The sequence below is a fragment of the Vombatus ursinus genome, unplaced genomic scaffold, assembly GCF_900497805.2.
Source record: "Vombatus ursinus unplaced genomic scaffold, bare-nosed wombat genome assembly UNPS02015255.1, whole genome shotgun sequence".
Taxonomy (NCBI): domain Eukaryota; kingdom Metazoa; phylum Chordata; class Mammalia; order Diprotodontia; family Vombatidae; genus Vombatus; species Vombatus ursinus.
Window position 1 is genome coordinate 36,764,729 of NW_020955033.1, and position 144,179 is coordinate 36,908,907.

Sequence of the window (144,179 nt, forward strand, 5' to 3'; positions counted from 1 at the left end):
CTGTCTGGTTTGACAGGAGTGTGAAACCAAGATTGCTCAAGAGATTGCCAGTCTTTCAAAAGAGGATGTTTCCAAAGAAGAAATGAATGAAAATGAAGAAGTTATAAATATTCTACTTGCCCAGGTACTATATTTTAGTCTCTAATATTTTTGTAGCTAATTTTCCTTTTTCTGTGTCTCAAGAAAATTCAGTTATATATACTTCATTGAAGAGAATGGAGTGATTTAGATTAATAATAGAGAATAGGTTTTTAAGGAATCTTTTTTTTTTTTTTAAATAAAGTGAATTGAACAAAGCAGTGGTTTTCAAAGTGTGACCTATAAAGGTTATCCTCCGTGGTAGACCATGGTCTGATACAACCAAAATTATCATAAAATAAGATATTTTTATAGATGTGGATCAATAAAACATCAGTATGGATATTTCATAAGAATGAGGGCTAGGGCCCTTCTTCCCATTGCAGTGAAGTTTTAGTGTGGTCTTATAGAGTTGATCAGGCTATCTTGTCTGCACTTGGGTCCCACTGAAGTGCTCCTTCACTGGAAAAAGATGTAAACACTATGGGTTTGCTTTGTCCAGGTGTATAGGGCAATAACAGAGGAGTGTCTTCCAAGCTCTTGAGATGATATTCTTTATTCCACAGTTATAGTGTGTAGCTTATAAATTTCATAGTTGGGAAGAGAACGGCATTGCTATTTAGCAGAGGGAGTAAGACATGTATATTCCCTTTTGTAATGCATTCATAACTTGTTTTCTAAAAGTTTATAAAAATCTTGAATTATAACTTTCTTTTGGTGGAAATTAGACCAGAGATTACTTCCCAAGATCTCTTGAAGAAATAGGACAATTTCCCCTACATGAGAATTGCAAAGAAAAGAAGTTTACTTGGAACTAATTGATTCAGTTACTGTGTTGACTGGATGTAAAACAGCCACCTTACTTCTCCTGATTACCCTGGTTTTTATTTGGTAGAACCAAACGTGATCCTTTTATAGAGTATATATAAAGCTTCTTGTATCTGTGGAGCATTGAGGCGTAATACTACGTGAAGCACCATCCGTTTTATGTGCTTTTTATAATCTTGGAGTCATAATTTTGCCAATTCACAGTGGAAATTCTTATTTCCTAGAACTTGTAGAAACATAGACCTTAGCACAATATTTGAAAAGAATATGAGATATATAAACATGCTTCCAATGACAGGGTTTCAGCATACAGAAAAAAATTGTATAGGTAATGTAAATCTGCTCAGCGTGAAGCATCATTCAGTGCACTTGAACAAGTATTGAACACTGGCATCAAAACCTTTTTGCCCATCTGGAGTATGCTCAGGGAGATGTTTAAAGGTAACTCCCTCTCTCAGAGGATTTCTTGGTAAAATGTGCCATAAGTCTAAGCAACACACAAAGGTTATATCTTCCCTTCCCAAACTTGTTTTTCAAACCCATGCAATTTATCATATGGGAAAAGCTCAACAGTCACCTTTTTAATTTACTAATTTTTCTGCATAAACTAGATATATGACATTAGACCATAGCGTCCAACATCTGAAAGTATTTTGCTTTTGTTACTAAGCATAATAATAAGCATTATTTGTTAATGTTTTATACTTTGGGCTTGAAACTCATTTTAAATATTTGATTTCTATGTTTCAAAATTTGATTGTGAATTGAAAGTGAGTCTACTCTCCATTCTGAATTTATTATAATCCATATTAATCCATTCTGAAGATTCCTAAGAAGCTAACTAGAAAGGAATGAAGCTCTGATCTGCAGGTTTGTTATAGCCTTACAAAACGTCATCATTAGGATGTGTAAGCTATAAGCAGCAAGCACGTCATTTTAAATCCTTCCTTGTCATCTCTGGAAACCTTCTAGTGTTACCTAGGAAGAAATCATTCCTATTTTCTCCCATTCATACTCTAGGTATTTTATGTTAGTCCTTTCAGATGCTGAGGGGAGGAGAGAATGGAACCACCATATCATGCTGCTACAGTATCTTCATCTAATTTTCATGTCTCTCCAGAGTTTGAAGTGTCTGCTGTCTGCCTGCTTCTTTCTTTTTTCTTTTATACTATGTAAAGAAGCTTTAGCATGGGTAGATGGGTGCCTCTGTTCTGTAGGTATAGCCAGATTTTAAAATAGCTATATAGTTAAAACACGCTTTGGAAATTTTCTGAAAATAGGTTCTGACTTTTTTTTCCACTTTTTTTTTTTAAAGGCAGTTGGGGTTAAGTGACTTGCCCAGGGTCACACAGCTAGTAAGTGTTGAGTGTCTAGTCTGAGGCTGGATTTGAACTCGGGTCCTCCTGACTCCAAGGCTGGTGCTCTATCTGCTGCACCAGCTAGCTGCCCCGCTTCTGACATTTTTGAGGAATAATATAAGAGTAGGAATTCAGATTAGAAAACTTTTTTCTTATTGAAATTATTTTGAAACTCAAGACCCTGAGTATAAGCTTGTGCCTCAGCTTCTACCATAAAACCTTAGTGGTTTTATGTAGCTAAGGTCACTTGGAACCCAAGATGGAATTTGAGAGGGAGGTTTAAAGATGCTGACTCATGGGGATCTAGTAGTGAAAAAGGATTAAAAAGGAACAGAGCTAGCCCCTTCAGTTTTGGATCTGTTTCTGTGTATTGGTTGCCTTGAAGTCCTTGGAAATTTAGGACATTGGATTCTCCTAAGAATGTAGGATTTTATAGAGTCTTCTGTGAAAAATTCAAGACCTGCTCAGATAATTTTCCTTGGTTATTTTAGGAAAATGAGATTCTGACTGAACAAGAAGAGCTTCTAGTTATGGAACAGTTCCTTCGGAGACAGATTGCTTCAGAAAAAGAAGAGATAGAACGTCTCAGAGCAGAAATTGCTGAAATTCAAAGGTAAGGGAAAAGCCTGGAGAATCTTTGATAATACACCCTTCCTCCTCCTAAAGCCTACCATAATTTCTGACCACTATCTGTAACTTGGGGACTTTTATTATGCCTCAGCTCTTTCCTTCCCCACTTAAAAAAAACCCACAAAAAATCCCCAAGAGTTTTCATATTAAAGCCATATTTAGCTTTCCATTTGCCTAAAATAGAACCACGTTTGTTAATGGTGTTAGAATTAAATATGTGTGCAGAAACCTGATAAATACTGGCAGTACCATTTTCTTTATAATGGTATATGAAGCTTTTGGTCACCTTTACCATTCTAGTCGACAGCAGCACGGTCGGAGTGAAACAGAGGAATATTCCTCTGAGAGTGAGAGTGAGAGTGAGGATGAAGAGGAGCTGCAGGTCATTCTCGAAGACTTACAGAGACAGAATGAAGAGCTGGAGGTAAGAAATTGTTTCTGAAAAAAGTCACTGTTGGTACTAGTTTTGGAAGTGGAATGTTATAAACTACATGCTTACTTGAGGAAGTTCTTTTTCTTCACTGTCTGAAGGGCACCAGTTCTTAGTTATGGGATGTTAATGAAGAGTCTCTGTAGCCACATTCTTCAGCGGTTGATAAGCCACTTCCAAAATACCGGGCGTTTTCTTCTTGGACAAGTGAATGTTTCCATTGACATGGCTAGCTGCATTCTTTTTTCCTCAAGCCATGTCTCTATTCCTGCATACTATTTAGGCTGGCTAAAATGAGCCTTGGGGTAAAAATATTTGCATAAAGGAAAGACCCAATTTCTTCATCCAAACTCAAGGAAGGGAGAACCTTTCAAAGACAGTTAACAGAACTGTTCTGCCCGTGGATAATGACAACATTGGACCTTAGTTTCCTCATCTAAAAGGTGAAGGGGTTTGACTGGGAAATCTGGGATTTTATGAGAGCAGTAAGTACATCTGCAAAAGCCCTGGGGGTTTTAGTGGACTGCAAGTTCAGTATGAGTCACTAGTGTTTGATGAGAGAGCCAAACCAACGAATACCATTTCAAGCCCAGAGTATTAGAGATGATACACTTTTTGTGCTCTGCCCTAGTTGGACCACATTTGGAATATTCTGTTCAGTTCTGGGTTAATTTTTGGAAGGATGTTGATCAAGCTGGAGAGTGAACAGGATGTTAAAGGACTTGAGATCATGAAGTAAGACTGGTTGAAGGAACTGTGGCTATTAGACTGGAGAAGAGAGCAACTGTCTTCCCCATCCTCCCTAAATTAAAGAATGTTCTGTGGAAGAGGGATTAGACTTATCCTTTTCTCCATGTGCAGAACTCATAGCATTGGGTAAAAGTTACAGAGATGCATATTTAGACTTTTTTTTTCTTTTAAGGAAAAATTTGTAATGATTAGAAAGGGATAGGGATAAGGGACTGGACCAATGATTTCTCTGCAGTTTGTAATCTTGGAGAGTGTCCTAGAGCACTGACTTAGTGACTTGCCTAGGGTCACGCAGCCAGTCAATCAGAGGCTAGACTTGAACTTAGGTTTTCTTGGCCCCAAAGCTGGCTCTATCCACTGCACCAGCGATTCAGAAGTACATAGTTGTGGTTCCCCTTCACTATGCATGTTTCTCTGAAGGCTGGGTGTCCATTTGTTGGGGATCACCTGCCTTGCCAGTTGCCTGCCGGGCAGCTCCAACTGGATGGCCTATAGGCCAAACTCAGTGTATCTAAAAAGACTTGTCTTCCCTCTTTCCCTCCCAATCCCTAACCCATTCCTTTTCCTAACATCTTGATTTCTATCAAGGGTACCACTATTCTTCCATTCAGGTTCCCAATCTCTAAATTAGCTTTAATTCATTTTCATTTAACCCTCAGATCCAGTCGGTTACCTGCCTCTTGCCACCACATCCTATCTCACATCCTCTCCTTTTCTCTCTACTCATATGGCTGCAACTCTGATTCAGGACAGCCCCTCTTGCCCTTTCTCGTGCACTCTACACATCTGCCTATCTTCAGGAAACTTCATTGGTTCCTTATTACAAACTTCTCTGTTGTGCAGTTAATACACTCTTTAGCTCCAGCCTATCTTAGAAGTATGTAGTATTTTATTTCCTCTTCATCAGTGTAAGTTCTGCCAAGACTAGACTATTTGCTGTTCCTTATATGTGAACTTTCTATGTCCTGACTGCTTTTTAGTCTTTCTCCCATACCTGGAATGCTTTCCCTTTTACCTTTACCTCCAGGAGTCTTTAACTCTATTCAAGGCTCTGCTCAAGTGCCACCATCTAAAGGAGAACTGGATTGATCCTTCAAGATGTTAGTGAAGCCGCTGTCTGACCCCCTCTCCCCCCAATATTATTTTGTATCTACTGTCTATATCTTGTCTTTGTTCTAGTAGAATGTGAAAATAGGAATTTTTGTTCTTGTATATACAATGCCTATTGGAATGCCTGAAAGAGAGTAGGAATCCTCATAGATTCCTGTTGAATTTGGGATGTTGTAGAAGGAATTCTTAATCAGGTTGGACTAGCTGCCCTGGGAGGTTTCTTCCAACTCTGAGATTCTTTAACCTCTAAAAGTTCCTTCTGATTCCCAATCTAGGATGATACATAGGCAGTGGTGGAACCAAGGACAGTGTATTGTGACATATAATGGCTCCTACACACTTGCCATTCCGTAGCCACTCTTACTATAGTTCTCAGACTTCTGGAAAGAGAGGGAAGGGCTTTTTTGGAGAGACTGAATTGCCTACTAAATATCCTGTTGTCTTATACTTGGTTGAGGTTGAGAATAAAAGGGAACATGGAAATCTTGATGGAGATTGAAGAGTCTGTAGGATTATAGGCATGGAGCTGGAAGGTAGGCCCTGAAAAGTGAAGCGATTGGTCCTGGGTGACAAAAGTGGCAGAGCTGGGATTAGAACCAAGATCCTCCTGCTCCAAATACAGCACTAGCCCTCTGCATTAGCCTGTGCTGCCTTATGTGACCACAGAGAGGCCATGCTTGCTTACTCCCTTCTCACTTTGGGGTCCTCATACCATTTTATCATGACAGCATTCTTCTTCCTTTCAGAAAGTGAAAAATGGCACTGTTACAAGATTGACTAGTATGGGGTGATGTGTGTCTCCCCATACTAGTTGGTTGGACAGTTTTCTTATTACCTCAAAGAACATATCTTTCAACTCCAGGAAAGAATTTTTAAACCATATCACGATTCTGTCTCCCCAGGGAAGATTTAGTAATAACAATGATAGCTACCTAGCATTTATATAATGCCTTACTGTGTCCACAAGCACTTTACATGTATGATTTCATTTGATCCTCAACAACTCTGTGAGGGAGGTGCTGGCATTATTCTTATTTTACAGCAGCTGGAGCAGAGGGAGGTTAAAAGAAGGGCCCAGAGTCTCATAGCTAGGAAATATCTAAGGCAAGAAAGAGCTCTATTAGGTCTTCAAGCTGCCCTCAGGGTCACAGCCAGACAGCAGCTAGAGGAGACATTTACACTTTGTTATACCATATAAGACCCCTTCCCCCTTGTTTACTTACCTAACTCAGACCTGACAGGGAGTACTGCTGCAGAAGTGGATTTTGAACAGGGCTGAGGAGCTGGTGGCTTTTCAGATTCTTTTGCATCAAGAATTTCATAGGCTCTGACAAGCCATTTTTGTAGGTGCAAAAATGTATTCTAAAACCTAAATACATCTAGATGATGGGTGGGATTGGGAGGTGAGATACTCCTGCATTCAGTATGAATGACTGAGAGTTGATGGTACTTGTCAGTTGTACCTTCAGATGTAATACAGGGCAGTCATAAAAAATGGTTTTGAATCCAAACTCATGTCTTTCCCTGTTGTCTCTGAACCTTTCTCACCAGGTTGTTAAGGTAAGGTGAGATTCCTTCTACACTTTCCATGACTAAGGACTATGTTCTGTGATCAGTCAAGAAATGCTGAGTGGGAGGGGCTATAATTAAACACTGGCCTATTTCTTTAAATGATTGTAAGCATGTAGCCACCAGAGGAAGCAGTATTTTTTTCTTTCCCTAGTTGAGCTTACTGCAACAAAGAGACCACTGTGTTGAATTTCTTTGCCATTGAGTAACAGTTTTTGTTTTTTTTTTGGTCTTCATTGCTTAATTGACACTGTTCCTTCTGTTATTGGTAAAGATAAAGAACAATCATTTGAACCAAGCAATTCACGAAGAGCGAGAGGCCATCATTGAACTTCGAGTGCAGCTTCGGCTGCTACAGATGCAGCGAGCAAAATCTGAGCAGCAGCTGCAGGAAAATGAAGAGCCAGAAAAGCGTGGGGGTGGACCTCAGCAGCAAAGAGACAGTGTCCCTGAAACAAAAGCAGCAAAAGAGCAGCAGCCAAAGGCGGTCAAAGAGCAAGCGAAGCCATCACCAAGCAAAGACCGGAAGGAAACACCGATATGATCAGCCTGTAAGGCATCAATGAAATCTATTAGACTTAACAAGGACTGTGCAATTTACTGTAATACTGAGAATAAAAGTGCACACATCTCTTCTGGTGTACATTATGTAAAGAAGTCTTTTAATCCTGGGGATGCTTGTCTGTTTCATATGTATGAATTCTACCCATCAGGCTCAGGTTACATGAGTGAGTGTACAAAGCAGTGAAAGCATTTTCAGACTTGAAGGGGACAGATGTGTTTTCCAGATAGAATTAGCTTATTTGAAGATTAATTTGCTTCAGTTCACATAAAATGAACCTCAAAACTTTTAAGTAATTCTTAAGAATAGTTTGATTTTTAAAACCAAAAATGTATTTTTGTTTTCACTACAGCAGAATTGGAGGCTCGATCTCTCTTTTCAGGGGAAAACAAATCGGACATGAATTACTGTATCTGCCTTGTGAATTGATCTGTTGTTTCACCCATCATTTCTGCTTAGTCACTTTTGCTTGTGCCTTTTATACCTTTTTGGTGCATAATGGGGGAGCCATCTGAACCTTTCATGATGGACAAGAATGGCTTGGGCTATACTTTTATATATCCTTATAAATTCTAACTTTGCAATTCTAGACTACACTAAAATAAATTTACACCACTCCAGGACTGCAGGGTTCAGTCCCAGTAAGACAGATGTGATCTGCCCTTGATGCTCTCTTGTATCAGAACTGTTTGGCAGCACGAGCCACAAAGAACAGAAAGTGAGGATAGGCCCACTTGTTGCTAATTTTGGCCACACCATTAATCAATCAGCAAATTGCTTCATATTCTTCGTGGCTTTCCCACGAAGTTGGTTGGAGGCATTAGCCTTCTCCAAATTCCTTTCCACACAGAAGTGGGTAAATCTTTAATGTGACTGATCTTTTACTAAATACGGGTGGATTTCTATTGCTTGCTTAGGCTAGAATGTAATGTCTCTTTGCCTGGTTAAGCCATATACTCTCTTGAACAAAATCTTAAATTCTGTCTTTCAAGTGAGCCTGATTTATAGCCTCCCATTTGATAGGATTCAGCAATAGAAAACCATTACTTTTTAATAGTTGCTAAGCTGTTCTTTTCCTTTATTAATTGAGATTTATACCTAAAAGCAATGATCCTTCCCTAACACCTGTCATCTTAGGCCATTTTCTGTTTAAGACAGTTATTCTTTTCTGTTAGAGACTAAATGACGTCCATGAAATTTGTCAAATATTCGACATATGACAATGAAAATGAACCCCAAGAACATTGGTAATCTTTATTCCCTAGAACTTTGAGTATTTATTTTCAGCACCTCTTGGATGTGGTTGTATCCTCTACCTATTGCACTGTTGTGAATTGTTGGCCATTATTTGATTTTGTACAAAAAAACAAAGCTTTGATATGTTATAGAAAACAACATACTATTTTTTTAAAATCTGGAGAGAAGATATTATGGTGACTAAAATATGGTCAGGTGATGAACGTAAATGTATAAAGCCTTCTTAGTGTTCTGTTACATTCATTTTCTATTTGCTGGCAAAAATATTTAAGGTTACTTTTTTGTTTGTGTAAACACTAATTTCTATCCAGCTGTTATGATTTTTTAATCATTGTTTCCATTCTCTTAATATTGGCTAACTTTTATTTTGTGCCAGGACCATTAAGCATCAAGCAAATAAATTCAAGCAGCCATTTGGGATAAAAGTTTCCAATTTCTTAAATGTTCATTTCTTTGGGATGATTTTAAATGTAGCTTGTGGAAAGCAAAAGGATGGATTGTGGGATTACCTAAGATTTTCGGGGGGGGGGGGTTTGGTGAGGTTGGGGAAAGGACTGGACCTGTGATCTGACTGGTATAGGGAACTCTCCTTATGACACACCCTCTACCACCAACCCCTTTCATCCCCCTCCCAAGCAGATAGGCATTTATTGTACAATTTATGCATTAGAGAATTATCTGGAGCACTGAAACATTAGGTGACTTTGTCCAGAATCCCCACAGCCTGTGTGTCAGAGGCAGGACTTGAAGGAACTTAAAACCCTTTTTTTTTTTAAAGGCAATTGGGGTTAAGTGACTTGCCCAGGGTCACACAGCTAGTAAGTGTCAAGTGTTTGGTCTGAGGTCAGATTTGAACTTGGGTTCTCCTGCCTTCAGGGCCGGTGCTATATCCACTGTGCCACCTAGCTGCTCCCTAAAACCCATTTTCTAGAACCGTGCCATTCATATGTAAAGATGTCTCCACGATCCATCTGTATTTAACTGTATTGTTTTTAGTCATGATAATGATTTTGTGTTGTCTCTTTGTGACCCAGGGCTTAGGTTTGCACAAGCCAAATGGTTGGGGTTAGGTATACAGATATGGCCATGAAACATATTATCTGTGAAACTTAGCAGGCTTATGTGAGGAATATACCATGACCTTCTTAGGAAGTAACCAAGTGAGCTAACTAACCAAGGTTGCTATTTTTTTAGTAACAAAAATTGGCAGCTAATCAATTTTTTTGTAAAATGTTACTATGCTCTTACCTGGTTCTGCTTCTGAAAGTGAAGTATCTATTCACCAGCTTGTCAGTAGAACCAACCTATAGGCATTTAAGCTTATGCATTGAATTAACACTTGCTCCTAGCTGTTACTTACCAAAATAATTACCAAAAGCAAATACTGGCTTTGAATAAAAGTTTAGGTTTGACTTCTTTGAACATTATGTAACCCTAAAAAAAACTTAAGATTTTTACAAATTAAAGCTTAGGAAAAAATATTGTTATTGCTTGTATCTTGATTTAATAATATAGAAAATAAAATACATAAAAATGCAAAGGAAACCAATGATAACATTTCCTCATTCAGGTTCATGGACCCTCTGAACTCTCCAGGGATCCCAGGTTAAGAACCGCTGATCTACAGTTACAGATGACCTTTGAAAAATCTAAAGGAGGGAAATTTTCTGGCCTGATTTAATTTTATAAATCAACCCCCAGATCTATACATCATTTTTTCCTAAAAGCCTTCTACAACCAACAAAAAAAAGTGGGGTATAAATGTGTTGTGTAAGCTAGTACCTCTGAAGGGGTTGTGCCCTAGTAAGGACTTTGGCAGGATCTGAAATCAAACCTCAGGACTGAAACTAGACCAGATCAGAGTTGGAAACCTTCATTAAACATGAAGGATACAAATAACTAGTTTTTCTTCCTCCCTGCTAAGATAGTCATCTTTAAAACAACTGTAATGTTACATAGTTCTCGAGAAGCAAATAAGTGAGGAAATACATAGAACTGACTGACTGAAAATACTTCTCTTGGGAGTTTTGGATGATTTTGTTTCCTTTCAGTTTTGTCCAGCAGGTAGTAATGAGAAAGCTGTTTCTGGCTTTTGTTACACACTCAGAACAAATGGAGAGTTTGGTTCCTTGTTCTGTTTGAACCAAAAAAGGACAATTGAGGATTTTTCTTCCCCTGGGAAATGAGTCTTAGTTTTGATCCTTTGTACCTTCCAACTCTCACTAAGGCTCAGCAAATGCCTGAGTCTTCTGACAGGTGAGAAAAAAGCTGTGTGGGGTCAGTGATTCTAATCAGGATTTGTGAAGAATTCATCAAGTACTTAGTTCTAATGTAATTCTTTTACCTAAGTGATGGTGTAGAGATTATTTTACTTTGTCCTTAAAAAAGTTGATTTACTAGTTGAAAATGCAATCGATGATAATACACCATGTAGAATGTAGTGTTCTTCAGACCCATCCTCAAGTGTCACATGCCCCAGTTGATTTTTGAATAGGGGGTGATAACTTGCAGTAATTAATATTTCTGCTGAATGTTCTCTCTTGTGATTTCATTCAGTAAATAAGCACCTAGAGTGTGTGCACAGGTCTACGCTACAAAGTAATAACCAAGTCTTCCATTCTTAAGAACCTTTCGAGTCTTAGCAGGGGATGGATACATGCACCCATGTTAAGTAAATACAATGTAATTTGAGGAGGCAGATAGTGTAACACTAACAACTAAAGGGCATCAAGAAAGCACATAGACCTAGCATCTGAGCTGAGTCTTGGAGGAAATGTGATCCAGGTATGGGGACCACCAAGGTGAGATGGGACAAGACAGTTTAGCTGGAATGTAGTGAGTAAAGAGGAATAGGAAATTAGTGAAATGTGAAAGGAAAGCCTATTAAGAGTAAGCCAATGATGATTTTTAAAGAAGGGAATGATGTGATTTGATCTGTTTTAGGATTACTAAGCTGTTGCAGGTTTCCTTTGTCTTTAGCATCCATATGTACAGACCCATGTAGGGGCAGCAAGAGAGCAAAGCCAGCAACTATCCTATTGAACACTGCTCTCTGATTACTAACCTGTACCTTTGTTGATCTTTTTAATTTATAGGAACTGAATTTTTAATATTTGGTTATATTCCTATTTTCCAACTGAGTGATCAAAACACCAAACAAGCAATGAGATATCTAAGGTTGCGTGGTTGTTGATGGATATGGGCAGAAGAGACCAAACAAGGAACCGTGGAAGGATGATAAAGCTACCTTTGATCAGTATCAACACTCCCATGCCCGTGGCTGTGTTTTATAGATGAGGCTCAGAGAAGTCATATCTGGAGCTGAGGGCTTTATCCAGCTTTCGTGGATTTTCTCCCCTTCAACTGGTCCAGTGAAGGATAATCCAAAGGGGAGGGGTTGGAGGAGAGCAGCAGGAAGGCAGCCGAGGCTAGGCTGCCCATAGCTTTAAGTCAGAAGGATTATGGAATCAACATGAAATATGAAGCCCATTTCTTGCTCCTATGGTACAGTTAGTGTGTGGAACCTCCCAAGGACATTTGCAAAGATGGGATACCCAATGTTTTGTCATAGTGTTGTTCAGCTTAATTTGAATTGAGCTAAATTCAGTATTTCTTCCCTTTCCTCTAAACTCCAGTGTTTTCATGCTGAAAAATCGGTGTGCATGGCCCCTCCAGCCCCCAGCTTCCTGTTGTCTAATCAACATTTCCAAATTTTGGAAAAATTGAGCTTAAACTCACTTGGGAGCTTTTAGTACCAATGAGAAGGGGCTTTTAGTCACTCAAAAAGAAATCACAGGGACAGCTAGGTGGATAGAAGTCAGGAGGACCCAAGTTCAAATGTGGCTTCAGACCAAACACTTGACACTTACTAGCTGTGTGACCCTGGGCAAGTCGCTTACCCCCAATCACCAAAAAATTAAAAAAAAAAAAATCACAAATTGGCAATCTGTATGAGGGAGTATTTGTAAATAGAGCTCTGCCCCACCCCTAACTTTTATCTAGTCTTTCAGGGTTTCAATACAAAGGAATCATTTCCTTAGCAATAAAACCTGAAAATAAACACCAACAAGGAAGGCATCCATTCACTCATTGGTGAGTCAAGGTGGGGGAAGAAGGAAGGCTTGGCAAAGCAGGTTTGTTCTGTCCATATTGAAAGCCTGATCTAAGACCCCATTAGTTGGCAAAGCCTCAGCTTCCCATGCCAACCCCACCCTATCATACTCCTTTGGTTGATGCTATTTTCAGTTCATTCTCTACCTTGAGAAAGCTGCCTAGCCTGTGTGGAAAAAAAAAATCACTTCTAGTGCCTGGCTGGACCTCTTTAAGGACAGCAACCTGGGTGAAACATCAGTATCTGCTTAGAACAACCCCATATGGAGTCATGATCCACAGTTTGAGAAGCTCTACGCTAGAGTACAGAAGCCCAATAGCCTTGTTCTTGAGGTTATAGCTGAGGAAGAAACTCATTTTCCTTTCCTTTGGGTCAGCCAGTTACTGATTTTTTTTAAAAATCATTTGTTTTGAGCTGGAATTAAGTTTCCTCCAATTCCCTTTCCCAACTCCTCTCCTACTATATCTTGCTCTTTTGAGAGCATTACCATACATGGAAATGTTCTGCCATGTTTCGGTGCTGAAGTAGCGTCAATTTTTCCTGGACCTGGTCAGTTAAATCCCTGTCATCCCCTCCATTCCCCGAGGGTGCAGCTGTCAAATGCTTTTGCTCTTAGGATCCTGTGTGTGCCAAAAAAGCCTGCTGCCTTAGATACCATACATTCTTGGAACAGCATAGGGCAGAGTTCTGCAAAATGTAAGATCTACCTGAAGTACCCTATGTACTCAAGATACTCCTGATATTACAGCAAAAGCTCTGGAAGTCTTCTGTGATGCATACTCTGCAGGGTCTCTACTCTATAGTGTATAAGAAGGTCCCCTCGCTTTGCCCAGAAACCAGGCAGTTCAGGAAGCTGTTGGGAACACTAATTAGGGAACATTCCAAGACTGGTAAGTTTTTATAAAACAAAGCAGACACAGCTTCTCGTGTTTGTGCAATTGTCCATATGACTTGAACTAGAGAAGTGTTAGCTAAGGTTTTGTGGAGCTGTCAAAATTTTCTAAACTAATTTAAATGATCTTTCTGAGTGACAGCTGAATGAGTGACTTTTTGCAAATCTTAAAAAAAGTAATCTCAATGCTGGTCCCTGGTCATTCAAGAACATAAGATCAATGATTGTCTAAAAGTCCTTCTCAGATTATAGAAAGCATATCAGGAGCAGTAACTAATCACTCTCTCTCAGGTTTATATTGAGATAGGCTAAGTACAAATAAATTTGTTATGCTTTTTTTTTCTTCCTTTTTTCCTCATGAGGAATATGTTTTTATTTTTCTACCTTATCTCTCTTCACCACCCAGCCTCTTGCTGCTGCTGCTGCTGGAAGCCAAAATTTTCTTGCCTAAACTGATCCTGACTGATCAGAGGCTACATTTGGTTCCAAAACCCTTCGCTGTCTTCAGGAGTTCAGCTCAGCTTCTGTTTCCCCATAACATGCCTGAAAAGAGTAGAGCAAGTTATATCTAGACTAGTCTTCAGGGCACATGTGACTGATTGTTAAGGCATTGTCCTTTTACAAACCTTTGATTTCAAGTGTGTTTACTCTCAAACTAAGCCTAAGTTGATGAGATGCATAGGATAGCAGATTTACAGCTGGAAGAGATCTTAAAAGATCTAGTCCAATCCTCTCCATCTCATTTTACAGAAGAAAAAGACAAGGCTGAGAGAAATCAACTTGCCCAAAGTTAGGTATTAAGTAGAAGCCACATTTGAATGCAGCTGTTCTTAATTCCAAATGATTGCTCTTTCCATATATATTGCCTCACATTAAGGCTGCCTATCATTTGAAGTATTTATTGTATTGGTTTAAGTGAAGGTCCTTTAGGATGTATTTAAGATTAAGAAAAATTTGGCACTGCTTGACATTTAGAGATGGTCAACATGTAACAGCTTAGGATTGGAAACATGAGTTTTAAGCTTTTCCTCCTCAATCCTCCCACCTCCTAGTTTCCTTCAAGTATCAGTTCAAATCCCGTCTTGGGCAGTGTAGGAGGCCTTTCTCAATTTCTCCCTTTCCCCTGCTTTGCAACATTTGCATGTTGTCTCCCAACAAGACTGTGAGCACCTTACAGGCAGGCACCATATAATCCATGCTTAGCACCGGACCTGGTACATAGTAGGGGCTTAATAAATGCTTGTTGATTAATGTAGTACTAAGAATAGCGATGTTACCTTGGGGATGTAATTTCTCTCTGCCTTTTTATTAAAAAGGAATTGTTACAGCTTTTTATGACTGTTACTAAGAATTTTGGGGAAAGGGTATCATGCACTGTTTTGCCTTATAAGCAGGAAAATTAACAATACACCAATAAATAAGCTCTTTTCCTAATCAGATGTCACTAATAAATAGATGGGTTGAAAATTCAAAATGAGGGAAGGCAGGTTAGTATGTGGACCCTAGAGTGTATAATTAATTGCTGGGATGTTAGCTGTATGTTGGCTAGCATAGCAGAGTGTGGTGGCATAGATAAATGCTCCTTAAATACTCCTTAAACACAGAAAATGTCTATACTCCCTTCCCTGTGTATATCTCCTAATTGTTTGGAGCTATTCCAAATATTCCAATATTTAGCTATTCCAGCTGTGTGGATCAGTAATTGGGCAGACCCAGAGGACCTGTTATGTCTGTTTCCATCCCACCCTAGCATTTCCTGTAGGACTTGTGGGCTATCAGAGACCAACAGAATCCAGAACCTGGCCCTCCCAATTTGGGTTCTTCAAACTAGGACTAAAAAATCCCTCAAGTAAACAAAGGTACCTGTGAAACATCTGAATTTTCTCTTTAATCTTGTGGACCACCTGAAGTCTGGTATAGAGGGGTTAAGATTCCAGTGATGCCCACTGCTGGGCTGCCAGAAATACTAGAGGACAAAGACTATCTCTTCACATAGATTTTTAGAGGCTTGGAGAAAATACTAAACTACTTAAGGCAAATAAGGTTTTAATTAGTCTAGTTCCCCATATTGTACAGATCATCAATCAAATTTATTTCCAAGTGTCTAAAACCAGCCAAGAGTATGTACATCTTATTAATAAATTTTATTTGGACAAGTGGAGAACAACTTGTGTCACAACAGTTTTAAACAACATGATTAAAGACTGCGGTGCTCCCCAGAGTGGTCACAGGTATGTACAGTGTGGGAAGAACAAAGCTGCACCTCAGAGCTGATCATGATCCAGTTAAAAATACCTGACATATAGTACATGTGCTAATAAATTTCCTTCAGGTCATGACCAGCATGAAAAAAAAAAAAATAGGACATAGGTATTCAGCAAAGGTTTCTGCTAATGGATACAGCAATATGCTGCATTTAAGAGTTAAAATCAGATTCTAGTTTAGTGTTAGCATCAAGCCCTTAAGAGAAATCCAAACATTTCTATTTTCCCAATTTACACACATCAAAAACTATTCACACTTACTCAGGATGGGGCCAGGCAGCAAGCCACAGCACCCCAATCAGGTCCTTGCCTGGATAAAAATGTTTAGAGCTAATACTGGAGGCCTCTTTTACATCCTGTTACAACATATCTGCCTTTCTGGCTATGAGAATTTTATCTACTGGTTGTTAAAGTAAAACTTGCTAAGTTAACTCCTGAGGAGAAAATGCAGGTTTTGGGACTGTCATCCCTTCCAAAATGCTCTGCCAATTCAAGTTTCATTCATTCAGGAAGACAGAAGGATTTAAGGCTTTGGTGACAAGTATAATCCTCTGAGAAATTAGTATTTCCTAAAGTCAAGATGAGCTAGTTTACCACACTTTCTCTTGACTCTTAAGATCCCTGGCGTCAGGTGGAGGTAACTGGCACCTGTAGCTAGGTCTGGCAAGAGAGGGAAATCTTTCCTCCTTCAGAAAAGGCTGTCCCAGATCATCCATGTGAGGAGCACTTGTGGAGTTTAAGCAGAAGAGACAATGAGACTTGGGCTCTTTAATAAGTTGAAGAAGCTGTACTCATAGCATCTTCAGCAATTTTGTTACTGGAAGGGTGAATGCTTGCAAAGTATTTGACATCACTGTCACTATCCATCTGAAGAGCCATAATTGTTTGTTCCACAGCTTCCTGATGAGAGTTAGCAGAACTTAAGAAATACTCTGTAAATGAAAACAAAATAAGTACAACAATATTTAATGTTTTTCTAGTGCAAATTTTGAAAACATCTGCTGTATAATTATTCTTCTGCTAGGCATTTACTCCTAGTAAAAGTCAATGATAACAACAAAAGCCCTACATACACCAAAATATTTGGAGCAGCACTTTTTGTAGTAGCAAAGATCTGGAAACAAAGCCCACACCTATCACGTGGGGAATGGCTGAACAAGTTGTGGCACATGAATGTAGTGGAATATGACTGTGCTGAAAGAAATGGTATGTATGAATACTAAGGACAGGCATGGGAAGAGTCACATGACCTGAGGCAAAATGAAATATGCAGAAGCAAAGAAAGAGTGACCACAATGATTACAGCACGTAAATCGAGAGAACAGCACTAGAACCACTAAAACAGAATGCTGAGCAATTATTATGACCAAGCCTGGCCCTAAAGAGAGATTAAAAAGGGGGGAGGATGCGGGTTTGAAACACCATGGATAATGTCAGACTCTTTCTACATTCTGGTTAATTTGCTATTTCCCCCTTTTTTTCTTGTTATACAAGATGGCTCTCTGGGAGGGGAAAAGGGTTCAGGGACACTGGGAAAAGTACAGGATGTAAAGGCAAAAAGAAATAAACTAAAAATCTTATTTTTAAAAGTCTGATGCATTTACCATTAAAATATGGGAGCTGATTAAGATAAAAACCAGGTGTCACATCTTTCACTGAAAGTCTTCAAGCTTCATAATTACTTCTTAGATGTACTGGAAAAAAGGTTCTATTCTAGATATATGGTTCTATTCTAGATATATGGTTTGAACTAGATGGTTCCTGAGATTTCTCTGAAATTCTATGATAAGGTCTCTTTCTGATGAATTCTGAACTGGTCTATTATGTGACTATGCCAAGCACCTATGATTGTTGTGCCAATCACAACCTCTCTGCGACTTTTGTACTAAGTTTACAGGGGTTGCCTCAAACATAAAGCTCGAGTGACTCGTCTAGGAGTCACCCAGCTAGTGAAAGAGTTGAGTGCTGAACTTAGGTCTTCTTGCCTCCAAGCCTAGAACTCTATCCCTCTTTGCCATAGTGACTCTAAACTGGTATCATGTGGAAACTGCCAAAAAACTGGATTTTTTTTTACTACGATTTAAAGTCTGCTAAATGCATACTTCCTTACTATTATTCAAAACTAAGTCATACTAGTGGATTTGAAATATTCCAATTATTGTGAAAAGACTTTTAAAGACATAATTTAGTAGGGTAAATGATAGAAGAGTCTTTTTGTTACTTCCTTCATAGGAAATTCAGTTAATATTCAAGTTCTTACTTTGACCTAATATAGCAAACCTTAGAAAGGATGAGTTCTTCCCTGCAACTGTATGAGAAGAGCAGGAATAGTTTATTTCTACCTCAACAGAAGAGATACACTATTTTAAAGGTCCTCAAAGGATAATAAAATACCTTTATTTCTATTTCTTCTTTACTGGTTTTTTAAATTTTTAAAATTATTTTTTTGGCAATTGGGGTTAAATGACTTGCCCAGGATCACACAGGTAGTAAGTGTCAAGTATTTGGTCTGAGGCCACATTTGAACTCAGGTCCTCCTGACTTCAGGGCCATTCTTTATAATTATACCAAGTTGTTTGAATTTCAAGCATAGAAAAAGTTTTCATCTGCACTCTTCATTGAGCTCTAATCTCATACAAGGCACTGTCTAGATACTATAGAAGATGAAGACATTAGCTCCTGACCTTAAAATATCTGATGTAAGACACAAAAATCATTATCTTGACCAGCAAGAATAATGTAAGTACATATGGGCTTGAACTGAATGAGCAAAATGGTATTGAGTGCACTGATGGCAAAGCTGTATGCATTTTGGAGACTATTCCAGGCCTATATATTCCCTAGGTTCTCCCCTTCCACCCAGTGACTGCTTATACTAATAACCACACATCTCTTCACAGAAGACTGTGGCCAATGTACAATCTCTATTTCTTGCTATTGGGATCCATAAGAATATAAATTGCTGAGGACAGTGAAACCAAGTAAGCCTGAAAAAATAAGCTGACTACTCCAACTGGAGAAAAAGGTCAGGAATTGCTACTCTATTTGTAACAGAACACTTCTTTAGGGTGCAGATTTTTGTATTTCCCCATGATTAGATTATAATTATTGAGTGGACATGAAGCAATTGTCTACAGGCAGAAAGAAAACAGTATTTGTTGAATTGAACTGACATATTTAGGAAAACAGGACAGACAAAAAGAACCAGTTGCCATATTAAACGGGCCTGTGTCACAAGTTCTGTATAATGAAGTATATACATGACAAGGATAACATTCAATATCATTCTAAACATGCCCAAAACTGAACTTACTATCCTTTCCCCCCAACCTTCCCCTCTTCCTAAGTATTGAGAGTACCGCCCTGAGTCACTCAGGATTACTTACATCTTCAACTCTTCGTTCTCATCCCTACCCCACTCCCACTCAGCTGCCAAATTCAAATTCTGTTCATTGTATCTAAAGGCTTTCGTGTACACCTTCCTTCCTGACACTGTCACCACCTTGGAGCAGACCCTCATGCCTTCACTAGTCTAATAGTCTGCTGGTTGGTTTTCCTGTCTCAAGGCTCTCCCTACTCAAGTCCATCATCTACTGTCAAAAGTCTGACCATGTCACAACTTTCTGCCCCACCCCCCAATTAGTCAATCCCAGTGGATACCAGCTGCCTCCAGGATCAAATATAAAGCCTTTTTTTGGCCTTTAAAACCCTCCACAACCTGGCCCGTTTATACTTTTCTTTCTTACAGTCTTCTTATGCCGTACTCCTCTCCACACTTTTGAGATCCAGTGACACGGGCCTTCTTGTTGTCCTCAGCACACAGTACTGCCTCTCTGAATTCCAGGCATTTTAACTGGCTGTCCCCTAGGCCTGAAATTCTTTCCCACCTCATCTTCCCCTCCTGGCTTTCCTGGCTTCCTTCAAGTCTCATCTAAAGTCCCACTTTTTGCAAGACACCCTGCCTGATTACCCTTAATCCCAGTGCCTTCCTTTTAAGACTATCTTCAATTTACCCTTTTATATATCTTATTTGTAAATGATGTTTACAGACAGTCTCTCCCATTAGACTGTGAACTCCTAGAGGGCAGGACTATTTACTCTGTTGGTTTGGCCTCCTTCTCTATCTTTAGCCCTTAGCACAGTGCCCCACCCATAGCAGACACTTAACAAACAAAACAAGACGACTTGACGGCTTCTTGATAGTCACTTACTCAAATAGTTATGCAAAATATGAAAAAAACCCACCATCATCACCACCAACCTTTTTCTAAGAGAGTTTGTCTTAATGTTTTTGCAAGTAGTACTCGAACATTTGGAACACTATCATTTGCTAAATTTAACAAATGTGGCATCAGATGCACAGCAAACTGGTCCATAGGAAGGCAGTCATCCTCAATGACAGTCTGGCAAGAAAAAAGTACTATTTTAGATTTCTGGATAAATTTAGAATTGAGAGCATACAAGTTATAGTGTTGTCCATAAAATCTTTCAGTATCTTTTAGACCCATCTTTTTAAAAGTGCTGCCCATTTTACATTCAAATCACAGTACACTTGGAGAACAGTGCCTCAATGGAGAAACTGCGATAACTTTAAAACAAATCCTGCAAATTTTTTCCCCCTAGGAACATTTAGGGGACCCAAATTTTCAGGAATCTTATGGATATCTGCAGCAAAAAGACTGACTGCCAACCCTCCCCTCCTGTGCCAATAGATGTCAAGAGGATGCTGGCAACTATGGCAACTGTTTCTTCTAAGTTCTTCTAATAATTCTAAGGAATTATTTCTGTGATTAAGTGGGTCACTCGGAACCCATGATACTGAAAGCTACAGAATGTGAAAGTACTGCTTATTAAGAACAAAATAGGTAGAGAAGAAGAAAAGTTTACCATGCAAAAACAGGCAAAAAGTAGATAAGTGAAGACCCCTCTCTTACCTGGCAGACAAAGACAAATGTCTGTCGACCAGACCATTTTGGGCATCTACCAAAACTTTCCACAAGTTCATTTATTAGGTCTACTCCAAATGTTGATGGTGTAGCCATGTGCAGTTTCTTTACCATTTCACTAACCTAGGAATGTTAAATTGGAGAAAAAGAATAATTTCTATATTTTGTTATTTACAGTTTCCATATACCAAATTTAAAAGTTTAGAACGTACCAACTTGTAGGAAATCCAACGAACAGAAGAAACTTTATCTGCACACAGATTCAGAGCAATTGGCCGTAAGTAATCATATACATCTCTGGGACTGTATAAATCTAAAAGTAAAATCAGCTGCCTAAAAAAAGAAGTGTCAAAACAACATTAACAACTAACGAATGAATTAAAATTCTTTAAGAATTCTTTAATTCTTTAAGTAGTTTTTAACTACTTTGTGTTATGGGTCCTCATAAGCAAAGGAGCCATTTAATTTGAAGAAAGTCGTGACTCCATTATTTTTTTTTTAAATTTATGAAATTTATGGTGACTCTGTTATTAAAACTGAAAACAGATTTCCATTCAAATAAATTGTATTCTACTATTTAATACAGGTACTAATGAACAATCTTTATCAACTGGCTTGGAAATCACAATTTGAAATCATGACTAACTTATATTAAACTACCTAAATCTACCAGAATTTTCTTGGACTGGTGTTCCTAGTGCCTGTCATATTGTAGGCTTGCTGGCTGACTGATTTAAAGAGGAGGCAGGATGTTGTAGTGAAGAATATCTTGGAGTTGGAGATGAACCCAGATTCAAATCTTGCCTATGTAACCATGGACGAAACCTATTAACTTCCTTAAGCTTGTTTCCTACAGAAATTAATTTCTACAACTGGTTACAGAATTGCCAATAGATAGTTATAGGCTAAAAAATGAGACGGATAGCTACATGGCTAAGCAAATTATTTTTTCCTCAATTAGTTATTTTCAGGGGATATATATTGCCTGTAATAAACTGAATCCACTGGACAAGACCCAATTTGGTCCCTGACTACTTAAGTGTATCAACCTTTCTCAATGGAGGAAGTATGAAACATAAACGGAGTGTTTTGGATGCATTCTCTGGTAACTTGATTATACCTTGTGGAATGAGTAGAATCTCCAGGGCCATCCACTTCCTAATTTATCACCTTGGTTGCCCCTCATGATTTGAAGGGATTGCTTGTTCATTCAATTTTAAGATGGAGGGGGGAGAGAAGGGCAAGTAATAAGAGCATTTTATGGAACCACAGAGATCCCATTAAAACTTTATGCAACTTCAGTAAGAAATGATAAATAAAAGGAACTCAGAGAAACCTTGGAAGATTTATATTAAGTGATGAGAATAAGAATAATAATATGTACAACGGTTAAGAATGATGTAAATGAAAAGATCACTGAAAGGAAGGTGAACTCTTAAATAACTGAAAACCCATAAATGGTCCTGGAGAACAGATAATAAAACATGCCAGCCTGCTCCTGGCAAAGGCAGGAGGATAAAAAAGGCTGAATGTTGTTCACACCGTCAAATGTGGTTATTATTATATCTTTTCAATTTCTGTTTAACTGTTTTCCTTTTTCATTTGGGAGGGAAGAAGTGAATGGTTCAATATGGAAAGAGGGAGAAGACGAGAGATTACATAACCAGAAATAACTATGACGTAAAACAAAAGGCATCAGTGTAACTTATTTTTAAAACGTTATGCTATTCCCAAATGGCTACAGTGGTACGGTTATTGATTTCTTAAATGACAGCTATGACTATGAAACATTTTTCCCCAACTGTATACCCTTAGCAGCCCTCTTAGATACATAAAACACTACATTTCCATACAATATTAACTTAAAACTCTAAATTTAATGAGGAAGTGAAGGAGTACAAGGAAATATGGTTCTGATATTTTCACAAGTATAACTACAAGAAAGTTGTCAGAGATTTGTAGGTGTACAATAATGCCTCCAGTCATAGGAAATAGGATGAGTAAGGGAGATAGCATTCACAGACAGCTTTCTGAATCCTGCCTGAACCCAATTAATGTATGAACCAATCTTATGAATTTTCTTAATCTTTGAGTTAGAAGGTCCCCCAGAAGCTGGGATGGGAGCCCTGAAGGCATAAATTTCCTCAGGGATCAACAGAAGCAGCAGTTTCAGATCTCCTGGCAGCAATAAGTTGCAACAACTTTAGCTTCCAGGGCAAGAGCTATAGCAGCAGTTTGTATGGATTCCATATCTGAAGTCAAGGTTTGTAGTGGCAATGTTTATATAAGTTTTAATGTTCATCCCCAGAAGTCAAAAGTTTTATTATAACTGTAAGTCACTCAAGAGCCTAATATGATAAAAGAGTGTTGCAGAATCCACTGAAAGCCAGGTTCAGTGCTGCCTGGAAGGCTCCTGTAACAATTTACTTCATCTCAGTGCTTTCCCTCTGGGATCATCTTTATTTATCTTGTTTGTCCCTACCTATCTCCCATAGGAGAATGTGAGCTCCTTGAGGTCAGGCATTGTGTGCCTTTCTCTGGATCTCCAGTGTTTAACACAGCACCTTACAGTGTAGGTGCTTAATAAATGCTGACAATGGGGTCTTACTGCAAAGCTTGAATCAGAACTGAAGACTTTTTGATTTCTAATTTTATACTAAAACTTTTCTCTGAAAGTAGTTAAAGTATGAAGTGGGTTTATAATTTAACAATTAACTCCACAGATCTAGATAATAAAGCAAGCACACACATAATCTTACATCTCAAAAGCAAGCCAAACTTCCCAATATTAAATGTAACAAAAAGTGCAACATACTCAGCCAGTTCAGCTCGAAAGCGCCAATTTCTGCTATTATCTGTTACTAAAAACTCCTGAAGCTGATAAAGATATTCTCTTCTTTTGTCAATATGAAGAAGCTAGAATAATAGAATGGAATTTTCATCAAGGCAGGGCACAGAGCAGCTGATAACATAACAACAAGTGGAATGCAGAGAATCTGTTAAATAACTAAAAAAAGAACCTATAAATTTTGTAAGAATAGGATATCAAAAATGTACTTAGCTCTTCCCCAAATATTTTAAGCTAAATCAACAAATAAAATATATCTGTTTGCTTCTTCTAAAATTCAATAATAAGACAAGAGAGTTGGATATCAAGGTGATTTGAAGGCTCAAAGTTATCGTGGTCTGTAGCAAAGAGAATTTTGCTGAACTTTGCTCCAGAGTCTAATATAAAGTTCAATATCTTCCTAATTTCTTGTGCTACATAAAGAAACTAGCTATTTTGGTTACTCATTTTGTATCAAAACAATTCAATTCCCACTCACCAACTATACATATAATTTTTAGGTGTCCAGAGAATAAATGGTAGTTTCTAGAACTGCTACATAAGCTGTAGTTTTATTATGCATAAAATTGAGAAAATGTAGTACCCCAGTTTGTCAGAGTTCAACCACTATAAATACTGGAATAAAGAGTGTGAAAGCATAATATCTTGATCTATCAATAAATGACAAGATTGAATGCAGTATTATCACTAATTGTAATACACACACATCAAATGAGATGTGTAAAGAGCTTTGCAAACAAAATACCATGTAAATATGAGTTATCTGAATAAAGCTAAAAGAAATTAGTTATTTGAACATAAGCCTTTTGTTGGGGATCCAGCAGAATACTAACTAGCACAAACAGCTTGTTGGTATCACTTAGTACTGTGACCCAAATTCGTCCATCAGAAAGAGTGTTTTATAGATGGAAGGATCCACTGGAAACTCAATCGTAAACCACTGTTTTAACATGGAGTAGAAAGGCTGGCTGGCATCTATGGCAAAATAAATGTAAAAAATTACCTTCAGAAAATCATGTAAGTGTTTAAGGACCCCTATCCTGACTTCATCAAGGTCCTTTAAAAAGCCATTGAAAATTGGAACCAGATCTGCAGCTGTCAATTGGTCTCCAAGTATTATTGCAAGCTCATGGATAGAGAATGCTAATGTCCTCCGAACTTTCCACTGCAAAAACATAAATAACTGCATTAGTAAATAAATTACTGAATGCTTAATCTTTAATGTATGAAATTAAATGTGAATTAAAATGTCCATAACCCACAAAATATAAAATCTGAATAAGAATGCCAGTGTGTTACTACAATCGATTCTCCATAATCTATGCTAGTAGCTCAATAGTGAATAAAAGAAAAATCTCCTTATCAACGATACATAGTTTTTAAATAATTCTTTCTCCCCAGAATAAAAATAATCTAGATAGAGATACCTTAACCCACCTGAGAACTCTTATTAGCACTGCTATAAAAGCCAATGCTAAAGAACTGAGAAATTTTACAAAATCTGTGGACTAAAATGGGGAGAAAGGAAAGAATTTATGAAAAGCACGAATTTAAGGGGGAGTACATAGGCTCTCAAGAAAGTCTGACTTGTCTACATGGTGTCTTTCATTGTTCAAAAAAATCTCTGCTCCACCCCGTAACAGAATTCTAGTTCTTTCTTTCTTTTATTAAAACTTGAGGATATTTTTTCTCCTTTCTTAGTTGCACAGCTACCTTGGTCTCAGGAACCAGAATTCAGGCTAGTATCAGATATATTATTGCTCAGACACATTACAGATAAAATAGGCTTTTATGGGCTAGTCTGAAAACCTGAACATCATTTATAGCAGTATTTCTATGGGAAAATGTTTTGGGAGTTCCAAATAACCAACTTACAAATCAACTTTCGGAATAAAATGATTCATAAAATTGAGAACTGCTTGTATGTCTTAGTTTTGGATACATTAAAATACTTTGAACGAAATAATGAAGCCTAACTATGTATGACTCAGAAGGAGGCAAAAAGTTCTTTGGAGTTCAAGATCTTCAGATGTTTTGGGCAAATCAAAGGTCAGGCTTCTTGAAATGTTAGATAAAATTTCATGAGTTCTTTAATTTTAAAAAATTCCAGGAAAAGGACAAAAATTAAAAACTTTATGCTTATCTGTAACTTAATTAAAATCTTTTACCCACCTGCATATCTGATGCAAGTGTCTCATAAGTCTCTCTCAGGCAGTGCCAGTTCTGTCTGCCAAGTGTAAGTGCCACACCTGGAAGGCTATACGCACAATGCTTAGCAATCTCAGTGTCAACGGTCTGTGCACGAGAGGGATCAGTCATAGATAAGTACTGATCCAACAATGCTTGAGGCACAACATCCTAATATAAGAAAGAAAAAAGATATTAACATTTTCTCAAAGAGTTTCTAAAAATCTACCTACTATTCAGAAGATAAAAAGATGCACAAATTATCTTAAAATAACATTACTCATGACATAGGAAGACTAATATCAGACTGAAAGTTTTTAATAACAAATGAACTATCTTATCAAGAGATGAGAATAACACCCAAAGGAAACAAAATGAAAGCCATAATAAAAAAAAAAGGTTTTAAGCTTGGAAAAGCAAAAAAATTTAAAGCATAATTAAAATTAGTAACTACCTGTACATGTATTCAAAATGAGCTAAGAAAATCACTCAATGAATATGGGTTAAGAAAAGAAACAAGAATAGATAAGCCACAAATGAACACTGAAGGGTATTCTATTACTTACTTGTACTTTAGATTTTCTTTCTTCTTCAGGGCTAAAACTATCTGTACTCAAGTCTGAATCATTATGCATGTAGTTAATAGTTGAATCCATACTCTGTTTAGAAAAAAAGACCTACTTAAAGAAAAGTCTGTTGTGTCTCTAGGTATTTTCTTCATTTAAATGTCTTAATGATATCCTTACCTTCAAGGCTGCCAAAAGATTTATTTATAACACGAATTCTAAAGAATCATTTTTATTTGCTCCCATTCACTGCACTCCCCCATCCCCACCTCCCTGGGCCAAATTCAGACAGTAAATATCTTAAACCTCTCTGGTATTATTTCCTTATGTCAAACAAAACTTACGGAACAACCTTATGTAAAACACACAGGTTGTTAAACATATGTAAACAAGTAGTTCTAAAAAGAAAGTCACATACATTTAAAATTTAGAATTGGGGACTATTTTTGAAATACAATCAATATTCTGAGTTAGACCATAAAACAGCATCTGTAAAAAGGTTCATGTTTTCAATCTGTAGATATAGAGGACATGAGATGTTACTGCTAATAATCCTCTGGCTTTCTCTATGCTCACTGACACATTTTTTTGTTCATATATTTTTAAAAAGCAAAACAACAACAAAAATTTTCCTTAAATAACAATAAGCTATCATATTGTCCCCATCTACAACAATACCAAATGCACAGAAGCTTATTTGTGTGCCATTATTTATATGACTATACTTAATGTGATTAACCAAAAGAACAGACCTTCACTCTGTCTGTATGAACCCTCGCCCAAAGGTGTTGGATGCCACCCCACCCCCCAACCCTCTTTCTAAGTGTCCTCATGATCATCCTATAAAAAGACTCTTTGGCTGGGACAGTTAGTAGAATGAAGGACAGTTTTGTGCTCCACTAATCAAAGAAGGTATGTCTGATATACACACATAACATACACATACATACACATTGGTATGTTTGATAAGGAGGAGGGGTGGGACATAAAGAACTGGGCAATGATTACAAAGGTTTAGCTACAAGTACAAACCAAAGATGATGCTAGTAATTGTACCCACCCTCACACTCCAGAGTCCAGATAATGTCACTGGCCCTCCGCAACATGGCCTCAAGTCCCGATCTTCTCCTGCTCAGATACTGTGCTGCTTGCTGCAGTGAAATGGTCCGATCAGAAACAAAGCACCTCTCCAAAAAGAAAAGGAAAGAGTTAATTTTTTTTTCTTTATAAAGGGCTTTGTTTCCAGTAAGACTATTTCACTGCAGTGAGCTACGTTAACATTGAGGCTACTAAATGGTCATGTAGACAGGGCTGGGATCTAACTTCTGAAGCACTCAACATGATACTGATGTTACAAAGACAGAATGTGGTGAGAATGATTACTTCTACTTGATACAGTACAGAAAGCTGAGTAATCAGCAACAAAAGGAATGGATATCCTATAGATTTTAGCTACAGCTATTCCCCATACAGCCTAATGTTGATTATTCAAACTATTCTAACGTAATGAATAATTTGTTACCTCAACACTATCGTTGATTAAAGGCACAGGATCATCTTGATTTATTTTACAATTCTGCAGCTCTTTTATGAGGATTTCATCCTGTAAATCATCTTCCCTGCCTAAGGTGACCAGCTTCTCTTCCTGAGTGTCCATACTGGTGGCTCGGAGTGCAGCAGACAATACTTCTACTTGTGCTAGCGTGCAAAAAAAAGAAAACAACGAATTTGAGCAAAAAAATTATCTTGCCCCAAAAGAAAATGTGTAAATTTAGTCATATTTTACTTGATATTTGTACTTTCAATGTTAACGGTCAAACAGAAGCTGAAAATTTTCTATTCTGATAATTCAATTATTAGTCCCTCAAAATAAAAGTAAATACAAACTAATATGTCTTCACGGGACAGATTAAAAGTTTAACTACTACTAAACATTATTGTGTGTTAGTATAAACAGACAAATGCTACAAAATTGTAGGAGGAGTCTTTGGTGTATTAAAGAAGCAATTCAGTAAAAGTTAACTGTTTTGGTAGCATATGAATCAAATGTAACCAACAAGGCTTACTTACTAAGCCATTTTAGCAGAAGAGCAGTCACACAAATCCTGCCAATATAAAACAATGGTAATTACATAGATTCTTGATAGGAGTTATAAACATTCATTCATTTAACATTTAAACATTCCTTATCTTGGGGCAGCTAGGTGGCGCAGTGGATAGAGCACCAGCCCTGAAGTCAGGAGGACCTGAGTTCAAATCTGACCTCAGACACATAACACTTACTAGCTGTGTGACCCTGGGCGAGTCACTTAACCCCATTGCCTAGCCCCCCCCCCCAAAAACCAAACCAAAACAAAACAAAAACATTCCTTATCTCATCCAAGTTAACTTCTGAAATTGCTTTATCCTTTTTCTTCTTGATTTGTGACAAAAGAGAAACCAGTAAGTACTTCCTGTACCTGTAATATAATGTCTTTCTTATATAGCCATTATTTTTTTTTTAAATTGGGGTTAAGTGCACTTGCCCAGGGTCACACAGCTATTAAGTGTCAAGTGCCTGACGTCGGATTTGAACTCAGGTCCTCCTGACTCCAGGGCTGGTGTCCTATCTACAGCACCACCTAGCTGCCCTATAGCCATTGTCTATAATCTGTAAGGGGTATAAAAAATGAAGATAGTATCCCAAAAGGGAGTAAATGTTCAGGGAGCAATCTTTAACATTTGGGGGGGGGGGGAGAGAAGAAGGGTTGGAGGAAATCCACTAGAATGCCTCAAATATTAAAAGAAAAATTTAGGAAAATTTTTTCATACTACAGAATTTAAAGAAAGGCAAAGTAACTGTTCTGGCACCTTTACTGTAGGAATATGGAGAAGTTATAATTTGTTAACAAGCACACTAAGGTTTCACCTACAACATAGTGATATCTTTTTCTTTTTTTTAAACCAGCACTTGATGCCAGTTCTCAATTCTGAATTGAACATTTCCTGGATTTTGCCAGTTCTAAGATGGAAACAGCATTTGTGAGGAACAGAATGGATTGACAACAAGACTCTACCAAATCTGGAGGTTAAGTCTTAATTTGCCTAATCTGTACTGACAATATAGAGATAGATGGCAATGGGGAGAAATGGTTGAAATCTGTTAGTCATATATCTTAGATTCCCTGAAGCTATAGGTTATAATTATAACGAACAATTCCTTTTTCCTAGTCTCTTACTCAAAAATCCAAATTTAGCAGGTGTAGAGTGACTATTAAGTATCTTTTAAAATAGAACCGGCACAATGAACTATAGAAATATTGTTCCTCCAGAAATCCAGAGAAACTCTTATATCAAGAACTTCTAATCTAAAGGGTATATCTAATTCTGGACAGCCTTGACTCAAGACGTTGCTATTTTGTGTTCTCAAACTAAGTGCCAATTTTTTAATATAGGGACTCTCTAAGTCTTAATAGACACAGAAGACACTTTGAATCTTATTTCTGAGAAAAATGATGCAGAGAATTATATAGCAGCTTTTCCATGCTACTATAAAAATACCCAATACAGTGTCTGAATGAATATTTTCAGTTAATTTCCAAATTTCATTGCTTAAATATGTTAAAAAAAAAAACAAAACCCAACCCCAAACCTGTAACTCTACAACAGGATAGAGATAAGGGCATTCAATGGGTGCCTTTTTTAAGATGCACATCTGCCATTCTATTCTGCAGAATAGATGTATCAGTTTTGTGTACTTAAAATGAAGGTATGTTTGCAAAAACCAAATACATGCTCCATCTTACACTGCATAAAACATGATAAATGATACAAAAATAGCACTGGCTAATTTAACTAACAAAGTCGGAGGTGACATTTAAGAATCCCACAACATTTTTGACAAGTAAATCATTCTTAGAGTCTTGTGCTACAGTATATATTTGAGTCCTAGTCAGCAAGATTTACGTTCACATCATGCCTTTGGTAGTTGACAGCTATGTAACCCCGTGCAAGTCACTGAGCCTCCAAGTGTCTCAGGAAGTTCTCTGGGACTTATCTGTTCTTATAGATGGGTGGCCATCTGAATTGGCAGAGTTCTTTATTATGACAAACATCTATATCTATGCTACATATTTGCATAGATAATTCTTAAAATTCAAGACTATTTAGATGCCTGAGATATTTCTCCATTAATCATTTTCTCTTTAATTCAGTTATTTTTTTCCCTGAATTTTAATAAAGTACTTTGAGAAGAAAATAGACAATGATGACAGCTGACACTGATTAAGAATACTGAAGGGTTGTAAAATACATTACTGAATATGAATCAACCAACCAACTTTTAACAAGCAATTAGATTACTACAGGAACTATTATTCCTATTTCAAAGATAAGAAAACTGAAGCTCAGAGTAGTTAAGTGACTTGCTTATGGTCAAACTGCTAACTCAAGGAGGCAGACTTCAAACCCAAGTCTTTTTGTCTCCAAGTCTAATGTTCTATGAAGTATTCCACACGGTCCATAACAGAGATGTTTAGGGTAAAGTTAAATGTCACAACATACAGAGTTTTTGTTTTTGTTTTTTTGGCTAGGCAATAGAGTTAAGTGACTTGCCCAGGGTCACACAGCTATTAAGTGTCAAGTGCCTGAGGCCTAACTTGAACTCAGGTCTTCCTGACTCCACAGCCTGTGCTCTATCACTGGGCCACCTAGCTGCTTCACCATGTATACATTTTAAAAATGATTAAATTTAATGTTCCAAACATTTTTGGGAAAGACGTTGTGATCAGCCACACTTCCTTTGGAGGAATATTAGTAGCATAGCAATTTTTTTTTCCTAGCTTAATCTATGACCTTTTTCTTTTCTCCTGGGTGAATTTACCCATATTGCAATATAGGAAGTGTCAAGGTGTTACCTTTTTAATGGAAGTGAAGTGAATGTTTTACAAAATGTGGCAACTACTTTCCCTAAAGTATTGGTCAACAGCTGTGCAAAAACTGTAGTAGTTCACCTTGAACCTTGATTCCTTGAAGGTATGTAGTAAATGTCCACAAAGGACCATCATTTATCAGTTTCATTCAATTATTTTCTAGAAAACTAGAACCAGTGAAAATGAGCTGACTTGAGCAAAATACCCCGAAACTTTAATTCTTGGGGAAGAAGATGAAGAGAAAGTACATACCCTATCTTCAAATGAGAAAATGTATGTAAAGTACCTTTTGAATTACAGAATCTTTGTACTTATAGAAACAGCTATTACTAAAATCTTTACTTGTTGCTGAAAGCTAAGTTATCCTATCTTAGTTTCCAGTATTGATGATAAATGAGGGAAAAATAAATTCAGAGAAATTTGTGACAATCTTACTTGGTATTCACACTTTTTTTGTACCAAAAATTATAATACTCCCTATTCTTCATCAGATTAAGGGAAACTCAAGTTTCATTCACTCATCCATCCCACAAGCATTGTGCCAAGGAACTGGGAATACTGATACAAAAATGAAACAGTCACTGACCTCAAGGAATTTATATACTATCTGACAAAAGGCAGCAAAAGGAACAGCTAAACAGGTTTACACAGATAATCAATATAAAGTAATTCCCAGGGATGAGGGCATTAGGAACTGGGAGATCAGGATAGGTATACATTCTAGGTATGGGAAGTGGGGGAGGGCAGAGAAAGACTGTGCAAAGGCACACATCCGGGACAGGGAATGTAATATATGAACAGTAAGCTTGCCAATTTGGCTAGGATACAGTGTATGGGGGAAAGGGAATGGAGGGGTGTAGAAAATAATGTATAATCAACCTAGAATAATAGGCAACAGGCTAGAGTGACTGTGATGGGCTTTAAAACAGAGGAATTTCTATTTTTATCTTTGAGTCAGTTAGAGGAGCCCCTTAAACTTCTTTCTTGAGTAGTCGGTGTTTTAAGACTATCAATTTAGCTGGTAGGTGGAAGACCGGATTGTTAAGGAGAGTCTGAATTACAGAGAGGCCAATTAGGAGATTGCTGCACTTGTCCTGAACTAGGGTGGTAGTCCTTTTAAAGTGAGAAATGGGGAGAGATAAGAGCTGTTATGAAGGAGGTAGAATCAATACGCCTTGGCAACTGACTGGATATGAAAAGTAAAAAGAATGGGGCTGAGAACCTGAGTAAATGAAAGGATGATTTCAATAGAAATGGAAGTTAGGAAGGGAAGGGATTTGGGGATAAATAACAGCATATAGAAAAGTGAATTGTTTTGGAAATGTTGAATTTAAGATGCCTATAAAACAATGCTGTTTTTTGTAAATGTTGAGAAAAACTAATACCTAAAGTGTTACTAGCTACAGGATTAAACAAGATGAGCTCTGAGGTTCCTTCCAGCTGAAAGGCCTAAACTCCCAAGACTGATTATTCCTCACTTGCTATCTCATCATGAAAGTTAAATATTTAACAAGGAGGTAACTTGTATGTTAGGGTGGTTGGCCAGGCAAGAATTCTGTATTCTTCTTCATAATTTATTTTGTCTAGATGTCTGAAAAACATTGCTGAAATGTGGAATTTCAAATAAAAATGTTAGAAAGTACAGGCACTTCTGGATACAGTAATTTATGGAATAAGAACTATTCTATCTGCTGGGGAAAAACTGCAAACATCCACTGTTGACTCCTTTATCAATGAGGAATCACAGCAACCTGCCCTTTTTCCACCTTATTTATATTTTTTATGAACCTTTGGGATCACCAAAGATTAAGCAAAGAGGAATCTTTTCCCATGTGAGAAATTATTATTAATAACCAATATCTATGGGAAATTCAGAGCTCTCCCCTTTTTTCAAAGTACTGATTTTTAAAAAGTTCAGTCTTCTTCAGGACTTTTCTGATAATGAGATTGCATTATTCTCTTTTGGTCCAAACCTTAGAAGGAATTCAATCTAAAGCAGGGAAGCCCACTGTGTTCTACTCAAGCTTGGGTGGAGACAGATCTTTTCGTCTAGACAGCCCAAGGCTGGAGTGGCAGGAATAGAGAGAGAATTTCTCTGTCCAAAGGTCACTCTCAGCCCCTCATTGAACACCTAAGAGTATATAAACTGTGCGCCCGCCACCAAGACTGTCTTTGGTCTGAGAAAGATTGCCAAATGACCATCTTTTTATTAATAACCTGCTGTCCTTATTAATAAAATGATTATGTTACCCAGAAACTGTCTCTCAAATCTTTTTAATCAGCATACTCATTGAAATTTTTAGATGAAATTTTATGTCCTCTTTGTATGTCTGGTTTCCTAGTATGCACATACTATTTGCTTTAAGCTTCATGGCATAGACTACTGTTAAAAACTGCTATTTGCCCCATATTTGAAGAAACAAATGAACCTGATTTTAAGATTCATGGTATAGTGGAAAGAGCACTGGTTTTAGAATTATAATACCTGAATTCATTGCTCAGCTTTGACACTTAGCTGTATGATCCCAATCAGTTCACTTAAACTCTGTAGGCTTCAATTTCTTCTATAAAATGAGCATATTAATATTTGCACTACCTGTCTCTCAGAACTATTGTGAGAACATTTTTAAAAGCTATTTTCTGTGGATCTGTTCTTTTTTAATTTCACTGGAGCAGGAAATTCCTATAATTTCCTTGACATAAGCAACTACTGATGAGGAAATTCTACCAATGTAGATCGATCAGCATCTGCTCTGCAACTTACTCTTCAAAAGGTACCTAAGGCATTGATAGGTCCGGTAATTTGTTTATGGTCCTGTAGCCATTCTATGTCAGAGGAATTTTATAGGGGAGGTTTGTTTTTTAAATGAAACGAACAACTACATTTCAAATCATGCTGTTTGTTTTTTTTATAGCTGAATATCCTATATTTTTAATTTTTTAGACTGCTTTATATTTTGGATAATATTTTTACTCACATGAACCTTATTTTTTAAAGCATTTAGAGTCTCATAAAAGAAAAAAAAAAAAGGGTTTCAAATCAGAAAAACTGGCTGGGTTTCAATGCCAATTCCTTTCTCTTTGTAATCTTGGATAAATCACTAAACCTCTTTGGGTTTCAAGTCTCCTAATATATAAAATGAGGGGGCTGGATGAGATGATCTCTAAGTTCCCTTTTAGCACCTGAAGTTTTTATGATTTTGATTTCCATATTTATTATGTTTCTCAATTTTATGTAGAAATAGGAAGGCTGGATAGTCTTTATTATTATTTTTTTTTATTTTTAGGCAGTTGGGGTTAAGTGATTTGCCCAGGGTCACACAGCTAGTAAGAGTCAAGTGTTTGGTCTAAGGCTGGATATGAATTCAGGTCCTCCTGACTCCAAGGACAGTGCTCTATCCAATGCGCCACCTAGTTGCCCCTTGGATAGTCTTTACAGGTTTAATAAGTTGCCTGGTTCTACAAAACTTTGTGCATGTTGTAAAAAACAGGATCAAAAACCTTTACCTTAAAAATAGTTGTTTCTTAAGGACAGTTAGGTGGCGCAGAGGATAGAGCACCAGCCCTGAAGTCAGGAGGACCTGAGTTCAAATCCGAACTCAGACCAAACATTTGACACTTACTAGCTGTGTGACCCTGGGCAAGTCACTTAACCCCAACTGCCTTAAAAAAGCCAAAAAACACAAAATAACTGCTTCTCAAGTGTCAACCCAAGATATAATTTTAAATGTCTAATTTCTTTCTACTTCTGAGCTCCTTAATTTATTTTTGTCTCATTGGGGTGGGATTTCAAGGGGAGACAGATTAAGGGACTTGCCCAGGGTCATATACCTATAAGCGTCTGAGTTCATATTTGAACTCAGGTCTTCCTGACTCCAGGTCCAGCACTCTATCCACTGTGCCACCTAGCTGTCCTATATTGACTGTATTACCCTGGGCATGTCACTTATTCTTGTCTGCCTCAGTTTTCTCAACTGTAAAATTGGAATAAAAATAGCACCTACCTCTCAGAATTCTTGTGAGGTTAAAATGAGATAATATTTGTAGTATTTTTAGCACAGTGCTTAGCACATAGTAGACGCTAAATAAATGCTCATTTCCTTCCTTCCCTTCTGGAAACATATCCATGTCTCCCTCATCCTTAAAAAATCCTCATTTGATCCTATAACTGTAGCTCTTCTCCCTTTTTCAGCCAACATAGTTGAGAAAGTTAGCTACACTAGGTACTTCCCCTCCTCTCTTTTCTAAACATAACTCAACTGAAACTGCTCTCTCTAGTTATCAATGATCTCTTAATTACTAACACTAATGACTTTATCTCAATGCTCATCCTTACTGAATTTTCTTCAGCACATGACACTACAGATTACACTTCACCTCTTGGATACTCTCTTCTGTTTCTCCTCCTACCTTTCTAACCTTTCCTCAGTCTCTTCTGCTGGATATCATACTCACTAATTGTAAGCATCAACCCTGACAGTCCCTCAAGGTTCTATCCAGGGCTGTCTTCTTTTTTTGATCTTGTCAGCTCCCATGGGTTCAAGTATCATCTCTACGTGGATGAATTCCAGATCTATTTATCTAGCCCCAGTCTCCCTCCTGAGCTGGAGCCTTTTGGACATCTTGAAAAGGATGTCCTGTAGGTACCTCAAACTCAGCATGTCCAAAAACAGAACTCACATTTTCCTCAAATCTCCAAACTCCCCTCTTGCAGTCAAAAGCACTACAATTCTTCCTAGTCCCAGGCTTTACAAACTTAGTGTCATATTTTTTGACTTCTTACTCTATTATCATTAGATATATCCAACCTATTGCCAAATTTTATTGTTTGTGCTTGCATGACATATCTTGAACATTATCCTTTTCTCTCTACTCACACAACCACCACCCCTAGATTAAGTCCTCATGGCTTCTCAACCTTCAGGGGAACTGGCCAACTGCAGTGCGTTGGCACCTGAGCTAAAAATGTTTGTTTACATTTCTAAACACAAAAAAGCTTCAATTAAAAATGTAAAAACCATTCTTAGCTTGCCAGTGGCACAAAAACAAGTAGCATCCAATCCCTATAGTTTGCTGACCTCCTGTCCTAGACCATTGGTCTTCTTACCTTAAGTGTCCACTCAATCCCTCCTTTACTCAGGGGCCAATGATTTTCCTCAATTGCAAGTCTAACCATAACCCTCCTATATACTCCAGTGTCTTCCCCATTACCTCTAAGGATCCAATATTCCAATATTCAATATTTACATCCTCTGGAATGTAAAACTTTCTAATCTGACCCATTCTTACATTTTCAGTTTTCTTATGCTTAACACTACCACCACCACCTGTCAATGACTCTGCTACACAGACCTATTTGTTGTTTCTTATTTAACACTTTGTCTCAGTGCCTTTGCAATGCTGGCTTCCTTCCTGATCCCTCTACTGCTAGTGTCTTCCCTTCTGAGATTACTTCCCACCTACTCTACATATATCTTTTATAAGTATCTAGTTATTTATAGACGGTCTTCCCCATTAGAATGTGAATTCCTTGGGGGTAGGCACAGTGATTTTGCTTTTAGTTGTATACCTCCATGTCTTAAGCTTACTTCCTGGCACAAAGCAAGCACTTAATAATTGTTTAATGACTGACTGACAGGCTAGAGGAGTGTGGAAAAATAGAGTATATGAAACTTGGAGGGTTAAACACAATGCACTCACCCAGTGATCATGTTATTGTAAAGAACCAGGTAACCAACAGCTCCTTGGCTTGACTAGAGAGGAGACAGGGGTAGATGAGCATACCTGATCACATACTTAAAGGGTTTCTCCCCTGTTCACCATTTCCAATATGCCCATATCTTGTAGGACTTTGTTGCCTGGTTAGGTATGGCTGAGGTGGAGGACATTTTGAGTGCTTTGGAGCTTAGCTACAGAGTATTCTTTCACAGCTAAGTACTAGTTAAAGAAGTAAGAACTGGTAAAGACTACATGCAGGGACCTGTGCTTTACAAAGAAAACACATCTTGTAGGTGGGTGCTCAGATAGTGGATATCCGGTTACCCTATTATACAGGAGGTACATCTGGAGAGAGAAATTCAAGCCCAAAATTAGAACAGGCAGCATGGTACAATGGAAAGAACGTTGGAATTGGAGGATAGTGGTTTGAATCCCACCTCTGCTACTCATTACCAGTGTGATCTTGGGCAAAACAATTCAGTTTCCTCATCTGTAATATGATCTCTAAGAGTCCCTCTAGATTGAAATCTTATAATCCCTTTCCAGTTGTTGGCTTACCAAGCTATAAAGTCTCAACCTTTCAGAAGTGTCCTTTAAGAGCAGCCTATCCTTCCCTCTTATTGTGCTAGTCGCTCTCCTCTGATTCCATCAGCTGAACAGAGTATTCCCAATACATTTATTTAGGAATAATAATAATATTGATAAAAAGTATGAGTACAGACAAAAATAATTTGTTTGTTTAAAATATCATTCCTAAGCAGGCCCAATATTTTGTTGGTTGAACCATGTACAGTGTGGGACCTGGTAGTTAGGAAGACCTGAAAATGGATCAAATTTGGCCTTTATTTCCCTTTATGGCATGGAGTAGAAGATAAGGTACTATACAAAGGTTAAAAGCAGGAAAGTCTACATATTTTAGGTTTCCTTGGCTGGTGTAAAAATTATAGTAAATGTGTATCTTTCTTGACCCCAATGACACTAATCAGAGGCCCCTGGATGCCTATGTGGAAGCAACATGGAAGCTTTCTGATTCTGCAAATCCCCTCGTGTTGTATGGACTACACGAACATACACACACACACACGCACAGAGTCTCAATTGTCTATATCATAAAGACCAAACGATAGACCGATCAATTAAATTGAGACCACAGCCCTCTTTGTGTAAGATGAACTGGTACTTGGTGAAAAAAATTTGGTGAATACTTCTTGTGTCATTTAAATGTAAAAATCTGCTAATACTTTCCTTAACAATGTAGCTTCTTATTATGAATGATATATTCCTGTACTTGTGTATTCTAGTTTGTGTACATATCATGACTTATCTAAACTTTCTCCCTTAGGATCACCCAGTACAGTGCTTTTGAACAAAGTAGGTCCTACCAAACACAGGGTGAGTAGAAATGAATTGCTCAGTCCTGCATCGAAGGAGGTATTTTAATTGGCAGGGCTTCCAGAGGGCTGCCCAAAGCATTAGTGAAGTTTCCAATTTGCTTTACAAGGTTTGAAAGAAGAATCTGTATTTGCATCTATCCTCTATAACTTCTCTCTTCTTCATTTATGGTTTCATTTTCTTCCTCACCTGGTTGTTGTTTCTAATATCAACTAAGGAAAGACATGTCATGACAAGAACATCCCATTGTGGACCTCATGGGACATTTCTGAATTTTTTTTTCACTAAAATGATATCACTGCTACTAGGAAAGGGAGGATTTAATGATTAGAACTAAATTATTCTTTTACTACAGCTCTGGAGCAACATTTCTTTGGAAAGCAGATACCATGACAGAAAATACTTCCCAATTAGAATTCCAACTACATCTGTATGGAGGGTAGGGAGGAGTGTAGTGGTAAAGAGAAATCTTGAACAAGAAATACTTTTTCAATGTTTCAATTGGGTTCCTTGGTAAGTGATCATCACCAGTTCAGTACAGTACATGGATGACATGAAAAACCTTCTTTGAAGCAATATTTGTCAACTGTATAGTCAGCCAAGGAGATGGTCTATGTCTTAAAATGTTTCCATCTGAATAAGGCAGAAATTATTTGAGGCAAAAATGGCTGCATGTATATACCAGCTTCACAAAGACAGAGAAGAAAAAGTATTCGTGAGTTACAAGTGACTTAAAGCTCATTTAAAACCAGCAGTTAAAACAAAACAATCTGCAAAGGACATAGCCTCAACTTCTGATAATTCTAATTCAGCAACCTCTACTACCCACCAGCACCAAAATATAATGTTTTTACTTGGAATGACTGTTTTTTGTCAAGTTTCAATCAGTTCCATATTCAATACAACCTTATTCATTCTTCCACAGAATATTTCTGAATTTGAAAAGGAAAGTGATAATAGGTCTCAATTTAATAGGTGTTTAAACTTTAAAAGCTTTATGACTTTAAGCAAGCTGAATAATGGGAAAAGAAAACATTGTTCTCAGAGTAGGTTATCAGAGAAAGTGAAAGATAGCCCCTCAAAATGACAAGCTGAAATTGCAGCAGGAAGAACTTAAGTAAAATACATGCAGAACATAAAGATTATTAAGTATATTACACCAAGGAAGATTGTGGAATCTCCATTTCTTACAGAAAAATCTTTCTAAAATGTATTGGTATGGGATGTTATTGGTTTAAATAATTATGTTAAGCACTTTCCTAAGGTTGAACCTAGGTATAAATCCAACTTGATGGAAGTGAATGATTTTTTTTTTTTGATAAATTGCTCGAGGTTTTTGTTTAAATGTTTTTATTAAAAAAAAAAATTAGGGGCAGCTAGGTGGTACATAACAGAACATAGGCTTGGAGTCAGGAGGACCTGAGTTCAAATCTGACCTCAGATACTTGACACCAGCTATATGACCCTGGCAAGTCACTTAACCCCAATTGCCTCATCAAAAAACAAAAAAACAAACAAAAAATTAAAGACCTCCATGGCACAACTTCTTCCCAGCACAATTAGATTTTCAGTTAGATCAATTACAACAATACAATTACAACAAAGAAATTTTTTTTCTGACCTCACTGAAAAAGAGGGTGAGGGGGCACACTTCAAACAAGGTTAAAAAATATGCTTTTAGAAAACCTTTAGAAGGAATTGCCAACAGAACTTAAACATACTGGCATCCAATTTCCTGGTGCAGGGAGTAAGGAGAAATGTGCTCCAATACAAGGTGTAGAGAGGTCATTACTCTGCAAACCCTTGCCCACCTGCCCACCCATCCCAGCCTCTTGTTTTTTTAAACTCTTTTTCTTCTTTCCAGATTCATGAATGTGCAGTGACTCTAAAGTAGCGTTTTTTCCCTATTTATTTTTTTTTGGAAAAAAAAAAAAAGGCCATGGGTGACATTCCTTCCAGGCTTGTTTCAATTCCTTGTAAGGCTGATACCTGGTAGAACCTCCAGCTGATTGTAGCTGCCCTCATCAACCCCAGCCACAACTACATTTTCTGAACTAGGAAATGACTATCGACAATTCTCCCTCCCCTTTTGAAAAAGAGAAGAGTTCTTCAGAAAGAGTCCTGTTTAAATCACAATTCAGTGCAAAACCTAATCACGAGTTGCGTCCCTGCCACAATGGTTGATGCCCTCTGTTCCTGCACAAAGTCAATATGGTAGGTTTCACATCATTTTATGGGTCTAAACAGGTAAAAGTATAATCAAATATTTACTCCAAGTGGCCATGGGGAATAGAAGTACATTGATGTGCATTAAGAATTTATCCCCTTCAGCTCTCCCTTGGCTTCACATAGTGAGATAAAAAGGAGGCCATGATTTTCAGCTCCAGTACTCACTACTTACTACCACTACTATACCTCAGTACAACATTCACTGAAACAAAAATGAGTTATAAAGTTAGACAAGTTTATTAAATAGAACAACCCAAGCAACTGCTTACACATGACACTCAAGAGAGACTTGTGGAACCAGTGAAGGTCAGGAAAAATAGACTTTAGGCTTGAGGAAGGATTGGCAAAGAATTCCTGACCCTGAAAAAAAAACTTCTGCAATGGGATAATGGGAGAATATCCACAGCCAATGCTTTGTCATTGTGCTTAAAAAACTAGGCTTCTCCAAATGTGCATCCAATAAAGTTTGGTAGCTAGGTTATAGTAGACAGTGTACACACACACATACACACACACACCACGCTTTTCTCATCCCAAATGCTGGAGTTTCATGGCTAAGGATCCTAATTCCCCAACATTTTGGCTTGATGTTTCCAGAAGGTTTTTCTGCACTGCCCAGTATCACTGAAAGTGGGTGAGAGAATGGAAGAGGTTGCTTCCCTCAATCCATAAAGTGCTGGCCACAGGCACCTTCAGTGTAAAGAGACACACCCATCCAGCAAGATCTAGGTCTTTTTGTTAGGATTTTATTTAAATTTTTTAATCTATATAAACTAACATTATTGGTCTTTTTTTGTTTTTCTTTTCTTCCTTCATTTAAGAATTAAGGCTGTATTCCATAAAGAAAGTTAAATAAAGTATTTTCTTTCTCAATTTTTGAATAATTTGAGAGAGAATGATTTATGTAATAAGGGTATGAACTGTTCCTTAAGAACTTGAAAAAATCATACCGTATAACCAAACTGGACAAGTTTCTGGGTTTGTTTATTTTTTCGGAAGGGAAGGGGGTAGTTCCTTTACAGCTAGTTCAATTTCTTTGTGACTGGATTATTTCAGGTCTTTATTTGATATTGTTAATTTGGACATTTTGTATTTTTGTGGAATATTCTATATTTCTTTTGAATTTTCAGTTTTGCTGGCAGACACTTTATAGTAGGTTCTGATCACTCTTTTCATTTCTGTTGTAAATTTAACTGTTGATTTTTAAGTTTAATGGGATTTCCTTTTAAAAATCAAGTTGGCTAAAGATTTATTTTCTTATTCTCTTAAAACTGGCTTTTAGATTTCTGAGTTCTACAATCTTGTTTTCCAATTCATCCACTTCTTAAATTTTCAGAATTTCCTCTTGTGTACTTATATTGGGCTATTTAGTTTTTTAATATTTTAAAAATTGCATATTCACTTTATTAATCCTTAGTTAAATTTTACTTATAATTTGTTCTTAGAGATAATTTTTCCTCTGAATATCAACTAAGATGCATCCTAGAAACTGGGAAGCATATTCTAGGAACAATTGTTTGTTTCACAGCTTCCTGATGAGAGTTAGCAGGACTTAAGAAATACTCTGTAAATGAAAACAAAGTAAGTACAACAATATTTAATGTTTTTCAAGTGCAAATTTTGAAAATGTGTGCTGTGTAATTTGGAGGGATTCTAATAAAGTGACAATAATAAAGAGATTCATTCTTCTGCTAGGCATTTACTCCTAGTAAAAGTCAATGATAACAACAAAAGCCCTACATACACCAAAATATTTGGAGCAGCACCTTTTATAGTAGCAAAGATCTGGAAACAAAGCCCACACCTATCACGTGGGGAATGGCTGAACAAGTTGTGGCACATGAATGTAGTGGAATATGACTGTGCTGAAAGAAATGGTATGTATGAATACTAAGGACAGGCATGGGAAGAGTCACATGACCTGAGGCAAAATGAAATATGCAGAAGCAAAGAAAGAGTGACCACAATGATTACAGCACGTAAATCGAGAGAACAGCACTAGAACCACTAAAACAGAATGCTGAGCAATTATTATGACCAAGCCTGGCCCTAAAGAGAGATTAAAAAGGGGGGGAGGATGCGGGTTTGAAACACCATGGATAATGTCAGACTCTTTCTACATTCTGGTTAATTTGCTATTTCCCCCTTTTTTTCTTGTTATACAAGATGGCTCTCTGGGAGGGGAAAAGGGTTCAGGGACACTGGGAAAAGTACAGGATGTAAAGGCAAAAAGAAATAAACTAAAAATCTTATTTTTAAAAGTCTGATGCATTTACCATTAAAATATGGGAGCTGATTAAGATAAAAACCAGGTGTCACATCTTTCACTGAAAGTCTTCAAGCTTCATAATTACTTCTTAGATGTACTGGAAAAAAGGTTCTATTCTAGATATATGGTTCTATTCTAGATATATGGTTTGAACTAGATGGTTCCTGAGATTTCTCTGAAATTCTACGATAAGGTCTCTTTCTGATGAATTCTGAACTGGTCTATTATGTGACTATGCCAAGCACCTATGATTGTTGTGCCAATCACAACCTCTCTGCGACTTTTGTACTAAGTTTACAGGGGTTGCCTCAAACGTAAAGCTCGAGTGACTCGTCTAGGAGTCACCCAGCTAGTGAAAGAGGTGAGTGCTGAACTTAGGTCTTCCTGCCTCCAAGCCCAGAACTCTATCCCTCTTTGCCATAGTGACTCTAAACTGGTATCATGTGGAAACTGCCAAAACAACGGGAGATTTTTTTGCTATGATTTAAAGTGATCTCTTCTAACTTTTACAGACAAGTTTCTCGAATCACCTATAAAACTTCAAAGCTGGAAGAGACCTCAGCAGTCATCTAGTCCAACTCAATCCCCACTATTATAACTAAGGAGAACATACAACCTCTGCCTTAAGACTTCCGATAAACAGAAAACCATTACCTCCTATGACAATCCATTCTACTTTTTGACACTTCTCATTGTTAAGAAATTTTTCCTTCCATTAAGCCTAAATGCCTCTTTGCAATTCACATCCATTGCTTATGATTCTGTCTCCTAGGATCAAAAAGAACAAGTCTAACCTGTCTTCCTCAATGCCTCAAATATTTTCAGACATCCATCAAGCCTCCCAAGTTCTCTTTTTTCCAAGCTAAATATGCCCAGTTCTTTCAACTAATCCAAATATAGCAGAGACTCAAGGCTCTTCCCCATCCTAAATACTTTCCAGCTTATCAATGTCCTTCCCTAAATTAGGCTGCTCAGAACTGAATACTCTGGATGGAGTCTGACAAGAGCACTGAGGAATTACCTTTCCCTTATTCCTGAATGTCTCTCTCTCTTACTGTACTCCAAAACTGCACTGGCTTTTTTTCTCACTGCCACATTACACTAATATTTATAATACTCCACTGACCTGCCAGTTGAGCAACCGTGTCAAAAAAAAAGAAGTAAATTTAGTTATGGCGTGATCTGCCCTTGATGCTATGTTGGTTCTTTGTTACTCTTGCTTCCTTTTTTAAGATATTCACTAACCATCTTTTTTATGATTCATTAAAGATTTTGTCAAGGAATTGAAGAAGCAAAGTCAAGAACAATGACTTTTAGTATGCAGATTCTATTTGCATTTCTATTTTCTAAGATCAAGACTACATTTGTTCTTCTCCAGTCCAATGATACATTTTTTCCCATTTTCCATGATCTTTCAAATACCACCGACAGTAGCACAGCAATCACATCCACCGATTTTTTCAGTACTTGGGGATATAATTCGTGTGCAGCAAATGCCCTAAATCATTCAAGGTCATTGAAGTGTTAACTTTAACTATCTCCTTACTTATTTTGATTATCAATTCCCTGTTAGGCATTTTTGTTCTGCCATTTCTAGTACAAAGGTCATTTTCCTTGGCAGAAAAAACAAAAACATAATAAGAATTAAGCAGGTCTACCTTCTTTCGGGTCAATTATCAGTGTCCCATCCATCCCAGGCAGCAGTCCTTTCTTTGATCCTTCCTTTTCCCCCAAAATAGCTAAAAAACAAACAACATTTTTGTTGTCCTTAGTTTTCCTCAAAATCCTCGGTTCTGTTCCCGACATTATTACAGGGGCAGCTAGGTGGTGCAGTGAATAGAATGCTAGGAATATGGAAGACCTAAATTCAAAATTTGAACTCAGACCATGGTGTGGCACCTTATCTGTAAAATGGAGATAATAATAGTACCTAACTCCCAGGGTTGCTGTGAGGATCAAATGAGATAATATTTGTAAAGTGCTTAGCACATTGTCTGACACTTACTAAGTGGTATATAAATATTAGCTGTTTTTATTTTTATTCCTACCACACTTCCATACATCTGTTACCTGCTCATGCTTCCATCTTCTGTACATATTATTTAGAAATTTAAGCTCTTTGGTGACATTCACATTAACTACTTCATAAAATTCCTATTTTTATTTCTAGCTTGAATTATTTGCCTTAGTGTTTTCAGAATTTCATTCATTAGAGTTTCCCACCATCCCACCTAGACTAATCTGCCAAACCTTTCTTTAAGGCAAGAAGCTATTATATTCGCTCCACTTCTGGCAGAAAGTACTACCTACTGATGCCTGAATAACTGAAATATACCATCACTTACTGTATTATGCCATTCTATCATGCTGGTGACATTCTCTAAACTTTTGATTCTTTTTCCTTCCTCTCCAGGTGGTCTGTAATACATTCTGATGACAAAATTGCTTCTGTTTGTTTTCACTCAAATGCACTCCACTATGTTTTCCTCTTCTGGTTCCTGGGTTTCTTTAGATTCCAGTCATGGGTTTCATCTAAACCACAGGATGTCTCAGTGGTAATGATGAGTCAAAATTTGCCTCTTTGTATCACTAGTTCCTCTTGCTTGTGCATTTGCATATATACATTTGAGGTTTTTTTTCCCCCCTCATGAACTGGATTTCGTGCTAGTCTTCTCTCAATGGTAACTAGCTGGATGGATATACACATATCTGAAAGCTCTTTTGATTAGATATGCAAGTGATCAGGCAAACACAATTTTACTATCTATACTAAATGCCTGTACTTCCTCACTTTCCATTTATTTCTTAACACCTTATAATCAGGCTTTCAACCTCACCATTAAACTGAAAATACTCTCTTCAAGGTTATCAACAACCTTTTTTTACTGCTCAAACCAATGATCCTTCCACACCCTTTGAAACTGGAGACTACCCTCATTTCCCATCCCTTCTTCCTGGATAGTCTTTTTCCTACCCCGGCATCCATGAGATTAATTACTCTCTCAAGGTTCTTTATCTATCTGCCTGATTATTCCCTAGCTGGACCATCATCCATCTCCCACCCTAAAATGATGACTCTGTTTCAAGGTTCTGTCCTGGCTCATCTTCTCTCTCTATACTCTCTACTTTGGCAATCTTATCCACTCCCATTGGTTCAAATATGTCATCTCTCTGAATATGACTCCTAAATCTATATATCCAACTCTAATCTTCCACCAGAACTCTGGTCCTATATTGTTAACTCCCTACTAGTCATCTCCACCTAGATATCTAATCTCAAGCTTACCACGTCCAAAACAGAAATTATCCAACCCCCATAAACCTAACCTTCACTAAAAGTCAGTCAATGAACAAGCATTCATTACAATGCCCACTATTGCCAGATATTATACAAGGTACTGAGGATACAAATACAGAGCCCTCTGCCCTTAAAGTACTTACTTTCTACTGGGGAAATAACATGTTAATAACACATTCACAGTTAAGTAAATACTGGATACTTACAAAGCATACATTCTGCAATCTTGCAAAAGCAAACTGGTTTTAGACATTTTGGTTTTGTTACTTCTAGTATAAATTGGGGAGGAGCAGTGTATAGATCTATAATTTCCTCTTGAGCTGGAAGGAGAAACTACAGAAATGAGGGAAAGCCTGTACAAAGGCAAAAAGATAGGAAATAGAATTTTCCCTATGAGGAATAGCAAGTGACTCAGTTTGGCTGGACTGTTAAGTTCCTAATCTATTTTTGTTGTGGTGGTAGAGGTGTCATTTCAGTTGTCTGACTCTGTGACCCCATTTGGGGTTTTTTCTGCAAATATACTGGAGTGGTTTGTCATTTCCTTCTCATTTTACAGATGAGGAAACTGAGGCCAACATGGTTAAGTGACTTGCCCAGGGTCACACAGCTGGTATGTGTCTGAGACCAGATTTGAACTCGGAAAGAGTCCTCTTGACTATAGGCCTGATGCTCCATCTACTACGCCACCTGTGTAATCAGCCTGGAAAGAGTGGTTGTAAGCTGACCGAGAGATGCTTTAAATGCCAGAGGAATTTACAATTTATCATAAAGACAACGTGGAGTTAACTGAAATCTTTTGAGCAGAGGAATAACACAGTGGTGATGAAAGCCTGGAACATGGTGGTTGTGGCACTGAGTAAGAGAGAAGTGGACCATTGGGAGAGATATTGCAGAGGTGGAATTGACAAGACTTGATGGCTAATCAAATAAGGATAACACCCAAGCTATGAACTAGAGGTATGTTTACACCCAGAACAAAAATAAGAAAGCGGTGAGGGCTGGGTGTGGCTGAGAAAGAAACTGAATTCTATTTTAGATATGCTGGTTTTGAGATGCTGATGGGATACTGAAGTGGAAATGTCTAGCAGTCAGCTGGAGACTGGGATTAGAGGGCTGCACGTGCAGATTGAGGAGTCATTTGCAAAGATGACAGCTAAATCCATGGGAGGTCACCTGGAGAGTGTTGTTGTTCAATCATGTCCAACTTTCCATGACTCTATTTGGGATTTTCTTCGCAGAGATAATGGAGTGGTATGCCTTTTCCTTCTCCAGCTCATTTTATACATGATGAAACTGAGGCAAATAGGATTAGGTGACTTGCCCAGGGTCACACTGCTAGTAAATTGTCTGAGGCCAGATTTTAACTCAGGAAGAGGCGTCTTCCTGACTGCAGTCCCAGAGCTCTATCCAAATGTCACAAAAACTCATAGGAGAGAGAGTAATAAGCCATATTGCAATCTGTTTAGAAGTGAGTAGGTGAAAAAGTGAGGGGTTAGTTTTTTTATATGTTTGTTTGTGAAAGGGACAAAAGATACAGGATAACATCTTGAAGGAATAGTAGGGTCAAGAGGAAGTTTTTTTAATGATGGTCAAGATTTGGGCATGTATAAAGGTTGTGGAAAAGGAACCAATAAAAAATGAGAGGTTGAAAATTAGGCAAAGAGGGAATATTTCAAGAGGAAAATTCTTAGAAGAGATAGGATGAGATACAATTAAAGGCAAAAATATTTAGGTGGGGAGGATGGTACTGATAATGAAAAGAGTAAGCCCATATTCTAAGTCTGAAGCAAATAAGGAGAAATTTATAGGATGATGCTGAGGTAATACAATGTGTAGAACTGGGGATGAAAGGGAACTCTTGAAAGATCTCAATTTTTTGAATGACATATGAAGCAAAGGTGTTTTACTGAGAGGGAGGGAAGTGGTGAGGTGTCTGGAATAGTCTTCCAGCTTCCCTATATCTATTAAGAGCATCATGGAGGCCATCTCCAGTCCTCCTGATTTCCATCTCGCCACTGGACCTAGATGGCTCCAGAAGATAGAGTATGGCTAATGACTTTGCACAGCCATCCCGCACTTAAATCCAATTCACTTGCAAGTCATGGCATCAACTTCCTGATGCCATGGTCCTCTTCGAGAACGAAGGACCAACAACTGCAAGAGCACCATCCTCCCAGTCACACATATTTGTAATCTCCAAGTCATCCTTGCCTCTTCATACCCTGCCCATGTCTTATCAGTTGCTGAGGCTTGTTGGTTCTACCTTCATATCTCCTGTCCCATTCACCTTTCACCTAGAACAATTGGTCACCCTGCTTTCACAGCCTCTCCCCTCTTCTATCCATCCTCCACACAACTGCCAAAATAATCTTTCCTAAGGTATAGGTCTGACCACGTCACTCCTCTGCTCAAAAATCTTCAGTGGCTTTATGTTAAAACACAAAGTGCTCAGACTGGCATTTAAAGGCCTTCCTTCTCTGAACCATTCCTATGTTTCTGTTGTTATTGTTACTGTTTTTCGGTTGTTTCAGTGGCTTCATGACCCCATTTGGGGTTTCCTTGGCAAAGACACTGGAGTGGTTTGCCATTTCCTTCTCCAGCTTATTTTACAGATGAGGAAACTGAGGTAAACAGGGCTAAATGACTTGCCCAGGGTCCCACAGCTAGTTCTTCCTGACCTATGTTTCTAGACTTCTTATATCCGCTCCCTCTCCCCCATGTTCTGAGTGGTTTACTAGTTGTTCCCTGAAGTGGAGAGTCAATTTCCCATTTGTGTTCCTTTGCACAAGTTGTCACCAATGCCTAGAAAATATTTCCTCTTTGCCTCTACCTCTTAGAATCCTAATCTGCCTTCAAGGCTTATATGAGGTACTACCTTCTATAGGAAAATACCTTTCCTGATCCTCTAATTGGTAATGCTATCTGTATCTTCTAATTGCCTCATATTTACATCTATGGACATGTTATAACCCTACAGAAGAACTCAGACTCCTTGCAGTCAGGTATTATTTTTCATTTTGGTCTTTGAACCCACTTAGCACGGTACCTCATACAGAGCAGGAAGCTTGGTAAAACGTAAAGATCCAGAAAACTAAATGATTCTCCTATAAAAAGGAAATTCAGTGATCCTCTTGGAACACTGTTTATGAGAATTTTCAGGAAAGGAGCTGATTGCAGCTTCACTGGCCCTTCTTTCATCAAAAGAAAGACTGAATCATTTTAATTTTTAGAACAATGAAACCTAAAACAAAATGGAAAAATTCATGCAAGCATGAGGATTTGGAGTTTCTTAGACACATAACATTCTATTTATTGCTGCTAGGAAAATTTCAGAGGTACTTCACATGAGTACCAAAAAATATACTATGAAGATAATGCATATAAATAGTAAGTTAGCCCTCACTAAAAATAATTCCTGAAAATTTGATTTTTGTAATATTTAGAAAAAAACTACTTTTGATTCATTAATTTGATCAAAGCAATTTTCTTCCCCAAATGAAGATGAACTGTTTTCAAAGGAAAATAAAAAATTCAGAAAATAGTAGTCAAAACAAGCATTTTAAGAAAGGAGATAAAAGTGCTTAACATAGTATACTTGTAATACCTTTAACATCAGGATCATCAATATGGGGCTCAAGGTTTTCTATCATTTCTTCAAGTTCCTTTCGCGTAGCCATGGTAATATTTGGAGAATCTGGTATAGTAACTTCTGGTGCTCCTTCTGGACTCTCTGGATCTAATGTTTTCTCAGTATCTTGTTCAAGCTCAAGCTCAAGATCTAGGTCTATTTCAGGTAGAGGAGTCCTCCAGAAATGGAAGGAGTTATATAATTCCTGGTCTGTGAGAGATGATTCTGGAGAACTTATGTCCATTTCTGGTAGCAACGTTGTATTTAAATTGCCAGAACTTTGCTCAAGTTCATCTACTGCTTCCTGAAGAATATGGAGAGATACTGAAGACAAAGTAGAATGTAAAGACCTATCCAGGTAAATATGAGATTCACTCAAGGATTTCCTACATGTTTTAGTATGATCTTCCAGGTTATTTTCAAGTCTTAAGCTGGATTTACAAAGACAGACATCCAAAGGAATATCCTCTGTCCTGAACTGTACATTCTCTGAGAATCTGTCTCCATCCCTGATTGTTTCACTGCAGAAAACATGAAAACATAAGAACAAACATTAATTTCTCATGAATGATACTAGAATCAACCCATTACTGAAAATTTGGTAAATGGCATGGTTTTGCCTTGCCACTCAGAATGATTCTGCATAATTTTCTGTAAGACGTGCACTCACATAATGTAAATTAATTTTAATATTAGCTTAAGTCAAATACAATAGAAGGTAAATCTATTTCTTATTCTTCATGCAAATACTCTGCTCCAAGGGCATGAATAAGAGCTGATAATTATTAGGAATTATTATAATAAAAAAGTTTCCTGGTAACATATCTCCATTGGTTTCAAAGTATTCTCACATCGGATCATACATTTTTAGATGGAAGGGAACCTAAGGAATATTTAGTCTAAATTTAGAGGTTAAATTACTTGCCTATAGTCATAAAAGCTAGAATATGAAACCAGGCCCTCTCCTTTCAAACCCAGTACTCTTTGCAATACATGACACTCCTCCTCACATGACACTTAAAAATCCCAGTAAAACTGTGAAATAGGCAGTGTGTATCAAGTAGTAATACCATTTTATAGATAAAGATTTTTTTAAAACTGAGGCTCAGAGAAATTAAAGTGATTTGTTCAAGGTCAATAGGTTAAGGTATTGGTGACAAGACTAACTCAATCCAGTATTCTCTTTACTAAAGTGCTTTTTTATTATATACTAAAAGCCTACTGTGTATACTCTAAGAATAAAAGCTCCCATTTATAACATGTTTATATAAAACTTTTATAAAGCTCCTTAGTCACAACAAAATTGAATAAAATACAAGTTCAGGCTGGAACCAAACCACCTCAACAACTTCTTTCTTTTTTTTTTCCTTTTTCTTTTTTTTTGGTGAGACAAATGGGGTTAAGTGACTTCCCTAGGATCACACAGCTACTGTCAAGGCTGGATTTGAACTCAGATCCTCCTGACTCTAGGACTGGTGCTCTATCCACTGTGCCATCCAGCTGCCCCAACAATTTCAACCTAATTGCCACAAAACAATGTTCTGAATACCAACATTCTCCTGATATTACTGTATAAGGTGCCCCAGAAGTCTTAGTGCAGTTTTAAGCTGTTAAAACTTAATTTAACAATCCTAAATAATGGTACATACACTATATAGGATCCACAATGAATCAAAACTGCAGGTGATAAAAAAAAGCAATGGAAAGATGCACAGAGGTGTAAGTCAGTTGCAGCATTTTACACCAGTGAATATTCCTTAACAAGAGGTGGTATAAAAGACATCATTAAGGACAGGACACATGAATGGAAAAAGAGCTAGCTGATAACTCAACAAAAATTAAAAATAACAGATGTACAGCCCACATATTATTTTTATATCCATAATATATTCAAAAGAGAAAAAAAAATCCTGCAGTATATTGGATACATACTATAAAATGGACAAAAACTGTAGGATGAGAAAGCATGGAAGGGTTATGATCTGTATCAGTGGATACAGAATTCAAATTGATGAGTTTATGTATTGTAAAAATGTTACAAGATCTGAAACACAAATATTATCCACATTTCATAGAGGAAAATATTGAGAGACAGGTTAAGTTACTTACCCAGGGTCACAAAGACCTAGAAAGATCTGAGTCAGGTCTCAGAAACTCAGTTCTTTTGAGCTTTTTTTTTTTTTTAAAGACTAGGGTCTGATGCTTGACTCTCAACTAACCAGGCACCAAAATTTGCTAGATGCATATTAACTGGGCCATATAACTATAGGCAAGTCACTTATCCATACTAAGTTTCTCTTGGATTTACCACCTACCTCACCTGGTAGCTGTAAAGAAAATGTTTAGAAACTAAACAGTGCTCTACGCATGAAATAATGCTAAGATTTTTGTGGATAATTTTTAATCCAGGTAAGGCCAAAAGATAACAGAAGAATGCCCAGATTTTTTTCTCTTAAATGCGCAGAGTAATGTAAAAGAAGTTAGAGTAGAAGTTATGAGAATACGTGACAGCAGACTTAACTGTTTCCTCCCTCATGCACGCGAAAGGACACCTTATCAGCAGAGTAATGGAATACCTATCAATCAACAAGTATTTATTTTACACACCTGCCCTGGGTCAAGCATTGTGCTAGGTACTAGGGATACAAATATAAAGGACAGGCATATGTCCCACCCTCAAGGAGCTTACTTTCTTTGGGGGGGGAGTGGCGCCACATGTTCAGAGGTGAAAAAATACACAATCCATATAAGATAAATGCGAAGTCATTTGAAAAAGGCAGTAATAACTGAAGAGAACATTAAGGAAGAGACAAGAGCTGATCTGGGGTTCCAAGTGGGAAAGGTGAGGAAATGGGAGACAGCCTACGAAAGCACAAAGGTAAGATATGGAGTGCGGTATATGTGGAATGAAAAAAGGTCACAATGGTTGGAACACAAAGTGCCTGATACATAGGGCAGTGTGCAACTAGCCTGGGAAGACAGACTGAAATCAGACTACGAAAAGCTTTAAATGCTAAACAGAGAAGTTTGTATTATATCTTAGAGGCATTGGGAAGTCACTCAAGTTTCTTGGGGCGTGAAAGAATCAAACCCATACCTATGGGTTATAAGTATGGTAGCTGTGTGGCCAGGCAAGGGGAGAGAATGAATGCAAGGACAGCAATCAGGAAAAGGATGAAAACAGACCCGGCAAGCCAGAGTATGTGTCACAGCAACAAAGATACCAGTCCATCCTGAATGTTCACTCAGGTATCCAAAATCCCTCTGTGGGATTAAAGGGAGAGAGCTCCAGGCCCACCATTGGTCTGAACCTGCAGGTTAAATATGATATTTCTGCTCCAAGGTCAGAGTGACAGAACTATAAGCCCACTATGGGTTTCACAATTATTGCAGCTAAGTGGTGCAGCAGATAGAGCACCAGCCCTGAAGTCAGGAGGACCCGAGTTCAAGTCTGGCCTTAGACACCTGACATTTATTAGCTGTGTGACCCTGGGCAAGTCACTTAACTCCACTGCCTAGCAAAAACAAAAACAAACCAAAAACACAATTGTGCCCTGTTCACTTGCCAACGGGAGGAATTATGATTTTAGGCCTACTATTGTTTCTCCTGAGATTTTCCAATCATGACTCAGTCTGGCATTCCCTTTAGATTTTGGTTAGGGTAGCTGTGGGAGAAGGTGGTCTATATTACTACTTCCTACTCCATCATCTTTACTGGCTGAGTTGCTCCTGGTTAGGAACTTTCTCTACCAATACAAATCACATGTCTCAGTGACTTGCCCAAGAAAAGTTATAAAATTAGCACATGGCAGAGGTAGGACTTGAATTCAGCTCTTCCAAAACTTGAACAACACCTACCACCCATTATGTTACACTGCTTACTTCTTCTGGCTGTGACAGTCAAAAGAAGTATTTCTTTACTTTCTTAAAAAAATTTTTTTAAGATAGTAAAAGAACATTTTGAAAGTAGTAAAATCAAAATAAAGGAAAAAAAAGAATCAGAAATCATACCTGTTCTTTTCTTCTAGCACAATATCTTCTAAGTTCTTATTTTCTTCTTTAAAATACTGGCCTGAGCTAGATGGATTAGCAAAAGTTGATATGAAAGGTCCCAGAGACTGAAAGGCTGCTTGGCGAACCTAGGGAAAAATTTTAAAAATATATTAACAGCATACAAATATAATTGATTCTTTGGCAAAGACAGCTTACAATGGGAGATAAACTGCTTTCCACAACCTAATTATATATTTAATATAGTGAAGTTGGAAAATAAGGTAGAGTAGAATAGCTCAAAAACTAATTCAATTAGCACTGATGGCAACCTCTGCCTCCTCTATTTCAATTTATCCCCAGAACTTAGCACAGTGCCTGGCACATAACAGATCCTTAATCTTAATCTACTGATTAAGTGAATTTGTTGTTGACTAACTTTTCATATCTTTTCTCTTTTTTTATTTTCCAAATTTCTGATGGGATTTGGAGTTTGAGCTATAGAGAGACTATAAAACATTATAAGAAAATAGTCATTCAGAGAAGAAGATATATAAAATTCTGTCACCCCCAGGAAGAAAGTAGCTAAATGAAATGTCACTCTCATGGCTTGACTACTCCCCTGTCTCTTTTGCAGGATCCTCATCTTCCCATTACACCTTCAAGTGGGTATTCTCTACTGTTCTGTCCTAGGCCTTCTCTTCCCTACCCTCATCATGCAATCTAATTTGGTGATGTCATTCATTCCTTCTACTTCATTTATCATTTACCTTTCTATAGCTTCATACACAACTACTCTTGACTGCTTAACTCTCTTATTTCCAACTGGATATCAACATGTCTAAAACGGTACCTAAATCTCTTTCATATCACCACACTGCCCCTTTCTAAAACTCTGTATTTCTATTAATGGCATCCACTATCCTCCTATGTTCATAAACTTGGAGCAAACTTTATTCATTCTTCCATATCCCTTACCCCCAATCCAAAAAGTTGCCAAGTCCTATCTCTATCACCACAATCTTTCAAGCAACGAGGCCCTTCTCTACACTCTGATCAATCACCCTTGTTCAAGTACTCATTTCTCTTCCAACAGATTAATATAATATCATCTTAACTGGCTTTCCTATCTCCAATCTATCATTTTTCCAATCCATCCTCCAAAGCTGCTCAAGTAATCTTCCTAATGCACTGTATTATGATGTCACTTTCTAGTCAAAATTCTTCAGTAGTTCCTCACAGACTACAGAATATTTAATTTCCTGACCTTGTCATTTAAACTCCCCTCTATAATCTTAGTCTAACAGAATTCTCAAACATGAAGGAGTTTAGTATATGGTGCAGCTAAACTAGACGATTTATGTTTCAATTTTTGTCCTGTTCTCTAAGTCAATGTTTTAGCTATACCTTCCAATGCTTAGAATAGATTTAATATCTGAGTGCTAAAATCTCTGCTCAGTTCAGATACTATTCTCTCCAGAAAGCATTTACTTTACTGTTTAAAAAGAATCTGTCTCCATTCTCCAGGTTATGGGGAAAAATGAAATTACTTGTAAAAAAAAAATGGAAGAAAGCTTAACAAATGTGGGAGGAAGGAGCGAAGAATCTGAAGATATAGCAAGAACTTCTAATAAGAATAATGTTGCAGTTCTCCAACCACTATTAGGTGACAGAGCATCTTATAAGGATCAGAAGAAGAAGAGACACGTCAGGGTGGTTGGTGACTCAGGAATGAGATGCTTATTTATCAATCTGATAATAATGAAGAGGTGTTGACTTCCTGAGGCTTGTATCCAAGATATGATAGAAAATCTCTTAAGACACCTCAGATATCTAAACTCCAATATACAAAATGTGGTTAACAAACAAGATGCACTAGAAATTGTGATGAAAGAAAGCAAATTTGACCTTGTAAGTATCAATTGAGACTTGATGGGATGAAATTAATGAATGAAATATGACTAGAAAAAGGTGTAATTTTTCTCAAAAGACAGGATAAATAAAAGGATGTTGGCACAGTGGTGGAATAATTCATCTTAAGAAGCCATCTACACTCCTGAGAAAATCCAGAAACCAGAGAGGAAACATGGCAGAATGTATTAGGGAAAAGATCAATGGAGGTGCAAATATAAGTAATGTCATCAGCATATATTACAGACCACCTGGGGATAAGAATAGAGAAAAAGTCTGACAAACACATCACAAGCCTGCCACAAAGGCATGAGAGAATATTAAAGGGAAACTTTGATTATCCAGATGTGCTAGATCTTGACAAAAGTCAGATAGTAATACTGTCCTGACTTGCTTTAATAATAATTTCAATCTGCAGAAGATAAAGGAACCAACAAGGAGAAATTCTATTCTTGATCTGATTTTCACCAATAAGGAGGAACTGGTTGCCTGGCTAAAAAGGTCAGGAACCACATGAAGGAAGTGAACTCATCATTTTAAAATCTGGGAATGAGAAAAGGAAGTAGATATACAATCTAGATTAAGAGAGAACAGATGTCAAAGGATTTAGAGATATGATAAATAGAATTCCATGGACTAAAATCTTATAATGCATATTTTAAAATTCCCAACATATTAACTTAGCTGAGATGCTAAAAATTAGGAAAACTCCCAGTTGGAAGGACTAAGTCGGTCCAACCATTCTGGAAAAGAATTTGGAATAATATGCTTTGTCTAAAATGTACATACCTAGAGATTCCAGTACTAGGCATATACTCTAAGGGGGAAGAGTAGAACTGGTGGTACGTGAGGGGAGGTTCTGAATAACCTGAAACTCATTCAGGTAGTTCTCCACTCACAGCCAGGACTACTGTCAATGGATTAGGGACTGGGAAGGATCAAAGATAGGACACAGTTTCAAAAAGAGTCATATCTGCTGGGTGGATATACAAATGTTACAGCCTATACAAATTCTACCATCTCCGAGAAGTGTGAATCCACTTATACTGTCTCTAGAAGGTATACCTACACCTATTAGAATCCAATTAGTTATGAAAGACACCACGAAGAGCCACTGGATCTGAAGTCAAAGGATGTGAGTTCAAATCCTAGATCAGCTACTCATTTGACCATAAAGTTAAGTCAGTTACCCTCTCTGGGCTTCGGTTTTCCAATCTGTTAAATGAGGGAGTTGGACTATATTGAACTAAGGCATTCTTTTGCTTTAGTCTCCTAAAAGCAATAATATTATCTTAAACAAACTTATGTTAGTGCTTTATGTTGGAGGCAGACATTTAATACACGTTTTACAGGTTAGCAGAAAAAAAAGATTTAATTAAAACAAAATCTTACCCATCGTGAAGGATCACTGATCAGATTAATAAAAAGTGTTGACAATTTTGTCCGACGGATTTCTTGAGATGTTGCACATGAAACAGCCATGAAACACTCAGCACAAGCTTTTCTTACTCCCCACACATTATCTGAACAAAGCTGGAAAAACCTGGGAAGCTACATGGGGAAGACAAAATAGGTATATTATACGTGCACATTTTTAGAGAGGAGGCAGGTGGTACTTACTTTGACTTCTCCACTAATCCCTCATCAGGGAGGGAAGGAATCTCCAGTTCAAAAAACAAAAAAAAAGATTGGGAAATTTATTTTTTAAAATTATCTAAATGGAAGGTAATTGTGATTTTTGTTAATAGCTTTTTTGTACAGCACAAGATTATTTTCTCTACAAACCAGTCCTTGAAAACCATTTCTTCAGATGACTTTTTCACTACTCAACAAATAGAAAGAATTTTTAGGGATAAGACAGAAGCACATCATAACACACACACACACACACACATATACAAGCTTTTGAGAAAAAATGTGGCAAATAAAATAGAAAAATCTAACATCAAAAATATATAAAGTTACAAATTTACAAGGATACTTCTCAGAGAAAACGAAGAATGAACTTTCAGAAGAAGGAAAAAAATGTTAATAGATTCAAAAAATGCTTCCTCATTGAAATCGAAGAGTTGCACATTGTAACAGGGAATAAGTGTGGTGGTATGGAAAGCATTCTAAATTTAGAGTCAAGAGGACAAGGGCCTGAATCCTGTTCTGCCACTCATTCCTTTGTCACTTAACTTCTTGATCTCAGTTTTCTCATGCGTAAAATGAGGTTGGCCTGAATTACTTTTAAGATCCTTTCCATCTCTAAATTTATGATCTAATAAAAAATTATAAAGTATTACCTTACGTTCACTAAAGTGGCAAAGGAATTAAAAGTAATAAGACATGCTGGCAGAGTTGTAGAAAAGTAGATACACATTTATTGCTAGTGAAATTGCACACTTTTCTTTCCTGGACAGGAATATGGTAGTATGAAGCAAAAATTAAATAAATCATCATACTTTCTGACTCAATACATCTATTGTTGGTAATATACCTTAAAAATGTTAATTGGAAAAAACAAAAAAAAAACCCTATCTATTCAAAAATTTTCATTGTAGCACTATTTTTAATGGCAAAAAAAAAAACTGGGGAAAAAATCTGAATGTCCAGCAACAAGGGGATGAGCAAATAAATTGTGGTGTATTAACGTAACAGAATAGACCGGTGTGAAATAATACTCTAATATGCCAATGGATCCTACCACCAATTACAATGTCTGGTACAAAGGAGAGGTTAAATGCTTGTTGCCTCATTTCCTTTATGTGAGTATTACCTCCAGTTATACAAATGGCAATCTATGCAGAGTTGAAAAAGCTGAACCAGCAGAACAGAGCATACATTAACCAATATGCCAACATGGCATAATGGTTAGAATACTAAATACCTATAGTGTCTATCTACCTTCATAGGGTTGTTTTGAGGTTCAAATCAAATAATGTAAAATAGGTTACAAATTTTAAAGTGCCTTAATAAAATAAGCTATTTTTGTTAAATATAAAGGAAAAATGGAAAAATAATTCTGATAAGGATAAGAGGAAGTGACTTAAGAATTGTATTTTAGGAGTCTGAATTAATATAATAATCACAGAGCAAGTTTAATTAGCAATGCTGATAATCAAAAGTTTATAATTATTTTTTAACAACAGAAGGTCTAGAATTTAAGAACACTTCCAAGAACTAAGTTGCATTGACAGTGCATTTTTATTGCTGAGGCAAAGAGCTAGAAGGAACATTTTTATTTCAAAGTAAAATTTTAATAAAATGTTTTTGCATTAATTGATATACTCAGTCCTTCTAGTGTAAAAAACCAAAACTCCCACAAACTAGGGCAATATTAAATATAAAAAAGACAGTAACAAGATTATAAAATCAACTTAATGAAAATTATTGCTGCAATAAAAAGGTATCCGAATACTCTATATATTATATTATGTTCACATAAAAAACTGCTATTTCAATTGTTTTCCTATAAAATGTCCTTTATTCCCATGTGCCAAGAGCTACAAGGAAAACCTTAAGACATTTTCATTGTGTAAAATCATATTAAAATTGTAGGACTTTGTATAAAAAGTTTTGAGTATCTCATGCACTTCAGGAATTTATTTATAATTATTTTCTAATATTTTCAATGCTTAATCTTTTTTAACTATAACACTTACCAACATTTCCTCAGTGGCTTGTTGCCCAACTACGCTGCAAATGTCTCCAAAATTAGCAGCACAGACCTGCCAAGAAATAAGTAACACTGATATATCAAAATAGCAAGTTTAATACAATGTCATTTTATAACAGCCGATTTTTGTGATTCACCACTATCACCCTGTATTCTCAAAGAACCCAAGTTGTAATACCTTCCGAACATGAAACATTCTGCAGTCACAGCACATCTCACAAAATCTAGGGAGGATAAGTCGTTCTGTGATATCCTTTCCAACCATAGGTGCCATCTTGCACATTATCTAATAGCAAAGTAAAACCATAATAAGCTTAGGAACATCTTAAAGGACAAACACTTTAATTCATTTAAATCACATAATCAAACATCACATAATATGTGTGTGTGTGTATAGGACAGAGGGAGAGGGAGGGAGGGGTAGAGAGAGGGAGGGAGAGAAAGGGAGAGAAAGAGAGAGAGAGTGAGAGAGAGGGAGGGAGAGGGGGAGAGGGAGAGAGGGAGAGAGAGAGGGAGAGAGAGGGAGGGAGAAGGGGAGAAGGGGAGAGGGAGAGAGGGGGAGAGAGAGAGAGAGAGAGAGAGAGAGAGAGAGAGAGAGAGAGAGAGAGAGAATGAGAACGAACCACGAAGTCTAAGACATGAGGAAATGTGGTACACTATGTGGAATACCAGAGTCAGGAGACCAGAGTTTGAATTCTGTCAATGTGATCATGGGATTACTTAATTTCTCAGAATCAAAGTTTCTTCATCCTCAAAACGGGACTAATAATATTCTACCTATTTTATAGGCATGTTCTGAGTAAAGCACTTTGAAAATCTCAAAGCATTATATGAATTTGAATTATTATTCTGTAACATACTATCTAGATTAATTATAGATGACTCTACTTTGTTTATTCTGCTAGGAGTAAGAATATATGTATGAATGAAAATCAACCAACAACAACTTATGAAATGCCTAAAATGTTCAAAAGCCCCAATAAATCCAGAGATAATCACAAAACCTTACTTTAATCAAAGGTGTCAACCTTTTGAAAACATACTTATGTCAGAAAAATAGGAGATTTAGATTCAAGTCTCAGCTTTGCCCACTTATGTGACTGACCTTAAGCAAATAATAAATCCTCTGGTTCTCATTAGTAAAACAAGAGACTGGACAAGATAATCTCTAAAGTCTGTTCTAGCTCTCACTTTCTATAATTTTATGATTAAAATCTTTTACCTTGTACTGGCTAAAGGATAAAAAATTTAACCGAATTCTGTCTCCTTTTATTTCTTCTGGCTAATTCTTTTATTATGGAGAAATTAATAGCAATAATACAGAAGGCATGAAGAATCTAAAGATGAAAATGACCTAAATAATCTGCCCCCCCATGATTGAGAACTGCTCAGACTTCAAGAAAATGAGCACCACTGCATTCTAAAAATTATTTTTACTTATTCATTTATTATTTATTATGTTTATTATTAAATTATTTTTTTCAATCAACTAAAATCTGCTTTCTCTTCTTCCCTCTCTCAAAAGAGAACAAAATCTCTACTACGACCATGTACAGTCAAACAAAACAAATTCCCAAAGTGGCTATGTCCAAACTTCCCAAATCAGTTATTTGCCTTTTAACAGTATTGCTGTCACTGTATAAACCATTTCTCTGGGTCCTTATCTCACTCTTCATCATTTCTTACAAAACAATAGTATTTTATCACCCTTATATATAATTTGTGCAGCCATTCCCCAATGGTGAGCACTCCCCTAGTTTCCAATTCTTTGCCATCATTACAATATATATTTTTCTACATACATCCTTGCTGCATTTTGCTCAGGAGTACTCCCTCCCTTAATTTACCCTCCCTGTTATTTCTCCCATCTCCCTTCCCCCTTCAGTTTCCCTACTGAGTGGAAAGGATTTATGTATCCAACTCTAGGTTCATTTTTCTCCCTCCTTTGACCAAGTTAGATGACAATGAGGTTCAAGTACCAAATGCCCTTACTCTATACTACTTGTTTGTATAAACTTCAGCTTGTGTGCCCCAATTACCAAGATAATTCCTGCCTCTCCCCTTATCTATTCTTTTAAGATAGTCAAAACAAAATAGAAATGGTATACCCAGGCCTCAGTCTAATTAGATTCTAGGACTCCTGAGGATAAGGTTCTAAGGAGACACATTTGTCTCTTCATATTATAATGTAAACAATTAATGCTTGTTTAGTGGCTCCCTAACGTTTAACCTTTTGTGAATCTCAATTCCTGCATTGGCATTTCAAAGTTTCTGTGCAGCTCCAGTTTTTGTACCATGAATACCTGGAAGTCCTCTATTTCATTAAGAATCTACTTTTTCCCCTGTAGGATTATTCTCAGTTTTGCTGGATGAATTTATTCTTGGTCATAAACCTAGATCCTTTGCCTTCAGAAACATCATATTCCAAGCTTTCTGTACTCCTTTATAGGGTAGCTGCTAAATTAGCAGTGGCTGCTTGGTATCTGAATTCTTTCTGGCCACTTGCAGTAATTCTGACTTGGAAGTTTTGGATTTTGGCAATAACATTCCCTAGAGTTTTCATTTTGGGGTTTCTTTCAGGAAGTGACCAGTGGATTCTTTCTTTAATTTCCACTTTGTCCTCTGGGTCTAAGGTTCAGGCAGTTTTATTTTATGATTTATTGGCTCTTTTTTGGTTATGGCTTTCTGCAAGTCCAATGATTCTTAAATTATATTTCCTCAATCTGTCTTCCATGTCAGTTTTTTTTTTTTTTTTTGCCATGAGCCAAACTACATTTGATTTTTTTTTTTAAAGTATCTGACTTCTAGTATTTCTTGTTGTCTCATGGAATTCGATTTCTATTTGGGCCATTCTATTGTCAAAGAGTTGGTTGTTAGGTTTTTATATCTTTCGTACCAAGCTGCTAATTCTCTTTACAATTATTTTTTTCATTAGCTTTCATTTATTTTCATATATTTTTTCCCTCTAGCCCACTCATTTAATTTATAAAAACATGTTTTAATTCTTGCTTTATCTCTTCTAGGAATTTTAGCTGAACTTGTACTCAAGATGTATTTTTATCTGAGGCTTTACTTAAAGATGTTTTGGAATGATTCTCTTCTGGATCTGTCTTAAATGTCCCGTCACCATAATACCTTTTTATGTGAATTCTTTTTTTTTTCCTCACCTCCAAGTTTACTTCTTAACTCTGGACTTTATGTTAGGGCTGGGCTCTACACATTTCTAGGGAGAATGTCTAGACTCGTTTGGCTGCTGCTTTCTTAATGTAGTAAGTGTTAAGTTACTCCAGGATTTCACAGACAGCTCAGGTTGGGGACATGCAAACTTTCAGTGCTGCCAAAATGGTCTGAGTTCAGTTCTGGCTAAGTTCAATTTCTGTTCCCCTGGTCTGACCTCTTCTAGTTCTTGACCTGGGTGTGAGTTTGAACGACATCTGTGGGTATGCCTCATCTGGAACTTCAGGAGACTGCTGGTGAACTTAACCACCATTAGGTAGCTGGAAAGCTCTGTTGGTAGAGTGACAGGATTGCAGGCTCCATTTTGGTCTGTGATTCCTGCCCTGGTTATTTCACTGCAAGCTTCAAAGTGGGCTGGAGGCTGGAACTGTAACTCTAATTTAATCCTGGTATCAGAGACACATCTGCTTCTTGCTCAGTACACGGCCTAAATACACAACTGCTGCTTAACCTGGAGCACCACACCCCAAGAGGCTGGTATACTCCACAGTCATCTCTACAGCTGAGTTGTGAGCAACACAGCTGTCAGGGGGCATCTATTCTTATACCCAGTACAAGGCTGCATCCTCCTTTGTTGGATTTGGAACCTCTTTTTGACCCAGTGCACAGCCTTATCCTGCTTTGGGTAACTGTTCCTGGCTAGACTCCCACTCCCAGATCTCTCTGTTTGACTCTCTATGCCAACTTGGCATGGGAAAATGACTGATTTCTCCTTGGCATTCCAGATAAGAACTCAGTCTGGAGTATTTTCTGTATCTGTATGGAGGTGTTAATGGGAGCTCAGCTATACTACCATCTTAGCTCTTTCTCTAGCACTACATTTCTAAATCTCTCTCTCTCCCAATCTTGAAGTTATTTAGTGAAGTATAGTAAGATATGATTCCTTATCCATCAAATAATTATTATACCCACTATATAATAAACATTAAAAAGGGATACTTAAATTATCTACTTAAAAAAAAAAATATAGACTAGAGCATATGGAAAAAAAAAATAATCCTTAGACCCAAAGACTAAAAGACACATAAAAAGCATAAGCTTCTTCCATATTTATATTTTTTGCTTATTCAGAGACTACAAAAAATAACCTCACTTTCAACTAATCTGATATGCAGATTAATTTTCATTGCACATATTAAAACAAAATCACAGCAGAGTATATTACCTAACAATTCATAATAGAGTGGTAGCACAATGTAAACTTTTATCTGTGGTTTACCATCTATTCGAAGAAGCTGATTGTAAATCCTTAAGATTTCTTTATCAAAAAATACATTTTAAAACAAAAATCCACTTTTAAATTTCCACTCTATTCAGTGTAGAACAGTCAGGTGAAGGCTATTTATCAGCTAAAAATTAGTGGTAACTGACGCATTGAAGTATACAATACAATAATAAAATGATGATAAGAACAATAAGTCTGAGGCATTGCCTACTGAATGAAAGATTAAATTTAATTCAGTATTGGCATAAATTGTGCCCAAAAGAGATAATACAAACAGCTCTATTAACAAAGGATAATTTTAAAAGGATATCAGCATTATTTCCCCTTAATCCTTAGTATTAAATCTTTCATTTGATTATATTATTTAATTCCATCAATTATTCTCTAATTGTAAACTTTTATGGTTTTTTAACTGACAACATAAGCAACTCAAGGTAAAGACTGAATATCCCAATTCTTTACCTTCTCAAGGTCTTAGTGCTGGGGACACAATTATTACAATTAAAAAAAATTTAATCTGGTATCATTGTACTAAAATGGATTTTCATACAGACCTTTTTTTCCAGTTTTTTTGAGTTTATTCCTTTTTTAAAAAAGACAATCAAATTCTGCTGACAAATTTATTTACTGTCTTGAAAGTTTTACCACACTAGCAACTTTAAGTAAAAACAAACAAACAAACAACAAATACTGAATTGTTTCATAAAATTGAAAAATAACAGTTAAAAGCACAAAAAGGATTATGAATATGCCTTTGGGGGAAAAAACTGAACCCTCGACAAATATAAATAAAGTAAATATACAATAAGTATAGTGGTGTCACATTGTTAGGTTCACCAACATACAAGACAAAAAATTGCACAGTTAAAATTATTTTTTAAAATCCCTCTTAAATCACCCATAAAGTGCAGGGCAGCATCTTCAAACAGTTTTATCTGGAAAGAGGGAGTAAGAGTCACTTTAAAAAGAATTCATCCCTTATTTTTCTCTTTTTTGCCTAAGATACCAACTTAATATCTCTTCTTTCAAATCCATCTCTCTCACTAAATTTCAATATTTTGTGATTACTTTTAATAGACATGTCATACTACTGATGCATCAATAAATATGACGTAAAACTTTCACATACTATAAATCTTCATGTTACATATTAAACAGGAAACTTACAAACATGTCTTGCTAAAACAAAACCATATTCAATTACTTTTCAAATATAGGTTTAACATGCAGAAGCATCATTTACTCACTGCCACAGCTTCAGTCTTCACATCATCATTGCTATCTGGTGCAGTTAGGTCTATAAGAACTGGGCATACTTTGGTCTCCACATCAAATCGATCAATAAGTTCCTGCTCTAGTAAAGTCAGCAAAGCTGCTTGACTTGTTTTTCTCACCTAAAGAAAATCCATAAAAATAGAAAGTAAATAGGTGACACATTTCTAATGCATACCATAAACCAAACGACTTCTTATTTCTGCAATCAAAGGGCTCAAAACTCAACCACCAATAGAACTTCGAAGATGAAAGGAACTTTGCCTATTTTTTCACCAATTTAAATAGTAATAAATCTACTATTCTGTTTTAATGATTTTAGGAGATCATATATACCCTTTCATTTAGTGACTCATCATACGATAAAAGATAGCCATTATAGCGATGTCCATGAGCTGGCAAATACATATACAGAGCTAAGAGTAATCTTCCACTATGGCACTGCAAATGATCATAGTCTAAGATTTGTTGTGACAACAGTAAGTTATTATGTTCACACAGAGAATTACACATGAGAAGATTCAGGGTTTAGCTGAGGTCAAGAAGTTTTATTAACAATTATTTAAAAATATGAAGTGGCTCTTTTTGAAAAGATACCATGCAACCAGAGGAAAAAAAAAAGTCAGTCAACAAACAGTTATTAAGTACCAACCACTGGGGATATAAAGAAAGACCAAAACCCAAAACCAACCCCCAAAACCTAAACCACCACCAATTTCTGATCTCAATGAGCTCACAGTCTAATAGGGGAGACAACATCAAAATAAGTACGTATAAAAAAAGATAGGTACAAGATAAATTGGAGATAACACAGGGAAGGAAACAGCACTGAGGTGAATTGGGGAAAAGCTTCCTGTAGACAGTGATATTTTTAAGGAAGCCAGGGAAACCAGAAGGTGGAGATAAGGAGGAAGAGAACTCCATGTATGGAGGATAGCCACTGAAAATGCAAAGAGTTGGGAGATAGAGTGTTTTGTACAAAGAACAACAAAGAGGCTGTTCACTGGACTTCAGGATACATGGGGTGAATAAGATGTAAGAAACTAGAAAAGTAGGAAGGGTTCAGTTTATGAAGGGTTTTGAATACTAAACAGAGTATTTTATATTTGATCCTGGAGACAACACAAGGAATCACTGCAACTTATTGAATCCTATTTATTAAATGAATGAGGGATAGGACTGACATGGTCAGATCTGTGTTTTGAGAAGATCTACTTGATGGCTGAGTGAAGGAGGGACTGGAGTAGGAGAGGCTTGAACCAACCAGCAAAGCCTACATACATGAGAATGGTAGTCTGTGACAGAAAAGACGAGGCATATACAAAAGAGGTTACAAAGGTATAACTGATAGGACTTGGCAACAGATTGGATATGGGGAGTGAGAGAGGATGATTCCTAGGTAGAAAGCCTTGGTGACTGGGAGAATAATGGGGCCCTTGATATTAACAGGACAGTTAGAAAGAGGGAAGGGGTTTAGGGAAAAAGATGATGAGTTCAGTTTCTGACATGATGAGTTTAAGATATCTATAAAACATCCAATTCAAGATGTCCAATAGAAAGCTGGAAACGTGAGAATGGAAGTTAGGAGAGAGGTAAGCACTGGATAAGGAGATCTGAGACTTATCAGACAGAGATAATAACTGAATCTACGGGAGCTGATTAGCTCACCAAGATAAATAGTATAGAGGGAGAAGAGAAGTCAGCCTATGACATAGCCCAAGGGAGGAAAACATAAACTACCCAGATTTAGATCCATTACTATCAGGTCATACTAAACACATTTCCCTTTAAGAATAGGTAAGTATTTATATAGAAATTTTACCTGGTTATTCTGATCTGCAAGATATCTAACCACAATAGGCAGCAAGTATTTGGAAAAAGCATATGGGATTGAAGGTCGATTTTCTTGACAAAATAATGCAATATGAGGCACCTGTTCCATCAGTTCAGCTCGCACAGTTGGCTCTATTAAAATAATAAAAATGTTAATAAACAAACAAATCCACAAGAATTTCTGCTGAAGCAAATTCTTTATAGCAATACTATATATGCAAGTTTTGAAGTCAAGGTTGATTCTCTTTGGTCTAGTGTTTAGAAAGATCTTGTGCCTTCCTAGAACAGAAGACAGCCTGAGAAAATAAAAGTGTGTCTAATCAATTCTAAATGCTATAAAGAATCTTCAATGGATCAATTCCTTAAATAAGCCCCTCTCTTTATGATCTTTCCATTCAAATTCCATGAAGCAGTATATGTTGTAAAGCAAAGAGGATCAGGACATGTAGTGTGGATTAAGTGACGGGGGTTAGACCAATTACAACTGACAGCACTGAAGAGTAACAAAGAAAATACCAATAAAGGCAGACCAGAAAAAATTTAGGCTACTTTCATCTATGTTTTCTCTATTTCTCTTATACCAAAGTTTCTTTTTGTGATACATATTTTCTGATGTCTGATATGCTGTCAAGATTAAAATCTTACACTGAGTAACATATAGGTTGATTTTACTTTGAAAATTAGAAATATAATTAAATAGTTATATGTAGCTCAAATTTATGGAGTGTTCTATGGTTTTCCACATATTTTTCTCACAACAATCCCAAGATATAAGCAATATAAGTATTATTATTCTCATGTTAAAAATGAGGAAAGTGAGGTCCAAAGAATAAATGATTTGCTCATGGCTGCACAACTAACAAGCTACAGAATGAAGATCTGAACCTGGATCTTTGATCTTCAAGCTTTTTCTACTGTTTCACACTGGCAGAATGAGTATGTGAAGATCAAGTAATATGTTAGTGACTTTTATAGAGGAAATAACGTGCATACATAAAAGTATACACAAAATAAATGGGAAGTAATTTTGTGGGGGAGGCACTAACTCGGTGGTGGGAATGGGGGAGTTTGGCAGGGTAGAAAGAATCAGCAAGAGCTTCACATAGGAAATAATATGTAAACCGAGCTTTGAAGGAAAACTAGGGTTTCTAAAAGGGCATGGCAATAGTGGTGGTGGAAGGGGCTGGAAAATGCACATTCTTGGCACATGGAACAGCCTGTGCAAAGTCACAGAATGACTCCAATCTGGAAGGTGAAATGTCTAGGGAACAGCAAAAAGGTCACTTTGAATATTCTTGAAGGAGGGTGATATATAATAAGACTCAAAAGGTGGGTTTCAAAGTCAGGTTGTGAAGGGCTTTAAATGCCAATATAGTCTTTATTTGTTCCAAGATAGTGGGCCAAATAAAGTTATAAAGATAGATAGGGAGAATTCTATTATTGACTTTTTCCACATTTGAATCCAAAAATGGACTACTAATTTACAAGGTAACGTCCAAGACTAGGACCACATTACTTATTAGATGACACCCCCTCTTTATGAAACATATTTAAAACTGAAATGCACCCAAAATTATCTCCCCATTTGAATTTTTCTAAGGAAGCAGGGCAGGCTCTAGAGAAAACCATGAAGCAGCTAAATTTTTTTGTTACAATCACTCTCACAATTATTCCTCCCCAGGTTCCTCGTTTTTGTTTCCTTTTCTGCTTCTTTCCCAAATCTCATTTCTCCCCCTACACCAGATACTCTTTATCCACTCCCTTTTTAAAACCAGATCTCAGCATAAATGGCTAATAATGGTATGTTATCCAGACAGAAGTGAAACACTTTAACAGGATCCAAGTCTCAGACTAAAAGATGCTCTAATAAAATTTCAGGCATCGATAGTAGGTGGGGAAAATATCTTGATGGGAGTGAGGGAATAACCTCCAAATCACATCATGTATGATTTCTTTTACAGAGAGCTGTGTGTGATACTGACCCAATTTGACAGTATTGGGGGAAGAATTAAGGTTTACGGGATCAAAGGATTTAGAACAACAAGAAACCTTCCGAGATTAGCTAGTCCTTTCCTCTTCTTTCATAGATGAGAAAACTGAGGCCCAGAGGCAACAAATGATTCATCTAAAGTCTCACAAAGGTAGTGGAGCTGGGACACAAACCTATGTCCCATGACTTCAAACACAGCACTTCTGATTAGTATTGCACGATTACTAAATGTTATTTTTCTTAAAGAAAAATCTTGACTATTTGATTTAGTTTACAATTAAATTTGTACTAGGAACCATAAGTCTTTGGACACTTTTCACAATTAAAATGAAACACAGGATATTCAAAAGTTCAATGAATCCAAGTGACAGTTATTTTGTCACAATTAAGTAATACCACTCTAAGTAAGATTCTCATCAAGATCACACCTTAACCACCTGTAATTCCTACTCTGATGAAACTGCTCAAAAGATCACCAAAGATCTCACAGCCATCTTTTCTCAGTCTTCATTCATTGTGACCTCTCAAATGCACTAGTTTTCTTCAAACCATCTTCCTTCAACTCCCATTAACTTCCCTCACATCCCATTATCCCAGCTCTCTTCCTGCCTTTCCAATAACTATCCATTTTCTTTGCTAGCACCCTCCACCACCTTCTGTGCCTCTTAACTACATTTCCTGAAACTCAAGTCTCATTTCTCTCTAGGAAAGCCCATCGACACCTCCAATTTTAAGTATAGACTCTATCATCATCTCTACCTGCTTCCCTTTGTAATCTTGAACTCTAACCACTATGACTATGATTGGTTTTTGTCTTAACTTGCTTGGACCTAAGCCTCCACCATTTTCCAGCTATCCCCATGCTATACTGCCTGAAGCCACTCACACCCTCTTATATATTTTTCTTCCTCCATATAAGCTCTTTGTGCACAGGAAAAATCTTGCTTTCTTTTATTTTTATCTCCAGAGCTTACCTGGCACAAAGTAAACACTTAATAAATGCTTTACTCATCTTTTCAACCATCTACTGTCTTCTAAATTTACCAAATAATTAACTCCTGCCTAGTCTTCTTGTTTGAGCTCTAGTCTTACATCTCCAACTGCCTACTAGCAAGTATTCCCTCAATTTTTTTTTAAAGCTGAGAGCAGATGCTAATGCTTCATGAACAGATGCCCATCCGAATAAGAAACAAACTATGAAAACCAAGCACCCATGAAACAGTTTAAGTAAACAAAGCTTACTACATACAAAATTAAACTTACGTCTATACTGGGTGCTATCATTTCTCCTCTAAACCCTCTGCATTCTGGCTTCTGACCTCATCATTCAACTGAAAATGCTTCTGCCAGATGGCTGACACCTCTCCTCCTGAATACCGTCTCTTCTCTGGGACCTCCTGTCTCACAACTCCTTCTCAATCACCTTTGCTACCATCAATCTTGTCATGCTCACTATCTGTGGTTTTCCACAACACTCTGTCCAGAGCCCTGTTTTTTTTCCCCTTTCTATATTCTCTCATTTGCTGATAATATCAACTACCATAGGTTCCATTATCATCTATATGTTGTTGATTTCCAGATCATTATCCAGCCCTTGGCTAATTCTTCAATAATCTAGGATTAGTAACTGTTCTAAATCCAAATGGTCCTCCAAATATCCTTCAATATTTCCTCTTCTCAGAACTTCCCTCCATTGTATTTTTCCCTATGAAGCACACCCATTTATCCTCAAATCAATAGGACTAATTCTAGGTATGCTGGGTACTGAAGGCACTGAGGCACCAAAAATCTCTGGGGCTGTGAGACTGTAGATAGATGGTGACAGTCATCACATGTGGGGAACAAAGACTTAGGAAAAGTCAGTGAGTGACTCAAAAAGAGGATAAAGTAAAAATGGTTTCTAGAATACGGAAGTCAAGGCAGATGAAAGAGAAGAACTTAGTCAGAAGGAGAACCTGTGCTCAGGCATGGGAAGTGTAGGATAAATGACCATAAACAAACAATCAAGCAAGCAAGCAAGAAAAATTTACTAAACCATTACTATGTTCCAGGCACTATGCTTTGTTCCAGGTATACAAAGAAAAGGTGAAAAAAGTTTCGCTCTTGAGAGGCTCACATTTTAAAGAGAGACAAAATGTATAGAGCAAAGTATATACAAGATAACATCCAAAGTAGATAGGAGACAGTCATAAAGGGGAAAGCACCAGAAACTGAGAAGACCAAGAACTGCCTCTTAGAGAAGAGGTACATTTAAAAATGAAAAATAGTCCCTGAAGTTTTTTCCTCTGTAAATATTTGATCACGGGAGCGGCATTGCTCTCTGTTATTGTTCAGTCATTTCAGTCCCGTCCAACTCTTTGCGACCCTATTTGGGATTTTCTTTGCAAAGATAAAAAAAAATAGTGGTTTGCCATTTCTTTCCCCAGCTCATGAAACTGAGGTAAACAAGATCAAGTGACTTGCCCAGGGTCACACAGCTAGTAAGTGTCTGAGGCAGATCTGAATTCAGGAAAATGAGTCTTCCTGACTCCAGACCTAGTACTCTATTCACTGTGCCACCTACGTATCCCCTATACTGCTTAGGACTTTTCAGACCCTTACTACCTTTGCCTATCTTGCCTCTCACCAAATCTGCTTAGGACTTGATTAAAATGAAACCTACAATCCATTCATCACCTCATAAAAAACATTCACCTCCCAACTGAATAAATAAAATTTGGGTAATTTTATGTAAAAATGCAAAGGAGAGTGCTAAATTTAGATTTATTTTGAGAAGGCATTGCTAGAATTAAAGTACTCTAATAGAAAGCATTTATGTCTGAGTAACTAGGGAAGTTTCTTTAGTGCTGAACTGAATTATTTGCATTGGGCTGAGTTTTAAAACAAGTATGATTCTTTTATACATATGAGGCTTTAATAACTACCAAGAAATCAATTCAAGAAACCTGACTGAAAATGTTCAAAGCATGAAAAAATTTGCTTTCTCTATATCAACATAGATTTTCCAATATCAGGTACCTGCATCATCAGCTAATCTGCTGACTCTTTCCAATACAGCAATACAATCTCTTTCATCATCGCTGACTTCCTTCAAAGTATCAAGCAAGCTTCGGGCCACCATTTGTCTAGGCAGAAAAAAAGAATTGTATAATGTTGCAGAAACTATACTGATTTAAAAAAAAAAAAAAGAAGAGTTTTGAACTACATTTAAGTACTCTTAGAAGCAGATAATTTTAAAGAAAGATCTGACCTCACATTTTCTAATACTTAAGCATTTACCTTATCATACAAATGTCAAGTACTAAAGTTGATTTCATAATAAATTTTGCTAAATAAATACTAATTTGTCTATTGAAATTACTCTAACTTAATTATATGGATGGGGTTACACACTAGCTGGCAGGAAGTTTTTCCCAACATGATTAAATTTTCATCTTTGCCACTTCCATTCATTTCTATTAGTTCTGCCCTCTGGAACCAAGAACAAGTCTAATAATCCCAGTAGTAGCCCTTCAGATATATGAAGGAAGTGATGATGTGATCCCCAACATCTTATCTTCTCCAAGCTAAAGTTACCCATTTTCCTCAACCCACCATGATGATCTCAAGGCCCTTTAACATCCTTGTTATCTTCTCTCTAGTTTATCAATATGCTTTGTAAAATAGTTCCCAGTGATGAGATGTGGTTTGATGAGGGCATACAGCAGAGGAACTATCACCAACTTCATTCTGGACACCGTGCTTTTCTTAATGCAGCCTAAATCACATTAGCTTCTCTGGATCCCATGGGACACCACTGACTGATGTTGAACTTGTAAAACATTAAAAGCCTTGGAGCTTTCAAGGGAACTGCTGTCTAGCTCCACCTACCCCATCTCATGGTTACAAAGTTGATTTTTTAGAACCCAATAAGTCTTTACATCTATCATCATTAAATTTCATCTTATTTGCTTTGGCCCAGTATTTTTGTCTGCTGAGATCTCTATGGATCCCGATGCTGTCATCCAATGTGTGAGCTATTTCTCTTACCATTGTGTCATCTGCAACATGATGAGCATGCCATCTATGTCTTTATTAAAATCAATGATAAAAATATTAATTGGTACAAAACAGGAGAGATCCCTAAGGTACTCCACTAGACACCTCCCCAAACAACTGCTATCAGTCCATCAGTGACCACTCTTTGGGCCCATTCATTTCACCAATTTCAAATCTGCCTACCATGATTGTAGTTACCTAGCCCACTTCAAATTTTTTCCACAAGCATAACATGAGAAATTGTCAAACTAATTTCAAATCTAGAAAATTGTCAGTATTGATGGAATAAAAGCAGTGGTACAGAAAATAAGGAAACAAAATAGAAAAGTAAATTATGCTTCGTTTTGGAATGGATTTTATTATTTTTGCAGCAAGTCCTGATTTTGTTTGGTTAAGTCAAATACTACTAGAAATCTGAATGCCTTGAGGGGATGAAACGAAAAGAGAAGGAACTAGTCTAAATTCACTGAGGTCTTCAAGCAGAGGCTGGACTGGATGATCACGTGTCAGATACAGTAAAAGTAGGAATTCTCCTCAAGTATAGGTTGGACTACATGGCCACTGAAGTCCATTCCAACTCTCAAATGCTGAGATAATCTGCAAAGGAGGCCCTAAACCAAATAATTGAGAAATCACCTATATAAAAATTACTTGCTTCTACAGGAATTTAGCCTAGGCACCTAAGTAAACATTAGAGGGTTTTACTTTGGCACAACATCTGGTGCAATATATGCACCAGAAATCAACAGCATCTTAACCTCAGGTCTAAGGATAGATTTCAGGGGGTCCAGGAATACGAATGGGAAAATAATTACATCTCTATTTCAACATGGTAGGTTTCCTTTGTAATTCTATGTATTTTATGCATTTTAAAATGTTATTTTGAGGAAAGGTCCACAGGCTTCACTGGACTGCCAGAGGTCTATGACGAAAAAAAGGTTAAGAATCCCTGATATAATCCCTTACATTAAAGTGTCTAAAAAAGATCAAGAACTCTGAAGTCTTAACCAAACTAACAATGGCAAAATACTTTAATGCAAATTATTAAATTTTCAAAAACATATACAGTAATAGTACATAACATCCTATAGCCTAAAATTAAGCATCTAAATAGTAAATTCAAACAGCCAAATTCTGATTATAAACAAATTAGATTCTCTTATTAAAATGATGAAATTTAAATATTCAAAATAACTTTCCATTCATTTACACTTTAAGGAAGCACATTAAAAGACATACCTGTTAAATACGTTCTCACTTGCAGCATACTTGTCCAGTCTTCCCAATGGTGTCAACATCTCATCTTGTGAGACGAAATCCAGGGCTGAAGGTATAATAATCACATCAGACTCTGAGCTGTAGTCATCCACACCAACTATCAGAGACATCAGAAATATTCCTTATAATCACAGCACTTTGAAACTAAAACTTGCCCTTTGCCAATGTGAGATAAACCCCAGTAAAATCATCTCTTCTTTTTCTGGGGTAGTCGCATTGAAAAACCTCAAAAAAAAAAAAACAAAAACAAAAAACTTTAAGACAAATCAAGAAACTACAAATTGATTTAGTTAAATGGGTAATGCATCCTTGATTGCTTTGCCATGTCTATAGAAGATGTACAAACTTGGAAGCAGCAGCAGGGATAAGGGTTATGGGTACTATACTTATGGCTTTATAAACAAAGTAAAACACTATACTGCAGAGTTCCCTAAATTTTTGTTTTCCTTCACAAATAAAAGAAAAAAACTGTACTTTACAGAATCTCCAGTTAATGAAGACATACTTATGGTACATGAATAAGCCCCTTAAACAATGTAGGAAAAGCAAAATTATTTATATTTTTATAATATATTTAAAACTCTCTTACATTAAAAACTCATTTCAATATTAATTTAAATAATATAAACCATATTATAATATATAAATAAACCAGTATCACATTATTATTAATAATAAGTCCTTGATTAGGTCACTGAACTACTGATTTGGATGAGCTCTATTACTTTCCCTTTAGAAGAATGCAAAGGTAGCTTGATTTTAAATAATTAATGTTGCTTGTTTACTTAATAATAGCAGGTAGTATTTATATGACGGCAGACAAGTGACACATGGATAGAGTGCTGGGTCTGGAGTCAAGAAGACTTATCTTCCTGAGTTCAAATCTGGTTTCACATACTTACTAACTATGTGACCCTGGGAAAGTCACTTAACCCTGCATGCTTCAGTTTCCTCATCTGTAAAAATGAACTGGAGAAAGAAATGGCAAATCACTCTAGTTAGTATCTTTGCCAAGTAAGCCCCAAATGGGGTTTCAAAGAGTTGGATGTGATTGAACTACAGATTGAGCGCTGTGCTTGTTACTAAGATAAAAAAGTAAATAATATTTACCAATAAATTTATATTAATATTATATTTATACACTAATGTATTATGTTTACATTTTATAAATAAATAAGTTTACAAATTTAGTTATAAAAATTCATGTTACATTGCAATAACACAGTAGCAGAAGTTACACCAATATATACTTATTTTAACAGGAAAATACCTTTCATACCAGAATCTGTGGTTAGTATTATTTTTCTTTTTTTGGGGGGGGGGGGGCAATTGGGGTTAAGTGACTTATCCAAGGTCACACAGCTACTGTCAAGTGTTTGGTCTGAGGCCGGATTTGAACTCAGGTCCTCCTGACTTCAGGGCCGGTGCTCCATCCACTGTGCCACCTAGCTGCTCCTACTTTTCATTCTTTAAAAATGGGAAATCAAGGTCTTAAAAATCTCAAACAAAAAAAACCTTTGATTTTTAGACACATTTTGACCTGACTTTATTCAGGATTTTAACATCAGACTAAAAAAATTACTCAAAAACTACACTGAGGCTTATCTGGCTTAGTATAACGCAGAGGTTTGGATGCAAGTTCTGATACTGCTGTTTATTATGACCTTGCTATGTGAATCTGAGTAATTTCTTTTGGCTACCTTGTTTTACTGTTTTCATTTATTTGTCTCCACTAAGACTTGATCTCTTTCCTCCAGCTCCTTATTTAGGGAAATAAAAATAACAGTCTTCTCCCAGACACTGCCACTTATTATTTCTATCTCTTCAATTCTAGTCCTTAGTGATTTGCTGTATGAAATATGACAAATGTCTTTGACTTAGGCAAGTGGAGAAATAAGGATATAGACAGAACAAGCAAGACTTTTCTAGATTTCAAGCTCCATGAGAACAGAGATTATTAGCATATTTTTCAATTTTTTTAAACATTTTTATTTGTTTTGAGTTCTAAATTCTATCCTTCAATAATTAAATTGTGTGTTCCCCATAACTTAGCATAGTGCTCTGCACAGAAAAAGTACTTAATAAATGTTTGTTAAACTGAACTGGATACTACTTCCCTTCCATGTGCCCTAAGCTTTAGCCAAACTATATTACTTGTATGTGGGTTGTGGCTTTGCTCATGGCATCCTCTAGGCTTACTGAAATGCTACCCATCCCTTTTAAGATGTAGCTCAAATGACACCTCTGTAGCCAGTCTTACTTAATTCCCAGCAATATGATAAAAAACAACAGGCTTTGTCTCCAAGAAGCTTATGATCAAATTGGAAGGAAATAAACATTTATTAAGTGCCTACTATGTGCCAGGCATTTGCTAATAAACATTTTAAAATATGATCTCATTTGAGTCTCACAACAATCCTGGGAGGTAGGTGCTATTATTATCTTCATAATTCCTAACATATTGGTGGTAGGGATGGAGGTGCATTTTAGAGTTCCTATTGAATATTGTTTCAAAAGTCATCAAATATAAAGAGGGGAAAAAACACCTTGTTGCCAAATCTGATCAATCATAGAGAACAGAATATTACTGACAGTCTAATTTTAATAGTAGTTAAAAAATAGAGTCTTATTTTTGTTTTCAGAACTCAGCAAAATGTTGATGGCTGCCTGAGGGGAAAAAATGCCAGGACAACTATGCTGCAATGCAAAAGTTTTCTCTAAATTACTTTATTATCCTATAATTTTGTTCTAATGAATACTGAATATAGAGAAGTGTTGAGATATACAGAGAAGGAATGAAATCTGTTTTTCTTTCATGACTTTAGGTTTTTTTTTAAAAAAAAGTATATTTATTAATATAGAATTTGACCTGTCTTATTTTAAATATATTTGTCATATTGCAAGTGTTAGAGCTGAAATTCAAACCTAGATCTTCCTAAGTCCAACAAATTCTTTACTAAGCCATATGGCCTAGTCTAAGCTGATCAAAAGAAAATATTTTTTTTTTTTAAATCCTGAGGACCCCTTTTATTTTACCCTGTACAAAGAACCTGTAAGTCGCCTCTTTTTCTCAAGTATTCTTATTATTTTAACCTCCTAAGGGTGGGAGGGAAGGAAAAGGGAAGATGATAGTCCCCCTTCAATAATTTAACACTCATCTTCTATTGATAATTACACAATTTTAACTGGGTCATACTACTCTGAAAATTATTCCGTTTCCATTTTTTACCATCACTGTAATCTGTCCTACTACTTCAACAACTATGCGATGAAGTGATGAGGTCTCACGAATTATCATTTTTGTCCAACTGATACAAATGGGTCTGAATAAAGAAAAGATAATATACTGTTTGCTAGAAATGGCCCTTTGGAAATACCAAATTATGGAAATAAACAAGAATGTGCTGAAGCAAGCTCAAATCAGCTGGATTATTAAATTTTCTATAAGCATTTACATCACAAAAAATCAGCAAATGCTGAAAATCAGGATTGGGTTTATTTTGTTGAAAATACTAATAATGCAAATGAAATGGGGGCATTTTTTAAGAGAGAGTTGGTTGTTAAACACACTTCCCAGCACACTCCTAAAAATAAGTCTTCAGAAAAGACTCTTTCACCTTCAAAAATACCGGATAATAAAATACACCAACACATTAAAACAGTAAGGCATAATGAGACACAAAGCCAAAACACTTAATAAAATGCCCTTTTCTGTTTCTTGTCAGGACCTATCTTTCAATATGTTAAATACATTTGGGTATGCATATGGGTGTATGTGAGAGTGACAATGCACATGACACAAATGTATGAGTGACAACAATAAGACAAGAAATTAAAGGCATATCCATGTATCTCTATTTGCAGACAACATGAATGTCTACTTAAAAATTGCCAAAGAACTGTCCCAAAAAAATCGGAGATGAATAGTAGTTTGATTAAAATAGGAAAATAAATCTACAAAAATTGTCAGCCCTTCTATATAATATAGCAAAATCCCATTCAAAATAACTATGAAATGTATACAATATTTGGGAGTAAATGTAACAAAGATACAGATAAAATTACAAAACATTTACAGAAATAAAAGATAACTGGAAAGCTATTCATTTATCACAGTATACCAATTCTAATATAATACTACCTAAGTTAATTTACATATTCAGTTCTATACCAAACTATGAAAGGATTACTTTATATGACTAGACAAAATACTAAAATTTATTTGGAACAACAAAGAATTCTAGAATCATATGGTAAATATTACTGATTAAAAAAATAGTAGTTTAGTGGAATGGATGAGATCAAACAACTTTGCTCAGTAGCTCAATGCTCCATAAACCCAAGAACACAAACTACTTCAAGAAGGAACTCCCTATTGGACAAGAACAGGCAGAAAAACCTGGATAGCACTTTTGCAAAAAGGAAAAAAAGGAAGAAGGGAAGAAGGAAGAGTGAGAGAAAGAGAGAGAGGAGAAAAAGAGGAAGGAAGGAAGGAAGGAAGGAGGTAGGGAAGGAAAGAAAGAATGGTTATTGCTTTAGACTAGCATACTATATTCTAATGTATGCTATCACAGAAAGACTGCTGGATTCGTACTCAGAGGACCTGGGTGCATATCCCAGATCTGCCAAGTTACCTGTATGAGCCTTAGGCAGGAAATTTTACCTCCCAAGGTTTGTTTTCTCAACTGCAACATGAAAAGAGTTGCAAGTCCCTTCATAAATTTTCCTTATAGTTCCAAATGGCTATGGCACCTAAATAAAAAAAGGCCACATCATTGAAATAAAAAAATTAGAGGACAAAGGAAGAAGAACTTTTACAACTATGATTGTGGGGAAGAACTATTAAACAAACAAGAATGGAGAGAGGTACTAAAGTGGGGATACATACCTTCACCTCTGTCTTTTCCCCTTGGAATCAAGCCTTGCATTTTGGTTTACCCATATTGAAAATGAGGTCCCTCTCTCTCAGGGATTCTGAAATAACAGGTTCTCTGCCTTAGGCTGCTCACGATCTCTGCCCCAGCTCTACATTGCTCCCCTCAACCTTGTCTCCCACTTCTATTCATCATCCCCTTAGGTTTTTTGGTAGTGATGGGAGCAGAGATATGGTACATAGAAAAATAATGGCCTGGATCTGCTCCTTACAAGCTGTGTGACCTTGGGAAGCTTCTATTTCTTCGTCTATAAAATGAGGGTACTAGATGATCTGATCTCTAACTCCTAAGGGTGTTATCCATGCTACTCGAGTTGAGGGAATTTGAACTTCTGAGCATAGAGCCAGATCCCCAAAACCTCTGTCCAAGGAGTAGGCTTAGCACAGACATTGTATCTCCCAACTTGCTAACACTACTTTGGGACTTCTCTGACTTCTCCACCCACATCAGGTACTTTACCCTCCTCTTTTTCAACTTCCTTTTGTGTGTAGTTTTCTTCCATTAGATAGTAAACTCCTTGAGGGCAAAGGCTGTCTTTATTTTCTGAATTTGCATTTGTATCCCCGGTGCTTAGCAGTGCCAGGCACATAGTAGATGCTTAATAAGCATTTGGTTGTTGTCCTTCCGTTTTCAAAGAGGACCAAAATGACATCACTATGCTAGAGTCAAGTTTTACTGTGTCTGACTGTGGCCGATCAGACCAATATGTTTGGAATGTTCAACCACAGGTCGGGCACAAATAGTCTGCGTGAACATTTGGGGTGGATTCTCTAAGTCTGCACATCTTGCACTTCTCTTGAGCTGTTTCAATTCTGCTTTGCTCATACAGCATAATACCTTTTCTGATGTGGGCATGCCATGCTAAGCAGTCCTGTGCCAGTGTCTCCCACATTATACAATCAATTCTGAAAGTCTTAAGAGAGACCTTGAGGGTGTCCTTGTATCACTTCACCAAGGGAACGCTTGCTCTGTGTGAGTTCTCCATAAAATAGTCTTTTTGGCAAGCGTACATTTTGCATTCAACAGCATGGCCAGTCCACCAGAGTTGTACTCTCGGGAGCAGAGTTTGAACAAGCATTTACGGACTTGTGATTGACCTATGTGCTCATTTGGGTATCTCCCACTATTCAATTGTGACTTCGGCATATGGCTGGTTAGAGCCCTACCCTTTGTAAAAGGTGTGGGTGGGGTACAAGTCAGGACTTCAGAAAGGTCCTCTTTACCTTGCTCTAGCAAATCCCATCCATTTTTAGCCTTGTTCTCTGAGTGGGCTAGACCCGAGATGTCAAGTAACATGTTAACAGAGTGGGACAAGCTCAGTCCCATGTTTTTCTGGGCCGTCCCAGTTGCAGCTCCCCTCCACCTCAAGTCGTGGAATCCTAGGTAAGACCTACCTGAAATCTCAGGAGCATGAAAATTAATCCAGCTCTGATATTCAACACCTCAGCACCCTCAATTGCCTTTTCCCACTGAGAGGGTGGGGGACTGAGCAATAAACTTCTTTCAAAGCCTCCCATTATTTAGAGGGCTCTGAATTTTCCAGTTAACTTTATTTTCTATCAGTTCCTCTGCTTGGTTTCAATTCCTTGAGCCCTCTCAAGCACACTTCTCTTTCAACTTACTTTTGTATACTGTCTTCCCCCAGAAGAGACTGTAAGTTCCTTGAGAGCAGGAATTGCCTTTCTTTTTCTTATTTGGATCCCCAGGACTCAGTACAGTGCCAGGCACATAGGATCTTAATATTTACTGACTATTGACTACTATTTGCTGTGTGACCTTAGGTTAAGTCACTTGTTTGCCTCAGTTTTTTCAACCACAAAATAGGTATGTTAATAGCACCTACTCCCTACAGTTGCTGGAAGGAGAAATTTGGAAAGCCCTTAACACAGCACCTGATATACTCTTGTTGTTCAGTCATTTTTCTGACATTTCTGACTCTTTATGACCCCTTTTGAGGTTTTCTTGGCAAAGATACTGGAATGGTTTGCCATTTCCTTCCTTGCTCAATTACAGTGTTAAGTTACCTGCCCAGTGTTTGAGGCTGAATTTGGGCCTAACACTGAGCCACTCTATCCACTGCCCTGCTATTACAGTAGGTTCTTAACAAATGCTTGTCTCTTTCCTTTCAGGGATGAAGGTGAAGAGGGGGGAATGCTAATTCCTTCATTTGTCTAGTTATCTGGAGGGTTTTGGGACTGGGAGTGATGGTGGAAGAAAGGTCGTGGAGAATGCCCCATTTCCTGAACTTGGACCATAGGACTTATACAAAGGCTGAGATTCAGTTTCTATTGGAGACTTTTTAAAGCAAAATCCCATCCATTTTTAAATGCTTTAAGGCCATACATAGAGGGAGAAAAATGGTTAATTCTGACTACATAAAATTAAAAAGCTTTTGCAAAGGCAAACCAATTCAACCACTTCGGAAAACAATTTGGAATTATGTCAGATGACTTATTACACTCTTCATGCCCCTTGATCCAAAAGTCTCATTGCTAGGCATACAGTCCTCAGAAATCAACAGAAATAAAGGTCCTATATATACTAAAACATTCATAGAAGCAATAAACCAGAATGCCACTGATTGCACAGTGGCTGAATAAATTGTGGTAAATGAATATAAGGGAGCCTTATTACACTGTAAGGAACAAATGAGGATCCAAATAATAATGGCTAGTAATGGCTAACATCTACATACCACTATGTGCCAGGAACCGTGCTAAGCGCTTTACAATTATTATTCTCATTTTATCCTTACAACCACCCTGGGAAGTAGGTGCTACTATTATTCCCATCTTACAGATGAGGAAACTGAGGCAAACAGAGGTTAAGTGATTTGCCCAGGGTCACACAGCTAGTGGCTGAGGCTGGATTTGTACTCAGGCCTTCTTCATTCAAGACCTAGCGCTTTATCCACTGTGCCACCTAGCTGCCTTTATAAGATCATAGATCATAGATTTAGAGCTGGAAGGGACATTAGAGGTTATGAAGTCCAATCTTCTCATTTTACAGATGAGATAACAGGACATCAGGTTAGTAAACATTTGAGGCAGGCTTCAAATCCAGGACTATAGGTTTATCCATAAATTATGCGAACATTTGTACGAAATGATGCACAATAATCAAGTAACAGAAACCAGGAAAAAAACATACACAATTATAATAATGTAATTGAAAAGAACAACAAAGCTGAACACTGTATAGATGAAATAATGAATCTTGCTCCTGGAAGAGAGATGAGGAGACACTGGGTGGGGATCTATAGATACAGAATATTGCATAGGGTATCAAGATGTGTAATCGTGTCACTCTGTTTGGCTTAATGATTTTCTTTGCTAAAAAAGAAAAGGCTAGGGGGAGAGGGTAATATCTGAAAATGACTGTGATGTAAACACAAAAGGTATTAATATAATTTATTAAAAAAAGGAAAATATAAAACTAAGACTGGATTTTGATAAAGTACTTTTAATAAACCAGCACACAGATCTAGGATCTAGCAGTATAATATTTACCACGTAGACACCTAAGTTTAATGAAAAATTATTTGCTGAGAATTGTGAGTTACGTACATGCTTCATCAGAAGTTTTTTTTTTCCTCTAAAATATTATGTTACAAAGGATTACTGAAAACTAATCTTGTTTTGATTATTGAACTAACATTTTTTTTCCTCATAGGAGGCCACTTCAGTTTTATAATGGTAAAAGATGCATCTTTTTTTGTGACTCTTTTTTCTCTTCTTCATTTCCTTGTAATCTAATTTCCATCCCAACTTTTCTACTCAAAACGCCTCTAAATCATTCTTCAACAAATCTTAATCTTACAATCATCATATCCAATAAGCAGCATCTTTTTCCTTCACAAGTCCTCCTACAGTCATTCACTGTGACATAGAGGTAACCCTGGTTTTTCAAAGACTATGCCAGTCATGAGTTCTCGAAGGTTCTATTATGCTAAAAAGATTTGGAGCACTGACCCTGGCAATAGACTGAATCTGGTTTCTGAGGACCTACTGAGCTACGTACATTGGGGCTCATCTGGACACTCATTGATCAACTTTTTGGCCACGGTAATCTATGAAACAAATAAAAATTCAATATGGCCTTATCATGTACAGTCCTCTTCTATTTTTTTCAAAGTGTCAGAGCGGTGGAAAAATGGGAAGAGAGTGCTAAGAATCAGTATTTAGACCATTTATAAACTTTGACTGATATTCTATATGTGAGATCTTTGTCCAACAAGTAGATATGTTGCTAGATCAATGAATAAACATTTATTAAGCACCACACTACACGCCAGGCACTGGGCTAAGTTACACTGGAGATAACAAAAAGAGGCAGATAGTCCTTGCCCTCCAGAAGCTTTCAATCTAATGGAAAGACAATATGCAAAAACAAACAAACAAAAAAAACACCAAAAAACAAAGCAAGCTATATACAGACTAAAGTAAGAAAAGCTATAGGAGTTAGGAAGGCTTCCTACAGAAGGTGGGATTTTCGTTGGGACTTAAAGGAAGCTGGGAAGGTCAATTGTCATAGCAGAGGAAGAAGAATGTTCCAGACATGGGGGACAGCCAGAGAAAATGTCTGGAGCTGAGAGATGGAGTGCTTGTGAATGGCCAGAAGGCCAGTGTCACTGAATTGAAAAGTACATGTTAGGGAGTAAGGTATAAGAATGGAAAGGTAGAAGGGGGTTAGGTTACAAAGGGCTTTGAATGCCATTTTGTATTTGCTCTTACAGGCAAGAAGAAGCCACTGTAATTTATTGTGAGAGTGAGAGAGTGAGAGTGAGAGAGAGAGTGAGTGTGAGTGTGTGAGTGTGTGTGTGTGTGTGTGCGCGTATGTGTGCAGGGAAGGGACATGGGCAGACTCAAGTTTTAGGAAAATCACTTTAGTGGCTGAATGAAGAATGGATTGGAGTAGAGAAACACTTGAGGCAGGCAGACCTACCTGTGACTACTGCAATAATTCAGGAATGAGGTGATGAGGGCTTGTCCTAGAGCAGTGACAGTGTCGGAGGAGAGAAGGGAGTATATTTGAGAGATGTTGGAAAGGTGAAAATGATAGGCCTTGGCAACAGCTTGGATATGGAGTGTTAAGATGGTAAGGAATCCCAGGTGACTCTGAGGTTGCAAGCCTGAGGGGCTGGGAGGATGGTGTTGCCCTCTATAGTAATGGGAAAGGCAGCAGAAGGAAAGATAATGAGTTCTGTTTTGGACATTATGAGTTTAAGATATTTACTGGACACCCAGTTCCAGATATCTGAAAGTCAGTTGGAGATACAAGATTGGAAGTCAGCAGAAAGACTGGGGCAAGAAAGGTAGATTTGAAAATCATCAGCATGTAATATGGAAATGTTTTCCATGACCTCACATACATAATTGATATCATATTGCTTGCCTTCTCACTAGGTGTGTGAAGGATGGAGGGGAAAGAATTTGGAACACAAAATTTTTTCAAATGAACACTAAAAATAATTTTTTTAGAGACGGTAATTAAATCCATGGGACCTGATAAGATCATCAAATAAAGCAGAATAGAAGAAGAAGAGAACCAGGACCAAACTCTGAAAGCCACCTATAGTTGGAGGTGCTAAATCACACCAATCTTGATATGTCTGCTATAAAGAAAACCAGAAGAAAGAATTAAGTTGCAGCAAAATGAAAGGCTAGGACACAGTTACTCTTTGGAGAGGCAAAGAGAACAGTTGGAAAAGTTGATTTTATCATACATTCATAGGCAAAAACAACAACAAATATTTCATGGAATATATGGTCATCTTGCATACCAGTGCTGATAAATATTTATAAAAAGATCCCTGTGGACATAATTGTACTAATGTACCATTCATTACTGGCTGCTGAGGATAAAGAGAATGATAAATTCTATTTAGAATTCAGTAAAACCTCTCCATTTAAATCAGCATATACTCTGATAATCAATTACTTCAATGCAAAGGTGGCAGACATGAGGGTGAGAAATACATGGGAAAGCATCATTTGGGAAAAAGAAAAGAGGTCAAAGACTGTAGACTACACAGAAGCCTCAAGGCTTTGTAACACGAACACTTTTTTTGAGAAGAGCATTAGTAGGAGCTAGTCCTTGCAAGCACCAAATAACATCACAAAAATGAAACAGGATATATTTTAAGACAGGAAAAGACTTGTTACTGATGTGGGAGTTATTCCTGAATCAGCTGTTTAGTACAGCCAGACCAATGACTTGTCAGGGCAGAGATCAGAAGAAGTAAAAATAAAGAAAAAAATATGGCATACAATTGAAATCACTCAATTCTGAACTATTTTTAAACAAGTAAACAGCAATGAAAAAATGGTAAATGAAGATCAAAAATGACAGACTCCAGCTACAATATTTTTATATAGTTTAACCTCTACAAATCTACTGCCACAGGACCACCAAAAGAGCACAGAAAAGTGTCATAATAATAACAACAATAGCTAACATTTATAAAGCACCTACTATACATCATGCACTATGCCTTTATGCACTACACAAATATCTCATTTGATCCTCACAATAACCTTGTGAGGTAGGTACTATTTACAGTGGAGAAAAAGTATGCAAAGAGAGGTTAAAAAAAGCACAAGGTCATTCAGTTAGTGACTATCTGAGGCCGTTTCTGAACTCAGGTTTTCCTGACTCTTGGCCTAGGGTTCTATCCACTATGCCACTTAACTGTCTTTGTCAGGAAACATTAGACTTTACAAAATGTTAAAGGCAAAGCACTGGTTTAAAATACAGACTCATCTGTAAAATCTTACAAACGACAGCGGACAATTACTGTCTTATAAAGCAGAAAGAAAACAGTGGAGGATAAAACTGGTTTAAAGGAAGCTTACCAAGAGATCCAACTACGTGAAGTCCCAAGGTTATTTAAGGATGAAAATGGAAGGACAACACATAGAGAAATGGAAAAGATCACTAAAGATTACTGTAACAAACTTTTCGCCACAGAACTTGCCCCTTGTGGATCTGATACCAGTTACATTCATCGATTAATCAATTACAATTTAACTGATAATTATTTTTATGTTTTGTTGGGAAAATGACTGAAGAGAGCATCAGGCCAATGGACAAAACAGTACAGAAAGCAGAGGCTGGAGACAAAACACAAAAACAAAACTTAGGAAACTTCGCAATTTTTACTTTCAAATAGATTGGGACAAAGAGAAGTAGTGCTCTTAAGTAGTTTTGTTATATAACTATAAATCTAAGTAACTCTGCCATGTATGACTTAGAAAATAGTTTTGGGTGTATGTTTCTCAGTATAGTTTACTTTGATTTCACAAAAAAGGTAATTAGTTAATTGAATCAATGAACATGATACTTTGCACACATGGAAAATTCTTTTTAATGTATCCAACCAATCTATAACATCTTTCCCATCTGCACAAAAATAAAAAGCAGAATAGTCTTCTCCGGTAAACTATGTTAGAGAGGCCAGTCTATCAAATCTGATGACTCATAAAAAAAAGTTTATCAAGTCCCCATTTAACACTCACAATAGCATAGAGGCTGCTCAAGCACAAAGGTTAAAATAATTAAAACCTCGTCACCACCAAATTAAGGGCTTAGTTGCAACTCCTTCACTTAAAAGAGCCTGCTCATAAATAGCAATCTATGTTCTAAGATGGTCAGATGGGAGGAAGTGGTTTTTAAATGTTCCACAAAATCTCAATACCACACAAAGCAACCGAAGGAACCTTTGGAAAAAGTAGATATTTGTATCTTTTTCATCACCTCTCCAGTATTTTGGAATATGAAAAACAACACAGAAAGGTTCCATAATCCATAATGCACATTCCAAGAAATTACCAGCATCAGTACTTAGGTATAGCTGCATTAAAAAGAATGTAGCAATACTTTGTAGATAAACATACTATAACTATATATATAATAGCAAGATCTCTGATAAACCAGTCATTTCCAATTAAACCTTGGACAGAATTTTGTTTTCTTAAATGAGAATTCCTTCAAGTACAATTCTGATATTTTCAAAGAATATTTATATAAATACATCTATGTGTAGTTACCTATATATATGTGTGTATATATATATACATATATATATAGGTAGATATGTGTATATATGTATGCGTATGTATATATGTATGGACACACACATACACAACATTCCTTCCACTAAAGTCTTCCTATGTTACTTTATTCTACTGTAGAGGGGACTAAGTTCTCAAAGGCCTTGCCAGCGTAGTGTTACCTTTTAGAGAGCTTTTATGAAATAGGAAAGGCTTCAAAAATAAGGGAATGGCTTAAGAAGCAGCCTGGCAAAACCCAAGCTTCAACACTCAAAGGGTTAGCCATTAAGAGATGAATTTTTCTTTAACTCATAGCAACTCAAATTATGGCACACATGTCTGAAGAATTGAAGTTGTGAGTCACCCAAAAGGCAAGAGTGGATGTGAGGACACAACAAATTATAAACATATTACATTACAAATCTATTTACCTACAAACTGAGCAGAAGGTATATAAAGGATGTCAAAGGGTTACATGACTCAAATGAGAGAGATGGCTTAATCATGGAATAGCACCAAAAGAAAACTGACAGCAGTGCCCAATGGTATCCACATAGTAACAAATGATCTTTATAAAGGTTTCCAGAATGTTAGAGGGAGCCCTCCCTCCCACCCACCAAGGTCTCACTATCATGAGGGATTTACAGGATGACAATGGCCAAATGGCCAGGAAGGCATCTGCACCACTAGAGGGAGTATCTATAATGAGGATCACAGATCTATTGAAGCACAGAAATAACTCATACAAACCAACTACTATTATCAGCACTGGTGAAGGGGGACCTTAAAGTAGATAGAAAAACAGTCCTACTCCTGTCCAAAATGATTTATGTTTGGATTCTGTGAGTCAGCTTTTATGATTTCAGGTAAGTAGCTTAACTTCTTTGGGCCTCAGTTTCCTCATCAGTAAAAAGGGGGCTGAAGTAAATTATCTATTAGGTTTAATATAATTTCTTCCTAAAATACTTTCCTTCCATCAAAGAGCTTTCAACAAGCAGAACTATTTAAAAATTAACTCATTAACCTGACTGGATCTTGGAAAATATTATCTCCTACCCTCCAAATTATAAATATCTGGAAAATTTATTATAATCTATGCAAAGAATTTATATTTTATCCACTATTAAAGGTTAAAATCTGTCCTATGATCCCCTCACTATCAACGGTATGACTAAAATTTTGACTATAAAGCCACGAAAATTATGCCTTTTGCACAACTCTAAAGTGATCCCTGCCATTGATACGTTATCACACTCTTGACCATATTTTTAAATTCATATCTAAAATATAATTTTAAATGTGGAAAAATGCATTTTACATAGAATACCCTCAATTCTAAAGCCAGTAGTGTAGCCAAGTCATTTTAAGTGTTCACAATGTGATACCTTTTACAAAATTAAAAGGTAAAAACCAACTTAAAGGTCCATGCTCCCAAAATGTTTAAAGACACATCATTAGTCTTTCCTAACTCAATCAATGAACATTATGTACCCACTATGTGCTGAATACTACTCCACAGAGAGAGCTTACTTTTATCTTTTTTTAAAAAAGAGATGGGTTAAAAGGAATCTCCATATTCAAACATGGAGTAAATCCAACTTGGTCTCAGAAGCAAAACCAGGTACACAAAGGAATGATACAGGTCGGTCCTCAATCTAGTGCTATTTGCCAGACAAAGAAGCTAAACTGCAAAGGCATATGAGTTTAGGCCAGAGTTTCACAAATCCTGGGCACCAAGTCATCAAGGTGTCTACAAATCTTACTGTGGGGCTTCGTATTTTTTTTTTGCAGTTTTATCCAATACTACATAAATGTATTTGGTTATTCACGTTCAAGTGCATTCCTGTTTTACTATCATATAATCTGAGAGTCTATGATTAGCCATAGCTAGCTGTAGGAGTAAGTGGAACTCACCTGGAGTCTCTCTTCATCTACTCCAGATTGTATTTTTTTTTCAATCTCTTCCCTTCCCTCCACCCCCAACCCAGCCCCTGAAAAGGAAGATTAAAAAATGAAGCAAACATTTTATTAATAATCAATATATCAATCCCATCTAAAAGTACAAACAATATTCCACACCCATAGCCTGCCACCTTTGCAAAGTGAGAGATAACTTTACTCATCTATTCTACTGGGCCAAACAGCCAAATAGAGGTAATCATTCATGTAGTTTGGCTTTCATCACAGGGGCAATGAACTTATAAGGGTAGGTTGCTTGGCACTCAGGACTTTTAAAAGGTATGAGTTACAAATGTGTAGAAAATAGGGCCATAATTTTAGTAGAACTTGAAAGTCTTCATCTCTTGGCCCTGATATACTAGTCCCCAATCTCTTCTAAACCTTTTTTCTTTCCTTTCCCCCAATAAATCATAGTATAACCATAAGGATTTTAAAGTGGTCACCAAATGTAGCCTGTACATTCCAAGTTTTCTGGAGCTGAATATTTTTATAATAGATTCAAGCAGCAATTAAACAAAGTTCCAGCCAAATGGATACTAATATACAAATGAGCTTACTGTGACGTGAGGGAGTGCTATTCCTTTACAGCCATTCTAAACTTTAACTATATGTATCTGAGAAATTTAAGGTGATCTGTGTTATGGAGGAAGCCTTGAAAGAAACTTACTTAACTTGAAAATGAATGAATTCCATAATATCTAACAATATGCTGAAGGATGTTACCCATCATAGAGAGTGACTTTCCCAATGTGTGGTCTGGCTGCAAACCCTAAGGTCACTGTGGTCTGACTCCAGACTGGGCACTCCACTATACCACCCTGCTTCCCAGAAATTCATCCACTTGTTTCCAGGTTCTCACTCCAAAAAAAAAAAAAAAAATTCATGAGGAGGAACCCCTCCCCAAGTATTTCATAAGCATTAAGTCATCTACTTGCAGGACTAAAATAATTAATTTAAAATCATCACAAGTTGACATTTTAACATTATTAGGAGAGACACATGAGAACTAAAAAAGAGTAAAGTGAAGGAAAGGTCTTTTCTACTAGATGAAAAAATTTAAAGGGTTTATTTAGAAAGTGATTACCTCCTTTATACAAATCTTTTATGTTTAACTCTGAAATGCTAAGGTTTAAGGTGTGATCAAACTTTCCTAAAGGGAAATGTTTCTGTTGAATGGTACAACTAAATCTGAAATGTTAAATTACACCAAACTTTTTTGGAATATGTCTATCATATAAAACAAGGTTACTTGTACTAGGAAATTTAACAAAGTAAGTTTAATTTGGGAAAGGACAAAGACAAATATTGGAAAGTGTCAGCAACTAACTTAAAAACAAGAATGACATCAGTAAGTACTATGTAGTTAAGTCAGAATTGCTAGATGTGATTATAGGTCATCTACAGTTACTATCAGTTTCAATTTGATAATTACTAATTATCTGCTATGTGTCTACTTGGTACACATTAAGGTAATGCATGCTAATTTTAATATTAGCCCAATGTAAACAGTCATGAGATGAGGTCTGCCAAGAAGTTAAAAAATTCATCCTAAAACCAAACAAATACGGAAGGCAAAGGAGGTAGGACTACAATCAAGAATCACCCACCAGGCGAAATTAAGCATAATACTTAAAGGAAAAATGGTCATTCAATGAAATAGAAAGATTTCAAGCTTTCAAAAGAAGACCAGAATTGAACAAAAAATTTAATTTCCAATATGAAGACCTAAGAGAAGCCTAAAAAGGGAAAAAAGGAAAAGAAGACATAAGAGATTCAATAGAGCTGAATTGTTCATATCCCTACATGAGAAGATAACACTTGTAATTCTGAAAAATTGTACCACTAACAGTATAGCTAGAAGGAAGATACAGACAGAGGGTATGGGTATAAGGTGAATTTGAGGTAATGACATAAAAAAATAATTAAAGGATGAGAAAGAAGAGTACACTAGGTGAAGAAGGGAGAGGTAGAATGGGGTAAATTATTTCACATGAAGAGGTACAAAAAATCTATTACAGTGGAGGAAAAGATGGGAAGGTGAGCAGTGGGCATCCCTTGAATCTTACTTTCATCAGTACTGGCTCAAAGAGGGAATAATATACACAATCAGTTGAATACAGAAATCTATCTTACCCAATAGAGGAGAGGAGGGAAGGAGATTAAGTAAAGTGGCTGGGGGATGAGGGGCACAGGAACTAACAGAAGAGAGGGCAGAACAAGGGAGGCGGTAAACATAAGCAAAACACTGTCAAGGAGGGGAAAGGTGAAAGAACAGAGAGAGGACAAAGATAAGGAAAAATAGAATGGAGGGAAATATACAATTAGTAATCATAACTATGAATGTGAATAGGATGAACTCTCCCATAAAATGAAGGTAGATAGCAGAAAGGATCAAAACCTAGATGCCTAAAATACGTTGTTTACAAGAAACACAGTTGAAGCTGAGACACACACACAGAGTAAAAAGAAGGAGCTGGAGCAGAATCTATTATGCTTCAGCTAAAATAAAAAAAAAAAAAGCAGGGGTAGCAATACCAATCTCAGAAAAAGCAAAATAGACCTAATTAAAAGGTACCATAGACAATGAAGTAATATCAATATTAAACATATATATGCACCAAGGGGTATAGCATCCAAATTCTTAAAGGACAAGTTAAGTGAGTTACAAGTTCATGACCAAACAAGAGACAGAGAGCATCAAAAATGTAAAAGATAATTTTGATTATATTAAATTAAAAAGTTTTGCACAAACAAAACCAATGCAAACAAGATTAGAAGGAAAGCAGACTATATTAGATTGCATGCCATGTTGGGGAGAGGAAGGAAGGAGAAAAAATTAACTCAAAATCTTATAAAAGTGGACGCTGAAAACAAAATGAATTAAAACTAAAAAAAAAAAAGAAAGCTGGGAAACAATCTTTATAGCAAGAATCTCTGATAAAGGCCTTATTTCTCAAATATATAAAGAACTGAGACAAATTTATAAAAATAGAAGCCATTACCCAATTGATAAATGGTCAAAGGATATTAACAGGCAGTTTTTAGATGAAGAAATCAAAAGCTACTTATAGGCATATGAAAAAATACTCTAAATCACTACTGATTAGAGAAATGCAAATCAAAACAACTCTGAGGCACCAAATCACACCTATCAGATTGGTTAATATGACAAAAAAGGAAAATGCTAAATGTTGGAGAAGATACGGGAAAATTGGTACACTAATGAACTGCTGGTGGAGCTGTGAACTGATCTGACCATTCTAAAGAGCAATTTGGAATTATGCCCAAAGGGCTATAAAACTGAGCATACCCTTTGATTCAACAATACCAGAACTAGGTCTGTAACCCAAAGAGATCATAAAAAAGGGGAAAGGATCTACATGAGCAAAAATATTTATTGCAGCTCTTTCTGTGGTGGCAAAATATTGGAAACTGAAGGGATGCCCGTCAATTGGGGAAGAGCTGAACAAGCTGTGGTATGTGAATGTAATGGAATACTTTTGTGCAGTAAGAAATGATGAACAGGCAGATTTCAGAAAAACCTGGAAAGACTAGTAGGAACTGATGCAAAGTGAAATAAGCGGAACCAGGAAAACATTTTACTCAGTAATACCAATACCCTGTGGATGATCAACTGTTAATGACTCAGCTCTTCTCAGCAACACAATGATCCAACACAAATACAAAGAACTCAAAGGAAAATGCTATCCACATCCAGATAAAGAACTAATGAATGCTGAATAGAGACCTAAGTACGATTTTTTTCACTTATTTTATTTTTTTCCTGTTTTTTTTCTTTTGATCTATTTCTTCTTTCACAACTGATATGACTAATATGGAAATATGTTTTACATGACAGTACATGCATAATCTATATGAAATCACCTACCATTTTAGTCAGAGAGGAATAGGGAGAGGGAAAAAAATTTGAAACTCACAATCTTGTAAAAATGAATGCTAAAAATTGTCCTGACACGTAATTGGGGAAAAAATATTTAAAAAACAAACAAATAATCCTCGGATTAGCTGGTTCTTCTCCAAGAGTTCAAATAAATGGAGTTGTTTAAAAGCTAATTGTAGTTTGCTTAAATGTGAACTTTCCATGCAATGTTGTCACCTCTCTACCAATTTATTTTCTTACCTCATTTCTCTGATTTCCCTAAACATATAAAACAAAGATGAAATTCAAGAACCTTAAAATACGATTAAAATGCCCGCTCTACAGTAAATAAGTTTGATAGTTTTATGTCATTTAAAATGGACAAGAGTGAGCAACTCTGCCCTTGAAACCTTAAAGGCTTCTACTTCTTAAAAAAAAGTTCCAGTGTTCAAAGACTTAGGGGCACTTTTTTTCTTTGCATTCAAGAAACACTTTCTGAATATATCACCCCCAACTCTCACAACCTAACATTTTTCAACCTTTTACAAGTCGGCTTTTCAAATATCTCCCAATACTTCTTTCTCCAAAGGTTAAAAACGGGGAAAAATAAAAGTCTCAAAAGTATGTTCCAGTGGACAACAGAGTATCCGATCTCTACTTTATCGACAAGATGAAAGTGAACCAAGAAAGCTGAAAACAACTTTCTGCTCAGTTTCCCTACAAGAAACCACATCCACACCTATTTTTCTAAGGTAAACTGTTAAAGAAGAAAAGATATCTCCAGTAGGGTTTCCTAGGTTTAGTAGGAAGAGATGGGGGCGCTAAAACAATAAATAAACCCAAAACAAAAACACCACCCACCACCACATTTGCTCCATTCCAGCAAAACCAGCTTTTCTATCCTTCCCACCCAACAGGAGCTGGGGTGGTGGGCCCAGGAAGCCAACAGTCTGTTTCTCTTCCCCCGCCCAGGAATTCAATTTGGGCTAGAAAAAGTGCCCCATTTCCCGGCGGAAGTGAGACAGTCTTTTAGAGATTAGATAGATGCGGCACGGAGACCTCCCCCCCAATGTCCTTCACTACCCCCCCCCGCCCCAAATACACAAGGTCAATTGCGGTGCCCCTCCCCGCCAAGCTCAGAGCCCAGTCCAAGTTTTTGGATCTCCCTTCCAGGCCTCGGCCGTCCCGGGTTCGAGGCAGCTTCCCTCTGCCCCAGTGCCCGGCCTCACAGGGGTCCGAGGCCCGGGGCGCGGAGGAGCCCCGAAGGGGGAAGAGGGCGGGAGAAGCTGGGGCAGAGGACTCCAGTTTGAGTCGAGAAGCGGAGCGATACTCACATCCTTCAATTTCCTCCTGCAGGTCCTCCTGAAGCAGTGAAAGATCTGTGAGGAGGAAGGTGGGGGAGGGGGAGGGGGAGGGGGCGGAAGAGAAGAAAGGGACAAGGTCAGCGCCCCCGTGGGGAGGGGGGCAGACACCTCCTCTCCCCTCCCAACCTACCCACCACCGCTACTCCCCCCCCGCGCGCCTTCCACCCAGGGCTCGCCTCAGTCCGGCCCCCTTTTCTCCTGCCCCGTCCCCTCTCCACTGGGGCAGGACCCTTCTACCCGCCTGGCTAATGGGGGAGAGGCCGGCGGAGCCACCGTGGCCAGGAAGAACAGGGGGTCCACGTACCCGCCATCTTGCGGTCGCCCCCTCCTCCTCCGTCTCCCGGGGATCCGGGACTACATTGAAGCGGCGCGAGCCAGAGAACCGGTGGACGCGCGCGCGCGGGCGGAGAGGCTGGAGGAGGAGGAGGAGGTTGTGGGAGGGGGAAGGGTTGCTAGGGGCCCGCGCGCGCGAGCCAGTGTGGGAGCTCCAGACGGGACGGGATGGGACGAGACGACGGGACAGGACGGGATGGGGTAGCGCGTGGGCCAAGGGGGTGGGGCGAGAGGACAAGCGGGGCGGAGGCCTAGACTCCGGTTCGAGCGGGTGTCCGCTGCGGTCACGGAGGAACTCGGGTTGACAACGCCCCAAAGGCTGGGAGACTACGAGAACGCGCGCGAGGAGGGGGCACCACTGGGCGCTACCGCGCGTTCACCCCGTCCTCGCCTCTCCTCCCTGCGCGCGCGCGCACAATGAGAAGACTCACTCCTGACTCACTCCTAACTCCCTCCTTTTTGTGTCCCCCCCGCCTCTCCTTCCCTCTCGGTGCGTCTGCCGGACAGACTCACGGAGCGCGCGACCCCGCTCTGTGCCCCCACCCCCTTTCCCCGGCGCGCGCCCGCGCGCGTGCTCGCACACACGCACGCCCGGAGTCGCGCCGGGGCTTAGCGCTAGCTCCAGGAAGGAGGCATACAGCCCGCCGGTCTGCAGTAGTGCCCTGCGTGTGCTGCAGGCCGGCCTTCAGGCGTGGCGGCTACTCTACCCCCCCCACCCCCACCCTCCTTTATTTGGTCACTAGCTTCGCCTCTCTCACGGCCTTCCTCCCACTATACCCCGTCTTCTTCTTGAGTATTCTCCCCGGCATCGCGTGTCATTGGGCCTACGCAGGCCCGTCCTTCTTGAATTGGCATGGAAAGGGATAGTAAAGTAAGGGTGGCCTAGGGAGAGCTCGTGGAGGGTCGGCCGCTCTGCAAGGCCACCCTCCCTCCCTGCGTTTGAGCTTGGGGGCAGTATCCCAGGATTGCTTCTCTGGCCCTCCGAAAGGGAGGGAGATAAAAGGCAAAACAAAGGAGGCAGCATGATGCAAGTAACGGCGAAGCCTCCAGTTTTCAAATAAGTTTACAATGAACAGTCGTTTCACTCATTCAGCAAATGTTAACCACCTACTAAATGCTGGGCAGCCTGCCAGAGATTATGGCAAAGTATACACGGATAAAAAAAATAATGATCTTGCCCTCCAGAAGCTTGTGATCTACTAAAAGTGGCTTAGTCTTTATGTACACACACATATGTATATAAATAATAGTTTAAAAAAAAGGTGTTTTTTCTTAGTGCAGTTTTAAGCCTTAATCACTTAAAACTGCACTCACTTGGAACCCTTTATATAAATTATAAATTTACCTTGTATATCAGTGCTTAGTGCAGTGTATATATTATGTGTGTGTTTATATGTAGATAGATATATAATATGCAAGATGTTCCACAAGTCTTAGTGTAGTGTGTGTGTATCTCCTAGCCTCTTTTAGTAAATCATTTGCTTTGTAGATCTACAATAGTAGATCTACTAGAAGTATTAAGTAGATATAAATATGGGTAGATCTATATAGATATATAAATGTATATTTCTTCGTGCAGTTTTAAGCTTTTAACATATTTTTGTAGTAATAAGCTTTAACTTTAAGCTTTTTTTTTTTTTTAAATCTGACTGCCCTCCATCCTGAGTAGACAGATGTTAAATGACTGCTCTGTAGTGTTCTTGTGTCCTGAAAGATCTACTAGCTTTTCCGGTTCCATTTAACACGAGTTTACTGAAGTCAGGTACTGTGACAGATACTGAGGATATGAAGACAAAGACACTCTCAGAGCTTACATTCTGGTGGGGGAAAACAACCAGTATATAAATAAGAATATTCAATATTTTTTCAACTCCCCCTCCCCCAACTCCATTTAGGTCCTTTATTTGTATTACAATTTATTATTTGTAATATGTAACAAATAGTAAAAGCACAATTTTGCTGAAAATAAAGAACAAAACTTGGCGTGTCTAATTTGTATTATTTTGTACTATTAGGAGTTGGGTTTAGGGGGAAAGAATTAACTTGAATTGCTTATCAACTAAATTTCTTAAGTTGTATTTTAACAGGTTACCAAGTTTTAATATCTCTGCCATTTTGGAGTCATTTGGGCAGTCAGGCCTCAGAAATTTATAATTTTATTTTTATATAACATATACTCTATACTCATTAAAAAGTGCTTTACTTGTAAGTACCACCCTCACATAGGCTATATATTCAGACATATTTTTCTGAAAAGAATACAGACCTGGAATTACCCATGATAGGAAAAAAGTTATGACTTTAGGTGTTAAGAAGTGTGCTCAATCCTTTAAAACATACGGTAATTTTTTTTAAAAGCCAAATTTTCTCACCCCATTTCTTCTCTTTCTTCACACTTACCAAGTGTTCTAAGGTCTACTTCTGGCAACACTGTCTCTCAGAATGACACACAGAAACAGGAATTACGAAATCCATCAGGATAGAGAAACAGTTCATCTAGTTTGACAAACTGTCTTTCACAGCAGAGGCTAGTCCTAGTTACCTCAAAGGAAGCCATTTCCTGCCTTATATTAATTGACTTGATGCACCTGGCAAAATTATGCACTTCACTGGGGGAGGGGGTTAAGAAGAAAAAGGAAAGAGGATGATTTGACTGGATTGTTTAGAAAACTTAGGTATGAAAGTTTTAGCTGGTTTTTAATCCTAAGATTCTCTTAAAGAATCTCAGTAATTTCTACCTACAAATTCAACTGTAATCTTATTAGCACCTATTTCCTAAAAAGAGTTTTCTTGATCATTTTGTTGAGGGGATCCTCATTTAAAGAGCAACAGAAGTATAAACTCAATCTACCACATCTCTCCTCCTTTCCAAACCATTGATGGATGCATGGTAGTTTATGAAGTACTCCAAATGATGTTACTTAGTTGGGATTTTTTAAAAGAGATATTTAGACAAGAATAGCAATCATTGTTTTCTTCCCCCTTCCCTCAGTTTCACTTACAATGTAGTCTGTGTGAAGTGAGAGAAGCTGTGTGTTGTCTAGTGTTCAGAGCACAGCACAGGGTCTAAATTCTTACTCTGCTGTGACATCTGTAAAATAGTCGATGATACAAGTTAATTTTTTTGTGTGTGTGTGAAAGTTGTAGCTAAACGATAAATGACTCTAGCTAACATTTCTAAGGAGAAAGCCTCTTCCTCTTACAGGGAACAATTATATTAACTGCCCCAGAGCTTTATAATTGATGCATTTAGCTCATCTACAGGAACTTAATGTCATTGGGCAGATCATCCTAAATCAATGAGAAAAAAGAAGCCTGACATACCTTGACGCTGACCCATTTATATAAACTCTTATGCCGGGAAGTAAACCTTTTTTTTCTCTCTGAAATGGTCATTCTTGAAGCTGAAAGTATATAAAAAGGCAGACTTGTCAGTTGCTATTCTAAATTATAAATAATGATTTAATCTACATGCACCTATCTAGGAATGAGAAATCATATTTGACCAAATCTGGAAGTATTCCTTTCAACCTACTTACTATCATTAATTTATATCTTTTCATCAATCACTGTGAGTCTCCTTTCCAACTGCAGGGCAAAGATTTCTCTTTCTGTTGCTAGTCCCTTATTTAAACCCTTTTGTTAGTACTTTTAAAAAAAAAAATCTTTTTAGGTAAATAAATGTGCATGTGGGGTTTTTCTCTTTCTTCTCTGTGGTTTCAAGCCCCTTTCAAAGTTTCATACCATGATGACCTCCCAGAAAAAAAGAGATTATTCTTGGCCAGGATTTTAGTGGCTTGGTTTAGTTTGTAATGAGATATTGGTCTGTCTTCTTTCAAATCTCCTAAAATATATACTTCATAGATCCTTCTCACTACTACAATAAAGAACTAAAAAAAAAATACCAGGTCTGAGATCCTTTGAGATTTTGTTCTCTTCAAACTGTTCTGTCTCCCTTGTATATCAGTGTCATTTGAAAGTTGAAGCCTAAACTACATTGGAACTGACTCCGAAATTTGACTGTATAAATTCAGATATGGCAAAAAAAAATTCTTAACACATGCTTGATCTGGCCATAATTGTAATAATATACACTTGTTAGTACAACTGCTGTTAAACTTGTGAGAAAATGAACCCTCTTTTTTCACTTATTTATATCCTTCCCTAGACTGGAATTCTACAAGAAATGCCACATTGCTCCCATTTTGCAGTTCTTCCATCTAGGACTGGGAGAGTCTATTAAATTTGCCCCAGGAATAGAAAGAAAACTTTGGTCTTAATAGGCAAAATAGGAAGCTGTGAAAACTGGAAATTATTTAAGTAGCATGCCATGGATAAAAAATAAAATTATGTTGTTTTCTTTATGCTGTTAGGCAAACCAATGGAAATTTTAGTTTTTAGAAATTATAGGATGTTATAACTAGGAGGAACTATTTGTTATTTAGTCATTTCAGTTATATTTGAGTCTTTGTGATCCCTTTTGGGGTTTTCTTGGCAGAGATAATAGAGTGGTTTGCCATTTCCTTCTCTAACTAATTTTACAGATGAGGAAACTTGTTCCCCTCCCCTGAGTGAAAGGAGAGAAAATAGAGGTACTGAGTGTAGGCTGCTTTTTCAAGGAGTTTAGTTGGAGAGAGGAGAGATATATAGAATGATGGCTAGTGAGGATAGTAGGATCTAAGGATATGGACAGAGTTGGGAATGCTTGTAGGCAGCAGAGAAGTGATCTAGAGAGACTGAAAATTAGAGAGAGAAAGGATATGGTAGAAGGCACAATCTTTTAAAGAAGAAATGAAGGGATTCTATCAAGGGTACATGTAGAGGGAAGAGCCAGTAACAATTTTCTAGTAGAGTTGAATAATCATAGCAATTCATTAGGTTAACATACATTAACTATCTCAGAAATCTATGCCATCCCTTCCAAGTAAGTGTACATACATTTCTGTTCTCTAATAACTCTCCTTTCATCTTCCTTACCCTTCTCCCTCCTTTTAAACTGTCTTACCCCCAGAACACTCTGTCTCCTGGGTTGACAAGTCCCCTTTCAAAGGTCCTTTCCCTTTCAACAACAAAATAGATTGGTAAATTTTGATCTTCCTGTGTCTTCATATCTTCGGAACTGATTTTCTAACCTTCAGGGGTAGATGGACAACATAAGTAGATGCAGATACCACCATTTTTTATATCCCTTTTCTTATCCTAGGACACTGTCACCAAAGTGAAGGGACATGGTTCAGAAGGACCTAATTTTTTCAAGGAAAAATTATGTAACATCAATTCAGCCAATATTAATTAATGGGGGGCAAGAGAAATAAGTAAGGTGGGATCTTTTGAGAATCTCCCCAACATACAACCCTATTCTCTAGGAGGTGGTAGAAAACCTTGCCAGAAAGAGATTTATTTCCTGGCTGTCCTGGGGTGTACCTGTTTCATCACAACTCATTATGGTGCACAAAGGGGTATTGACTCCCTGATGTAAATACAAAAGGCCTTGAGTAAAATAAAATAATAAAACCTGATTCTAATGTTATTTTTATTTCTTTTTTTTCCAAATCGAAAACAGTTTTCAAGAAGAAAATCTAATCAGCAATAAACTGTATACTATTTGTATCACCAAAAACAAAATGGAAGTAACTTGTATGTCCTATGTTTGCCTGAGTGTATGATATATGACTAATTTAATATTTTTATTAATAAATTTATTTATTTTTAGTTTTCAACAAGTATTTCCACAAGATTTTGAGTTTCAAATTTTCACCCCATCTTGCCCCTCCCCCTACCCCAAGATGGCATGCATACTGAATATCCTTTCCCCTAGTCTGCCTTCCCTTCTATCTCTCCCCCCCTTCTCTTATCCCCTTCCCCTTCTATTTTCCTGTAAGGCAGGATAGATTTCTGTACCCCATTTCCTGTATTTCTTATTTCCCAGTTGCATGTGAAAACATTTTTTTTTAAACATGTGTTTTTAAAACTTTGGGTTCCAAATTTTCTTCCTTCCTCCCTCCCCACCCACCCTCATTGAAAAGGCAATCAACTCAATATAGGTTATACATGTGCAGTTATGCAAAACACTTGCATAGTAGACATGCTGTGAAAAACTAACTCTATTTCCCTTAATCCTATCCTGCCCTCCCCCATTTATTCTATTCTTTCTTTTGACCCTGTCCCTCCACAGAAGTATTTGCTTCTGATTACCCCCTTTTCCAATCTGCCCTCCTCTCTATCATCCCCTACTCTCGTCCCCTTCCCCCCTATTTTTCTGTAGGGTAAGACAGATTTCCATACCCAATTGAGTGTATATGTTATTCCTAATTTAATATTTTTACACCTTAAGAAATGACAAATACGAATAGGAAGAAACGTGAGAAGCCATGAAACAATGCACAATGAAGGAAGTATAATCTAAATATACACAGTAAAAACAACAAAATCTGGAAGGGAAACCAGAAAAAGCTCAGAAGGGTCCATAAAAGCAAAGGACATTGCATTTAAAAAAATTAACACACATATTTAAATTTTAAATTATAAGTAATTTGGAGCTTATGATTAAAAACAAACTGTTTTACACCAATGCAATATATCTTCCAGTATTTGTTTAATACTTCAATGGATCAATGATCTTATTAATGTGGTCACTCCCTCTGAACAGTACAGATCACAACTCATCCATGCCTTTTCGACCTGTACAGTTCTTATTCATATCCTTTAATAAACCTACCAGAAAGGATGGAGCTAATACTAAGGAAGCTTTCCTCCATTATTTTAACATTTCATTGTCATAATTACATTACTGAGAGTTTTCATCTCTTATCCCTCACTCTAACTATATGCCTGGTCAACCTCTTTTTCTGATCACACCTTTCCTGTATAATAGTCTTTATCCAACTTCTTACATTTCTCTAATCAATAGTGATTTAGAGCATTTTTTCATATGATTATAGATAGCTCTCATTTCTTCATCTGAAAACTACCTGTTCATTCATATCCTTTGACCATTTATTAATTGGGGAATGACTTGTATTCTTATAAATTTGACTTAGTTCTCTATATGTGAGAAATGAGATCTTTATAAGAGATACTTGCTGTAAAAATTATTTCTCAGCTTTCTGCTTCCCTTCTAATCTTGGTCACATTGGTTTTATTTGTGCACAACCTTTTAAATTTAATATAATAAAAATTATCCATTTTATACTTCAAAATGTTCTCTATCTTGTTTGGTCAAAAATTCTTCCCTTCTCCATAGATCAGATGGGTAAACTATTCCTTGCTCTTCTAATTTGCTTATTATATCACCTTTTATGTCTAAATCATGTCCCCATTTTGACCTTATTCTGATATGTGGTATAAGATATTGGTCTATACCTAGTTTCTGTCATACTGTTTTCCAGTTTTCCCAGCAGTTTTTGTCAGATAGTGGGTTCTTATCCCAGAAGCCAGAGTCTTTGGGTTTATCAAACACTAAATTATATAGTTGTTTCAGAAGTAACACAGCTTGCTGTCTTCTTTTTTTAATTCTAGGCTCACGTGGTCTATTTGTAGTATCTATTCTTAAGTATAGGGAGTGATGGTCTAACTTAATTGGCTACTTATCTAACTATATGTCATGATGTGGACAATAGTCATCCTTCTTGCGTGTGTATTTTGCTGTGTAGATTGTTAGGGTGATCTCTTTCTACAGTAGCATATCACATTTTTTACAGCTTCACAAATGAATGAAAAGTATAGAGAATATAAGGCTTCATGATGTTTGTTTACTTAGTTATTTTAAAGAGCATTTGCTGATTGGAAAAAAAAAAATCTTTGCATCATATATCCCTGATGAGTGTCTGATATCCAAGATGTTTAAGACCAAGATCCCCAGTGGATAAGTAGTCAAAGGATATGACCAAATGGTTCTTAAAAGAATAATTACAAACCATAATAAAGACTGTTCCAAATAACTAATAAGAGAAATGCAAATCAAAGAACTTTGAGGATTCACCTCACATTTAGCAGGTTGACCAGACTTGCACAAGTTGACAGTAGGTAGGGGCCAAAATTAAAATAGGCTAAACTTCTTTGGGCTGTAGATGGGTTTTTAGCAGCTCACTTCCTAGTAAAGGTAAAATTGATGATAAAATTATTTTGCAAATAAATCATATTTTTAAAAAAGGGAAATTTCAATTAATATCAATTAATTATACTTAAGATTTTAATTTATCATGAAATCACATTAATGTTAAAAAAATACTTTCCTAAGCAGTACAAGTTTTAATAAATTTTTCAGGTTTTTTTACTGGTTACATTTACTTAATGGGACGTATTACACCTCTTGTCAGTAATCAGTTTATCACACTCTGGAATCATGTTTGAAATCAATTTCTTTAGAAATCAGAAAACTAACCTTAGTAATGTCCTCATATTCTTAGTTTGCTTTCTTGAAAAACCATTGTTTCCCACTGAGATTTTTCAACAATTTGGACACTTCAATTTGTTTTTCATTGGTGTCTAATTTGCTTAAGTCAAGATGTTTTGATTCGAAATGGCAATGAAGATTATATTCCTTCTCAACAGCTATTACTTCTCAACAGACAAGGCACAATATTTTGTCTCTTGTGTAAGTAAACAAGTATCTATTTGTCCACTCCAAATTAAACACTCTATGTTCTGATTCAATCTTCCATTTCTTTTTATCACCCATTTTACAAAGTCACTCCAAAAACTTTAATGTTAGAACCAAAAAAATCTCCCCAGTAACTGCTCACATACAAAGAAATACTGAACTGAGTGTCTGACCTTGGAGAGAGCTCCAGACACTTAAGTAACTTTGAGGGCAGCTGCACAGCAAGGAAGGGAAAGAAGCCATTGCGTTGTTGCCACTCATCACATAGCAGGTATCAGCTACATTGGCGTGTGGCTGCATTCACTTTGTCCCTGTCCAAAGCCACTAATGACCGAAAACACAGCAAAAAGATCTGACTCTTGCTTCTCAGACTAGAGAAAGACTGACAATGGTGGGTTGCCACAGGTCAAGTAATAAACGGGAGAGACTGCACAGTGGCAACTCACCCACCAAGTTACGTGATAGGCACAATACTGACTAGTGGAAGGCAGGTTAAGCGTGGTAAGGACAAAGCACTCGTTACATCTTTGCTTTCTTTTACATCTACATTTTTTTAAGGGCCACCTGAAATCCTTAGGTGGCCTACAAGCAGATCACGGGCCATATGTCTGCAGGTCTGAGGTTGACAAAGGCGACAAAAGATGAGAATAGTCAGTGTTGGAGAAGCTACCAGAAGAAAAGCATTAGCACTAGCTAATGCTGTTAGTGGCTTGAATTAGTCTAAGCTTTCTGCAAAGCAACTTGAAAGAAGATGGGTGCCTCTTAACTGAGGAATAGCTAAACCAGTTGTGGTACATAAATGGAGTATCACTATGCCATGAGAGACAACAAATGTGAAGAATTCAGAGAAATATGGAAAAACATTTAGGATCATATATTTGATCTGCAAGTGTTCTCAAGTAAAATCTAGTCCAGTCCCCTCATTTTACAGATGAGGACATAGAAGCCCAGAAAAGTTAAAAGATAGCCCCGTATCACATGTGTGGCAAGTAGCAGGGCTAAGATTCAAAGTTAGGCTTTCTAACTCCAACTGTACCTACCACACTGACTTTCATGAACAAATGATGAGGCAAATGATACCAGTAAAACCATATACACAATGATCACAGCAAGGAAGAAGAGAAGAACAATAAAACCAAACAACCCTGTAATTATAATAACCAAATTTCCCCTTAAAAAGAGATGACAAATTGTACTTTCCTTTCTTCATTGCACCATTCCACATTATGGATGTAGGATGTTACCTGTACTCTTAGGTGTGGTTTTTATGTTACTTGTTTTGTTGAACTGTTTTCCCCCTTTTAAAAATTTTTTTAAAAAATCTGCTGGAATCGACAAGTATTTATTGCAAGGGATGGCTTTCTTAGACATCTCGAACTGGATGTCCCATGGACATACTGAACTCAAAATATCCCAAACTGAACTTGTTATCTTTCCCTCTAAACCCTTCTCACTCCCAAATTTTATTATTACTGTCGAAGGCACCACTATCCTCCCAATTCCCCAGGTACACAACCTCCTCAGTTTCAGACTTTCACTTTACATATCCAATCATGGCCAATGCCTATCAATTTCACTTTTGCAACATCTCTAGAATATATCCCCTTGTCTCCTCTGACACTGGCCCAGTATAAACTCTCATCATCTCAAGCCCGGATTATTGCAATAGCCTGCTGTTTGGTCTGCCTGCCTTTAGTCTCTCCCTATTCACTCTCTCATCCTCTGTTCAGACACTAAAGCGATTTTCCTAAAATCGCTAGGTCTAACCCTGTCACCCAAACTCCAGGGCTCCCTGTCTCCTCCAGAATCAAATATAAAATCCTCTATAAGGCCTTCAAAGCCCTTAATAACTCTCACTCTCACCCTTCCAGTGGTCTTATATCTTCTTACAATGTATTCTTCAAAGACAAATGGCCTGTTCTTGATGAAGTTATGATGACTCTTTGTAATTAATACTTCTTTTTCTAGATGTTCACTAAGCCATCTCTTTAACAATACATTTTAGAATTTTCCCAGTTATCAAAGTCAAGGTCACTGGACCATAGTTTGCAGACTCTGATTTCCATTCTATTGAAAATGGAGACATTTGCTCTTTTCCAGCTCTATAGTATCTCTCTCATGTTCTATGAACTTAAATTTTTTAAAAAAAATTCACTTTAAACTTAAATATACAACAAGAAAAAAAGAACATTTCCATGTACACAGCAGTAGATTCAATATAAAACAACAAATTTCCATTTCAAACTTTTACTTTTTTTTTTTTTTGGAAAACCTATGTCATAAATACTATACATTGTTTTCAAAGCTTCTCCCCCCCACCCTAGAGAAGGCTACAATGAAACCCAAATATATGTATATGTAATATGTATCTATATACATAGATATCTATATATATACATATATATACACATACACATATATATACATGTAAGACCTTACTATACATATTCCTATTTTGTCAGTTCTTTCTCTGGAAGTGGATAGCATCTTCTTTCATAGGTCTACATCTTTCCATGTTTTTCTAAAATCAACCAGCTTGTCATTTCTTCTATCACAGTAGTATTCTATCACAATCATATACCACAACTTGTTTAGCCATTCCCAACCAATTGAAGGGCATCTATCACTTCAGTCAATCTGATAGATGTAAGATGATATCTCAAAGTTGTAATTTGCATTTCTCTAATCAATAATGATTTAGACCATTTTTCATATGACTATATATACAGTTTGATTTGAAAATAGGAACTTTCATATATCATGGTCAACTGATCAGTCGCATCCACTAGTTCTTTCAGTATTTAGAATATATTTCATCTCAGCCAGGAGACTTGGAATCACCAGGGACAGCTGGGTTCTTTCTTTACTTTCATCTTTTATCAGTTCCCTCTTAGCCATTTTTATTGTCATTTCTAATGCAAAGAGTCATTCTCCTTGGTAGAGGGTGTCAACCATATCGGAACTGGCCTCTAAACTGTTAGTGGCCAGAGTCAAACAAATAGAGCGGGCTAGAGACAGGAGAGTCAGGACACAAACAGAAGTTTAATTCATTTCAGAGTGAGAAAAATGATGTATGCATATGGAAGGCCCCCCCTCCTAAGAACATGCTAGACTAAAGGTAGGTCTTACATACATACTGGGCTGGACCACAACATAATAATTTTTAGGTCTTGAGTTACTGTTCCCGTAGGCCCTGTGGGAACAGTATTGTCTCAAGTCTTGGGGGTCATGCCCACCCTGCAGGGCGCAGAACCAGAGTTCTGTCTTTCTGTGACAGGCATGGGAGTTCAGTACCTATCAAGGAACAAGGATTGTGAATATGTGATGAATGACCCTGGGAAATAGGGGGAGCTAAATCCCTCAGGGAACACCTGATGTTGGTCCATGCAATACACTTCGCAAGAGGATGCTATCCAGAGCGCAAAGGATTATTATTATGTCAAGCTCAGGGCATAGCCTGCTTGCTGGGCTGTAGCTCTAGGGAACGGGGTATCTCCAAAATATTTTGACAAGAACTTAAAAGAAAAACAGGAGTTGAGCAGTTTCTCCCTTTGATCAGGTATCGTGTCCCATCTCTCTCAAACAAGGGTCCAATCTCTTCTCCCCTAATATAGCTTTTTAAAGAGATTCCTTTCTGCTGTCCTTAGCTTTCCTTGCCAGTCTCCTCTTTCTTTCTCTTTCTGCACTCTTTCGGTGATCTCGTCAGCTCCTTTAGGTTTCATTATTCCCAATCTATCTGTCCACCCCTAGACATCAGTCTTGTACCCCCATCTCCCTATTTCACACTTCTGGCTGGAAATTCAACATTTCTAAAACATTTCCTTTGCCTAATTTCCCTATTTCTGTTAATGGCAGAATTTGTGATCTAGGAGTCATCCTTGATTTCTTACTTTCTGCTCCCCTACATCATCAGCTACCAAGTCATTATGATTCTACCTTCACACCTTTCGCATCTGATCCTTTCTTTCCACTCACGTGGTCACTACCCTGGGTCAAGCCCTTATCACCTCTTGCTTGGACTTGTGCAATAACCTCTTAATTGCTCTTCTTACCTTAATGTCTTCCAGCATAGTGAAAAAGATCGGAGCATTCTACTAGAAGTCAGCAAGATCTGAGTTCAAATCCTGCCTCAGACACTAGCCGAGAAATCACTTAATCTCTCTATGCCTCAGTTTCTTTAATTGGAGGAGACTGGACTCAATGATCTCTCAGTTCCCTCTCAGCAGCATTAAATCTATAATTTCTTGACTCATCCTCTTATGCAGCTACCAGAGTGATATCTCTAAAAGACAATTCTGATCTTGTCTCATTACATGACTCGGTAAAGTCATGTGATTCCCTATCACTTCTGGTATCAAATACACACTCCTCTGTTTGACATTTTAAAGCCTTCAAGGCTTAGCTCCAACCTACCTTTCCAGGCATATGAGATACCACCCTCCTTCATGCATGCTGTGGTCCAGCCAAAATAGTCCATCTCCAGTGTTGGTGTCTTTGCATAAGATGTCCCTCATGTCTGGAAGGCCCCTTCCTCACTTCTGCCTCTTAGAAATCCTAGTTTCTATTAATAGCTCAACTAAAAGCACCACTTCCTACCTGAGGCCTTTCTCAATCTCCTCAGCTGATGCTGACTCTCTCACCCCTAAATAACCTTGTTTTTTTTTAATTTAAATTTAAATAAATTTATTTAATAAATAAATAAATAAAATTTAAATAAAAAACTTAAAATTTTAAAAAATTTGTATAGAGTTACGTGCATACAGGTCTTCTCCAGTGAAATATAAGCCCCCTGAGGTCAGGGACTGTTTCATTTTTTTCCCTTTATGTCTCCATGCCTGAGCAGATAGTCATCAATCACTCCTACTCTATTCTTCTTCCTCCCAGTGTTACAGGATTATTTTTCACTTGATAGCCTCTGTGGCTTTTATTTTATGACTCCTTGGGAGACAAGCAGTGAACTTTCCCCTTAGAGCATTAAGCTCCTTCCTCCTCAGGAGATCTCAGATTTGTTTTTTGGGCTCCAAGGATGTAGTTGACCTTTACTTTCCTCTTCTGTGTACATCAGTCAATCAAAACCATCTATTAAGTGTTTACTGTGTCAGAGGCATGGGGACACAAAGAAGGGTAAAAATAGCTCCTGCCCTCAATGTTTGAATGGAGGAAATAAAATGTAAATAACTAGGTACAGAAAAGATGTATTCAGAGTAGCTAGAAGGTCATCTCAAAGGGGAAGCCACTAGCAGGGGAGACCAGAAAAGACTCCTTGCATAAGGTGGGATTTAAGGTGAGACTTGAATCCAGCGAAACTAGGTGATAGAGATCAGGGAGGAGGACGTTCCAGGTATGGAGAGCAGTCGATACAATGGCATGGAGGTGGGAGATAGGATGATGTGTTCAAGAGACACCAAGTAGGTCAATGTAGCTGGATCATTGAGTCTATAGAAGGAAATAAAGTATATAAGACTGGAAAGAAAGGAAAAGTCCAAGTTATGAAGATCTTTAAATGCCAAACAGAGGCATTTATATTTGAGGGGAGAATGGAGGGAGTAATGACATGAGTAAACTTCAGTCAAAACAGCTCGGGCAGCTGAGTGGGAGGATGGACTGGAGTGGGATGAGACTTGCAGTAATGAGACCAATTATGAAGCTATTACAATAGCCCAAGTGGGAGAGGATGAAGGCCTGTACCAGGGGGGTGTCTGTGGGATTGAAGTGAAGAGGATGTGTTATGAGGGTAGAAGCAAGATTTAGCAACAACAGATAGTCTATGAGGAGTGTATGAGACTGAAGAGTCCAGCATGACCCTGAGGGTACAAACTTAGGCTAGCTGGATGATACTAGAGCCCTGGACAGTAACAGAGAAGTTGGTAAGACCAGAGAGTTTGGGGGAGAAAATAATGAATTCTGTTTTGGACATGTTGCATTAGAGATGACTATGGGATATTCAGTTCAACATGTCCAAAAGATGGTGATGCAAATTATAACTCGACAGATACTTGGGCTGGATATATTGATCTAGGAGTCATTCAATTCAGTTCAATAATATTAAGGACCTGCTTTATGTCAAACAGTTTGCTAAATGCTAGGGATACAAATAAGAAAATGACAGTCCCTGCCCTCAAAAAGCTTACAATCTAGAGGAAGAAAACACACAACAGGAAGCTGAAAAGGGTGGGTGGGTGGGCTCTAGGAAGTACTTGACTCAGGGGCATGGAGTTGAAACCAAGCAGAGATGCTAAGGAGGGCTTCAGGAGGAATTTAGTGCTCCTTCCCTCTAATCAGTCATCCGCATGTTACTGATTCTCCAAGCTCTTGACAAGGGCCAAGATTCTTCTCTGCCATTTCGGATGTACCCACTCCCCCACCCCCCACCCCACTGCACTTAAACCTGAATAAATCGGTATCTCTCCCACCCCCTCTGTTGTAGGCCCTCTTTTCTCTCTACACTATCTCACCAGCTTCCATGGATTCAGTTACTATTATTATGTAAATGATTCCCAGATCCATATATTTTGCCCTAGGCTTTATCCTGAAGTCTAGTACCCCAATTACAAAATGCCTATTGGATATTTCAACATCATCACGTCGAAAATACATTATCTTTTCCCAAAAAACCTTCCCCTCCCTTTCTCCAGCTTCTCTATTACTGTCAAGGGTACCACCATCCTCCCAGTCACCCAGGATCATAAAGTAGATGTAATCCTTGACCTCTCATTCTCACTCACTTAACATAGCCAATTTTTACCATAGCTTGTTGTTTTTACCTTCACAAAAATCTCTCCTATATGTCCACTCCTCTGATCATATGGCTCCTAGCCTAGTTAAAGCCCGCAAAAACTCTCCCTGGACTAGAGTAATAGACTTCTTTTTTGGTTTCCCTGCCTCAAGTCTCTCCCCACTCCAATCCATCCTTCACTGCCAAAGCAGATTTCCTAAAGCATAGGCCTGATGTCCTTTCCCCTACTGCACATTCTCTCTCTGTCTCTGTCTTTGTGTCTCTGTCTCTGTCTCTCTGTCTCTCTCTGTCTCTCTCTGTCTCTCTCTCTCTCTCTTTCCCTCGATTCCCTGTTGCCTCTAAGGCCAAATAGAAAGTTCTCTGTGTGGCATTTAAAGCTCTTCATTACCAAATTTCTTCCTATCTTTCCGTCGGGGTTCTTGCTCATTACCCCCCTCCTTACGATCCAGCCTTTTTGATGTTCTTCAGAAAACACTGTCTCTAGTTTCCAACCTGTGCCCTAGCTGCCTCCTCACCTCTGCCTCTCAGAAATCCTAGCTTCCTTCAAAGCTCAGCTCAAGTGCTATCTTTTTTTTTTTTTTTTAGGCAGTTGGGGTTAAGTGACTTGCCCAGGGTCACACAGCTAATAAGTGACAAGTGTTTGGTCTGAAGCCGGATTTGAACTCAGGTCCTCCTGACTTCAGAGCCAGTGCTCTATCCACTGCACCACCTAGCTGCCCCCTCAAGTGCCATCTTGAAGAGGCTTTTCTTGGCCCCTTAAATTGCTAGTGCCTTACCCTCTGAGACTCTAAGACCCATCACTCTGTACTCTTCACAGTGCTTAGGGCACACAGCAAGTGTTTAATAAATACTTGCTGCTTGATTATTTGTGCAGTATGTGCTAAATTCAGTGGATTTAGAAAGGAAGAATAATGCTCAGAGTAGTTTCACTTTGGTTATAGCCTTCCCCTATATCAAGTAGGTGGCATATGAGGGGTTTGACATTTAAATCAAACTGGATCAATTAGGCACCACTAATCCTAACACTGAACATTTACAACCCTAGTTTATGCAGTTATCAGAAAGTAAACATACGGTACAATATAAGTGATGAGGGAGAAAAAAATGGAAGTCTATGTGTTTGACTTCTCTGAGTCTCATCTCCTTAGTATATTCTTTTCTAAGTAGCCAGTTAGCCCAGCTGTTTGGAGAGTGGTTTTAATGAGGCTAGGTCATGAAATTCAGTCCCCATATGGGTCAGTTTTCTCAGCTCCATTCTGTGGTAACAGACTGCACCTTTAACCCTGGCCAGCCGTTTCATGAATGCAAGTTGTTAGTCACAAGAGAGATCAGGCAGAAAATTCATGGCTGTGTCAGTTCAAATCAAATACACCACTGGAAAAAAACAACTCAAAGCACATATTTTTTGTAGTTAAAGATGGCATAACTATATCAACAAATTCACATTCCTATACTAAGAAGAGCCTCTTTTATTAACAACATAAAATAACCTGAATGCAACTAGTTTTGAAATCTTCAATACATTATCTAGCATTGTTAACAATAATGCTGTCATAAAAACAAACAAGGCAATTTTGTTACTGGCATGTTATATTTAATATATACTTTTTAAAAGCCTGTGTAACAGAAATTCCCAGTTTCATATTGAAACCATTTTAATCTGCTCTTTTTATATTAAAATATTCATATTTGGTGATATTCTAGTCCACATGAAAAGAAAAACTTTTTTTAAAATAATGCTAACATAAAGCTAGACTATCCCTTTAGAGCTAATCCGTCTAAACACTTGGACCTGTCACAACACATTAGATATTAGCATCTTTAAAAAATAATATTAAGCAATAGAACTAACACATAGCTATTTTTTCTTTTTTCTCTTAAAGCAGTTAAAATTCATCAGCTCTCACCAAGCCAGGGTTTATGACTTTCAAAGGTGTATGCTATTTATCACTGGAAAGAGTGCTCCTTAATTTCCATCTTTCTAACTTTTAAAGGTCAAAGCATCTTACATTTAGAGATAGAAGAGGCCTCAGAGGCCATTGGAGGCAACAAGGTGGACCAGCAGGTAGAGTGCCAGACCCTTGAGAAATCCCGAATTCAGATTCAGCCTTAAGAACTGTGTAGCTCTGGGCAAATCACATAACCTCTGTCTGCCTCGGTTTCCTCATCTGCATCCGCAAAACGGGGATAATAATAGCATCTACATCCCAAGGTTGGTGTGAGGATCAAATAAGATAATATTTGCAAAGTATTTCACAAACCTTAAAGTGTAATATTAATGCTCAGTATGATTATATTATTCCAACTGTCTCATTTTCCACATGAAAAAACTGAGTCTCAGAGGATTTAAGTGAATCGTCTAAAGTTATACAGCTAGTAAGTCACAGAACTGGGATTTGAACCCAAGTCCTCTTTCCCCAAATCTAGCAGTAAATACTGAGTTGGAAAATTATGGATACTCTCAAGTAATAGAAGAGCTCAATGAACATTTACCAGTTGATTCTGTTGAGAACATTTCACTAAATAAAATTGTATGCAGGTGCACAGAAATGAATTCCAGTTGATAACATTCTTCACCACATGCTAGTATATTCTATATTATCTAAGGTTAAATGGAACTGAGGATATTTTGAAAGACTAACTTATAAAGAATACCAAGAAATAGGGTTTTATTTCTGAGAGAAAAATTTAATGCTATTTTATACTCATAGAAGTAATTTAATTTCAATTTACTGTGAGGTATTTGTTTCTGATCTAGACATTTGCAAGGATATGGTCTTATCCTTATACTTTAAACATTCACACATAAACTTTTGGTACCTTTGAGGTGTCAACAAGGAAATATTTCAACTCTCAAAATATTTTGCTTTTTTCTAAAGGGAGATCTGGGCAGAGTTAGCCTTACTTATTACAAGTAGACACCTGTCAACATAGTATTTTAGGGACATTAGAAGAGTTGGCTCTCACCCCCTTCACATCACTATTTTATTTTATCTCCCCTATGTCCTGTGATAGGTACCTGAAATTCCATTCCTTTGAAACTTAAAGGGTTTTAAATATTTAAAAGTCCCTTCTTACAATGATTGTGCTGAAATATATGTGCTGAAAACAGACATACATACCCTAAATGCTAATATTCTCCCTGTTATGCTCCACAATCTTGGAAGAATCAGAATTATTTATAAATAAAAGAGTAAGGGAAAGCCAGATGGCATATATAAGTAGGCCATAGAATGACAGTCACCTAAGGAGTGGATATGTAAAAACTATCATCAAGGCCGTGTAGAGCTAGAAAATGAAATTGTTTACAAGTCATGTAGAAAGAATGTACAAAATAGGGGGCTAGCCCAAGTCAAAGGTGTGCTGGAGCCAACTCATGCCAGCTTACAAGACTCAATTGTTGTTTTCAGTGTGAACTGTGATATTTCAGAAATAACAAATTTCAAATAAGGGCTTGATTTATTGTTTTGTTGATTGTCTAGACTTCAAAAAGTGATGGTAAAAGTGTTAATAATGCAGATTAAATTTTAAAATGTGTTGTGTATGTTTTGCTTTTTATTGTTCTGTTTTCCCAGAGAACCAGTTGTTAAACATTTACCAATATACCCCAGGTCCAAGTGCTACATTGGTAAACAATCAAATATCAAAAGAATGATAAATAGTCCTCCACAGCATTTTAGCTAAATTCTTTATCTTGATAGGTTTTGTGGAAAGATGTGGACAAGAAATCATATAGGATAAAAAGGGTTTACAGTCTTCATCTGTTGAATGGGTATTTATCCTGATTAAATCATAGATCTACCAAAGCACAACTTGATCTACCAAAGCAAGACTTGAAACCAAGGTTTCCTTACTTTTTGTAGAAGACATTTCTCTGGCCTCTTTTTTTTTTTTTTTAACAAAACTTATCTCCCAATGCATTTTTCATACACCCTATATACATAATTTCTTATCCCATATTTTTTTAAAGTAAAATTAAGAATTTCTTACAATTTTATAAAATCATATAAATACATCTTAAAGATAATATAATATATGTAGTTATTTATGTATTGATAAAAATCCTTTACAATTTTCTATTTTTTTAAAAGACCTGTGATTTTGTTGATTTTGGGAAATGCAGATGAGGAAATTCCTTCTGCCAATTTGTATTGACCCCTGCAAAGTAACATATAGTCTTAGGGAGTACATTTCTAACGAATTAAAAATATGATATTAAATTATTGCTGTGTTGAATGAGCTTATTTTTTACTGAAAAGATTCTCAAGTCTTGCTAGTGTTAAAGGGAACTGAGCAGAACCAGGAGAACATTGTACATAGTAACAGCAGTATTGTTTGATGAAGAGCTGTGAATGACTTAGCTATTCTCAGCAACACAATGATCCAAGACAATCCCAAAGGACTCATGATGAAACATGCTATCCACCTCCAGAGAAAGAACTGATATTGTCTGAATACAGACGGAAGCATGTTATTTTTCACTTTCTTTCTTTCTTTTTTTTCTGTTCATGTCTTCTTGTACAAAATGACTAATATAGAAATGTTTTATGTAATTGCACATGTATAATCTTTATAGGATTGCTTACCATCTCAGGGAAGGGAGAGAGGAAGGAGAGAGAGAGGAAGGAATAGAATTTGGAACTCAAAACTTTTTAAAAAACATGTTAAAATTGCTTGTTTTTTTTTTTTGTTTTGTTTTTTTTGGTTAGGCAGTGGGGTTAAGTGACTTCCCCAAGGTCACACAGGTAGTAAGTGTTATGTGTCTGAGGTCAGATTTGAACTCAGGTACTCCTGAATCCAAGCCCGGTGCTCTATCCACTGCGCCACCTAGCTGCCCCTTAAAATGTTTTAACATGTAATTGGGGAAAAATATAAAAAAAGCAAGTTAAACCAATTCAAATTTTTTTTAAGCCACAAAATATGGCTGAACTTTTTATTATGGGATTTTAGTGATAATGTAAATGTCAACATGAGAGACATATCACCAAAACCTTTGGGTAAATAAGAAATAAAACATTATTATGCCTTAAGATACTAGCACTGAAATTGTTATTTGCTATTTTTCTTCAAACACTGAGACTGATATTCTTCTTTATAGAAGATACTCTTGTCCTTTTAAAGGACTATTTTTCAGAAAGTTGATTATTGCTACAACAACTTGAAAAGCTACATATGGCATTTTACTCATATTTCTTTGTATAAGTGATTGCCTGTGAAATCTAGTGGTTGGCTTTTCCTGACTCTGTAGTCAATCATTTTTGAGGCAACACCTGTCACCAGTGGCCAACCAGGAGCAATTGCATTATATCAAGGTGCCTGTTGCTCAACAAAGAAACTTATTACACTTCAGAGACTACTACCCTTGTTATACTTGCAGTGTGCCCAAATTTCATGAGACCACATTTCTAGCTAGTGCTTCTAGATCTGCATTTTATCCTGATGGCAGTTGGGTCCCTTCAAACTCCAGTATAATTTTCCTGACTTAATGTAATTATCATTTAAAAAAATCAATCAATAACATATTGAAATTTTCTCCTGCCATTAGTAGTTTTGGGAAGTAACAGATCTTCCCTAAGATGATTTTCAAAATATTACATATAATATGCAATCAAATGAACATCTTTTACTACATTGTTGTTTCATCCACTTATAATACAAAATAGAAAGATTTTAGTTTCTTAATTAATTGATGAAAAAAGTTCTCAAATGTGTGAGCGATTCTTCTGACCATCTGATCATCAAGTATGACTATTTGAAACTTTTTAGCATATGATTCATGAAGCATTCTTGGTGACTGTCATTGACTGGCATATCACTGGACAGACGCACAATGTTTCTTATTGAATACAAGCAATCCTTGCGATGTCACACACAGTTGTTTTTTAAAGTAAGTTTGTTTTTGATTATTTAAAGCATCTGATTTTCTTTGGTAAAATTGTCTTGTCAACTTATTATGCATGTACACTTTTAAGATGTCATTTCAATTTATTGGATTTCATGCTTTCTGAAACTAAAGCATTTTTAGCAAGCAAGCATAGCAGTATTTCCTTTCAAACGGTACTTGTGAATTCCAGTAATGAATAGATTAGATCCTATTTTCTAGTTTTAGGCTTTATAACTTTTATGTTGCCATATTTCTGCCTTGTAAACTGTTTCTATTATTATTTTTGCTTATACTAGTTTCAGTGCCTGCAATGGATTTTTCAAACTTTTTATTTGTCAAACTTATCCATCATGAAAGAATATTATTTCACTTTTTAGAAATTAGAGATGATAAAAATTTCAGACCATGCAAATTAATTGATGAATTTTCAAACAATTGTTTATGGCCATTCTTGAGTTATTTTAATTCTTTAAAAGTTACTATTTCTTTTTGGAAATCAGCTTATTATAGCATACTTAGGAAAAAGGAATGATGTGAAGAAATGTAGCAAATATGGTATTTTTAACTCCCACATAAAGATTAACTTCAAGTTTACACACTTCACACTCAAAAGTATCAATTGGTGTGCTATCACAACTCATCTCATTTTTACATACCACCCCTTATACACTGACTGACAGCAATTTGGACAGATTACACACACCAGCTCAAATCTGAGCCTCTTTAGGCATACTGTATTAAACAATTGCTAAGTGGCATTCACTTTGCATTATAGCAAATTTGCTATGTTAGTCTCACTTTTATGGGCTTTAATTTGAACTTCATTTTCACTGAAAAAAGAAGATTTACATAGATGTTATACTTGAAAGTATTCAATAATTTTGGCCATTACTTTCTGGGAAAAATGAGAGGGGTTGGGGAATGAAGTGAAAAGAAAGGAGAAGTAGGACCCTGCAATTTGGAAATTCTTCCCTAAGTAGTTAACATTTGGAGACAATTGAGAATTAGTTGACCATTAGCGAAACAGCAAGGTCTTCTTTTGAAAAGTAGAATGCAGGAGAAGGATCTCCTTTTTCTTTTCCTTCAGTGGGTCTTATCAGCTTTGATGAGTCTGAAATATAGTCAAGTCTTGCCTTTTACAGCATATCTAACAAATAAATTTGTCCAGAGACATAGGATTATATTTCAACACTTCAAGAATGTATGTTTTCATTGGTGTGGCTCCTCAGTCCACTGATGTGAATTAAAACCCTTCATACCACATTCTTGAGTTGCTGTGACTGGGGAAAAAAAAACAAACAAACAACTTGATGGCCAAGCTTCTAGGGATGAACCTCTGCAAACTTAATTATGTTGATCCTTTAAATGGACGCACAGTTCATCTCTGGGCTCACAGTCAAAATTGGTCCAACTTGGACCTTTAATGACCCAGGGTTCTGCATCGTGATAGACTTTAAGACTAAAACATAAGTAGAGGATAAGATTTATAATATAGTTTATCATGTTCCTAGAAAACAATCATGTGAAGAGTTTAAATTCACTCTGTTTTCTTATAGCTATAATCAGATGCATTCTGTGTAGAAGAACACTATTTAGAAATAAGCAAATTATTTTTACTTATGATATAGAAAATTCTCTCAAGATGAACCAGGAGCTCAGGATTGGGCATCAAGAAATCTGGAGTTTTGTCCTAAATCTTTCACCAACTTGTTGTACAGTAATTATTTCCCCTCTCTATGCTTTAGTTTTCTCATCTGTAAAATGAGGGTGTTGGAAGAGATCAGGAACTCTTAATCTGGGGTATGTGAAGTTTTTAAAATATATTTTGATACCTGTATTTTAATGTAACTGGTTTCCTTTTTTTCTGGAATGGTATCTTTTGCAAAATTTTTTGGGCACAAGTCATTGTTATTCAATCAACAAGTATTTATGAAGTACCTACTATGTGCCAGTCACTGGGCTAGACACTGGGGATACAAATAAAGTGAATGAAACAACCCTACTCACAAGGAGTTTGGCAGGGCATTGGAGAGCAGTGTCTCGCAGCATATTTAAGTATTCATTGCCTATCCATATGTACCCCAGGGTATCAAGATATCTTTTCCTTCTTCCATTCTAAAGAGAGGGGAGAACTGAAACCTCTCAAGAAATAAAAAGCATGTGCATGTATTGAAGGGGTAGTTGAGAGTAGGGAACTCCCTGCCGCTTTAATGAATAAGAATGAAATCATAGCTTTGATGATGTGTAGAGGCAAGGAGATTGTTTCTATCCTCCTTGCCACCAACCACAGGGGCCACTGTAGGCTGAGTGGTGGTCAATCGCTTGGCACTATGAAGGAGAGACTCTTCTTTCCACCATGAGGGAGATATCTTGTAGAAACATCTAGGGCTGAGTCCCTCCCATTCCTTACACCCTTGAAAAAATGAGTCAACAGGCATTATTTAAGGGTCTGTATTCATCAGGTATTGTGCTGAGCACAGGAGATACAATGGAAAGCAAACATAGTCCCTAGCCTCAAGGAGCTCAAATTCTTTTAATTCAATTTTATTTTCAGTTCTAAATTATCTCTTCCTTGTCCTTTCTCCAATCCATTGAGAATCAAATAAAACAAAGTCCATTAAAATATGTATAGTCATGCAAAACAAATTCCCTCATTAGCCACATTCAAGAAAAGGAAATGGAAGAAAAAAGGAAAAGAACATATACTTTAATTTGCACTCTGATACCATATTTCATCATGAATCCTTTAGAATTATAGTTGGTTATTTTGTTGGTCAGAGTTTCTAAGACTTTCTAAGATTTAATGAACAGATTGTCTTTACAATATTGTTGTCTTTGCAATATTGTTGTCATCATCATACAAATTGTTCTCCTGATTCTGCTTACTTCATTCTACATCAGTTCATACAAGTCTTTCCAAGGTTTTCTGAAACCATTCCCTTCTTAATTTCTGACAGTACAGTAGTATCCCATAACAGTCACATAACTTGTTCAGCCATTAACCAGATGATGAGCATCCCATTGGTTTCCAATTCTTTGCTACCACAAAAGAGCTGTTATCAATATTTTCGTACACATGGGTCCTTTTCCTCTTTTTTATCTTTTTTGGTTTCTTTAATTTCTATGACCATAGTAGTGGTGTTGTTTGCCCTTTATTTTGAAGAGGACAAATGACATCACAGGGTGATATCTTGACTGGAGCATGAATTGGGTTTAAGTGAGGCAGAGTTGCACAGTTGTTAGCCACTTTCTTTCAAAGTCATAGAAGTCCAGTGGCAAGATAAAAGTCAGGATGACTGGAGGTGGCTCAGGATGCAATGACCTTGGCATCTTTGACATCTGACCAAGCTTTAAGCACTCCACAATGCCTGCTTTAGCCACCTTGCTGGCCATTGGAACAAATTGTTCTCATCCACTCATTCCACCAGGAAAATCTTCACAGGCTTGGAGTAGACACCCCCCTAAATCACCAACAGGTTTGAGGCCTGTCAGTTACCCTCAACCTGGTTTAGCCTGTCTGATGAGATGGTTTTTACTGAGGTGTGGCCACTGTGCATGCTACAGCTTCTTGGAGCAACAGGTGAGAGTTGGGTAGAGGTGGATACCAAACATGGGTGAGCAACCCTGAAAGGAGCTCAGCAGGCCCTCACACTGGAGATGCTAGTCGTTACTGAACACTTCACACACCCATAGTGGTGATTTTGCTAGGTCAAAGGGTATGGAGAGTTTAATACGTTTTGGAGTATAGTTCCAAATTGTTCTCCAGAATTGTTGGACTAGTTCGTAGTTCCACCAATACACCAGTGCATTAAAGTACCTGTTTCATTATCTCTCCAGCATTTTATTTGTCATTTTCATTGTTTTGGTTAACTTAGCTTATCTGATGGTTATGAGGTGGTACCTCAGAGCTGTTTTAATTTGCATATCTCTAATTATTAGTGATTTAGAGCACTTTTTCATATGGCCATTGATAGCTTGAATTTCTTTTTCTGAAAACACCCTGTTAATATTTTTTGACCACTTGTCAATTGAGAAATGATTCTTGACTCATTTCCCTGTATATCTCAGAAGTAAGACTTTCATCAGAGAAGTTTGCTCTAAAGATTTTTTCCTACTTTCCTGCTTTTCTTCTAATTTTAGCTGCATTTGGTTTTGTTTTTGCAAAAACTTACATTTTATATGCTGAAAATTGTTTACTTTATCTCCTATGAACCTTTCTATTTCTTCTTTGGTCATGAACTCTTCCCTTATCCAAATATGGATCTGCCAGGATGTTTCTCCTATGCTCCTCTAATTTGCTTATGATGTCATGTCTAAATTATGTACTCATTTGGAGCCTAGCTCGGTATTCAGTGTGGGATATTAATCTATACCTACTTTCTGCCAAACTGCATTCAAGTTTTTCCAATAGTTTTTGTCAGATACTGAATTCTTGCCCCAATAGCTGTGATCTTCAGATTTATCAAACCCTAGATTAATGTGTTGATTTTCTTCTATATATTGTGGATCTACTCTGTTATACTGATAAACCTTTCTATTTCTTATGTAGTACCAATTGTTTTGACAATTATAGATTTGTGGTATAGTTTGAGATCAGGAACTGCTAGGCTCTCTTCCTTTCCATTTTTTTCCATTTATTCTCTTGATACTCTTGATCTTTTGTTTCTCCTGATGAAATTTATTATCATTTTTTCCAGCTCTATAAAGTAGTCCTTTGGTGGTCTGATTGACATGGCACTGAAGGAGTAAGTTAATTCAGGTAGTTTTGTTATCTTTATTATATTGACTCAACCTATACATAAGCAATTACTATTTCTCTATGTAGATCCACCTTTATTCATGTAAAGAGTGTTTTGTAATTGTGTTGACATAGTTTCTGTTTGTGTCTTGGCAGACAAGACTCCCAAGTATTTTATACACTCTCTGTAGTTATTTTAAATGGAATTTCTCTTTCTATATCTTCCTGCTGGATTTTGCTGGTAATATATAGAAATGTGGATGATTTATGGGGGTTTATTTTATATTATACAACTTTGAAGTTGGTAATTGTTGCAAATAGTTTTTTAGTTGTCTCTGTAGGGTTGTCTAAGTAAACCATCATATCATCTGTAAAATGTTAATAGTTTTGTTTCTTCTTTGCTTATGTTTAATCTTTTAATTTCTTTTTCTTGTCTTATTGCTATAGCTGACACAATATTAAGTCATAATGGTGATAATGGACATCTTTTACTTTACTCCTGATCCTATTGGGAAGGCTTCTACTTTATTCTCATTACAGATAATGATGGCTTTTGGTTTTAGATAGATCCTACTTATCATTTTAAGGAGAACTCCACTTATTCCTATGATTTTGAGTGTTTTTTTTTTAACAGGAATGGGTGTTGTATTTTGTCAAAAGCTTTTTCTGCATCTATTGAAATCATAATATTTTGAATGATCTTTGTGATATATTGCTGTAATCTCCTTGCTCATATTTTATTTAAAATTTTTGCCTTAATAATCATTAGGAAAATTGGTATATAGCTTTCTTCCTGTTTTGACTCTCCCTGCTTTAGTTATCAAGATCATATTTGTGTCATAGAAGGAATGTGGTAGGACTCATTCTTTATCAATTTTTTTCAGATTATTTGAGTATTGGAATTAATTATTCTTTAAATGTTTGGTAGAATTCACTTGTAATCTATCTGGTTCTGGGTTTATTTTCTTTAAGAGTTCATTTATAGCTTGTTCAGTTTTGTTTTCTACAAGATGTTATATAAGTATTCTGTTTCCTATTTTGTTAATCTGGTCAATTTATATTTTTGTAAGCATTTATCCATTTCATTTATATTGTCAGCTTTATTGACATATAGTTGCATGATAAAGGTCCTAATAAATGCTTTTATTTCTTCTTCCTTAGTTGTGAACTCATCTTTTTCCTTTTTGATACTGGCAATTTGATTTTCTTCTTCTTAAAAAATCAAATTAGCTAATGGCTTAGCTATTTTATTGGTTTAAAAAAACAGCTCCTAGTTTTATTAGTTAATTGTTTTTTATTTTCAATTTTATTAATCTCTCCTTTGATTTTCTCAATTTTGGTATTTAATTAAGGATTTAAAATTTTTTTTCTAGATTTTTTAGTTACATGCCTGATTCATTGATCTGTTCTTTCTTTTACTGATACGAGTATTGAGATATAAAAGTTCTCCTAAGTACTGCTTTGGTTGTATACTACATATTTTTGTATGTTTTTCATTATCTTTAATGAAATTATTTTTTCTATGATTTGTCCTTTGACCTTTCTATTCTTTAATATTAAGTAATTTGGTTTCTAATTAATATTTAATCTTTACTTCAAAGGCCCTTTATTTAATATAATTTTTATTGCATAATGGTTAGTAAAAGATGCATTTAATATTTCCACTTTCCTTCATTTGTTTGAGGTTTTTATGCCTTAATACATGGTCACTTTTTTTGTGAAGGTGATATGTACAGCTAATAAATAGGTGTATTCATTTGTATTCCCATTCAGTATTCTCCATGGGTCTATCTTTTCTAAAAATCTATTCATCTCTTTAATTTTCTTCTTGTTTATTTTGTAGTTAGATTTATCTAGATCTGAGAGGGGTAAATTGATGTCATTTACTATTTATAGTTTTGTTGCCTATTTCCTCTGGTAACATATAACTTTTTAAAAAGAAATTTAGATCTATGCCATTTGGGGCATATATGTTTAGTATTGGCATTAATTCATTGTCCATGCAACCTTTTAGCAAAATGTAGTTTTCCTGTTCATCTCTTTTAATTGGGCTTATTTTTGCTTTTGTTTTTTCTGATATCATGATCTCTGTCCTGAAGCATAATAGATTCTGTTTCATCCTCTTATTTTAACTCTGAATGTATCTTTCTTTTTCAAGTGTGTTTCTTGTAAATAACATATTGTTGGATTCTGGTTTCTAATCAAATTTGTTCTTCTCATTTGTTTTATGAGTGAGTTCATCCCATTCACATTCACAATGATAATGGCTAATTGTGTATTTTGCTCTTTACTATTCTCTTATACTTTCCCTTCTCTTTTCCCCCATCCTCTCTTTAAGAGCCTCTTTTGCTTCTGACTACTGCTTCCCTTGGAGTGTAAAGATATTCAGGAAAGACTAGTACCTCTGGTATGGAGGACTGCTGAGCCCTTTTCAGGGATGCTTTCCATCTTCGGTGTCCATCTGCCACCCAAGTCTCACCTATGGCTCCAAGAAGCTGCAGCATGAGCAAGAGCCACATTTTGGCAAACCATTTCAGGCTAAACCAGCTTGATGGTAAACAAGCCTGCTGGTGAGTTAGGGGGGTATCTATCCCAAGACTTCCCCTGGCAGAATGGACAGGTGAGAACAGTGTGTTCCAAAGGCCATGAAGGCAGCAGAAGCAGGTACTGTGGAGCACTTAGAACTTGGTTAGACATAGAAGATGCCAAGGACATCCAGTGTATCCTGAGCCACTGCCAGTTGTCTTGATTTTTGTCTTGTCACTGGACTCCTTATGATTCTGGAAGAGAAAATGAGGCTGACAGTTTTGTGCAACTGTGCCTCACTTAAATTCAATTTATGCATGAATCAAAAAACATCACCCATACCATTTCACCATTTTTACCTGCCTCAAAGTCCTGTGGCAACCGGCACGTGATGAATCAGCAGATGTGGATATACTGGCAACCCTGTACACAGGCGGCCCAGAACATAGGATCAGCTTCTCATTGGACTAAAGCATCAGTGGGATTTGGCAGCCCCCTGACAGTCTGAGCAGCCTTTTTTAAGGACTGCACTGCTCACCTCCTGGTATGAGGAAGGGGCATTATCAGCTTCACTTAACCTAAGGCAAAAATCCTACCCTGTAGTCAAAACACACACACACACACACACACACACACACACACACACACACGCACCCACACACAAAATGTACAAAAACTTTTGCTAGTAAAGTGGAGGAAGAGTTGGTGTGTGTGACTTTTTGTTCAAGATGTGCAAATTTAGAGACATCTCCACTCCAAATATTCATATGGATTATTTATGCCTGACCTGTGATAGAGCCTTCTGAGCTTGTAATGGTCTGGTCAACCAACAATCAGACAACACTGTACCTTGACCCCAACATAGTGATGTCATTTTGGTCCTCTTTGAATATAAAGGACAAAAACTGCTTTCCTTAATCTATCTCACTCTTACTCCTTTTCCCCTTTCCTTTCTTAACCTTTTTCCTCCTACTTTCCTGTTGGGTAACATATATTTCTCAACTATGTTTTGTGTATTCTTCCCTTCTTTAACCAGTCCAGATGAAAGTGAGTTTCAATTGTTACTCACTCCTCCCTACTGTCCACTCCATTGTTTAAATTCTTCCTTGTGTACCCCATTTATGTGAGATAATTTTCTCCATTCTTTCTCTTCCTTCTCTTCTCCCTTAATGCATTTCTCTTCCTTATCCTTCTATTCTCCTTTGGAGATCATCTAAACATAACAGAATCACACTGAGGTCATCTGTCTAATTAGATTCCGTGGGTCCAGGGGTCTGAGATCCCTAATGATGATAAATTCTTGTATCATCTCCCCATGTAAGAATGTAAACAGTTTAACTTTGTTTAGTCTTCTATGGTTTCTCACTCATGTTTACCTTTTTTTTTCTCTTGAGTTCTGTATATTTCAGATTTTCTACTCAGCTCTGATCTTTTCATCAGGAATGCTTGGAAGTCCTCTATTTCATTAAAGATCTATTTCTCCCCCTTTAGATTATACTCACTTTTGCTGGTAGGTTGTAAGCCTAGACCCTTTGCCTTCTGGAATATTGTATTTGCCTTCTGGAATATTGTATTTGATACCACAGACACCCAGAAAGAGAATTTAAGTACTGAAAAACCAGAGTCAGTATCACACAAGATTTAGCAACTACCAGTTTATAAAGGAACAAATACCACAGAATGCAATATTGCACAAGGCAGCAGATATAGTCCTACAACCAAGAATAACTTACCCAGCAAAATTCTATGGAGGGAAAAATAGAACTGCAATTAAACAGAAGATTGATGATCCTACCTACTTCCTAACAGAGAGATGATGGACTTGAGATATAGAATGAGACATATATTTTTGGATGTAGCCGGTGTGAAATTTGTTTTGCTTCACTATGCATATTTGTTACAAGGGTTTTCTTTTTCCTTTTGGGGGGTGGAGGAGAAAGAAAATAAATTCATGTTAATTTAAAAAAATGTTAAAAATAAATTTTTTAATTTTTTAAATTTTTTTCTATTTAGTATTTTATTTTCCCCCAGTTACATGTAAAAACAATTTTCAACATTCATTTTAAAACTTTGAGTTTCAAATTCTCTTCCTTCCTCCCTCCCCCCCCATTGAGAAGGCAAGCAATTCAATATAGATCACACATGTGTAGTCGTGCTAAACATATCCATAATAGTCATGTTGTGAAATAAAACACAGACAAAAAAACTCAAGAAAAATAAAGTAAAAAAAAAGTATTCTTCAATTGTATTTAGACACTATCAGTTCTTTCTCTGGGGATAGATAGCATTTTTCGTCATAAGTCCTTCAGAGTTGTCTTGGGTCCTTGTATTGCTGAGAATAGCTAAGTTATTCACAGTTGATCATCTTACAGTATTGCTGTTACTTTGTACACAGTACATTTCACTTTATATCAACTCATGCAAGTATTTCCAGGTATTTCTGAGAGCATCCTGCTTATCATTTCTTACAGTACAATAGCATTCCATCATAATCACATACTACAGCTTCTTCAGCCATTCCCCAATTGATGGGCATCCCCTCAATTTCTAATTCTTTACCCCCAGAAAAGAGCTGCTATAAATATTTTTGTACATATAGGTCCTTTTCCGGGTTTGCTTTTATATCTTTTGGGATGCAGACCTAGTGGTGGTATTGCTAAGTGAAAGAGGAGGTATGCATGGTTTTATAGCCCTTTAGGCATAGCTCCAAAATGCTCTACAGAAAAACAATTTTTTTAAAAGGGAAAAAAGGAGTAGAATGTGAAAGTGATAGGATGTGAACTCATCTTCTGTATATTCACTGAAAGCATTATCTGTGTAACGCCAGTAGCAGTAGTAGATAGAACCACAGGAAAGATGTGCACCTCATCCTGTTTCCACATGATTTTGATCTTCACTTTTACTTCTCTATATTTAGGAAGCTTTTTTTGTTCTACATAGCTTGGATTATATATGTATTAGGAATGGAGATATCTATTTTAAAATATAATTCTTAAATTTTTAAGGATCAATTTTTTTCTATGATAATGATCCAGTTCTAGTACACTATTGAGTTCTCTAGCATATTTTGAGTGAATTTGTAGAATGAGGATTTGTCATCTATCAGTCTATGAAAGATAGTGAGCTTCTGATGTATAATTCTAGCTAACAGGTCAAGTTTTTCTGGGTATTTGTTAGGTGCTAAATTTTTATAGCCTGCAGTGATACTTTATACAATTTCTCCCATTTTTTTGGATGATCTACATTTGGGGACCTTAAGAAAAACTTTTTTGTAATTTCTATTGTCAATGACCTGGGCCCAAATTATGATCATAAATCCCTTTGTTTCCATAAGCAAGTCTGTATGACTCCACCATTTGCTTAATATTTATTTCCTGACATATTTTTGGTTGAGTCACCCATGAAGAACCTTTGATTCCCTTCTTGGATCTTAATATTTCATAGTCTCCATCCATATCATTATCATTGTTATACTTATTGTTATCTTTCAGCTACATAAGCATTGGTGATATAAAAGCCTTGAAAGGAGGTAGTTGTAAGGAACATCCTTGTTGAAATGGCAAAAACCCATGTCCTTATTACATTTGTTTGAAAAGATCAGTTTGGAACTATTTCAGTTGCATGCCGAATCTTTATCTCATATTTATCTTTGCTTCTGACTTGGTGTTAATTTTTATCTTTCATCAGTCCATGATCTGACTCCACACAAACTGCTGCTTGGAAGTGACTCTTACATTGATAACCAGAGTTTCCTGTCTATTTTCTAACATTTCCTGTCTATTAAGATAGTGTCAAAGGCATTCTTAGCATAGCCATTTGTGATCATCATGCCTAGCATCTTCTGATGCCTCCTTCGGTGCTTTCAGAAAACATTAATGATATACGGGTATGAGGTTTCTAAGTAGCTTATTAGCATTTGGCCTCCATTTATTAAAATTCAGCTTAACAAAGTAAGATGAGTCAATGTCCCATAAAGGGAGGTTTTCTTTTTATCTTATTGTATCATAGATCTGTAGCTGGAAGGGACTTAAGAGACCATCTAATCAGGCCTATTCATTATTATTATTTTTTTTTTTTGGCTAGGCAATGGGGTTAAGTGACTTGCCCAGGGTCACATGGCTAGTAAGTGTTATGTGTCTGAGGCTGGATTTGAACTCAGGTCCTCCTGACTCCAGGGCCAGTGCCATATCCATTGCGCCACCTAGCTGCCCCCACTATTCATTTTTATAGAAGAAAAAATTTAGGCTTGAAGAGGTTAAGCAACTTGCCTAGTATTACACAGTATAAGAGGCAAGTCTGAACCTTGGTTTTTCTGACTCTAAACCCAACACTTTATCCACTATGCTACTCTGCCTTTGGGACTTAAAAAAATTGTCAGCTCCTTTATTAGACTCTCCAAAAACAATCCTTCCATTTTTCTATTTCCTTTTGACATTTGACTTCATTTACAGTAAGAATGTAAATATTGTTATAATATAGTGATATATCAATCCATGAGATGTTAGACTAGGATCTCATGTTTAGAGCACCATTAGTATATTCACTTCTCTATTCTAAAGTCTTCTAAACAAAAATAATTGTAGCAGCTCTTTTTGTTATTAGTAAAGAACTAGAAACGAAGCTGGAGGGTTGTCAATCACTTGGGAAATGGTTAAACAAAGTATGGCATATGAATGAAATAGAATATAATTGTGCTATAAGAAATGATGAAAAGGACAGTTCAGAGAAACCTATGAGGACTCATATTAATTGATGCAGAGTGAAGAAAATTATTGTTTTTAGATAGTTATAAAAATGATGTAATTAGTACTCTCTCCCTCCTTTTCTGTCATTCTACTATCTTTGTAGAAGAAGGGTGTCACATAGGAATGAGGGTCATGTTTCATTTTGTCTGTGCTTAATGGTATTGCATGGCCAAAGGATTAATCTTCCAATGGCTAGCTTAATGGTAATGAGCCTCTCTGTACTTAGCTGTGCTAGTTCTCAGAAAGTACAGTCCAGTGTTATACTCATATTCATAAAATATATATGGTACGCAAATAATAATGGCTAGTATTTATATATCACTTTTTGGTTTAAAAAGCACTTTACATGTATTATCTTGATCCCATACACAAACATACACGTATATACATATATATGTGCCCTTCATTTTCTTTTTTCAGAAAGTTTTATTGATACCTTTTGTTTTACACAGCAGTCATTTCCCCTTAGCACTCCCCCCATTGATCCCTCCTTTATTGAAAAAAAAAGAAAGAAAAACAAGAGTTAATCAAAACCAACCAGCCCAATGACCATATCAGAGAGTATGTGTCTTTCTTATTCAACATACATATTTCTGTCCTGTCATTACTGAGAGGAGGGAGGTATGTTTCAGCATCTATTTCAGAGGCTAAGATTTGATCTTTGTTTTTTAAGAAAATGAAAGTAAAAATTGTCTGCTGTTAGTTCAAGGCTATATCAATAAGATATTTCTGGAATTGCACAATGATCCCTAATGGAAAAGAATGCTTACAGAACAGTTTCTTATTATGAATAGATATTCATCTTTGGAAAATCGTACATTTTAAACAGTAATAAATTACTTACAAATAAAAAGAAATTATGTTTGCATCTTAAGCGTTATCATAAAATTGTCTTAAATAATGCAGTAGTTAAGAATGGAGTAACATACCTTCTGTGTCATGTTCACATATATACAAAGTCACAGGTATCTTGGTTGATTTGGACTTTGCAACTTTAGTCTTCTTATCCTTTTTGATATGCCTTTTTTTTTTTTTTTTTTGCTGTGGCTTTATAACTTACTATAAGCCTGCTTTTGTTCCTAGCTAATCATCTTCTCAAATAGTAATTTCAAACCTCATTTATCCTATTGTAACAATGTCAAGCTGTCAGCAACTGATCATTGTTTCTATCTCATCATTGCCACCTAGTCTTCCTTTCTAGAATTAAATGCCAACGTTGTTGGAACGCCATACTTACTGGTGGTTACCTAGGCAATTTCACAATGCTATTTTTTTAGAATGTTAAAAGGCTGGCATTCTTAATGCTAAATTCTTTTTTAAAAATACATTTGTCTCTGCATTTTTGTAACAAAATATAAGTATTTGTGCTATTAATAATAATATTTATCTAATGCATTAAAGTTTGCAAAGCACCTTAAATATATTATCTTGTTTAATAACAGACTAGGTAATAGATAGCACAAATAATTCAAACGATTGGCTAACCCAGAATATAAAATTATGCATAAAGTTATTCTTTTTGATCCTTTATGATTTCTAGTATTATTTAATTCATTTCAACAAAAAGTTAAATATCAAGGCTTTACAAAAATTGATCATGGGCTAGGGTGTAAAAAACTTATAAATAAATGTAGAAAGGCAGTAACCCTATGGACCATAACACAGAGAGCAATCAGTAAAGAAAACATGAACATGGAGACTAAATACCAATATCTTATATAGTGAGTGATTCAGAGAACAAATCAGTGAAACAAAAAGCATTTATAGCATTACATTATTATATATAATATTATAGTATATAAAATTATAGCATAGTAAAGATATTGGCATAAGTCATATGATATGTATATATAGGATGCAGATAAAATAATCTTTAGAGGAAAATGTCTACCTTTTGAAATTTGGTAAAAGAGAGAACTGCTTTGTAGAAACGGCTCTAAGTTTGAGTCCATTCTCCCCAGGGGCTAAGATGGCATAAGGCAGAGTATGTATGCCCCCAGGTATTAGGGAAATAGATTTGTGCTTTTATTCTTGCTGTATCTCCTCAGTAAATATCCCTTTGTAAGAGCTAATTGATGTTAATTCATAAAATGTTACTGGGGCACTTATCACTAGTGATTGATATTGGAGAGGATATATCAGAATGGTGGCTGCATTCTTCTCCATGCTGCATGACTGCTTCTCTTCCCAGACTTTTTCTGCAATGCCACAGAAACCTTTCTACCTTTGAAGTTTACTCTTGTTCTGTACTTTATACATTGGAAGTGCCCTCCATCCTTGTGGTCCTTTTCTCTAATTGGCTGGTTCTTCCCAGAACTTCTATATTAAGGAAGATGCCCAGGGTACTCATGTTTTCCTTCCTCTCCAGATCTCACTTCTTACTCCTTCTGGTTAATGTGCCCATTTCTGGTATCCTCATCTTCATCCCCTACCCATCCCATTTCCAGCTTCCTTTTATATATTATCTTCCCCCATTAGAACGTAAGCTCTTTGAGGCCAGAGATTATATTTCTTTCTGCTTGTATTTGTATTCTTAGCACTTAGCACAGTACCTGGAACATAATAAGTGCTTAATAAATGCTTGTTGACTTTATTGACTGAAAGAGTTTCCTGTAGGAGAATTGAGTCTAATCTTTTTTTTTTTTATTATTTGTGAGGCAATTGGGGTTAAGTGATTTGCCCAGGGTCACACAGCTAGTAAGTGTCAAATGTCTGCTCTGAGACCAGATTTGAACTCAGGTCTTCCTGACTCCAGGGCCAGTGCTCTATCCATTGTGCCACCTAGCTGCCTCAATTGAACCTAATCTTAAAGTAAAACAGATTCTAAGAGAAAGGGATTAGAAGGGAGAGTATTCCAGGCAAGGGAGACAGCTATTATAAAGGCACAGAGACAAGAGATGGTATATTATGTGTGAGTTTACAGCAAGTAGACCAGTAAGGTTAAACTATAAAACGTATGTGTGTGTGTGTGTGTGTGTGTGTGTGTGTCGGGGCAGGGGTCAATAATATATAAGAAAACCGGAAAGGTAGTATGGAGCCAAAAGAGGAATTTATGCCAAATGTTTTATATTTGTTCCTAGAGGTAACAAGGAGCAAGACTTGAGGTAAGCAAACAGGTTAGGGATATATGCATAGATTTGAGAATCAGCAGTATAAAGACAATCATTGAATCCATGGGAGCTAATGATGTCACGAAGTGAAATAATATAGAGGGAGAAATGAAGAGGGCCTAGGACAGAACCCTGAGAGAGATTAGCAGGCATGACCTGGACATAGATCCAGTTAAAGAGACTGAGAATAAATGGTCAGATAGGAGATCAGGAGGAGAACCAGTATAGAGTAGAGTATTGAAAACTTGGAGAGAAGAGGCTATCAAGAAGAGTGTGATTGACCATGTCAAAAGCTGCAGAAGGTCAAGAATAATAAGAATTGAAAAAAAGACCATTAGATTTGGCAACTAAAAGATCATTTGTGAATGACAAATGCTGGTAGACCTGTGGGAAAATAGGTATATTAATGCACTGTTGGTAAAATTGTGAACTAGTCCAACCATTCTGGAAAGCAAATTGGCACTATGTCCAAAAAGCTATTAAATTCTTCATACCCTTTGACCCAGCAATTCTTCTACTAGGCCTATACCCCCAAAAAGAGCAAAGAAAGAGGGAAAGCACCCATATGTATAAAAATATTTACAGCAGCTCTTTTTGTAGTGGTAAAGAATTGGAAATTGGAGTGGAAGCCCATCAATTAGGGAATGACTGAACAGTTTATGTAATATGAATGTGATGAAATACTATTGTGCTATAAGAAATGATAAAAGGAATAGTTTCAGAAAAACCTGGGAAGGCTGTAAATGAACTGATGCAAAGTGAAGTGAGCAGAACAGGAGAACAATTTATACAATAACATTATAAAGATAACCAACCTTAAAAGATTTAGTAACTGATCAACACAATGACCAACCACAATTCCAAAGGACTCCTGGTGAAATATTCTATCCAACTCAGAGAGCTGATGGACTTAGATTGAAGATTGAAGCATCTTTTCATCTCTTTCTTTCTGTTTCTTTTTTTTTTTAGACAGTTAACATGGGAATTTATTTTGCATGACTATACATATTTGTTATGGGTTTTGTTTTTCTTGCCTTCGCAATGGAAGAGGGAAAGAAGAGGAAGATAATTCAGAACTTAAAATAAAATTCAATTTTAAAAAAAGAGAGAGGTCATTTGTAAGTTTGGAAAGAGCAGTTTTGGTAGAATTATGAGGTCGGAAACCAGACTGTAGAGAGTTAAGAAGAGGGTGAAAAAGAAAGGAAGTAGAAGCATCGATCATAGATGACCCTCTCAAGTTGTTTAGCCACAAAATGGAAGAGAGATATGGAACAATAGCTAGTTGGGATGGATGAATCAAGTGAGAGTTTTTTTTGAGGATAGGCAGACATGGGCATTTTTGTGTAGGCAGTAGGGAGGCAGCCAATATATAGGAAAAGATTGAAGATAAGTGAGAGAGTAGAGATGATAGAAGGGGATCTGCTAGAGAACACAGGATGGAATGTGATCCTGTGCATGTATAGTGAGGTTTGTCTTGGGGAGAAAAAGGGTCACCTCTTCATGTGGAATAGAGGTGGAGATGGTGAAGATGGAGATGGTAAAGGTGGAGATGGAAGCAAAAGGTTTCTTAGGGATGTGAAACGATGAGGAAGGGGTCAGGGCAAGATTCTCAGTTAAGTGGGTTTGGGGGAAGCTATGAGAGGTTTAAGGAGGGATGAAAAGGTTTGGAAAAGCCACTCTAGTAGGTGGAATAGTCAATTAGGGAGGTGTAAAAGGATTGCCTTGCTGCACTGAGGACCCAGTTGAGATTACAAAGCATAAATTTGCAGTAGATTAGTGTTTTGTGAATTTCTCCAGCTTTGTCCAGCACCTTGTTAATGGGAGCAAAGGCAACTGATGGTGGGAATAATCCAGGGCTAAGAGTTGGCAGGGCAACATCGGTGATAGAATAAGGGGGCAAGGGAATCAAGAGAAGAGAACAGAGTAGTGTTGAACTGGTTCACCATGAAGTCGAGATTGGGAATGGAAGATAGTGTAGACAGTATGAGGCCTGGGAAAGAACTAAAAGGGTTGAATGATTGGAGATCATAGTGAGGATAAAGAAAAGAATTTGAGCTTGTAAAGCAGAGGAACAGTTGGAAGGACAATAAATTGTGATCAGGTAAGGGAATTTCAGAAGTCATGAACATGAAAGTGGTACATTTGTGGGTAATGGTATCCAGGGTATGACCACAGAGGTAGGGTGAAGGAGGTTAGGATGTTTAAGGAAGTATCAATATGTATGTTTATGTATTTTGAAGTTCCTTAAGGGACTTCAAGGAACAGTTAGGTGGTACAGTGGATAAAGCACTGGGCCCAGAGTCAGGAAGACTTATCTTCCTGAGTTGAAATCTAGCCAAATCTTACTAGCTGTGTGACCCTGGGCAAGTCACTTAACCCTGTTTGCCTTAGTTCCTCATCTATAAAATAAGCTAGTGAAGGAAATGGCAAACCACTCTAGTATCTTTGCCAAGAAAACTCCAAATGGGGTCACAAAGAGACAGAGACAACTAAAAAAATGAACAACTACAACAAAGGACTCCTGAGGGCAGTAGTTGAGGAGGGAAAGATTATGAGCCAGGCCCTGAACTCATTGAAGAAAGAAAGGAACTCCTGGAGTCATTAGGCAAAAGCTACTAGAATGTTAATTAGATGATAGATATGAATTGAGTGAACCTTAAAGGAGAAGTTGCTAAGCAATGATGGTAGAGAGTGAGTTTGGAAGTGTCTTGAGGAACAGGAAGTATTCCAACTCTTCCATTTCAATCAGTAATTTAGCGGGAAATAGTGAAAGTGCAACCACTGCTAGAAATGGTGGCCAGGGAGGCTATGTCATCAGGAGGGAGCAAAATGTCCATGGTAGTAGCAAGAAGGAGTGGGAAAGGAAAAGATTTATTATGATTATTATTTATGATTATTATTATTGTATTATTGTTGTTGTTATTACCTTTGGAGCAAGCATTCCTGAGAATATAGTATAGGTTCAGTGGCTTACAAGTGGGAAGTTGGGAAGATTGGAGGGATAGGAATAAAAAAATAGGCAGGTGGGACAGGGAATGGGGTTTGAATAATGATAACCAGGAGTTTAGATTACAAGGCTGGGGAGGGTATGACTGGATAGGAGTTTGTTAATTATTGACAAATGAGTTCAGGTGGTTTATCAACATCACTAGAGGCTTGACCTCAGGATGGAGTTTTCAGGGTGTTAGACATCTCAGTCAGGGGACCAGTCGGGGGAGCTCATGGAATGGAATTTCTCTCCTTTCCCTGCAGGCAGAGCAGGTCAGGAGACCAGCAGAGAGATAAGGACGCAATGGCATTTCTATCCCATGCAGACAGGAAGAGACCAGCTTGGGAGACTGACACATGAGGGTAAGAGCCAGTTTTCTTTGAGCACTAGAAGATGGAAAGAGATGTTAAGATGATGAGATATAGGAGGAAGGAGAGACTCCTCTTCCCCCCGCTTATTCCAAGGGAGATAATGAATTCAGTTTTAGAGCATAATTGCCTTGACTGTATATCAACCATACTTTCACTTCTATAGTCAGCAGGCTCCAGACTGGTACCTCTTTCTATCTGACCTCACACCTAGAGCACTCAAGAGATCAAGTGATTTGCCCAGGGTCTTAAGCCAATATGTATCAAAGGTGGGACTTGAATCTAGATCATCCTGGCACCAGAGGCAGCTGGGTTGTGCAATGAATAGAGCACTGGATCTGGAGTCAGGAAGATCTGAGTTCACCTCTGGACTCAGATACTTGTTAGCTGTGTGATGCTAGGCAAGTCACTTAAATGCTGTCTGTCTCAGTTTCCTTAATTGTAAGAGGGCGATAATAATAGCACCTAACTCCCAGGGTTAGTGTGATGATCAAATGAGGAAATAGTTATAAAGCACTCGGCACAGTGCCTGGCACATAGTACTATACAGTAAATGCTTAATAAATTTTTATTTCCTTCCTATGGCCAGCTCTTTATTCACTACTCTATGCTGCCTCTTCTTTACTATCTTGAAAAATAAGAATAATTACTATAGTGAAAAGAGGTTTCTCCAGTTCATTAAATAATCCATATTTAATAAACTAAAATAGATACTTGAGCCAATTATTTTATTAATGAGAAGGATATTATAATTTTATTAATAAGAAATAAATTATCCAAACACACCCTGAATCACTGTAGAGCTTGGGATAAATAGTAGACCAAAAATGCAAGCAAGAGCAGCTAACCTATCCATTAAACATCCATTACATTAACATCAAATAGTTATATCAGCCATTTCCCAATGGATGAGCATCCACTTTGTTGCCAGTTGTTTGCTAGAACAAAGATTGCTTTGTGAATATGTTAATATATTAGACCTTGTGTTTCTATTTTTTACGTCCTTGAGGTATGACTGTTGACTTAAAGATTATGGACAGGTTCATGATTTTTTGGGTATTGGGCTACATTGTACTCCAGGATGGTTGGTCTACTTCCTTACTTCAACAATATACCAGTGTGCTTGTCTTCCCACAACCCCTTCAACTTTGACCATTTCCATATTTTTTTCAGCTTTGTCAATTTGCATGGAATAAGGTAAAAACTTAGAGTTGTTTCACTTTGCATTTTTCTTACAATTAGCAATATGAAACATGTGTTTTTGTGGTCATTTATAGTTTGCAGATTTTTTTTGAAAACCATTTGTTCATGTCCTTAGAGCCATCCTTCACTCTTGACTTTTACCTTCTCAGTACCCCTTTATAGTTTTTAAAATCATTTAGGCAAAGTTTTTAAAAATCATTTAAGATACCACAAAGAATTTTTGCTTATGTGGGGTATATGTATGTATGTATGGGTGTGTATATATATATATATATATATGTATGTATATATATATACATGTGTGCATGCATGAATGTATAAATATGTATATATGTCTATAAAATACATATATGTATATATTTACCATATTAGAGATTAACATATCTTCATATTATTATAAAAATAGTTTAGAACTCACAGATCCCCCTGAAAAGGTCTTAGGTACTCCCAGAACACACTTAAAGAACTACTGCTCTAACTTCTCTCTTCAGGCTTATTACACATTACTACCATTCACATACTTTATGTTTCAGACAAACTAGCCCACTTGCCATTCCTCATATACAACATTCTGACTCCTACCTCCACCCTTCCATAGGCTGTGTATATCCATGGGATGTTCTCACTTCTTACCTTCATTTCTTGGAGCCCCTCGAGCCCTCCAAGGCTCAGCTCATGCTCTTTCCTTTAAGAGGCCTTTCCTGATCCCATTCCCCACCCCCAATAAGTGACTCCCAAATTACTCTGTATTTCTTTTTTTACATATCTCATGTTGATTTATATGTGAATATATGCCCCCAGTAGAATGTAAGTTCTTAAGGGCAGGGACTTTCTAATTTTTGTATTTATATCCTCAAGGACCAGCACAGTTCTTGACATATAATACGTTCTTAATAAGTACTTGTTGATTAACAGCTAATAAATGGCAGAGCCAGGGTCCTCTGACCCTAGATGTAGTGCTCTTCCTACTACATCACATCTGCCTCTTTTTACATATCAGGAAATGGAAGTTTGACTTGTCAAATATTATCCTTTGACCCTCCTCATGATCAAATGTCTCAAAGTGAGCTGTTTGGTTGGAAATGATGATATAATACATTGCCTGAATGGAGGAAATATTTTCAGATAATTTGTAAGTTTTAATTCTTTAATAGATACACAGATGAACAGTGATTTATTTTACAAATTAAAATATATAAAATATATTTTAACAATGGTAGGTAGATGATGTGATATAGGGAATTTATTTTTTTCGGCTATTTCAACTTAACATTTTTTGGCCTTAATATCCTAATTCATTGCCACTTGGCCCTAAATCAAGTAAGCTTTGTGAAGGAGCCTGCTGCAAATTGCTATTATTCCAATTCTTTTATTCTCTTCCCTTCTTATTTCTATTCTAGTCAGCATGAAGGGGAAACTGGTTTTCAGTGTGGTACCTGAATGGGAATCTGAAAAAAATGTATGAAATTTTTAATAAATAAAATAATTTTTAGGGTCCCACAAATGTTACCATGGAAATAATAGCATGTATTGTTACCATGGAAACTTTGCTAGGTCCTATTGGCCTGAGATTATTACCTTTTATCCAGATACAAAAATGAATAGGGATAATGTCTACAAAGTAATTTAAGTTCCCTGGGGAAAGATTTGTAATAAAAACATGTTTGAGGGGATTAATATGGTGTTCAATCAAATAACTATCCAAAATTCATCCAGGTAATTTGGAAATTAAAATTCTTCCTTTGATAAGAACAGGAAGTTCAAAATTCGGATTGCTCAGAAATGGAATTCTGTAGACAAAACTCATGATCTAGATGGTAGATGTAGAAGAGACTTTTTCTTTAGCAATTCTCTTTTTTTTTTTGTCATCTTTACTCATTCATTCTGTAAGTGTGGAACCTCTATTTAGCATGGTCAAAAATTGTTGACTACCACATATTCCTGTAGATTGCCTATATATCTATACAAATATCCTTTCTCATGGTTCTTGATCAGATGTCTTGGGACAAGTAAATAAGACCATAATTATGGAAGTTAAGTTGTGTAGCCTAACCCTAACAGGCAGTTCTTCAGAATTCTGCAGGTAGCTCTGGAAGCACAAATTTGGGGGGAGGGGAAATCAGTAAAAAGAAAAAAAAAACTTTTCTTTCCTTTTAAAAAATTACAAAATGTTTTTCAATCATCAAAAATCCACTTTCTCACCCTCCTACCTCAACCCCACCCCCATTTGAGAACAAAAGCAAAAAAAAAAAAAAACTATTAAAGATGTAACCCAGACATATCTGGTATGCTCATTATGCCAAATACGGAGGCCTCTGGGTCCCCTACCACTTCTGTAGGTGTAGCCTCTTCTGATTGGCTGACTGTGTCTTTAAAAGTGGTGAGATGGAACCAGTTGCTCTTTTTCATCCGTAGGGTGAAGATCGCAGCTCACCCGAAACATGGATGCCATGAATGAATCTGTGTGAGGGGAAGGATGTCCTTGCCCTGCTTACCTTCTTTTCCTTGGGGGACAGATAGGCCTGAAGGATTTACTTCTGTTCTGTATTCTTTGTCCTTCCCCATAATCCCTATTGAGTGGAAGAAGTTTGAGCCCTGGTGACCTTGAAGCTGGAACTGCAGGTGCGGTGATATAGCCTGTAGATACCCTGGCATGGAAGCCCTGAGAAGATGGGGGTTTTGGACTTGGAATGAGGACTGTGCTATAGGAACTGAGCTAAGCTCTGAATCCAATCCCCTTCCCTCTGCTTTCCTCCCCTTCCCTTTCTAATTCCCTATTAAGGAAAATGTATTTCTGTATCCAACTCTGGGGGTTTATTCTTCTCTCCTTTAACCATTTCAGATGAGAAATTCAAATGTCAGCTGCTCCATCCCAACCCCTCCTCCTTGTTTGTATAGAAGTCTGTGCACACTCTTAATTATTCGAAATAGTTTTCCCTAACCTTCCTTTCCCTTCTCCTCAGTATATTATTTCCCCCTCTCTTTCCATTCTTTTCTTAAAGTCAACAAGACATAACAAAACCACTTCCAGGCCTTGTCTAATTAGACTCCCTCTATCATCCATGATGATGGAGTTCAAAAGGTATACATGTATCTTCTTCCTATAATTGAATATAAGCAGTTTATTCTTGTTTAGTACCTTATCATTATTGTTAATTTCTGCTTGCTTTTTTATGTTTCTCTTAACTCTTGTGTTTGAAGCTTAGTTTCTCTGCAGCTCTGGTGTTCTCATCATGAATGCTTGGAAGTCCTCCATTTCATTAGAATTTCATTTTTTCCTCTGTAGCATTATATTCAGTTTGCTGGGTAAGTTATTCTTGGCTGTAATCCTATATCGTTTGCCTTCTGGAATATAATACTCTAAGTTCTCCATCCCTTTATAATGGTATCTGCTAAATCATGTGTGATTCTGACTATGACTTTGTGGTACTTGAATTCTTTCTGGCTGCTTGGATTTTGGCTATGATATTTATGGAAGTTTTCATGTTGGAGTTTCTTTTAGAAGGCGTCTGAGAGATTCATTCTATTTCTACTTTGCCTTATGGTTTTAAGAGATCCTGGACAATTTTATTTTAAGATTTCTTGAAATATCATATGTAGGCTCTTTTTTTGGTTGTGGCATTTAGATATCCCAATGGAGTCTATCATACTCTTAGTTCTCCATTTCTCAATCTGTTTTCCAGTTCAGTTGTTTTTGCTATGAAGTACCTTACATATTCTTCTATTTTTAATCTCTTAACTTTGTTTTAATATTTCTTGTTGTTTCACAGAGTCATTGGCTTGTGTTTGGTCCTTTCTAATTTTCAGGGAATTTGTTGCTTAGACAAAGTTTTATATCTCTAGTGTCAAGCTATTATTTCCCTTTCTAATTCTTCCATAATTCCATTTACAATTTTTCTTCAAGTGCTTTCATTTCATTTATTAAAAAAATTTAACTCTTTAAAAAATTTGCTTCACATCTTCTAGGAATCCTAGTTAAATTTGTGTCCAAGCTATGTTTTCTTTTGAGGTTTTGCTTGTAGATGTTTTAGAGTCATTCTTTTCTTCTTGGTTTATTTCTTCAGTGTCCTGGTCATTATAATAGCTTTTTATGGTGGAATTTATTTTTTATTTGTTCATTCTTATACTTCCCTTTCTGCTTTTGGACTTTGTTAGTGCTGGGCTCTGTACACTGTCTGGACTGTTCTGCTGCTCTTTAGGGCTGTTGAGTATTGTGTTATTCCAGAGTTCAGGCTGGAAACCTTCAAGCTTTCAGCGCTCTCAAAATGGTCCAATACAGGGCGAAGTCTAATTGCTGCATCCCCACCCCCCACCCCCCACCTCCCATCTCGGTCTGAACTCTGTAAGCTTTTACCTGAGTTTTGGTTTGAGCAACAGGCCGGTGGGTTTGCCCCATTTGGAGTTTCAGCCAGACAGAAAGTTTGATGTTTCAGAGTGACAGAACTGTAAGTTTCCCATTGGTTTAGGATTTCTGCCGTGGTTACTCTTCTGAAGCCTTTTGACTGGACTAGATCTATAACTGAGACCGTACGCTCCTTCTGGTATCTGAGTCACAGAGCTGCTACTTGCTTTTGAACTTGCTCCTTGCTCAGTAGACAGACTAGGGCCCATGACCACACCTCACCCTGGAACATCATGTCTAGGTACAGGTCCCTTACTCAATCTGCCAAGGATGTGTGAACTGGAACTGGTTAGTGAGTGACAGGCCTGCCAGTTGGCACCAGTTCCTGTACCTTGCCTAAACCTCTTTGTGCTGGATCTGGGACCTCTTCCCTGGGCAAGTCTATTTACCTTTATGTATCCCAGGTAATTCCCTATACTTACCTATTAAGTACCTATTGAGTACTTACCTATTGAGATTTATACCAGGGAAGAATCTCAAATTCTGTTGAAATAAAAAGTCCAATTCCAAAGTTCCAGAGCTGCTGGCCCACGGACCTGGGGTACCCTCTCTCATTAAGGGGGACCTAGCTCTGGGTTCAGTAGAGACTGAGTTCATTGGTAGTTTTCTTTTTTCTTTGGCTGATTACATGTTTAACCCAGAGTACAACTCTTGGGACAATCATTTAAATAACTCTTAGCTTTGGCCTATGTCTAAGATCTCTCCAAACAGATTATCAGAGTACTCAGTGTAAAGAGTTTATCAAGCATGGGACAGCTATTATTTCCTCCACTGCAAAAGAAATACTTCAAATATAAAAGTCTCATAAATACACATTGACAAATACTTAAAACACGATACTGTAACTCATTACACGTTATACTCTCTTGAAAGGTTGATAATTAAAGCAGTAAAATATGAAACACTTTGTGGGACTGCTGAACAAGCCTCTCACTTTTACCATGATTCTCTACTGTCTGAGCAAGTCACTTATAGCTTCCGTTGAGCGAGGAGATGGTTTATATTCCTGTAAGTAGTCATCTTCTCTAAAAAGCATTATAGTGACTGCAGGAAGCATTCTCCCTAAACAACCAGCACCAAAGCCTAGGAGCTGCTGACCTTTCTAACTCATAAAGATGTAGCCAAGACTACACCCATCTCTGAATCTCTGTGCTGTCACCTGTGCTTAGGAAAAAGCAGAAGAGGCATCTAGGAGTTTAAAATCTAGCTTCAGGCTCACTTAGACAAGCACATGCTATTGCTACAGACCATAACTGCCCTCCCTGCCCTTAAAGGAGATGAAAGGGAAAGCTGTCCAAACCCAGGCCAGATGTTCAGAAGAGAGCAAGAGCAGAAGTTACCTCTACCTTTAAATTCCACTGAGTGGATAGTTCTTGTAGTTCAGGAGCAATCCTATTTCATACCACCCCAACTGGGACTTCCCGGCCACCTCCAGGTAGAGGGAGGAGTCAACACATGGAGATCAACCGGAGACTAACCAGAGACTTCTGACTGCAGGTGCCTTTTATTGACGTGCCAAAGCCCAAGCCTCACTGGAAGCAGCTGCCCTTCATGGGCAGTGCCCCAGCCAGAACACCTGTGCCACCAATAGCTGGCAGGCATATTCCATAGGATGGTCATTTTCACCCCTGTATTCCACAGGTTTACATGAAAGAAAGATCTTTGATTTCAGAGTAAGGATCTCATCATGTAGCTACATCTTAGGGAACTGTTTGCAGCACGTAGATACTAAATGACTTGCAGGAAGACACAACAAATGACAGTCAGAGGAGAGATCTGAACCTAGATCTTGTTCACACTCTATCCATTGCACCAAGCTGAAAAAAGTTCATTCATAACAAAATCATTTGCCAATTTGAGGCATCATAAATAGTTAACTATTGAGAAAACCAAACACTAAAAGAACTATGAACTGTGATCTTTGTTGACGATACTAGTGAATCCCTATCCCCACCCTTGCCATATATTGCTACCCTCACTATGCATACATGGCATGACATGACACTCAGTCTCTTTGGGGATTACATCATTTAGGGAATAGTTTAGCACATGAGTCAAAGACCAGGACTATGAAACTCAGACAACTTGGTTCACCCCAGCTTCAACACCAGTAAAGTCATACATCTGGAACTATGCTTTTCAGTTCTTAAAGCCTCAGCACTGTCTCACGAAAACCAGGAAGACTAAAATTTGTAATTCCACATCTGGCCTTCAGTGGTGGTTTTGACCTCAACCTGTGATTAGTCTTTGGTAGGAATTAGAATGCAATCATTGTGTTCCTATCCTATTCTGCTGAACCGTGTCTGTTAGTCCTATTTTGTGAAGTGATTATTAATAGGTTTCTCAGATACACACACTTGTGAGGAAAAACCACACCAAAAAAACACATCCACCAGCTGGGCCTCTCCAGACAGTTCAGAATCAAAACCTCTACTTGGTTGGCACCAAGTACACTGGGTGTTTTTGAAATGAGTCTCATTCCTGCTTGGCAATTCACATACACTGGCTACGCATAAAAAGGACATGTTATCCTTCCTTGGCAATGTATACAAAAGAAGTGGGCTTCCTGGACAGTAAAACCTCAACCTTCATTTAAAACTCCTTTCTCAGTCTTCTACTGAATTAAGGAGAGTGATTGTTGCCTTTGCAAATGGTGATAAAGAAGGGCATCTGTAGTGAATATAAAGCTTCCATTTGATATTAGATGCAAAGTTAACAATTCATAAATGTGTGGGCCATTTCCTACTAGAAAGTTAATGAGGTCCAGGGCTACAGGATTCATGCCCAGCCATCCTCCAGGGAACAGAGAGGGAAAAAGGCAAGTTATCACTCTGTCACTTTGCCAAAAGCCTACACTGACCTTGGCAAGTGAGTCTACTTCAAAACCCCATCCATGGGAAGGAAATTGTTGATAGTGTCTGAAACTGTTTCCAAGTGCACTCATAGCCAATTTACGCAGTTTCAATATGCTAGAGCATGCTTTGAGTCTAGTGTGCCCTAGAAATACACACATATATACATTTACAGTCTTATACTTATATATATATATGTGTGTGTGTGTGTGTGTGTGTGTGTGTGTTTGTGTATACAAAGAGTAGACACAGGATGTGAACAGTTTTATTTTCGTCCCTTATTTTTATTGATAGCTTTTGTTTTTTAAACATCATTTTAATTTACAAATATATCCCTCCTCCTTCATCTACCCCAAAGGCAGCTAGGTGGCACTGGGATAGACTGTTGGGTCTGGAGTCAGGAAAACCTGAGTTCAGATTTTGCCTCAGACATTTATTGACTGTGAGGAAGGAGTGGGAGAGAAATAGATTTAAGATGAAGGGAAGTTTGTTGTCTATGGAACAGGCATTCCAGAAGGCACAGTGGAAAGGCTAAACGGAGTTAGGCTAAAACTTTGGGGTGAGAGGATTGAAAAGGGTGGGAATGGGGACAGTTAGGTGGCACAGTGGATAGAGCACCGGCCCTGAAGTCAGGAGGACCTGAGTTCAAATCTAGCCTCAGACCAAATACTTGACACTTACTAGCTGTGTGACCCTGGGCAAGTCACTTAACCCTAATTGCAAAAAAAAAAAAAAATGAAAAGAGTGGGAATGAGGAGTTGGGTGCTGGGAGTGAAGGAATGGGGTTTGGATTATGATCTACAGGAGTTCAGAGTCACTGGGATGTGAAAGGTATGACCAGGTGTGAGAATGTTCATCACTGAGTGGAGAGCACCACTCCTGTCCTCAAAGGACAGGTATAGGAGGAGATAGGAGGCCTAAAGTTGAAGGAAGGGTTACTCTTCTTTGCACTAGAGGTTTTCTACATTTGAGTTGAGAGATTGGACTGGCAGCAGGAGTTAGAAAATGCCTTGTTCCTGATACAGATGGAAGTGGTTGCTTTGGGGCAGATGGAAGATACCCAACCTGGTCCCTAGGATCCTTTTTTGGGGGGAACCCGCTGCACCCTGCAGGAAATGGAAGGTTCAGGGTGCTAGCACACTCATAGTCTGAGGTCTTTCTCACCAAAGGAGCAAATATTGGTTGAAGGATCTGGGCATGTTTAGCCTGGGCAAGAGACTTAGGCTTGGCATGATAAC

General features: G+C 37.1%; 2 protein-coding genes across 7 annotated transcripts in view; one reads left to right on the forward strand and one right to left on the reverse strand.

Moving 5' to 3' along the window:
- Nucleotides 1–9,000, forward strand: part of LOC114031841 (ralA-binding protein 1) — a 50,620-nt gene extending 41,620 nt beyond the window's left edge. For all 3 annotated transcript variants that reach the window (XM_027847001.1, XM_027847002.1, XM_027847004.1), the window contains 4 exons: nt 17–124; nt 2,756–2,877; nt 3,195–3,318; nt 7,028–9,000. In XM_027847001.1, coding sequence (XP_027702802.1) covers nt 17–124; nt 2,756–2,877; nt 3,195–3,318; nt 7,028–7,297 — 624 coding nt within the window. In that variant the 3' untranslated portion in view covers nt 7,298–9,000. The remainder of the gene's footprint in view (nt 1–16; nt 125–2,755; nt 2,878–3,194; nt 3,319–7,027) is intronic.
- Nucleotides 9,001–15,700: 6,700 nt separating this feature from the next.
- Nucleotides 15,701–94,934, reverse strand: LOC114031856 (serine/threonine-protein phosphatase 4 regulatory subunit 1-like). 4 transcript variants are annotated; one of them, XM_027847027.1, is made up of 21 exons: nt 94,758–94,932; nt 94,424–94,468; nt 74,227–74,311; nt 71,968–72,074; nt 66,949–67,091; nt 65,102–65,248; nt 59,571–59,678; nt 59,379–59,444; nt 57,124–57,282; nt 53,842–53,969; nt 49,807–50,351; nt 44,563–44,643; nt 27,909–28,084; nt 26,387–26,479; nt 25,806–25,991; nt 24,637–24,798; nt 23,601–23,701; nt 20,998–21,118; nt 20,774–20,908; nt 20,101–20,242; nt 15,701–16,771 (listed from the first exon to the last, which is right to left on the reverse strand). In XM_027847027.1, the coding sequence occupies exons 1-21, from the start codon at nt 94,762–94,764 to the stop codon at nt 16,608–16,610; spliced, it is 2,901 nt and encodes a 966-aa protein (XP_027702828.1). In that variant the 5' UTR covers nt 94,765–94,932; the 3' UTR covers nt 15,701–16,607. The 4 variants fall into 4 exon arrangements, with proteins under 4 accessions (XP_027702828.1, XP_027702827.1, XP_027702830.1 ...); XM_027847026.1 differs by having other exon boundaries at nt 74,227–74,362; XM_027847029.1 differs by lacking the exon at nt 65,102–65,248 and having other exon boundaries at nt 74,227–74,362; nt 94,758–94,934.
- Nucleotides 94,935–144,179: the final 49,245 nt, after the last annotated feature.

Coding starts and splice junctions, on each gene's coding strand:
- LOC114031856 (XM_027847026.1), bottom strand. Junction 65,249..66,948: donor TTGCAGATCAGAATAACCAG/GTAAAATTTCTA, acceptor GATTTTCTTTAG/GTGAGAAAAACAAGTCAAGC. Junction 20,243..20,773: donor CATTTGTCTTTGTCTGCCAG/GTAAGAGAGGGG, acceptor TTTTCTTGCCAG/ACTGTCATTGAGGATGACTG.